Source organism: Schistocerca cancellata, chromosome 2, assembly GCF_023864275.1.
Source record: "Schistocerca cancellata isolate TAMUIC-IGC-003103 chromosome 2, iqSchCanc2.1, whole genome shotgun sequence".
Taxonomy (NCBI): Eukaryota; Metazoa; Arthropoda; class Insecta; order Orthoptera; family Acrididae; genus Schistocerca; species Schistocerca cancellata.
Genome location: NC_064627.1, coordinates 194,626,199 through 194,770,377, shown reverse-complemented (window position 1 = coordinate 194,770,377; position 144,179 = coordinate 194,626,199). Strand labels below are relative to the sequence as shown.

The 144,179-nt window shown below is 39.3% G+C and overlaps 1 protein-coding gene across 2 annotated transcripts; it reads left to right on the top strand.

The window, feature by feature from the left end:
* Positions 1-44,407: 44,407 nt before the first annotated feature.
* LOC126161514 (zinc finger protein 48) lies at positions 44,408-120,014 on the top strand. 2 transcript variants are annotated; one of them, XM_049917419.1, is made up of 4 exons: positions 44,408-44,518; positions 45,948-46,106; positions 84,609-84,937; positions 116,700-120,014. In XM_049917419.1, the coding sequence occupies exons 2-4, from the start codon at positions 46,008-46,010 to the stop codon at positions 117,724-117,726; spliced, it is 1,455 nt and encodes a 484-aa protein (XP_049773376.1). In that variant the 5' UTR covers positions 44,408-44,518; positions 45,948-46,007; the 3' UTR covers positions 117,727-120,014. The 2 variants fall into 2 exon arrangements, with proteins under 2 accessions (XP_049773376.1, XP_049773375.1); XM_049917418.1 differs by lacking the exon at positions 44,408-44,518 and adding an exon at positions 44,729-45,125.
* The last annotated feature ends 24,165 nt before the right edge of the window (positions 120,015-144,179 follow it).

The window sequence follows — 144,179 nt, the reverse complement described above, 5'->3', positions numbered from 1 at the left end:
TCACTGACACAGAAGAGTATGAACAAATAAGAAAATTCAAACAAAATCAGAATCAAATTAATACGCAATACAAAAGAGAAATGCGGGAAGTACAAGATCAGCTGACACAGGTAATACAAGAATTACGTATTTCAGAGGACACTCGCGCCCCAATAAGGGAAGAGGGACATAGAAATACGGAACAGCCACAAAATAATAACACAGGGCTTTTCGGTAATTATGAAAGAAATTGGCAAGGTACACCGAATTTTGAGATGGAATCGCCGACACGACGTAACAATGACCGATATGCTACTCGCCGACACGATGATTTTGATTATAAGCTGTTCATTACTACACGTAAATTCAAAACATTTAAGAATTCTGCCAACGACATTCATCCACAAGCGTGGCTCCATCAATTCTCTCATTGTTTTCCTCCCAACTGGTCATTGGAGCACAGGTTAGAATTTATGTGTGGCTACTTGGAGAATGAACCAGCTGTAAGAATGCGATCGGTCATTCACGATTGTCACAGTGAAGGAGAATTTTACCACGCCTTCCTCTCAGCGTATTGGTCTCAAGCTACACAAGACCGCGTAAAACATAGCATCATGATGATGAAACACTTTGAACAATCTGAATTTTCCAGTCTTGTGAAATATTTTGAAGACATGTTGCACAAGAATCAATACCTGTCAAACCCATACAGCCCCTCAGAACTCATCCGCATTTGCTTAATCAAACTGCCTGAAAATTTACGACATATTATTTTAGCAGGACGTTGCAAAGACGACATTGAAGCTTTTCAGGGATTGTTACAAGAACTGGAAATTGACACAGACAGTCGCGGGATGCGAAAACAGGAAAACAATCACTACAGGTCACATCTGTCACAATTCCGTGACGACAGAAATAATAACTGGACACGACAAGTCTATTCTTACAACGCAAATCGTGACCAAAACAGACACCACCCGTATGACAACCGTTGGCAGAGTAGTAATAATTACAGGGAAAGATCACCTCTCCGCAGTAATGACTATCACAGAGACAATCAGAGAAACAGACAATATGGGAACCAAAATAACTATTATCAAGGGAGACAGAATAACTTTAGACGCAACGGTCCAGTGCGTAGTTATGATTCTGGGAGAAATTCTCCACCACATGACCGACAAGAAAGAAACTATCGAACCTACCGACATGACGACAGACGATATGATCGTAACGACAGACCTGAATTGCATCAGAACTGGCGAGATTTAAATAGAGCAGAGCACTCTCGTCACGATGAATTTGTAGAAGTTAGGTCTCCAAATCCCAATAACGACGCGCGCCAACAAAGAGACAATAGGCGATGACTCACACCACTGGCAGCCACAAGACGTACTTATGAAACTGACGACGCAGCTGCCGTAGCTAGTAATTACGTAAAAATGGAAGACATTAGGGACATCTTACTCCAGGAACACGACGTAAAACATAACAACATTGCATATCCTGTGATTCATATTACTGTAAATGACGTAAAATTTACGGCAGTACTTGACTCTGGCAGTCCCATTTCAGTAATTAGCGAAACAGCTTTTAGCAAATGCAACAAAGCGAACATTTGCCCCACACTTCCGTTACGTAAGATTAAATTACAAGGTGCAATCTTTGGAAAAAGTGTAGATGTACGCCAACAAACCAATTTAGAATTCTTTTGCCAAAGCCACAGCTTCTCTATGAACTTTCTTATTGTTCCATTATTGTCGACGGAAATTATACTGGGAGTAGACTTTTTGAATGAATACAAAGCAATTTTAAGCTTTCACGATGCTGAAATAAGTTTAGAGAAAGAAGGTAAGTCAATAGCTTTGAAATTTGAAGACTGGCTCTCAAACCATGATGAGGAAATTAATCGGCTTTACGTTCTGTTAGACAACAGTTCGGAATTTTCTACGGAAGTAGACACCAACAATCACTCTGCAAGTACTGACAGGGTTGACATCGACGGCATATTTGAAATTAATGAGTTAATTCAGAATAAAATTCAGACAATTGAGAATTGTAATGACACTGATAGGCAGGACCTTTTTGAGATTTTACAAGCACATTCCACAGTTTTTACTCACAAAACAGGAACAATCAAGGGGTTTCAATACCAATTTCGTGTTCGTGAGCATACTAAATTTTGTGTTAGACCATACGTAATTCCAGCACATTATAGGGACCGTGTTAGAACAGAAATACAATCTATGCTTGACGAGGGCATTATTGAGCCTGCAGTAAGCTCATACAACAATCCGTTACATGTTGTTGAGAAGAAAAATGGATCGATAAGACTTGTCTTAGATTCGAGACAAATCAATACTATCATTATTCCTGAAACAGACAGGCCGCAGACGATGGAAGAACTTCTTCAAAATTTTAATGGTGTAAAAGTGTTGTCTTCCATTGATCTCAGATCCAGCTTTTATCAGATCGAACTTCATCCAGAATGTAGAAAATACACAGCTTTCCTTTGTTTCGGCGTTTGTTATCAGTTTCGGAAACTTCCTTTTGGTTTGAACATTTCTTCAGCAGCATTCATTCGCGGGTTAAATTCCATATTACCTGAGTTCTTAAAACGTCACATCACCTTATATGTGGACGATATTCTAATAGCAGAAGCTTCATGGGAACAACATAATCGCATCCTCAACAGTTTGTTACGTATTTTTGCAGAATCTGGAATTACAGTTAACTTGGAAAAGTCTGAATTCGGTAGGACAAAGGTGAAGTTTTTGGGACATATTATTTCTTCTGAAGGCATTCAGCCGGATCCTGAAAAGTTAGAAGCAATTAGAGCCATTCCAGTTCCATCCACAAAAAAACAAGTCCGCAGTTTTCTAGGTCTCGTAAATTTTTACCGTCGTTTTCTGAATATGCAAATTCTAGTTACACCAAAACTTTGTTCTCTCACTGGAAAAAATACTATTTGGAACTGGGACGAACAAGCACAGTTGGAATTCAATTCTTTGAAAGAAGCGTTACTTCACGCGCCAATACTAGCTCATCCAGATCTGTCACAAGATTTCTGCCTTAGCACTGATTCTTCCAAAGTTGGTCTTGGTGCCCATTTATTTCAAGAAGCCATAGAAGATGACATTACTGTTCAGAAAACCATTGCTTTTGCTAGCCGAGTGCTAACAAAATCTGAAAAAAATTATTCCGTTACTGAATTAGAAGCTTTAGCTATCGTTTGGGCATTTAACAAATTCCGTTTCTTTCTTTCTGGTAAGCACGTAAAAGTATACAGTGATCATCGTGCATTACAATTTCTTATGTCTTCAAAATTAAATCATGATAGGTTAAAACGTTGGGCATTGTTTCTGCAAGAATTCCGCTTCACAATAGTCTACATTCCCGGCAAGAAGAACATTGTTGCGGACGCGCTGTCACGCGCACCGGCTGGGCTTGAGAAAAGTAACACAGAAGGCAACCTCGAGAAAAATTTCAGTATTCTTTACATTCAGAAAGTCGCCTTTGAAAACTTCATCACCACATCTTTAAAGGTCATTGCTCATGAACAAGGTAAAGATCCGATTTGGAAAGGTATCAAAAGTAAATGGCATGAAAAGACACACACTCAGATTCGGCATTATTACCTGGTTAGAAACAACATACTCTTCAAACGCTGCACTGTTGATGACAAGCTATGGGTACTTTGCATTCCAGACGATTTTGTTAATAAGCTCATTTGGTACATTCATTTCAGCTACGCACATTTTGGTCCACGAAAATGTTATCATATTCTTCGAACGACTTGTTATTTTAACAATATGGAAAAGCGAATTCGAAGAGTCTTGTCTATTTGTAAACTTTGTCAAAAGGCGAAACCATCTACTGTCTCCCATCGTGCTCCGCTGTTTCCTATCATTCCTTCTAAATTAAAAGAATTTGCTGCTGTTGATCTCTTGGGACCCCTTGTCAGAACATCGAATGGATTTTCGTACGTTCTAGTCGCTGTTGAACTTACTTCAAAATTTGTTTCTTTCACTCCGTTACGTAAAGCCACTGGACGGTCTGTATCCAACGCCTTTGTTAAAAATTTCTTACGTGAAGTTGGACACGTTAGTAAAGTCATTTCAGATAACGGACCGCAATTCAGATCTGCTGTTTGGTCACGCATGCTTCGGAATCATAAAATCAAACCTGTTTTTATTTCATTGTATTCACCACACTGTAACCCGTCTGAACGGATTATGAAAGAAATCAATAAGCTTTGCAGACTTTATTGTCACAGAAAGCACCAGCATTGGGACAGATATTTACACTTATTTCAAAATGTGCTGAATGAAATGCCTCATGATTCCACTGCTTTACCACCTACTCTTGTACTGAAGAATGAAGAACCTCCGAACAGAATCAGAGAGCTTGTAGCTTTCCCGAATACACGTAAACTTCGACACAAAGACATAATTGATTTGGCTCTAAAAAATATAAAATCTGCAGCAGACAAAAGGAGAAAACTACACGGTAAAGCAAATGCAAAGAAATTATATATTGGTCAGAAAGTTCTCATTAAAGCTCATTCATTGTCACATAAGAAGAAACACTTGAGTCACAAATTCTTTCTAGTTTACAATGGACCTTACAGAATCCGACGTATACCACATGATAATTGCGTTGAAGTTGAAACTCTGCGTACTAGGAAGAGTAAAGGTTTACACCACATTTCTCATGTAAAACCATTTATTGACAGATAATCTGCTTTTTAACTTAGTCTTTGCAATTTTCACTTCACGCTACTTGTACAATTTGTCCCACTGAGAAACTGTTACAATGCAACAATGTTTGAAGTTAAATATCCAGTCGAGAACCAAGAGAACTTATTTAAACAGAAATTACGAATGCATTGTTATTGCGAACAGACGACACAGTGTTGTTATTTATACATTCCTCCTTGTTAGTTGCACGATTACATAACGAATATACGGCTTACATACTTAGAACATATACCAGCACTGCTAATGAAATTTTCATGCAACATTTTGGTTTGCTTGAGAGTGGATTCAGGATTTGAGGTGCTTTCTGTGAAATGCCAGATGACACAGTGGTTAGTTTATGTGACAGCTACACGATTTTATCACGACGCTGCTAATGCGTGACAATTTACAATGTTGCTTTTGCGGTGTATCTGTTTTATATCTGCACAGTTTTTTCTGAATTCTTCTATAAAGTGAGACATGTTTTAGTGGTGACTTTTGTGGTATAGGTACAAGGAAACAGCCTTTTCTGTAGCACAACAATACGTTACAGCACAGTACTTTCTTCATCACGGCAATAAGCGTAATAACTAAGTTATCTATACGCAAAGCATTTCACTTTTGTGTATCATGAGGTAAGTACATTGACTTCTGCAGAACTTAGCTTTCGGAGGACAATAACTACGACACTTCCCAGAGATTATCTTACAGCAAGACGCATATTTAGCGCTAAAGGACACGTATTTGAGTGATTAATTTTGTACTTAAAACATTTATTTTTAAAGATTTTTGAATTACAAAGAAGGTTTTTCGTGATACATTTCATTCCATAGCTGTAATCTGTAACACCTGAGGGTGTAATTACAATAAACCTCAGGGGGGTACACGCCTACTTTGTGTACCATGTGTTTGGCAAGCACAAGGAGCCCTAGCTAATATGGTATTTGCTTATACAATTTAACACATCGGTACCATATTTCTCTAACACATAAATTACACAGCTATCTGATCATTTAACAGAGAAACAAACATCTTTTTACTACGTCAGTGACACATGTTTACGCAATTACAGAGTTGGATTACTTCACACTTAAGAAATTGTACTTTGTCTGTACTTTGTGAACTGTTCATATTTTTTCGGAACCATTGTGATATTATGAGAGCTTTGAATGATGTATTTGGTATGAGATCATGATTTTTAAAGTACGTTTGAGGTAGATGACACTACTGAAATGAGCAGAGAATTTTCTTTAGGTTTTGAAACAATTGCAGAAAGCTACGACGTTTTTGAGATTTGACTGAGGTGTTATGATGTTATTATTACGACGACGATGTGTATTATGCTGTTGAGGTATGTTTATGTCAATAAGATGATGCTACCATATATGAGGAAGGTGATTACCTGTTTATATGTATATGAATAATGAATAGAAGATAGGGACTCTTGACTTGTGAAAAAGGTTGTTGGAAACCAAGAATCGTACTTTAAGAGTTATGAAATGTGTGTGTAAATGCGTGAATGAGACTGTCACTGCAGCGGAAACTGCTGTCGTAAATATTTCCGTAAGAAAGTGACCACCTGCACGTGCGTCGTCGGCACACAGGTGTGTCAGATACCTGGAGAACAAGCCTTTTCAGACACTCAGGTAGAAAAGAAAGCCATTAGGGTGTGCCAGAGGCACAGGTGGAAGAGAAGGACAAAGAGAGGCCTAAACATCTGTTAATGACATTCCTTTGTAGAGGGCATCGCTAATGCGACACGCTCGCTACTTGAAAACATATGATTTTTGTAATGCGTTGTGGGCACACAGCTGTGTCAAACACCTGGAGAACAAGCCATTAGGGCGTGCCTTTCATCGCTAATGCGACACCCTCGTTACTTAAAAACATATGATTACTCGCACTTTGTGCTAATTATTGAAATGCTTATGAATTGACAAGAAATATTTTTACATCTGCACACCTGATTATGACAAGAGTCTTTGTACGAGAGTTGAGAGCAATTAACTTATGAAATGAAATGTCACATGACTACTGAATGACATTTTTATGCTTTGGTTTGCGTAATTGCTTATTTCATTTGATATCTGGTTTCCAGCTGTGTTGCAGCATTGCTTTTATAAAATGAGATGCATTTGCTAATGTGAACTCTTTCTGTCAACAGATCTATTAAATGATAATTTTGTAATCCACATTCTTTAAAAAAGGAGCACTTGGAAAGGAAAGAACAATAAGAAGTAACTAGTAACAGTAACACTTAATTTTCTTTTCAGGTACATGGTAATATTTTTTTACAATCAGTTGTTATGGTGCACCACTTCAATTACATAGACATTAAGATGTGAATATGCATTTCCCTTGTCTGCATTGTTGTTTTTACTGTAATATTTTTTCTGGTTGCGCTATGTCATGTTTAGGTATAAGTTGCTGCTGTTTGCCAGGCATAGTGTTATTGAATTTGACTTTTGCTAATTTATGCTGCTAGCTTTGCCAATTTGCATTTTTTGTCATTTCTGTTTGTGTTGATTTGTTGTGATGCTGCATTGCCTCGTCCCTTGGTATATATATCTGAGCTCAGTAGATTTAAGTTAGCTTAAGAGGGGGTAGACTATATAAGAAACTGACTATGGAGAATAGGTAAAGAATGCATTGCGAAGAAAGATTTGGGCCCCAATGAGTATTGTACAATCAGAAATAATTATTTTGAAAGAAAGATGAATAGAATACAGGAACGAGGTATAGGTAGGATTTTCTTGTAAATAAATGATGAGGTAAGCAATGTGTGAACATATAAATACAGAAAGCATGCTTGGATAGTATTTTTTTGGTGGAAACAAATGTTGAAATAAGACGAAAGATCTATCGAATGAAGTTGTGGGGTGGACTGCAGTACCAAATGTTACACTGAAAACAAACCCTGTCCTTTCCTTTTGTGTTATCCCACTATGTGTTTGGGTACCCGTTTGTATTTGTGTTTTTCCTGTCTTTATGTGTTTAGCTGATGAGAGCTATGTTGTAGAATTTTTCTAATACTCTGTTATTTTCTTTGTAAAGATGCTTAGACTTTATTTATTCTGTTTTGTTTTAATGCTCATGTGTGAAGTTGACGTTTCAAAAGTGATTCTGATCTTTTATTTTTGTACTCATGTCATCATTCCTGTAACACTGATGTATATGTTTATTTCTATTCTTTTGTAAAGCCCCTATTACTAAAAATGTTATCTGTATTGTTATGTTTTTAATGATGTATTTTGTACCTTTGTAATTGTATTCTTACGTCATAAAATTGTAATTGACACCAGTTCATCATATTATTAACTTGTAAGCATTCATTTCACTGCACACTTTTCTGTTGGTCATACTATATGGACACTATGTGAGAAGTTGGGACTGTTAGTGTTTGCACGTGTGTTACTAATTCAGCAAGGGACTGGATAACAGCATTGCTGGTTCTAAGGACAATTCCAAAAACTTTGTGAGTGCACAAGTGGTGGTTATGGACTTGCTCTATTATCCGCAAGACTCTTCAATGGTGATTGTGCACCTGCACAGTCGCAACAGATGGCTGCTGGCCATCTCTACAAGGACTACAGTGGGTCTGCACCTCTGGTGGCCCACCAATACCACAATCTCTACCAGGACTACAGTGGGTCTACTCTGTGATGACCTACCTACCAATATTCTTCGAAACGTCGACTGACTCTGCTGTGGGTTTGCTCAAGACTGCATGGAAATCCACTACTTCCGTGTGCATTGTATTTTACTGCTCAGACTTTGAGCAAACAAACTGCAGGTTTACTCTTATGATGAATGATCAGGACTGTCTTTATTGACTGTGAAAAAAATTTTAGCTGTTGACCAACATTGTATCAATAAGTGTGTGCATTTGATATCTTTGTTATTGTAATTATGAAAAATTTTATCAAATCTTTATTGGCCACTGCCCAAAAATATTTTGTAAAATTTTTTGTGGGGAGCATGGGGGCTATGTAAGTAGGCTGTTTAGATTTTTATATGGGTAATGCCACGTAGCGCTCTATATGAAAATCACTGGCTGTGCTGTGTGCAGTATGTGGCTAGTTTGCATTGTTGTCTGCCATTGTTGTCATGAACTGCTACAGCTGGATGTGAACAGCGCGTAGCGTTGGGCAGTTGGAGGTGAGCCGCCAGCAGTGGTGGATGTGGGCAGAGAGATGGCGGAGTTTTGATAATTTGTAATACTGGATGTCAATTATGAATATTAAGGTAAATACATTGTTTGTTCTCTATTAATATCTTTCATTTGCTAACCATCCCTATCAGTAGTTAGTGCCTTCAGTAGTTTGAATCTTTTATTTAGCTGGCAGTAGTGGCGCTCGCTGTATTGCAGTAGTTCGAGCAACGAAGATTTTTGTGAGGTAAGTGATTTCTGAAAGGTATAGTTTAATGTTACTCAGGGCCATTCTTTTGCAGGGATTTTTGATAGTCAGATTGCGTTGCGCTAAAAATATTGTGTGTCAGGTTAAGCACAGGCTTGTATAATTGTTCTAAGTGGACGTTTCACATGTAAAACTGTTCAAAGGGGACGTTTCAAACTTGCTTCACAGTCGTTCACACACACACACACACACACACACACACACACACACACACACACACACACAATCATGGGATAGGGAATCAATATTATCTGGACAGGATCCCATCACTATTTCTAACTACCAATTCCTACGACTAACACGGTGTTGGCCAACCCGACTACATATCTACTATTTACTACTTTTTTATCTCTAATCTTGTTTTTTCTTCTGAATTCCCTATGTGGCAGACGTCCCTCTTATTGTGCCTGCGAACATGTATAAAACACAACAAACTTAGACATATGTCAGTCTTACCAAGATTTTTTTTGTTGGAAGTTTGGATAGCGTCCTTTATCGTGTTCTATTGCGACACTTCTTCTCTCCTCTATTTTCTTCCCGTTTTCTCCTTTTGTCACGAATGGTTTTATAATGCCTGTGAACAGGTTTCGGATTAGCAATGTCATAATGGCACAACACAAATATAGCTCACTGCTCACACTCGCAGTTGTTACACTATCTTGGTATCAACAAGTATTTCTGGCCGGTTCATTATAACATACACTGGGTGCGCTAATTCACGCAACTGCGCATAGCTGTCCACCTCTTACGTATTCAGGGGCATACGAGATGCGTCGGTGCGGCCTCTTAACGACCTACGGGACTGGCCACCCTACAATGTTCTCCAATGACGGAGATACAATTACGGGGAATTTTTCTGTAATTTACAGAGTTCCTAATCAATCCTTTTCTAGGGGTACGCCCAGAAATACTTGTATTTCATTCTTTAATCATGTGTTTTTACAAAATAATCTAGTGCTTCACTTTCACAGTATCGAGAAACGAGATATCATTATTAATAATAAAACACAAAATATAGGCACATATAATTGAGACATTCTACCACTACGATCAGTATATACACAAAGAAACAAGACACATTAACAAAATCCTTGTTCTAAGCCTATATTTACTACAATTCTATGTGCAAAGTCTGCAGTTCATCAATCCACAAATGCCTTTACATGTGCTATCGGATGCACTCCCAGTGATTTTCCTGTTTTTATGGATGCTACTTCCAATGCGTTGGCATGCGCATTTCTCCGCTCGCGCGGCGAAGAATTTGTGGCACAATTTCCTTTGCTTGTTTGACAGCCGGTGTGTCTTAATGAGTACCTTTTCCCCAACCACAAATTGTCGTACTCGTGCCCTTTTATCCTCTCGTGCTTTGCGCTTCTCGCCTGCACGTCGGATATTTTGTAGGGCTTCCTCCACGACGGTCCCATGTCGCTGACGTGCTCTTTTCAATGGAGTCAGGGTGACGTACTTAGACGTTAATTCTAAGACCACTATGATGTATCTATAACCCCTTTGTGTGGTTGGTAACGGACCCATCAAGTCCGTCGCCGCTGTTTGTCTTAATTTCTCCGGAATAATGGGGTACAGCGGCGGCTGCATGTCTACAGTACTTGTTTTCGCCTTCTGACACTTCTTACATACCGCGAGAACCTTGCGTATTCGTCTCTCCATGTTTTTGAAGTGACAGACGCTTTTTAGTTTCAAGAAGCACTTCCTGGGTCCGAAGTGAGCATAACTAAGATGTCTATACCAGATGAGCTTGTTTATTACTTCCTCTGGCGCACACACAACCCACAACGTCTCACCCGGATTTCTTCTGCAAAACAGGACCCCCTTTCTTAACAGATAATGCTGCCTAAGCCTGGCTTGCGTTCTATCTTTCCACTTTTTTTTAATTCCTCTCAGCACAGGCTCTTTGTCTTGTTTTCGCCCAATATCACGCATTGTCACTGTGATATTATTTTCAAACGCCACTTTTCGTAGATAGAACAAGGAGAAATGTTCTTGTTCCAGTTCTTCAGCCTGATAATCGCTTATCCCCAGAGGGGAACGGGATAGTGCATCGGCTATTACATTTGTGGGTCCCGTCACGTAGACTATTGTGAAATTGAATTCCTGGAGGACAGCAACCCATCTCGCAAGCCTCCCATGTGTTAATTTGGCCGTAAGTAAGAACTCCAGAGCTCTATGATCGGTATAGACATGTGTCTTACGTCCGAATAAAAAGTACTTGAACTTCTGGAACCCCCACACTATCGCGAGGGCCTCCAGTTCGGTTACTGAGTAGTTCCTTTCGCTTTTACTCAGCACCCGACTCCCGAACGCGATCGTTTTGTGTATCTTTACTCCATCTTCTTCATATTCTTGGAAGACCATTACGCCTAGCCCGGTTTTCGCGCTATCCGTTGCCATACAGAAGTCTTGCGCCAGATCAGGATGTGACAGAATCGGAGCCTTTACCAGAGCTGATTTTAGCATACTGAATTCGCTTTCTGCATCATTGTGCCATACCCACGCCGCATTCTTTCCGGTTAATTGACACAGTCGTGGTGTCGCCAATGCCTCTATATATATGAATTTTTTGTAAAAATTCACGACACCGAGAAAGCCTCTCAGCTGTTTCCTTGTGGTAGGCGTTGCAAATTCTGCGATTGCCCTCATCTGTTCTGGGACTGGCATAATTCCTTCCCCTGAGATGATATGACCCAAAAAATGTACTTGTCTTCCTCCAAAACAGGACATTTTTATATTTACCGTCACCCAATGCTTTCTTAATTTGGAGATCACTTCTCCTAGAAGATTGTTGTGAGATTCCCATGTCTTTTCCGCAATGAGGATATCATCAACGTAACATGTTATTCTCTCCCTTAACCCCTCATCCAAAATTGTTCCTAATCCTCTTATAAATGCTGCAGACGAAATATTCAGGCCAAAGGGGAGTCTCTTAAATTGATAGCATCTACCAAATGCGATGAACGCCGTGTATCTTCTACATTCTGCATCCAACTCGATTTGCCAGAAGCTGGATTTCAAATCCAGAGAGGAAAACACCGAAACTCCATGGAATTTCTGCAGCAACTCATCGAGCCTCTCGGGTCTGTCGGTTTCCGGAACTATGATCGTATTGATTGCCGGGAATCTAACACAAGTCGAATTGTCCCGTTACTTTTGTCTACGATCCTGAGGGGGCTGTTGTATTGTGACTTTGCTGGCTCTATCACATCCTCCCTCTGCATCCGCTGGAGTTCGATAAAAACAAGATCTCGGTACGACCACGGAATCGGGTACGGCGGTACTCGATACGGTTTGTGCCTCTTTACGTCAAATTTATATTGATAGCCCTTTATGGAGCCCGTCTTGGGGAGAAAAACTTCAATATTCCTTCTTAGCACATTGTCTAACCCTTCTTTGTCTGCGTCTCTTATGACCTTTATGCCCTGCAATTTCTCGCTTATTTCCTTATGTATTTCTACTAACTGTGCTTGTTTCGAAGTACTACCTCGATTGTCCTGTCCGCCGTCGGCTTCAGCTGTTGACTCCTCCTGGTTTGGTAACTGTAGTCTGAGACAGCTCTTTTGTACCTGCCCTGGGATTGCCTGTTCATCGAAACGAAGATGGATTTTGTCACCCTCTCCTAATGTGACTTCTCCTCACCCAAATCGATTATGGCTTTGTTCCTTGATAGGCAATCCATACCAATGATAATACCGGTGGACAGTTTAGGAATGACAAAAAGATTAGCAGTCAACTGATGTCCCTGACATTCGAATTCTAAACGTGTCTGTTGAGATATTTCTATACTCTTTCCAAGTAATGCACCCCTGACCTTCGTCTTTTATGTGGCAAGAGTCGGTGGGTTCAGCACATTCTTACATGTCTTAAATACCTCTTCTGAGATCGCTGAAAGCTGGCTTTCACTATCAATTATAGCGGCCACCGTTAAGTGACCTATTTTGTATTTGACTACTGGGTATATTTCTTTATTTTGTTGCCCTTCCTTTATTTCGAGGAGTAACTCGGTGACATCCTCGTATTCGATAATGTTTATGTTACTGACTAGTTCCGAGGTTACGGACGTTTTGCAACTCGTGTCCGCGCTCTGGTCTAGCCATTCATAATCCTGCCCGTTAAGGTGGAATGGACCAGGCTTCGGAGGGCGGACTTCGACCTCTTCCTGGTTGTTATTTTGGTAACCATAATTCCTGTTCCTTTCCGATTGCTGATTATCGCCCCAGGTCCTTTGTGATTTACTATGTTGCACCGGAGAGTGTCGCTCATCTTCCGTGTACCTCCTTTTCGAGTTGCCATTACTCTTTTCTTGATTGTGACCGTTGTAGTTCGGTACTGGCCTACTATCCCACTGGGGTCCGTTATTGCGACGGTTATTTTTTTCACGCTGTCGGCGTTTCTCCCGCGCCTGTTCCTCTTGAAATTCGAATTCCAGTTCACGCAGAATGCCCTTAAATACCTCAGTATCGCTACCAAAACGACCGGCAAGTGATTGTAAATACGAGATGGGAAGTTTCATGTAGCATAATCTGATGATTTCGGCACCGCTACATGGGTTGTCTAGGTACTGGTTACTTTTTGTCATATTTTCAAAAAATTTGACCGGACTCCGGTACCCTGCCCCTTCCATACCTCTGGACATCATAATTTCTAGTTTGATCCTTTCTTGAGTTTCTTTAGACCAATACTTGCCCAAGAAGGCATTTTTGAATTCTTCGAACGAAACGCTCGTCTTCGCTACATTTCTCATGTACTCAGGGGTCGCGCTCTCCATATGGGAGCACACAAAATCCAGCTGGTACATCAATGGCCAGTGTGGGGGCAAAGATAACTCGAATTGTCCTATAAAAGTTTTTGGATGCAACCTATTATCTTCGTCCTTGTAGTGATGGAACTTTCGAACTGATACAAAATGCTTGTAGTCAAACCGGCCATCATTCCATTTATCATTTCGACCGTTCTTACGATTCGTATGAACTTCGGGACGTTGACTAATTCGTTCCGACACGCTATCGTCATCTCTCCCCCTCTGTATGTTCGACAGTTGTTCGGTACACCTAATCAGCCGACAGCAATTGTGCTCACTTGACTGCTGCGCGCTGTTCGTGTATACCTCGGTCGTTGCCTCAGAGCTGTGAATGAAGGCGTGGCTCCCGTTGCTTACAGTGTCAACTTTATCACACCGTGAAGCGGTTATCTGTGTTCCGTCAAGTGACGGTTCAGTCGACACAGTAATTACACCCTTCTCCTTTCCTGATGTCTCTGTAATGAGACGTTTTACCTCGTCCTCTAAATTTCTTTTTAATATCGCCACCTCCTCTTTCAACATCTCGTTAGGCCCTACGTCCGGTTGCTCTTGTTGCTTTTCTTCAACACGTTTTATCCGGCTTTGTAGCCTTGATAACATGACCTTTCCTACTTTTGCCGTGCTTTGCGTGGAGTCCTGAGTTTCTCTCGCTATTTTCCTTGCACCTTTCGCAATTAATTTGGCTTCAATTGCCGTTCGTTTGATGATGGCAATCTCTTTCTCTATTTTGACGCCGAGATTCTTTACCTCCTCTTTTACTTGCTCTTTCAACTCCGAATTCGCCTTTTGAATTTCGGCATTAAGGTTGGCGCTCTGCTCTAAGTTCATCGTTTGCATCTGTTGCAACAGGTCCGTAATATTTTTGAGAGTAGCCGCATTTTGATCCTCGTTCTTTTGTGGTAGAAAATGCGACTCTTCTCCTCTGTTCTGAGGAATCCTTCGATATCTAGACAAGTACCGTCTCCGCGCCCCCGTCGGATCACTTGTCAATGAATTGTTTGATAATGGTCGGACACAGTTTTGTTCCAACACACTCTGGCTTCTTCGGCTGGATCTTCCATTCTTATGGATTACTCCTGTACTCCCTGCGTCCCCCGAGACCTCAGTATCACTGCCTGAATCAACGTCCTTGCTATTCAGCGGACTAAACCAGTCATGAGACGCAGTTTCAGGAAGTTGCAACTCGCGATCGTCACGCTCATCGATAGAGCTTTCCCTACTATCACCCATGTTCTCCCGAGTAACAGTCTAATTATATTCTGCCGTTGTCTTGGCTTTTCCCCTCGTTATCATTTGCACTTTTATGTTACACGAAAACTCAAAACCCAGGTACCCCTTACACTCAATAATTACATAACACAAAACATATATCAGGACACAAATTGCTACACTGGGTGTGAGCAATGACCCGACAAACAGTTCAAAAGAATTCCCCCAAAAAGGCTAATACCAATGATTGTGTTCCGTGTGCTCAGCATCGGCTGATTACGGTACTGCACATCATAAGTACTCCAACAACTCACAAATACAATGCAGAGGCACCTATAAATGTCAGTTTGAAAGGACAGCACATGAAGAAGACAATGTAACTTATTGTAACTAATACTACCCGTTTTTCAATTAAAAATGGCTAAGCAATGGATCACATGGAAAAGTTCCCTTTTTTAAGACTACTTCCTAGCAAATCCCGAAGTATCGTACCCTGGCATGGGTCAGCCACATGTACCACCCCACCCGTCACTTAGCTCGTTTTGGCGTGTGTTCACCCCAACAAATTGACTAACAGATCAACAGAGAGTGCAACACTGTCGCAATATCGGATAACGCAAAAAAGTAATATGGCCCTGTGACTCCTGATTGAACTGCGGTGGCAGTGTTGACATTAATCGGTTCAGAATTGATCCCTTTTTAATTAAAAAGGGGTGCACATTGATGTTATATTCAGATGTTGAACACCCGATGCAAATGTGAACATAAAATTAATTAAGAAAGTGACTTGGGATTTCAACTACTTGATTGAAAACAGGTGCAGTCGATTAGCACAGATTTATTTTAACTCAAGACCTTCAATCATCACATTACATGACTCTCCTAACAGGCAGTGGTAATAAATTACGTTTGCGTGGAGTAAAGCACGATAAATCAAAAGTAATTCCTATCGACTGACCCAGGCGTAATGCGAAGTGCGAGAAGAATTCTACAATACACGGCCCATGAAACCCTCATGGAAACTTTGCCGACGTGATCCAACAAATTAATCAGTGGCCGGAGCGGGCGCAATACCACTGAATACAGCGTGGCGGAGTGGCGTAGTTCTGTGGACGTCGGCCGACCTCGTGGTGCTGCATGGCTTCGTTCGTCTATTCACTCCTAGCTATCTTGCTCAGTACATAGCTGAACCAAAACTTTCTATCTCCAAGCTCAATCGTTCCATTTGCTAAGTCCGAAACTGCAGAGATGCTCACTCTTCCTCAGGCAAGCTGAGTAAAGAACGCCACGTCTGCACTCTAGGCAAGCTGGGAACGGAAGACCTCTACTGAGACTTCTGCCAGTCCACTCTTCGCCTCGGTTTCCCCTCCAGCAAAATCACTTACGCCAATTGCAGCGGAGTACTTCAAATTCCTTGGTCCTACGTTCCCATCGGAGGCCGGCGTAGTTCATGCTGTCACTCTTCACCTGATTTACTTCAGGCTCTGCGGACGGTGAATTCAGCGTCAAGTTGCTATAGTCATGAATATGCATATTTTGACCTCTGTTGACCACTCCACCATAGCTTGCGCGGCTTTGTCTCATGTTTCACAGAAAACGGGGTGACGGACATTTATCAAAAGGCGTACAAGTTCTCCGTCTGTTTCCCGGTACACCAGCATGGAGTCGGGGTCAACAACCCACTCACTGTCACTCAAATCAAGGCGGCTGGAGGCCGCGCCGCATTACCGCTTTCTCAGAGCTTGAGCCGCCCTAAGCTGCCTATTGTTGCTTCCCTTCGCCGTTCCCCATCCGTCGACGGTCAACTCTAAATGTTTCCCTGGGGTAAACTAGCGTCCAGTAAATCGACTCGTTTCCACAAAGTTTTCATGTCGTGTGAATTACTTTAAAACCATCACCCGACATTAATTATTCCAATATGTCCATACTATACCCTCTACAAGATGCATTGTGCCTTGTCAGTCATTGTTTGTTCAGCTCTACTGTTTGCTCAATGTGAGTTAGGTGATCTTTAATGACTTCATGTAAGGGGCATAGTTCTTGCCATCTTACACTAGGTTCCCGGTCAACATACAATACAATACATACAACATCAACTGGCTTTGTCCAGTCTCAAACATAACTAAGACTCACGACTGTTACAGTGTGTATTTAAAGCAAACCTGATTTGCACCCTCATAGAGGTGCTACTAGCGCTCTATGTTGTTTTTTTTCCTGTCGGTATATTTAGCAAATAAGGAATAAAACAATATGCACGATACAACTAACAAACTCTCTAAGAAAACGTTAGAAAAGACAGGAAATTCAGACATACCAGCCGAGACAAGCTGTTACTCTGGGTATGGGTTATCTGCTGTTGGACTGCTACACTTCATTCAAAAGTATTGTAGGACTGAAAGCTAAAAAATAGGTAGTGGGACGAGGCTCACGCTGGAGACCCGGTGCAGCTTGTCTAATATTGGTATCTTTCCCTTAAACAGTAATATCATTTAATCAACAAAGAATTAAAACGAGGTAGACATATAATTTAAATTCTAATACGAGGGTGAGTCAAATGAAAACCTTAAATTTGTAATAACAAGTCGAAATTTCACGCCGTTATCCTGTAAGTTGGTAAGCATGCTATAAACAGCGTGCAGAATGGCCTGTAGGTGGCAGCATAGTGCAGATGCACACATACCGTCGCAGTATCAGTATAAAGATGGCCGCCCCACTTGCGACTTGCACAAGGGAAGAACAGCGTTCTGTTATTCGGTTTTTGCGTAGTGAAGGTTTGAAACCTATTGAAATTCATCGACGAATGAAGGTTCAGTAGGGTGGTGCATGTTTGTCACAGCAGCAAGTCTACGAATGGAGTAGGAAGTTCACAAATGGTGTGACTTCAGTGGAAGATGCTTCTCGTCCAGGTCAGGCACAACGAGTTGTGACTGCACAGAACATTGCAGCAGTTGAAGCCATAGTGAAGGAAAACCGCCGAGTGACACTGAATGACGTTGCAGCATGTTTACAGATTAGTCATGGGTCAGCACACCACATTGTGCATGATGTGCTCCATTTTCACAAAGGTCTGCAAGATAGTGCCACGGCAGCTGACTCCTGAAATGAGAGAACGACGTGTTGATGCTTGTGAAGAACTTCTTCGGCGCTTTGAACGAGAAGGTGATGGCTTCCTTGCAAGAATCGTTACTGGGGACGAAACCTGGGTTCACTTTCTCCAACCGGAAACGAAGAGAGCGAGCAAGGAATGGCGCCATTTCTTATCACCAAAACCAAAGAAGTTTCGAACAGAACCATCAGCAGGGAAAGTTATGCTGACTCTCTTTTGGGACGAAAAAGGCGTAATTTTGGAGCATTAATGCTTAGAGGGACCACTGTCACCAGTGCATCATACACGGATCTCCTAAAAAATCATCTGCGGCCTGCAATCAAATCAAAGCGACGTGGATTGCTGTCAGCAGGTGTCCTTTTGCAACATGACAATGCAAGAAGGCCCCACTCTGCCCGTACAACAGTTGCAACAATCACAGACCTGCATTTTGAGTGTCTTCCTCATCCACCATACTCACCAGACCTTGCCCCAAATGATTTCCATATGTTTGGACCACTCAAAGACGCAGTGGGAGGAAAGAAGTTCCGTTCTGATGAAGAGGTACGCCACGCGGCGCATGAGTAGTTGCGCGGACTACCAAAAGAATTTTTTTCTAAAGGAATTTATACACTTTGTAAGCGCTGGAGGACTTGCATTGAGCGTGGGGGAGATTATGTTGAAAAGTGATACAGCTTCGTACCACTTCTGCACAATAAGTAATATTTAATAAAAAATATTTAAGGTTTTCATTTGACTCACCCTCGTATGTTAATTAATTTAGATTCAAGGAAGCTTAATGGTCGAGTTTTGCATTCTTAATTGTGTTGCATTGAGTGATAAAACGTTCCGTAACATGCCCATGTACAGGAGTCGCTGTCCCCAGAGTTTTAGCTTGATGGCATCAGTCGTTAATCCGCTAGTTGAAAAACGCAAAATTGCGACTGATGAAAAGCAGTCGATGCTCGTTTGAGAACGGCCACTTCGTTGGGGCTTCCTTCCCGCACTAACAGTGAATGCCAAACTGATGTAGTTGCAACTGACCTTCACGGATCTGACGTAGGGGTGTAGGTGCAGGCGCCATTGGCACTGGAGGATTGGGGTATATATATGCAGGGTGAGTCACCTAACGTTACCGCTGGATATATTTCGTAAACCACATCAAATACTGACGAACCGATTCCACAGACCGAACGTGAGGAGAGGGGCTACTGTAATTGGTTAATACAAACCATACAAAATGCACGGAAGTATGTTTTTTAACACAAACCTACGTTTTTTTAAAATGGAACCACGTTAGTTTTGTTAGCACATCTGAACATATAAACAAATGCGTAATCAGTGCCGTTTGTTGCATTGTAAAATGTTAATTACATCCGGAGATATTGTAACCCAAAGTTGACGCTTGAAACCTCCGACGTTCGGTTGCGTGTTGTAACAAACACGGGCCACGGTCGGCACGCAGCATCTGCAGGGACATGTTTACGATGACGACCGTGTTTACGAGTGTGGCTGTAGTGCACTGTTGTGGTTTGGTCTAGCTGTCGCAGTGTCCGCATGTAGCGCTTGCTGCTATTGTTATTCTGCATTCGTCTCCGCACGCAGACCAACTGTAGTACACCGTGTTACCAGACGTCTGTGATAGTGTAGTGTTGTAGGAACTGTGACCATGGTGTATTCGAACTCTGAAAAGGCGGAGATGATACTCATCTATGGTGAGTGTCGACGAAATGCAGCTGAAGCCTGCAGGGTGTATGCAGAACGGTACCCGGACAGAGAGCATCGAACGTGCCGCACATTGCAAAACATCTACCGCCAACTGTATGCAACAGGTATGGTCGTACCATGCAAACGGGTCCGTAACTGGCCCGTCACAGGAGAAGCGGGTGCAGTTGGTGTGTTAGCTGCTGTTGCCATGAACCCACACATGAGTACACGGGACATTGCGAGAGCCGGTGGACTGAGTCAAAGTAGTGTCATGCGCATACTGCATCGTCACCGCTTTCACCCGTTTCATGTGTCGCTACATCAGCAATTACATGGTGATGACTTTAATCATCGAGTGAAATTCCGTCAATGGGCATTAACAGAGAATGCGATGCAGTTCTACCTGTTTACCGATGAAGCAGGTTTCACAAACCACGGGGCAGTGAATATACGGAACATGCATTACTGGTCCATGGACAATCCTCGCTGGCTCAGACAGGTAGAGCGACAGCGACCGTGGACTGTAAATGTATGGTGCGGAATCATTGGCGACCACCTCATTGGTCCTCACTTCATTGCAGGGGCCCAAACAGCTGCAACATACATCGCGTTTCTACAGAATGATCTGCCAACGTTGCTCGAAAATGTCCCACTGGAAACGCGTCGACGTATGTGGTATGAGCATGATGGTGCACCTGCACATTCCGCAATTAACACTAGGCTGACCCTTGACAGGATGTTCGACGGGCGTTTCATAGGACGTGGAGGACGCATAAATTGGCCAACCCGTTCTCCTGATCTTACACCTCTGGACTTCTTTCTGTGGGGTACGTTAAAGGAGAATGTGTACCGTGATGTGCCTACAACCCCAGAGGATATGAAACACCGTATTGTGGCAGCTTGCGGCGACATTACACCAGATGTACTGCGGCGTGTACGACATTCATTACGCCAGAGATTGCAATTGTGTGCAGCAAATGATGGCCACCACATTGAACATCTATTGGCCTGACATGTCGGGACACACTCTATTCCACTCCGTAATTGAAAACGGAAACCACGTGTGTACGTGTACCTCACCCCTCATGGTAATGTATATGTGCGTCAGTGAAAAAGACCAATAAAAAGGTGATAGCATGTGGACGTAATGTGCTGTTCCAGTCTCTTCTGTACCTAAGGTCCATCACCGTTCCCTTTGGATCCCTACGTCATTCGGTGCTCTCCGAAACACACGATCGAACAGCGGAGGAGTGGTACTCAAGCGTCGACTTTAGGTTGCAATATCTCCGGATGTAATTAACATTTTACAATGCAACAAACGGCACTGATTACGTATTTGTTTATATGTTCAGATGTGCTAACAAAACTAACGGGGTTCCATTAAAAAAACGTAGGTTTGTGTTAAAAAACATACTTCCGTGCATTTTTTATGGTTTGTATTAACCAATTACAGTAGCCCCTCTCCTCACGTTCGGTCTGTGGAATCGATTCGTCAGTATTTGATGTGGTTTACGAAATGTATCCTGCGGTAATGTTAGGTGACTCACCATATATATATATATATATATATATATATATATATATATAATTTTTTTTAACTGAGCTAATAGCACTGTGACCGCACCTTGCTTCGCTCTCACTCTGTGCCTGCACCGCGTTCGGATTAAATATTGGTGAAGACTAGTCATGCTATACAGGACAAAGAACTTAGCCTAGGTCGTCCATCTTTGTCTGTTTTCCGGTACAGACTGCTGCACACGTTTAGCAAATGCTGACGAGCAGACGAAATCAGGAGTTCCTCTGTGCAATAAGTCACGATAAACAGGTTCATTTTTAACGCATCGCTATTTTATTACTAACTCGCCGCCGCTGCAGCTGCCGCAACGCTAGATGCTGCCGTCTGCTCTCCAGAGTTCGTTGCCAAGTCAAGTAACAGGGTTCAGTTTTCCATATGAATTCTCTCTCTCGCTATGTCTTGTCTTATGCTTTCCAACCACATATCTTGAGAATTATACATACTGTGTGTTAAGTGTTCCTCATGTCAGAGGTAGACTATGGTCAGAAATGATGACTTTTGCGCGAACTAACATCCTAGCAATAGCGACACACGCTGTTTTCAATTTATTATTAAACTTTCTTTTAACGGTTCCCTGCTTTGTACACTAAACGGAACTATACTTTGTCACTATATCTTTTCCTGGTTCAGTCTCATTGTTTAGTAAAGAACGCAACCGTTCTGTTTTCCATATGTCTGTTTGCTTATTCTACTACTTCATGGTGCGTCACTATTTGTCTTAGAGTGTACATAATAATACCTCACCATTCATTCATTGTAGTTCAACAGTGGCACACGCTGAACCAATGCCACGAGAACCCTAGCCGCAACAACGACGACAACTCTTGGCACTGGCACTGTGCTTCAAGCAGTTTGCTCTCCTGTGGAACTGTTCGTTACGTGCTGAGATTTTGTCTGTTTTCGTTTCTTATAGTTATGGAGTTAATATTTCATCTGTTGTTAGAATTTTTATTGTGTGTTGTGCGAACTGAACAGAACCAAAAGAGCAGAATACTGATTGGCATCACCGTCTAATGAAGAGTTCCGCTTGAACCTCGGTCTGAACTGCTTCTTACAGATTTTTACCATTATGAATCAGTAACATTGCCGAACTGTTTAATGGCGGCTATGGCCGAGCTGAAATAAACTGAGCGGCGGACTGAAAGTGGGGGAGGGGGCGCCGGCCTTGAGCCTCTGGTCCTGGGGCCTCCAAATTTCCAGGACCTCAAGATTTGGAGTGCCTCTCTCCCCTTGCCTCCCCCCCCCCCCCCCCCCCCCGCAAGTACCAGACCAATTTTAATCAAATCAAATCCCAAACAAGGCCAAAATATTGTCAGTAAATAACAGACAGTATGGAGTTTGAGGAAGCATAATACTTACCTACTTACCTATTATCAGGCTGTCGCAGTTGTCAATGATGTGTACAAAATTTTTAGAATTTTTGTTAAACATTGCAAGAACCTTTAAAATTATAAAAAGATAACAATTTCTCTGCTAGGTGCAATTATTCTACATGAAACGTTTATTGATATCTGTGCCAGTTTTATGAATAAGAAATGAAATTAGATGAACAAGAGTAGAGTCATATACATAAGCAACGGTTTTTACCAACTCTAGACATCAAAATCAACACAAGAGTCATCAAGACTTTATACACCATAACAAAACGTAGAAAAAAATTTTGTAACATTTTTTCTGCTGAACATACTCACTATCGCATAAATCTTTATCTAGTTATAGTCAGCGCTTCAAAGGGGTGCAATGATAATTAAATCATTACCTTAAGCTATCGACAGACGTTGATAGACATCAACTGGGGCAGTTGAAAATGTATACCCCAACCGGGACTCGAACCAAGGATCTCCTGCTTACATGGCAGACGCTATATCCATCTTTTTTTTAATCTCATTTTTTTTCGTTTTTGTTCGTTGTGTCTGCCCGGGGTGGACGTCGCAAGACACCCGTTCCAGTTCGTCGTTGATCCATTAACTCATTTTTTTTTTTAATTACAGGGAGCAGCTAACCCCCTGGCCGAACACACTGAGTTACCATGCCGGCTATCCATCTGAGCCACCGAAGGCACAGAGAATAGAGCGACTGCAGGGTTTTAACCCTTGCACGCTCCCCATGAGACCCACATTTCCAACTTAATGTCCACACACTGCATTCGTAGTGCCCCTGCCCATTACACTCATTACTCGCGGCAGACAATCTTACCGAGTCCCTTAAGAGTTCGGACAATGCGTGTGCATCCAGCACAGAAGAATAAGGTCAATGGCCGGTTAGCCTTAACTAATGGAGATGGTATCTGTCCTTTCGGACATGTCCGAAAGAACAGATACAATCTCCATATAGTTAAAGGGGTGCATCCCAGTCGCTCTGTGGCGGCTTCGGTGCGTAACATAATAGTCCATGTGAAAGCACTAAAGAAAGTCATCTTTCAGACATTAAGAAATTCAGCCTTCAGTTGCAAGATGAAATTTTTTAGTTTACCTAGGTTTCGATGGCCATAATGGTATCTTCTTCAGAACCTATAAATTAACCCATACGGATATATATTAAACATTGAAGTACATCATCAATCTAATGATTTCATAATAAGAAAACTCGTCATACTTACAAAAAACGTTGGCCATGTCACAGAATAAAACTAATACAGAATGAACACATATAATATTCTGTGTTAGTTTTATTCTGTGACATGGCCAACGTTTGGCCCTCAAAATAATTTAATTTTTGTATCACGATTTTCCTTGTTATGAAATCATTAGACTGATGATGGATTTCAATGTTTAATATATGTCCGTATGGGTTAATTTATAGGTTCTGAAGAAGATACCATTATTGGCATCGAAATCTAGGTAAACTAAAAAAAAAGTTTTACCTTGCAACTGAAGGCTGAATTTCTTATTGCCTGAAAAATTCACGGTTGCTGAAGCCCTGCATTCTGTTAAAGATTTGTAAATCCATCGTTGTTTTAACTTCGTCGTGGTTTTACTTACCCCGAAGGAGACTACATGCATAAGGAAATAGATGCTGTACTGACCACCAAGAAAGACACTGTCTGTTTTTTGCTGCCGATTATTTGCCTTTGAGGACGATACCAACAAAAATAAATTTATCGCTGGGTGGAAACAGAAACATCTATCAAATGGATAAAAATGGAAAACACTCTCTATGAGCGGAGACAATCTTTCAGTGAGTCACAGCTTAATTACTCTCTATAGGCTTGAAACTTAATAAATAAAACCATTGATAAAGATACTCGGAAGATTGTTAATGGTGCGACCAAGAAGAGGAGAAACATTTTGCATTGCCTTTTACATATTACGCTTTTTTTAGTCCAGGAACCTTGTTTTCTGCGGTCATTGGGAAGACATTTCGTCGGAAAACAGAGGAAATTTCTTAGAATTGGTGCAACGCTGGTGAAGTATGATCAGGTACTGAAAGAACGTTATTTAAAACTTCTTTTTGTCCCTAAAGGGATAGAAAATTAATTTATTTTTATTTTGGGTGAACATGTCAAAGAAAAAATTATTGCATATAGGAAAAAGGCTAAATACTACGGAATAATTTTTGACAGCACTCTCAATTAAACAGAACTGACCGAATGAGTCAAATGATTAGGTACGTCTGTATAGAAGACTACATTTTGGAAGTTCGAGAATCCTTCTTAGGTGTTTGTATGTCGGGAAATACAGTAGGGTATATGTCAAAGATATTCATCAGTAGCTGGAGAAAGATGGGCTGGATATTGCATCGTGCAGGGCTCACGGTTATGACTGTGTCGCGTCAGTGTCAACGAGAAATTTGAGAAGTCAGTCCAAAAGCTATGATCAGTCCCTGTGCTATTCAGTCCTTAAATCTTTGTGGAGTTCATGCATTCTCCTGTGTTCACTCTGGCGTTAACTGTTTTCGTAACTGCAGAGAAGTTATATTCATTCTTCTCTTCTTTTACATGTAGATGGGGATTACTTGTAGGGGAAAAAAAAGGTTGAAACGATTTTCTGATGCTCGCTGGAGTGCGCATTACAATTCAGTTAAAATCAGAAAAGAAAACGTGTAAATAAGTGTGAGCACTATAGAAGATATGCAAGATCCATCCAAGGTAAACTTTGATACTAGATATGCAGCAAGTTTGCTCCTTCCACCAATATGCGATTTTGCCTTTTTGACCTACACAGCTATTAGCATACGATACGATAGCGGCTGTAAATTTAGTCCAACAATAGTTACAGCCTCTAAAAATGACTCTGGATAAAGGACTCGACGACTTCAAAACCCTGGATGAATGGCACACAGAATCTCCGAGATAGCAATGAAGTAGGGATTTTCCTGATTTCACGAGTGTACCTTGAATATCAGACGCCTAAAAATTTGGAATCAATTTGAATTCTCCTGCCGATAACACTCACTACCTCGTGAGAATAACGAGCTAGATGTGTTTCAAAAGAACGATATTTCCTGAATCAGTTTTGGTTGTTTGTCAATAAATCGTTTTGTTTTTTTTTTCGAGGTGATTCATAATGTTCGAACGCAGTATATGCTCCACAAAACTGCTGCCAATCGACGTCAGTGAGATGGGTGTATAATTCAGCGGATTAGTCGTATTTCCTTTCTCCAGTATTGACGTGACTTGTGCAACTTTCCAGTCTTTAGGTATGGATCTTTCGACGGGTCAGTTGTTGTATGTGATTGCTAAGTACGGAGCTATCGTGTCAACATACTGTCAAAGGAACCTGACTATCATACAGTCTGGGCCGGAGACCTTGTCTTTATTAAGTGATTTAAGTTGCTTCGCTACACCGAGGATATCCAAGTTTCTCATGTTGGCAGTAGTTCTTGATTCGAATTCTGGAAAATTTACTTTGTTTTCTTTGGCGAAGGAATTTCGGAAAACCGAGTTTAGTAGCTCTGTTTTAGCGCACTGCCATCAGTAACATTACAATTGCTATCGCACAGTGAAGGTATTGATTCTGTCTTTCTGATGGTGTACTGTACGCATGACCAAACTGTCTTTGAATTTTATGCCAGATTTCGGGACAGAGTTTCGTTGTGGAAATTGCTAAAAGCATCTTGCAGTGAAGTTCGCGCTTAATTTCGTGCTATTGAGTTACTGAGAATTTCAGTAAGATAAAGGTACGAAAACATTTAGTACAATAATATCTGTAATAATTACTATATCGTGTTACGATTACGAAATTAAGTAATATTACAAATGCACAATCCTTTTTTTTCAGTAGGTGCTGCAGCATGAACTACGTCGAAGTATATTTTACGAGAAGTTAATTCCAGTAGCTACCATGTAGTATTTATTTGTCTGTATTTAGATATTTTTGCAGGAATATGTATATGTAAGCAAATAAATATTACAGTGCAGCTACTGGAAATGACTGTTTGTAAAATGTAAAATCTTTATTACCAGACATATAAAATAAAAGGGAATTTCCTTAATCTTTCCACTTTATTTCTTTGTACTCCATCTGATATCTGCCGTGCGAAATGCTGATTCGTATTCCAACAAAGGAACCCCTTGAGTGCGAGGTAGCGAAAGCCCAATGAAGTTTACGACACTCGGCACCCTACATATTTTCTACCATGCAGTCACAATATTGACTGCTAATGGCAGCAGGGGCGATAACAAAGGTAACTAATGATGAGCACAGTGTAGTGGACTGACAAGACAGCCAGTCCACAGTGACGGGTAATCGAAAGGCACGCGTTTACACACGCCGGCTGGCGTTAGGTCTGAAACAGGATACGTAATGAATGCTATAAAGAAAAGTACGTAGCTGCTGGAATACTTAACTTTAATCCATCATTTGTATACAGCATCCTTGATGATACAAGTGAGACTCTCTCTAGAAATGGTTAATGGCGCCTTGCTAGGTCGTAGTCATGGACTTAGCTGAAAGGTTTTCTAACTATCTCTCGGCAATTGAGAGAAAGGCTTCGTCAGTGTAGTCGCTAGCAAAGTCGTCGTACAACTGGGGCGAGTGCTAGTCAGTCTCTCTAGACCTGCCGTGTGGTGGCGCTCGGTCTGCAATTACTGACAGTGGCGACACGCGGGTCCGACATGTACTAATGGACCGCGGCCGATTTAAAGCTACCACCTAGCAAGTGTGGTGTCTGGCGGTGATACCACACACAGCATGAAGATACGGAGCATAGTTGAACTGCTTAGTTGACGAGTAATTCACAAGAGTTCTGCAGTGCTAGTGGTGCTGACTCGAAGCAGAGCAATGGCAACAATAAACAAAGCAAATATATTGAATTATATCTACAACATCAGTTGCCGAAGTTGATATTTCATCAGAAAGGAGCCTAAGAAATTTCACAGGGTGAGAAAGTAGTGGCAGATGAAATATTAGCGTTTCTGCAAGATGAGTCAGTGGAATGTGTAGGGTCGTACACGCTCGACTGTGCGGGCAATGTACTGTACATGAGGAGTAGAATGGTGGCGATACGTGCTTAACAGATGAATGTAATACTGAAACAGATGTCGAGCCATGTAGTTCATCATCCTGTCTACAGTTAAATGTAGTAAAGAACAATCGTTGTCCAAGGAACAGGACTAAACATAATTACGTACATGGAAGGTCATCCGCAGTGTAGGAAAAAAACAATTTCGAACATATTTGAATAAGTCCGCTGCAGTCATGGACTGTGCGGCTGGTCCTGGCGGAGGTTCGAGCCCTCCCTCGGGCATGGGTGTGTGTGTGTTTGTCCTTAGGATAATTTAGGTTTAGTGTGTAAGCTTAGGGACTGATGACCTTAGCAGTTAAGCCCCATAAGATTTCACACACATTTGAACAATAAGTCTGCATAAATGTGACCTTGCAGTGCGTAAGAAAAACAAGGCGCACTGGTTACAAAAACTGGCGTTTGCACGTTTCAAGGATGTTCGATACAATCTACAGGATGTGCGTGATAGTGACCTGCTACGTTATGCACTCGAAATTGTGCGCGACATAGATTACAATGATTTCAAGGGAAGCTGTGGGTGGTTCCAGAACATCAAACAGTGTTACGGAATTGGAAGACTTAATAACATTTCAAACAAAGCGTCTCAAGTTGACGATGCGCAGTAAAGTGCGGAATCGCCCCGAAAATTTGTGGACGAGATAAGGAAACGTATCCCATCGTTCAGTAAGGAATTTGCTTTCTACTCCTACCAATCAGAACTTGAAGAGGAGGTGCATATGAAATGAACACTGCGAACTGGAAGTACAAAGAAAATTGTGTCAAGAGTAGCTAATATCAATGTCTCAACGCATTTGTAAACAATTATATCAACTGTTAATATGGATGGTAAATTGGTTGGAAAGTTACCTATCGTGCTGCGAGAAGTTGAAGGTGCTCTGCTCCATTCGATTCTTTCTCGTGTACATGATCTTGCAAGGGCATTAGCGAATATTTACGTTACAGCAAGCAAGAGTTGGAAAATAGTATTTGCGCTGCTTTTGGCCAATAGCTGGTCAAAATAACATAGCTGTGCTTGATTTTTTGTTTGCGTACAAAAATTAAACACCTTTAGGGAGAACTATCGCTCCTGAAAATTGTGTACATTGCAGTTCATATTGCCTGGAAACCACTCAACAAATCCAGCCTCTAGATGTTTGTTTTTTTCGTGCCTATGAAACATATTATCACACTATCTGCAACTACACCATAAAAGATAGCCAGTTTCCCGGTAAGATCCACGACTGACTATTTCGCATTCGGTTGCATGCCATCACATTCCATCATTTCTGATCACCCCATTACACCAATATGATTGTACATGCTTTCGTTAAGACTGGATGCCTAACTGAACGTCCTGTACGCTTTGTTAGTCACAAGGAATTCACCTTCGATCTTGATGGTGTGAATCCTTGTGATCACTGTGACGCGACCTTTTTTTATTCGGTGTTCATGGTGCAAGTTAATGGTTTGTTTTGAGCATTTCTGAAATGTCGATTATGTCCATTTTGTGAAATGTGACACATACATTCCATAGAAGGTTGATTTATGAACCTCCCGGACATTCATTTTCTGTCGCCCTTCAGATGCACATGGTGAGTCATTAGCAGCTAACATTTTTCCTGCCACAATTGTTAACAGGACACTTTCAAATGAGCCGTACTAAAGATGGAACTTGCGACCTCGCACTCAAGGGGTTCCTTGTAAGCTTCTCAACTCTATTTTTAAGTTCGTGTATTACAATTGCTAGAGCGTGGACGACACACGCAATAAATACTTGACTTTTTTATCAGTCGTTATAACTATATTATTGATTTTTTTACGAAATGTGCACTACAAATTCATCAGTTTCTAAGCAGGCCGAGGGGCTTCACTTAGTTTCGCCGCCTCGGTTTTCCGGTGGGCTTAGCTTAAGATCCTTAGCGAAAATTTTCACCGTTATTCTGAGAGTACGCATCTATGACCTTCCGAATATAGGGCTTTTAAATTTCACGCTTTCCTGTTGTTATTCGCTTGCTCCGCTCCACTGTGGCCGCCTAATACTAGAGCGCGAAACACTGTATAGTGGAGTGGGTAAGACGTTTGTGAAATACTGTTTTGACATTGGTATCATTCTTCGTTCATTGTGCCAAAGTGCGTGGTTTCTAATCTTTAGCTAGTGCCGTAGATGTCTTGGCTTTGAACGTTTCTATGTTGTGGTTCACAGACGCAGCATAAATGAATGAAACGAATAAGTGTATCGTTAAAGAAGTAGCAGAGCTCTGTTTTATTATTAACACTACAGTTGGCGTTATTTTGCTTAGATTTTAAAGCACGTGAGTGATATGACTAAACTGTAAATCGAAAAGCATCAACTTCATTTCATTATAGCTCTTCAGTTGCTTAGGTTTACTCATTTTACTTTGTCAGAAGCAGTCCGAAAGGCTTGTACGGGTCTTGCGAGGTAGATCGTGCTGAAAAATTATTCTTAATAAAAAAAAATTCGGTAGGTTGCGCCGTTTCCGAGTTAATTAGCGCTGAAGTGAGCAAAATAGGCCGTTGCACGCGCAAATTCACGCGGCCCACCAGTTACAATTAATGTCAGTTGTTCTCACAGCGTAGATGATAGCGCACGAGTTTGCTCAGCCTTTGGGCCGGGTTTGATCCTTACTGCCGTCCCATGTCCAATTCTTCTATCGCTCTCTTGTTTAGTTTTAGGAAACCAAACGAGGCACACGTTTGGCGACAGCGACTCTGGCGCACCGCTTGAATTTATGCCCGCAACGGCCTGATTGGCTAACTTCAGTGCTAATTAATTCGTAAACAGCCCAACATATCGAATGTTTTTCTTAACACTTATTTTTCAGCACAATCTACCTTGAAATTCCCTTGTAAGCTTTTCAGATTGTTTCTGACCATCCCGTATAGCTGGAGAATATCAATACAATATAATCATCTTGGGGTTGAAGCTCTTTTTTCCGTGTTTGCTTTAACAATACATATGTTTTTGGATAGCTAAAGGCGGACCCTATCCAAAAACTTATCTATCAATACGAGAATACTGTGAAATAGTATTGAATGTATATGTTCCTGAGGCTGACATACTATTATGTACCATACTCAGATTACACAGGCCAACGATGGAAAAAATTTTTGCTGAAAATACCTTATTCTTATGTTTTTTAGGGTGGAAAATCCAAATGTGATACTTAAAAAGCTGTATCATTCACAATTTCTTCACGTTTTGCAGTTAATTTATTACATTAAGCGATTTTTTAAAGAATTTAACAGCTCTTATAAAGTTAAAATTATTTAAAAAGGAGGTGTAATGAATGTAGATGACGTTGATAACACTGCTGAAAACATTTGCTGGCAAAAAAGATCGATTCTAGTTTTGTGTTAACAGGTGATGTTTTGTTTACTGTCAATCTCACCTCACTTTCCGTTTCCTGTACATGTGCTTAGTACAACGTCTAATCGTAGTTGTACAAACTCTGCTGACAGTTTTTGTTATATTTGTGATGAATTTGTGATTAAAAAACACCAAACAAACAATACAGACTTTGTGAAAAAGGTTTATCTATCATACTTTGGTTCTAAACTTTGTGATTAGATAAATCCTGGACGCCGAATAAGGTGTGTTACGTGTGTGTTGAAGATCTGAGAAAACGGTCCAAAAAGGAGAAAAAAAGCCTTTAGATTTGCTGTTACTGCGATATGGAGGGAGCCAAGAAATCATTCTGATGATTGCTACTTTTGCAGTGTTGGTATTACTGGTCATAATTCAAAAAACATGAATGTAATAAGCTACCCTAACCTTCCGTCTGCCATCCGACCAGTAGGGCATGGTATAGCTTTGCCAGTTCCTGAACCACCAGATGATTTAAATTCTATTCCAACAGAAGTATATTCTGATGTACAATGTGATTTAGATGAACCAGATGATGATGGATTCCATTGTGATATAGAAAGTCTAGAGCCCAAATTGTTTACTCAGACCGATCTTAACAAGATTTGGTTAGGGATCTGGGCTTAACGAAAGAAAAAAAACTGAATTGCTTGGCTCTAGATTAAAAGAAAAGAACTTATTGGCAGTTGGAACCAGCATATACATGTATAGAAATAGAGAGCAGTAATTTTCCAAGATTTTTTGACAAGGAGGTGATTTAGTGTACTGCTCAGACATTCCCAGTCTGATCTGATGAATGAGTTTGGTTGGTTCAAATGGCTCTGAGCACTATGGGGCTTAACTGCTAAGGTCATCAGTCCCCTAGAACTCAGAGCTACTTAAACCTAACTAACCTAAGGACATCACAGACATCCATGTCCGAGGCAGGATTCGTACCTGCGACCGTAGCGGTCGCGCGTTTCCAGACTATAGCGCCTAGAACCGCTCGGCTACTCCGGCCGACAATGAGTTTGGTATTGAATACAAAAGGAAGACTGGAGGCCGTTTATAGATTCATCCCAAACTAGTTTAAAGGCTGTTTTATTACACAATGGTAACATTGTACGCATCTACACCTGTTGGACATTCTGTACATATGAAAGAAAGCTATGAAAACCTAGAAATAGTGCTAAATATAATAGGCTATTCTGTTCATGATTGGAGGATATGTGGCGATTTAAAAGTAACATGCATGCTCCTTGGTCAGCAAGGTGGCTTTACCAAATTTCCATGTTTCTTGTGTGAATGGGACAGTAGGGCTAGGGATCAACAGATCAACACTGGTGCAGAAAGAACTGGCCTGTGAGGGAGTCTTTAAAACCTGGTGAGAAGAACATTCTACGCAAAAACCTTGTAGATCCAAAAAACGTACGCCTACCACCTCTAGACATAAAGGTAAACCTAATGAAACAGATTGTAAAGGCTTTGCCTAAAGATGGACCATGTTTTAAGTATCTCTGCCAAAAGTTTCCACACCTTTCAGAAGATAAACTAAAAGAAGGCGTGTTTGTCGGACCTGACATTGAAAAACGGATGTTTGTGTTAACTTTGAATCCACAACGACCTTAAATGAGAGAGAAGCATGGGTAACATTAAAGAAAGTCGTTACAAAGTTCTTAGGACATGAAAAAACCCCAGAATATGTTTCTATTACAGCTATAACGTTAAAGAAGTTTAAAAGTTTAGGATGTTTAATGAACCTGAAAGAACACTTTTTTAACAGTCACCTTGATTACTTCCCGGACAATATGGAAGATGTTTTTGAGCAGCAAGCAGAGCGTTTTCACCAGGACATTAAAGTGATGGAAAAATACTTCTAAGGGTGCTGGAACACCAACATGATGGGGGACTACTGTTGGTCACTTCAGCGAGAAGTTTAGCAAGCGACTCATCGCAGGAAAAGCTACACAAGAAGCTTTGAAGAAAAAAGGAAAGAAAATACAAACCAATTCCAGCTGACAAGTGAAACCTCTATTAACACATACTTGCTTACTTAAATACAAACTATGCTTACGTTGTAACAACACGTTTTATTAATTTTCCCGTTTACCGTATAGCATAGGATTTTTATACTATATAATAAAAAGCATATTGCTCTAAAACTATGGGTGATACAAAAAACGTAAAGCCAGATTTGGATTCAGCTCATAAAAATCAGCTATCAAAGTAAAAAAAAGTTTTAAAAAAATGAGAATGAAGCATGGGTATCATTAAAGCAAGTCGTTACAAAGTTCTTAGGAGATGAAAAAAACCCAGAATTTTCCTTGGCCTGTGTTATTTACCTATTTTTCACTTAGAATAACATGTGTCCCAGAACAAGATATCGCAATGCATTTGGCAAATTTGTCCTTTTCCCCCTTCTTCTTCCCTCGTCTGCAACATACCTGTAATAGGTAGGCTCTGCTTGTCGCTTCGCTGCACACTACTTGGAATTCGGGCATTAGGCTGCAAACAAGCGATGCGCACGAAATTTGAAAGATGTACATTCAGAGAGTCATAGCTGCGTACTGTCAGAATTATGGCTCTAATGTTCGCGCGGGATCGATTGCTGGACCTGGTGTCTTTCGCCTGTGCTTTATTCTCCTTACAATATGCGGTCGAGTTGTCGACATTTCACTGTCAGATCACTGTCCCGGTCATCCTGATTTAGGTTTTCCGTGATTTCCCTGAATCGCTCCAGGCAAATGCCGGTATGGTTCCTTTGAAAGGGCACGGCCGACTTCCTTCCCCGTCCTTTCCTAATCCGATGAGACCGATGACCTCGCTGTTTGGTCTCTTCACCCAAACAATCCTATCCAATCCAATCCAGTCACTGTCCCGCGCTTGCACCGCATTCTCATCAGTTCCTGAGACACAGCATTCCTCGCTGTCAGTGGCTGAAAAGTTCTGTGCCGATTTCCTGAAACAATTTTTCTCCAAAACTGTTAATAAAATGATTTTTCCTCACTTGTTGCCCTCCTCACATGACTCAGCAACTGCTTAAAAATTCATCACCCTCTCCATACATTTGAAATTAATATTTTAGTGAGAAATAAAGAAAACACACAGTAACAGATTAAGGAAACGTGCTACAATCCCCGTATTCATGGTTGGTGCCGACGCAGCGACTGCCGTTGCAATGTAGCAAAGCTGAAGTGCCTTGCTACAGTCTCGAAACTATCGTGCTGCTCATTGCACAACTTTGCCGTGTTAAATTTTAGGCCGCTAACATGTATCCATTAGCAATCAAACATCCGCGACTCCTTTGAGGAAGCTGTTTCTGCACGTTTTTTAATGTAGAAATACCTCCAGCAAGCCGGCTTTCACAAGTTACTTCCGCAAGTTAGTGAAAACAGTTTCTTACATATTGTTGCAAGTACCTGTCGAACCTGCCAATTTATGGAACATGCCCTCAACCTTGCAGAAGTTGTGTCTGTTCTATACCGGTACGAAAATGTATTTGTGGAAAAGGAGAATGGCGCAGAGACAGATGGGCTGAAACAAATGTTCCATCGTAATCCCTAAACACATACACTGAGGTGACGAAACTCATGAAATACGTCCGTATATCGTGTCGTACCTCCTTCTGTCCGGCGTAGTGCAATTCACCTAGAGAGATATTCGGCCGTGCTGCCTTTATAGCCGTCCATAACTGCGAATATGTTGCCAGTGCAGCATTTTGGGCACGAACTGAGCCCTCGATTATGTCCCGTAAATGGTCGGTGGTATTCATGCAGGCGTTCTGCGTGGTCAAATCATTAGCTCGAATCGTCCAGAATGTTCTTCAAATCAAACGCGCCCGGTGAAATGGCGCGTTGTCATCCCTAAAATTTTTACCGTCGATTGGGAAAATGAAATCCATGAATGGCTGCAAATGGTGTCCAAGTGGCCGAACGTCCAGAGGAGCCAGTCTATTCCATATAGCAGGGAGCTTACGGGCGGTCAACGCCGAGGTTATCAGCACATTTCATGTAAACACAGTCCTCACTATTATGGAGCCACCAACGGCTTGCACAGTGCCATCTTGTCAACTTGGGTCCATGGCCTCTTGTGGTCTGGGTCACACTCGCACTCTACCATCAGTTCTTACCCACTGAAACAGAGACTCATCTGACCAGGCCATGATCTTCCAGTTGTCTAGGGTCCAACGGATAGGGTTACGAGCCAGGAGAGGCACTGCAGGCGGTGTCACGTGTTAGCAAAGGCACTCGCGTCGGTCGTCTGCTGTTATAGCTCGTTAACGCTAAATTGCACTGCACGGTCCCTCAGTTTTCTGTGGTGAGAATTTGGTATTCTCGACACACTCTTGACACTGTGGATCTCGGAATACTGAACTCCCTAACGATTTCCGAAATGGAATACCCCTTGCGTATAGCTCCAACTACCATTCCGCTTTCAAAGTCTGTTAATACCCGTCGTGTGGCCATAATCACGTCGGACATATTTTCACATGAATCACCTGAGTACAAATGACAGCGCTTTTATACCTTCTGCATCCAGTACTATCGTTATCTGTATTTGTGCATATCGCTATCCGATGACATCCGTAACCTCAATGTATTATTGGATACTACAGCCAAGAAAATGAGAAATGAAGTTGCCGTTTACTTTTTTTCACCAGAAGGGAACAGAATGGCAGTACAGGCGTCTTCAATGTTAACATGGAACATAAATTGATTACATTTGTAATAAAATTGAGAAATACTGTTTCTAAAAGTCGAAGAGTAATGGAAAGGTCATTGATATAGTTGTCAGCATTTTTGTATGCTATTTTGGAATATTTGTTTGTACAACAGAAAAGAGACGTTCGAAACTAGCATATGACTATCTTAGGAAGTGTTTAATCTCAGTGAAGTCCTCTGATTTTATTTCATTAAATAATGCGTTTTAATAACTTAAATATCTACGCCTCTGTATCCACTTCTTCAGCGAAACATTTCTTTTTTTCTTAGTTTTGCGTTTCATTAGTAGTTTTCTTCAGTAATAGTGATGAAGCAGTGGCGACTGCTGAGTTTTTAATCACAACATTGGAAACTTCCACTTGTCTATCTCACGCCGCAAATCGAGTGGAAACAGTTGTGCAAGTGCTTGCAGTAAGTTCCTGAAATTAGCTTGCCGAAGCGACGTGGAGAAGTGAACTAACACAAGTTTTTGTTCTGATATAAGCACCTCAGCAAGCGCTTGCAGAAGTTACTTGCTAGTGGACACACGCCTTAATCGGTGAGATATCCGGACTAGCTGGATATAAAGAATTTCAGGTCCACATGACTGCTAAAAGGAGTCCATTAAACTTTGGTTACACAATACATCAATCAACTCTATAAGCAGTAAATTCAAATAAATTCCTAGGAATTACAATTACAAAACATTGTTTTGAAGTTTCTGCATGTTTGTTCTATGTACACTGACTTCCATATACAGAAGGCAATAGCAGAAGGAAAACAGGTCTTAAACGAATACACTACACTCTGCAAGGGCACACTATTTAACACATTAAAGGAACTTTACAAATAAAAACACACACACACACACACAAAGATAAAATGCAAACAAAATTCAAATTTGGTGCCGAACTCTCTGGTTAACAAATGAACACTGACTGGGCTGGGACACATAACAAACCACAATCACATTGTGTTCTGGGGAAGTGAAAAGTGTTTTACTACGTTATTTGTGAAAAATTCTTGTTATAATTACGTGTGTTATCATAACATCTCAGCCTTATGTGGAGGATGGAAGTACTTGCCACACGAAAACGTAAGTAAAAGCGAACATAAGCACGAAAACATCGTGAAAAACTGAATTACATTCAAGAAGATAGGTTAACTCCTAGCAAAAAAAAAAAAAAAAAAATTCTCATCAACATCGTTTGGTTGCAGATGACAAGTTACCTGTAGTAATTAACACACAAGTGATCCAGAAAATTCATACACACCAAATATAAAGGTATTTACAAAAAGAAACGATCTGTTGTTTTAACTAAAAATACACATAATTTTATAATCATTTAACAAAAATGTTCACATTGCAGAATAACTAAAAACGAAAACCCACTGATGATTGCACAGTAGTGCTGAAACATGTTTGGGTAATGAGAAAAACGGTGTTTTGCATAACTGGTGGACCTCGCATCCAACAAAGATACACCCTGGAAATGGAAAAAAGAACACATTGACACCGGTGTGTCAGACCCACCATACTTGCTTCGGACACTGCGAGAGGGCTGTACAAGCAATGACCACACGCACGGCACAGCGGACACACCAGGAACCGCGGTGTTGGCCGTCGAATGGCGCTAGCTGCGCAGCATTTGTACACCGCCGCCGTCAGTGCCAGCCAGTTTGCCGTGGCATACGGAGCTCCATCGCAGTCTTTAACACTGGTAGCATGCCGCGACAGCGTGGACATGAACCGTATGTGCAGTTGACGGACTTTGAGCGAGGGCGTATAGTGGGTATGCGGGAGGCCGGGTGGACGTACCGCCGAATTGCTCAACACGTGGGGCGTGAGGTCTCCACAGTACATCGATGTTGTCGCCAGTGGTCGGCGGAAGGTGCACGTGCCCGTCGACCTGGGACCGGACCGCAGCGACGCACGCCAAGACCGTAGGATCCTACGCAGTGCCGTAGGGGACCGCACCGCCACTTCCCAGCAAATTAGGGACACTGTTGCTCCTGGGGTATCGGCGAGGACCATTCGCAACCGTCTCCACGAAGCTGGGCTACGGTCCCGCACACCGTTAGGCCGTCTTCCGCTCACGCCCCAACATCGTGCAGCCCGCCTCCAGTGGTGTCGCGACAGGCGTGAATGGAGGGGCGAATGGAGACGTGTCGTCTTCAGCGATGAGAGTCGCTTCTGCCTTGGTGCCAATGATGGTCGTATGCGTGTTTGGCGCCGTGCAGGTGAGCGCCACAATCAGGACTGCATACGACCGAGGCACACAGGGCCAACACCCGGCATCATGGTGTGGAGAGCGATCTCCTACACTGGCCGTACACCACTGGTGATCGTCGAGGGGACACTGAATAGTGCACGGTACATCCAAACCGTCATCGAACCCATCGTTCTACCATTCCTAGACCGGCAAGGGAACTTGCTGTTCCAACAGGACAATGCACGTCCGCATGTATCCCGTGCCACCCAACGTGCTCTAGAAGGTGTAAGTCAACTACCCTGGCCAGCAAGATCTCCGGATCTGTCCCCCATTGAGCATGTTTGGGACTGGATGAAGCGTCGTCTCACGCGGTCTGCACGTCCAGCACGAACGCTGGTCCAACTGAGGCGCCAGGTGGAAATGGCATGGCAAGCCGTTCCACAGGACTACATCCAGCATCTCTACGATCGTCTCCATGGGAGAATAGCAGCCTGCATTGCTGTGAAAGGTGGATATACACTGTACTAGTGCCGACATTGTGCATGCTCTGTTGCCTGTGTCTATGTGCCTGTGGTTCTGTCAGTGTGATCGTGTGATGTATCTGACCCCAGGAATGTGTCAATAAAGTTTCCCCTTCCTGGGACAATGAATTCACGGTGTTCTTATTTCAATTTCCAGGAGTGTATTTATGTCAAAATGGGTTAGAGAGCCAAGTGAAGATAAAGGAAGTCAGAAATGGAAGAGGATGAGTCAAAACCCTAAGAAATCTGCAGAAGAAGTTGTAGGGGTGAGAAAATTATAAAGAATAACGAAAAATGCATAACAAGACAATACTAGTTAAGATGGAAGAAAGAAAGAAATGGAATACAAGAGGAATTGAGGAAGGAAAAAGAATGTACAGAAAGCTGAATAGTGACTTAAGGAGAAAAAGAGAACAGGCAAGGGAGACATGGATCAAAGAGAGGCGTAAAGAAATAGAACAACTAGAAAAGGAAGGGAAACATCATTATGATGTACAGGTTAGCTGATGACCTAGTCTTTGAAGCAAAGAAAATCAGGACTAGTATGGGAATAGAAAGAAGTGATGATACTGCAGTTTATAAAAAGGAGGAACTGTTGGAGAGGTGGCAAGAATATGTAGAGTGCCTAGATGAGGCTGATCAAAAACCAAAAGCTATTGAATTAGAAAGGAAGACTAGAATTATGGAACAGGACAAAGGATGCTGCATCTTGGAAGGAGAAGTAGGAAGGGCTTTAACAGACATGAAGAATCATAAAGTAAGTGGAATCGATGGATAGCCGGCAGAGTTGTTTACGAGCCTTGAGAGTAGTGGTCTGAAAGAGTTAACATATCTGTGTAATAAGGTATATGAAAAACATTAACCACCAGACGATTTTCTCTCAGCATTAATGATACTGACTGAGAAAAACAGAATGACAAGAAATGTGAGGATTTTAGAGCAATAAGTTTGATTCCTTATGCAGCTAAAGTTTTATTAAATGTGATAAACAGAAAACTTCACAGAAGACTGAAAAAGGTATTCCAGAGGAGCAGTATGGAGAAAGTGGAAGAGAAATTTACACTGTTTTCATTGACTTAGAAAGAGCCTTTGCTAGAGAGTAATGGAATAAATTAATGGATATTCTAAGAAAGAATGGTATCTACAGAAGGGATAGAAGGCTAATTAAAAACATATACCTCTCATATATATGTGGAGCATATTATTCGGAGATATTTGAAACAAAATAGTGGAGTGTGGTTTGGTGGTAGGAGGACAGAATGTATTCTATTTGCAGATGATACAATGTTATTGGCAGAGAGTGAAACAACTATGACTGGAATGTTAAAACAATTAAATAAGACCTGTGAGGATTTTGGAATGAGAATTAATAAGAAAAAACCAACTATAAAGTGATAAGTGCAAGAAAAGTAAGGACAACTGTCAAGTTAAGACAGAAAGATATAGAACAAGTAAGTGCTTTTTTTGATGTTACATGTAGTTTGAATTCCCACCAAAAATTAAACCATATCCAATTATGGATTCAAAGTAACTGTGGTACACCACTTTCCTGCTATTTATGTCAGTTACACCAGATAGAATGACCTCTGAAAAAGCAACGATGTTTCATTTAGTAACTAAATAACCTATATATGCCTGGCAGCTCAGAATTTTGCCCACGTTTAGTCCCAAGAATCTGATGGACTTTGCTTCTTCCATAACTCGAATTTTACAAATGTGACTGATCTCATTAATTTTTAGTCTGTTGGTTTTAAACTGAGTAAACAGAGTTTTTGAAATATTAAGTTTCAGACCATTTTGTTGAAACAATGTGTCTATACTGTTTAGTGTGTTTGTTACAGCATACGAAATTTCTCTCACATTTCCCTTTTCAAAAAGTACTGAAGTGTCATCGGCAAACGTGACTGCTTGGCCACTGATATTGGGAGCTAAATCACTTACATGAAACAGAAACAAGACTAACCCTAAGATTGAGCCTTGAGGGACTCCTTGTGAAACTTTATCCCATTGAGGTCCATAATATTGCATTGTTTGACTTGACCTACATTGCAGTGCATTAGAGAAAATATTTCAGTGTGTTAACACAGTGTATTCAGTGCTCCATAATAAGACTCCGTTTTACACAAGTTCCTTACAGCTTCGACAGAGACACAATTCTAAATATTCCTTGATATAAGAGCTTCCATATTGTGAGAACAATAAGAAAAGTTCATTATCTTTCTTCTATGACATGTGGCGTATGTAACCCCCATGTTTATCCTACTACTGATACATTATTTACGTGAAAGAACTTCATGAAAACGCTGTTTCAGCTGTTTTGAAGAGTTTTCATCTATCAGCAATTTTATTTTGTGTATGTTACCGAGTATATATTTAGGCACAACAAACAAACGAGAACCGAGGTTTCACAAGAGTTCCAGCAACTCCTTCACAACTGTTTGTCATAATTATAGTTGATTATTATTCTTACTGTGTTCTCTACAGTCCAGCTGTGAAAAAGAGTTTCACCTATGGTTCGGTATCATGTCAACAACGACAAATATTAACAAGTTGTTGTTTAGATAGTTCCCTCAATACATCCTTACTCCTCGTCCACACATTGATGCCAGCATTGGCGAATAGTCATAGGACAGCATCCACACATTTGGAGCTAACACTGAGTTGAATTTGTATACAGCCAACGTAAGCATGTCTGACTGACAGATCGTGACTGGAGCATTTGTGGTTGTGAATGTGAATAACTGTATTTTGTCACTGTAAAATAAAAAATGAAAACAATTATTGGAGTACTGCCTACTGCGACTTTTCAAAAACCAAATCACTTACTTTGTAACAATCACAAAAAAGATGTAATTTACTGTACCTTCCATAAAGCAAATACCGGTAAGCTTTCAGTCACAACAAGTACTTATGACCTTATACTCCTGATGTTTCGCAGATGTTAAACTATAATGCCAGCCTTTGTCAGGATTCTCTACAGGCCCTGAATTCTCAGAATAACATCTGTATTAAGGTATTTGAAAAGAACTTAGATGAAACAAGCATTACTGCACTAGTAATTGCTGCAAATACATCAATGTTCACAAAACACAGCACTGTTACAGAATATATACATATATATCAGTAACCAATTTTTCTTGAGATATGTGCCTGTATTTACTCCCTGGGAGGATACAATTCCGGTAAGAGATTCAGCAATCGTGTAGCTCTTTGGTTGCCACACATTCATAGTGACATTGCGATTTTTGTGGTTCCTCATTGTAGGATTCCACAAACGTGTTTCTTACTGGTAAGGTCCCGAAAACTGAAGTACAACCATGTTACTGCACTGATCGTGAGACACCGTGTTTTCAAAGACCAATCGGGAAGTACAAGCACAGTCTAACATAACAGACGGGACACTCACTGCTGTAAAAGTTGTTACCGTTTGACAGATGGAGCAACGCTAAGGTGAACGTCAGACGCGTCGTAAGCGTAATGTTTGTTTTGCATCCATTTCCTACTTAATTTACAAAATATTTGAGATATTTTCTTGCCTCCAAGGGTTTGTGTACTATCAGAAGGCATGTACGTTTCTAAAAATGATTCTAAAATAAGCGCAAGTATGGACAAAAACCAAGAATCGAGTGGCAAGCTACAACACATACGTGAAGGAACACTTGTGACATTTGATAGAATTGTAGCTTACCATGTTGATATCAAAAGAATATAAACACACAGACTCACATGTAAGAAACACAGACATGTTCCTCTACATACAAAAGCGATCGACAGCTCATTTATCGTTCTGTAGCCCTATTGTGTTTGTCATTGTCGCCTGTTGCCACTAGTATGACCTTCATCTTTATATTATAATAAGTGGGACAAGCAACTCCCAATTAGTGGGAGAAATATGTTGAAAACATTATAATGAACTGATTACATTACATTACACGCAAAACCAAATATTTGAATAATTTTCAAACAATCTTGTCAGTGAACAAAGTGCTAACAAAATAATGTCATCACACAAAGGAAGCAAAGAAAATTAAGTGACTAACAACAGAAGTGAATGGAATACATACCAAACATTACACTTTTGTAAGACACGAATAACTGCACTTAATCTAACCACTTTATCAGGTCTGTGTTGACGATTCACACGAATCTGGCACTGATATATGGAAAGTTGAACTGGCTGCTTCTGTGTCATAGGACTGTTTTACAGCTTTAGATGGATTGTCGAATCTTTGTGGCAGTTTCCTCTTCATCATCAATCGAGGTGGCTTATTTGGGACGTCAAATAGTGTGGGTGCTGCAATCGACACAAGTTTATTATTGTCTGTGTTCATGAACTGGTTTCGTTCGAAATGTAGCGGACAAAACCTAATATTATTATACAGGTAAACTGCGTCTTTTTTCAAAAGGTCTTCTCGTCTGCTATTAACTAGCCATTTTCTGCTCCTAAAACGTAACATTAGTCAGTACGCACATGTAGTTTGCAAGTGAATCCCGACGATACAGTTTAGTAACATGATGGTATATATCTCTCAGGATCCTTAGGAAACCTAAAAAAGACAGCTGTGATGTCTTCTACCCGTTGCTGCTGAAATTTATTGCGCTACAAACGCTCCAGCTTGTAAAAACCATTGTAGAAATCAAAATAGACAACCACTATTAGCTTTCACGATCGCGCCGAACTCACAGTTTAAGTTACTGGCCGCTTGGGGCACTGCTGGCGCGGTAGGCACAAAATCGAGGCGAAGTGTCGCGACTGTTATGTTAGACTGTGGTACAAGCGAGGAAAAGAACTCGAGTTGCGTAACGACAACCGAAACAAACATCGTTTGCACTAAGCGTAGGTCGACGTATCGGTATTGGCCCCATCGTCCAATGGTGCTTGGTCGAAAACCGATAACAACGGAGCCGTAACAACATTGGGGCCAGTGCAGTTTCCAGTGTTGTGTTATTTCACTGATTTACAGTCTGGACCAACCTCCATGGGACCAACACTGGTATTGCCGTTTGACATGCTTACGATGGCTCTATTCTATACAAATTCAACTGAATATTGGCTCGAATATATGGGTGCTGTCTCACAACTATTCGCCAATGTTGGCGCCAAAGTGTGGAAGAAGAGTAAAGATGTATTGAGGGATTGCATAAACAGCAACTTATAAATTGTATTTGTTGATGTTCACGTGACATCGAGTCATAGATGGAATTCTTATACGTAATTGTACTGTTCATAAAACAGTAAAAATGATAAATTGTAATTCAGACGAACAGTTGTCAGAAGGGGTTGTTGGAACTTATTGTGAAACATGAGTTTGTGTGTACTATCTAAATAGATAGAGCCTATTTGGTAACTTCAATAAAATGAAATTTCTATTACAATAAAATCTACAAAGCAGTTTTCAGAAAATTCTTTGATGGAAATAACATATCGGTAGTAGGATAAATGCGCCATCTCTCATAGGAACAAGGTAGTCGGGTTATCTCATTGTAGTTACAAAATAGAAACTTTTCAGTCAAGGACTATGAAATATTACGCTGTTGCGGAAGATGTAAGAAACTTGTGTAGAACTGCATCTTAATCAGCACTGAATGCGCTGTTACCACGCCGAAACATTTTCTTTACTGCATGGGGAACAGTTCTCACAAAACGATAATAGAAAATGCCATACTTCGAACTGTAAAGTTGTAACAGCACATTACGTTTTGTCTTAAATATTGACCGAGTTTCATTAGATGAACAAGAGAACTGGGTTATTGTAAGTGAGCAGATCTCTGCTATACTAAGCTGAAAGTTTTTAAACTATTTAAATATTGTAGCAGCATTTTCTGGGATTCTATTGTAAACCTACCTAACTATGATGGACGAGCCGTGAAAAATTAATGTTTTTCACATCCTCATTAGTCCTCACCGCAAAGGTCACCTTTCTTATTAGCACATGTTGTTTTCCATTTTTGTGAATACTTTCAAATCCTTCTTAGGGTTGTACTGGAAGCTATTTACTGTATTTCTTTACACACAAAAATGTTCGTCGTGACACCGGATTGCGCCGACAGCCGGCGATTTTTTAGTGCAGTGTTTTCATCACTGACTTAAAATGGTGGCAGTGGGTTGTGGTAGCAGTAGGTGTTGTGCGGTGTAATGAACAATGGGGATTGTGTGTTAGTTTTAATTGTTTGCACTTCGAAAATTATGTAACATAGCTTGTCGTGGAAATTGGTGTATGCAAAATGAGCGCGGGGTATAATTCTTCGGAAGTTTGTCGTTTATGCACGACTGGCGGTGGACTGAGGATGCACATATTTGACAAGGAAGGGGAACAAAGACAGCTGCTCTTCAAAATTAAATCGTGCTTACCTATCATGGTGAGTATTTACGCTCTTCAGGGAAAAATAGGGAAATACGCGAAAATGCCTTTACAGTTGGATGCTAACTACATGTGTATGTGATAGGACTCAGCATGATATTGAAGGCGTTTACTGGCGATACACCTATAAATCCCGTATAGAGAAGTTAGTGAGGAAAGACCTTTAGGTATGAAAAAGAGTAGCTATAGGAGCTGGCTTTGGGCACCTGCCAAATATTCAGTTAACTAGTAACGGAGTATATCGTAATTTCAAGTAAATTGTGTCTTGATTATAATTCATGGTTTTAAATAACAGTCCAGCATGTGAACTATTTAAAACAAGTTATCACTTTCAGCACACAGCTATACAATCATGAGACGCCTACAATTCATGTTGTCTTTCTGCTTTCTTTAATAAGTGACCACAAGAAAGGAGATAAGTCTTGAAGCATAGTGATGGATGGCATGTACCTGACGTTTTAGCTAATGCCCACTTGTATCACTTTGATTTCACCTGAAGTTTACAGCACTGCCATTTTCTGTTGTATTTAGAAGCCTCATGCCATGCTCATAAAGCAGATTTACACATAAGCTACGGTTGCTGATACTGTCTAGGTGTCATCATTGGCGTATTTAACCAGTTATTGTTAAACCATTGTGTCAAACGAAATTATGTATGTATAAAATATGTGGCGCAGTTAATATAGCTTCATGGTTTTTCAGTTATTGTTAGGCCTACTGAGAAAGAAGGTTACAAATTATCAAATCTGTAAAAGTCAGGGCTACCACCAAACATTTTAGAACTGATTTGTACATTGAATGTCAATGTATTTGATTTCAGATATCAAAGGAAGATACCCTTCCAAAGAAAATATGTTACCGCTGTGCATACAAGCTGGATATGTTCTACGAGTTCCGATTGAGTTGTCTGAATTCTGAGAACATGTTGAAGAATGTAACAGAGAAGCAATTACCTGTCGAGAATGGACAGAGAGATGAGGTTTGGTGCTTTTTGTTATTTATGGGAGGGGAATAGTTAAAAATAGTAATCATAATTCCATTTTAAGTTACTGTAAATACTGAATGTTAATGGATTAACATGTAACACGTTGGTCTGAGCACTAGTAATTTATTACAAAGTGTGTTGCACACAACAAAATAGTTGTTTTTTTAAATGTGTTTTGCTATTTATAATCATAAAAGTTGAAGGGTCAAGAGTCAACTATGTTCATAGATGGGTGAGTGTGGTGCCGCATTTACAAACTTGACAGTTAGTGTTGGATAGGAAACTAATTGTAAATGGCATAATGTATTAAAAGTTATGTGAACAAGTATTTGTCATCATTGTTGTATACTGTTTTAGATCTGGAATATTTTTGATTCTCTCTCTCTCTCTCTCTCTCTCTCTCTCTCTCTCTCTCTCTCTCTCTCTCTCTCTCACTTTCTTTCATGTGTGTGTTTTGGGGGTTCACATTCTGTTTGTTCATTTTTTTAAAATATTCTGAAATTGAATTGATGGCTTCTGTAGCCTTAGACTGTGGTCGTGTGCGTGGGTGTGTGTTTTTGTGTTTGTTGTCTATTTCTGATGAAGGCCTAGTTTGCTGAAAGCTCACTTTCTGAAAGTACTTTTGTTGTGTCTATCTGCGACTCAACATCTCTGCTATATGGTGAGTAGCAACTATCCTTTTCATAATATTGTTAAATTTTGTCGAACTGTGAGGTGTTCATGATGTACAAAGATTTTCCAAGTAGGAGTCTGTATCCTAGTCTGCAGGGATAATATTCTCTATTCATATGTGTATCAGCAGCACAGCTCATATGTCTATCACATAATTAATCAGTGCAGGAATTGTCCATAAGAAACAGTTTTTACTGTCGTATTGGGGATTACTTTTGACAAATGGCCGATTAGGTTCAGTGAAATACAAATTTTATTTCATATAAAATTTGTATGGTTTACTCATCATAGATTTTCATCTAGGTATACACCAGTACGTAGAAATCTGCATTCATCTGTGTGTGTCTTGTTAGTTCCACCTATATTATTGATAGAGGTTTGGTGTGAATTTGGAAGTTTCAGTGACAGTAACTAAGATTTACTGATAATAACTTTCAAATTTTGATCCTGGAGATACATAGTTCATCACTTTGTTTGTCAACAAATAGCAGCAAGATGTCCGCATAGCTTACCAATTGGGAGTTAAGAGGTGGCTCTATATAGCATTTCTTTGTTTATTTATTTATTTATTTACACTAGGATATGTGAAGTGCTAACAAATGATCACTGGGTTACACCTTGTGTGACTGTTTTGTATCTGGATTGGAAACTCGTGACAAGATCATAGTTTTTGCAAGTCAGCTTTTTATAAGGCTTCCAAGTAATTAGGTTTTGAGTAAGCAGTTACATGAATATGCCATTTATATTGAATGATCAAGTTTATTTAAGAATAACTCATAGTTTACTGAATCAAAGTCTTTAGTGAGGTCTTGAAATGTGGCCTGCTGTTGGGCACCACACAAGTTATGATTGCTGTTACAGTGTTGATTCTTTCGGAAGCTGTGCTGTCTTCCTGTTAGTAACTTCTTTTTCAAGAAATAGCCGTTAAGTCGTGTCAGCAATACAAGCATTTGTCAACAAAAGTGTTATTGCACCTGGGAGTGAGAGTGTTTCAGTCAGCTGGTGAGCTGGTGTGTTTACCTGTGCGTTTGAAACCCAACATAACATGTTCTGCTGTTCTAACAACCAGACAACTTGCTTGTAAAGCTGTTCAGACTTCCACAGTGTATACGACACTTGAAAAAATTGATATGGTTTTTGTTTACAGTAGCATCACTGCATGTTTCCGGTAACAATTGTGGCAGGCCAAGTGCAGTAATATCATGGGTAGGTAGCAAATACTGTAGGCTATTGAAGACGAGTATTAATTAAATGGGACTAAAGTCTGGAACCTCTTCCTTGGATCGTTTTTATGCACTGTGCTCCACTGCAATGCATTTGGAAAAGTGTGTTCTCTGATACTCTGGTTAATCAGATGGGTAATTATAATAGCTATTTATTTATTTATTTATTTTTTTAATCACAATGTTGTAGAAACATTCCCAACTTGACGAGTAGTTATTCCATAGGTTACTTATTATCCTGCCTATTTCCTTTTCATCCACTTCTTTGAATTTAAGGGGTGGCTGTTGTATGGGGCAGAGCTTTACCTTCCACTCTCATTTGTGATATTACCGGGATTGGAGCTGCAAATATTATTTATTAAAGATGTTGCCAATCTTATTAATATCTGTAATTATTTTTCCTTCGTGTCTGATTTTACAATTTCAGGCTCTGGCTTTGGGATGACTTGAAAAGTTTATGTTCCAGGAAGACTTGAAAAGTTTATGTTCCAGGAAGACTTGGCTATATTGGCTGATTAAGAGCTACTTCATTGCCTCCTTCGTCCATATCTGTACATCTCCTCCGGCCTCTTCTGTGTGCCCCTCTCCTCCTCCTCTTATACATCCCCATATCCTCCACCCCTTTCATTCTCCACTTCATTGCCCTAACATGAGGAGGAGGCTGGTGGTTCCTGCCACTACTGAATTTCTTTCCAGATCATAACTAATATTTGTACCAGATTTGATTGAAAAGGTTCTTTTAACCCTTAACTCTGCCCGCATATGCACATCTTGGATACATTTCACATATAGTTAACATATTTCATGTGTTTGTACACATATTTAATTTGTAAGTCTAGTGAATTTCGCCCTGCAGTTTCACTTTCAAGCGGCCCTACATCTACATTGATACTCCTCAATCCACCTTAAGGCCCGTGGCAGAGCGTACCCAGTACCACTAATAGTCATTTTCTTTCCTGTTCTACATGCAAACAGAACATGAGAAAAATGATTGTCTATATCCCTCTGTATGAGCCCTATTTCCCGAATATAATCTTTGTGGTCCTTACGCACAGTGTATTTGGAGGCAACAGAATCGTTCTGCAGTCAACTTCAGATGCCGGTTCTCTAAATTATCTCAGTACTATTCCTCGGAAAGAACTTTGTCTGCCCCACAGGGATTCCCATTTGGGTTCTGAAGTATATCCATAAGACTTAAATGTTGTTTGAACATAACATTAACAAATCTCTGAATTGCTTTGATGTCTACCTAAAATCCGACCTGGTACTGATCTCGAACACCCAAGCAGTACTCAAGAACAGGCTGCCTTTACAGAATTCTCTCAATAAATCAAAAACACCCTGTCGCCTTTCCTACCACAATCCTCGCATGCTCGTTCCATTTCATATAACTTTGGAATGTTATGCCCAGATATTTAAATGACGTGACTGTGTCAAGCAGGACACCACTAATGCTGTATCCGAACACTATGGGTTTGTTTTTCAACTCATCTGCAATAGCTTACATTTTTCTACATTTAGAGCAAACTGCCATTATCACAACTAGATATTTTATCTAAGTCATCTTGTACCCTCCTGCAGTCACTCAACTTCGACGCCAGCTCAGTTTTTATGATGTCATTTTTCCTGAACTATGTGTTGTACACATTCTGAGGCATCAAGGGATCACCAATTGGAGGGCAGCGTGGAGGGTAAAAATCGTAGAGGGAGACCAAGAGATGAATACACTAAACAGATTCAGAAGGATGTAGGTTGCATTAGGTACTGGGAGATGGAGAGCTGCATCACACCAGTCTCTGGACTGAAGACCACAACAACAACAACAACAACAACATGTGTTGTATAATGATAAATTTTTGAAAGTACGTACAGTCAGATGTGGATCCTGTCTGCAAAAGGTGTTGTGAATAGAGGTAGTGGCGACCAAGTAATGAATTTAAATGACTTGCATGGCGCCGCAGTTTTTCACACATCTCAGTGTTTGTGATTTAATGTCTCCCGAACTACATGCCATACAATGTTATAATTACAGTTAGTAATAAAGAAGTTATAAATTAAAACATCGTGCCCCATATGGAAGCTTTAGTACGTGAACAATGAAAATGTGGTAAGTGTTAAGCTTCTATCCTTTTGTCATTTTATGGAGGCCCTCAGCAATAGAAAATTTCATACAGCTTTGAAGTTACATATAAAGATCGTTGCAGGTCTGTGAGTGCTCTTATTCACAAATACTGTATGACTAAAGTATGTGTATTCGCAATTTGTGGGCTACACTGCTTTATCATCCCCACACCTTTGAGAGGTAGATGGCTCTTAACCCCATAGCGACAATTTCCAGATGTTAAATGATACGTGTATCAGGTTTGGTTGAAATCAGTCCAGTAGTTTAGGAGGTGTGGAATGTATGTACATACATACATAATACATTTTTATAATAGTTGTGCTTCGTTGTACTTGTCTTGAAAATCTGCAGCTTTGTTGGCAACTTTAGCAGATGCAGTTACAGAATATTTTGTGTGTGTTTGATCATTTTTGTTGGAAGTGAAAATTTGGTATTTTTTGCACCTTGGTTATGGATTAGTAAAAACAGAGTCCAAATGTCTTAGCATACTATCACAATTTTCGCCTGTTTGCTTTCTCACACTTTACACTGGTAAACCAGATTACAATCCTAAGTAGCTAATTCATTTTGTAGAGCTTTGATGTCATAATGCTTTACATTTACTTATTCTCCACACATTTTGTTATTTTTGGCATGCTTGGTTTACACAGTACACTAGCTAACTGTGGTCAGAGTAGTGAAAAATAAAATCCACATTCCTGCACCTAACACTGCCTTTAATTTGTTTACTAAGCATAATGTGATCTACTCTGCTATATGTGGATTTTGTTACTGTGGTGATAGTATTGACTACATTTAAATGTTAGAATGTTCAGGATGGAATAACAGCAGTTTGGAAGGGATAACGTGCTACTTGCCATGTAGAGGAGACATTGAGTTGCAAAAGGCACAATGAAGAGACTATTCAAAATTTTAATTTAAGCTTTCAAACAAAGTCCCCTCCTCTGTGATATCAGTCTTTCCTTTTCACATTATATCTCTTATGTAATTGCTATTGAATGTAATTAACAACAAACTGTTCACGAATCTTTTCAGAGCTTTAAACGTTTTTTGGATAGTATGTTGTTTTGTTGTTGCAAAGGTTTCATTTATAAAGCTGTAGCCTTTGCATGATTTAGCACCAAATGTTTTTCTCACTGCATATTTCACTGTGATTTTAGCTTCTGTTGTGAAAGTTTTACTTTTTTAAGTCTTTAGCTAAATGATGAGCACATAGCTTATGTGGTAAGTACAGTCATTGTTACTCAGATTTCGTTCTGGTTTATGTTCCATTCACAACCAGAATTTTTGTTTTCAGTTCACATTTGTACAATCAAAATGAAACACCATTTTGCATTTAATCTAATATGGACTGATAAAGAAATCTACTTGCCAAATGGTACAGGAGAAAATACATATAAAAGATATGGAAATGCACAAGCTTTCAGAGCCAGTATCTCCTTCCTCCTACAGAAGAGTTGAGGAGAATGGAAATGGGATAAAGGAAAAAGACAGGAAAGGTTTAGCAAATAGAGAAGAGTTGTGTAAAGTTGCCACTCGGGGGAGACTTACTGGATGGGGTAAAAAGAGAAGACATTGTTGATGCCTATACTAGATGAAATTTGAACACGTGAGAACTTACAGTGGAAGTTAGGATGATAAGCAAGACAGAGATTACTGGGGAAAAAATGTGCAAGTGTCAGTAAGAATGGAAAGCTGAGTGCATCATACATTATACAAGGGCTATCCACAAAGTACATTACATTTTGGAATTAAAAATAAATAAAGTATTGGAAATTTTTTTTATTATATACAGATGAAAGCCACACTTAAATACTACTTTTCTACATAGTTGCCATTTAAATTAAGGCACTTATCGTAGCATGGACGAGCTTGGAAATTCCTTCGTCGTAAAATTCGGTCGCCTGCGCCTTCAACCACGTGGTTACCTCCCCCCCACTAAACATCGGTGTGGGATTCTCCTGCAAAACAATGCAAGATTGGATTCTGCTGTTTTAAAGAAGGGAAGAGCTGGAGGAAATTCATTGAGGAACGCCGGAACACCCTTATGGTGCAGATTTATCACCTGTGATGACCTAATGTTTGGACTGCTGAAACAATAACTTGAACACCAGTTTTATGACAGTGCATCACTAGAGGAGTCTGTGCAGACTTGGCTGCGCCCATGTCCCTTGTGCTTCTTTGAGGAAGGCATCAAAAAGTTGCCAGGTTGATGGCAAAAATGAGTAGCAAAGTGACCGGGCTATGTAGAAAAATGAGGTGAGTGTATCGTTGTTTTGATTCCTTTCAACCCTTCTGCTAGGAGGAGGAGCCACTAGCTCTGAAAGCTTATGGCGAAGAGTACCTTGTACCACTACTCATTCCCTTCACTGTTCCATTTGCAAATGGAGTGACAGAGGAACACTTGCCTAGATGCTTCCATACAAACTCTAAAATTACTTATCTTGTCATGGCAGTCCTTACAGAGATATACATTGGTGAGAGTAGAGTTGTTCTGCAGTCAGGGGGAAAAGGGACTTTGTCAGTAATGTTCATGAAAAGATTGTAGTCTTCCCTCCATGGATTCCCATTTGAGTTCGTGAAGCAGTTTTATAATTCTTGCATGTCAAACAAACCTACCTGCTACAAACCTAGCAGCAATCCTTTGAATTGCACCAACGTCTTCCTTTAACCTGTCCTAGTGGGGTTCCCAATTGCTCAAGCAGTGCTCAAGGACCCCCTCATATATCTGAGAACATATTCCATATGCTCAGACCTTCATTAGCCCCTCATCCATTATTTGTAGGATATCATGCAAGAAAGGGGCAAGGTTGAATTTCACATGAAAGATACTTCTTAAATCTATGCTGATATGTGGGCAGAAACTTTGTCTCAAAGAAATTTGTTATATTTGAACTTAGAATCTACATCTATATTCTGCAAACCACGGTCAAGTGCTTGGCAGAGGGTATGCACAAGAGTTCAGCAGAAAACAGATGGTAAAGGTAGGTCTGTAATTTTGTAGTAAGAATCTTCTACTCTTCCTCTATACAGATGTCAGTTGCACTTTTTTTCTTATCACTTGGTATTTTGCAGTGGGCAGGAGATTTATGATAAATGCAAATCCAATATGGGGCCAGTGCGGAAGAAACTGTATTGGCATTCCATCTGGACCTGGTTACTTATTTGTTTTCAACTCTTCCAGTTGCTTTTCAGTGCCAGGGATACCCATTTCTGTGTCCCCCATACAGGCGTCTGTGCAATGGTCAGATGATGGTATGTCTGTATGTTTCTCCTGCATCAGTGAGTTTTAAAACTTGAAATTTCAATTTCAGCTCAGCTTTCCTTTTACTGTCTTTTATTGCCACACTAGACTTGTTGGCGAGTGACTAAGTAGAAGTCTTCGATCCTGTGAGTGATTTTACATATGATGCATGTCCAGAAAGTAAGTATTGTTTTGGAAAAAAGCTCCATAAAAACACTTTTTGAAACCAAAATTCATTTTTACTAGAAACACATTTTTAAACTATTTTTCTACAGTTTCCACCATTGTTCACACATTTCTCGTAGTGGGAAACCAATTTTTCTATTCACTCTTTCTAGAAACGTGCCACCAGCCAATGCAGAACACTGTTTTTTGTGTAATCGTCACTGTCAGTGCCCTCTTCTATATCTTGCTTGAGTTCAAGAACGAGTCTTAGTTGGAAGAAAGCAAGATCGGGGCTGTGTGGTGGGTAATGAAACTCCTCCCAAATGAATTGTTAAATAAGATTTTGTGTGACATCAGCAGAATTAGGGACATGGTTGACATCAAGCAACACAATACCTTGACTGAGCATTCCACACCTATTTTTACTTTATTATTTTTTTTAATTGAGCACCGAAGTTTGCCCAGTGTTGCACATTGACAGTTTCGCCTCTGGGAACAAGTCAACCAGAATTCCCATTCTGTCTGAGAACACAGCGCACATGATTTTCTTGTGCTGACAGCATTGCTTTGAATCTTTATTCTTTTTTGGGGGGCGGGGCGGAACTTGACTGCCTCCACTCCATTTGTTGTTTTGATTCTTGAGTGACATGGCAAACTTAAGTTTCATCACTACTTACAACTCTGTTTAAGCATTCATCTTCATCACTGTATCAGGTAAGAAATGTCAAATGACTGCCAATTCACTTCGTTTTGTGAACATCCATAAGCATTTTCAGAACCCAGTGGGAACACAATTTGTGAAAATTTAAGCGAGTTGTGACAGTCTTGCATAAAACAGATTTTAAAATTTGAGGGAACCTTATCACAAAGCATTCTTATTGTGAATCAAATATTTTCACTAATTTTCTCACTCACATTTTCAACCAAACCATCACTGACAACAGAAGGGCACCCACTCTAGCTTCACCATGAATATTAGTTTGCACCGCATATTCCATCAATCATTAAATTTTCACTGTAAACTCTCTAAGAGTTCCTAATGATTTTCAGCTAGCTTAACATTCATTACATTTGATTTTCAGCTAGCTTAACATTCATTATATACAAAAACTGTATTACAGAACACACTCACAGTTGTCAAACTCAGAGATTGCGTTAAACATTTTGAATGGTCACTAAAAATATGCAAACACAGCACAATCTGGCTGTAGTGGTGTCAGTAGAAAGACAGTGAACCAGAGAGATGAGTGAGAATGTGCAGAACCAATCCTAGTGCTGCAGTGGCGGCAGAATGAAATGGCACTTACTTTCTGGATACACTTCATAGGACTAGAATTTGCTTGGGTTCACAGTAAGATCTTTTGCTAATTAATCTTGATGGAAATTCTTGTATGTTTTGTGCCCCAGTCTTTTTATACAACACACAAATTTCTACTATCTTTCACCTATCAACATTTTACCATTCGAGGGTGCAATAATCTCTTGTTTCCTCAGCATTTTCTGAGTTTTGTAATTAAACTACAGTATTTATTTTCCATTGTTAATAAAATTACTAGGCACATACTTCTACAGAGCACTGTTTACAGTTTAAACCTCACCCAAAAATCCTCCACATCCATTATATTGGAAATACATGACATCTTGCCAGTAACTGCTTGTCTGCTCTCTCCAACCATAAAAATTCTCCTAGTCTTCTTGATTAATTTATTAGCTTAACAATTGTTGCTATGATACCATGATCACTAGTTCCTTTCTCTGTACTGACACGGTCTATAAGATCAGGCCTGTTTGTAGTTACAAAGGCTAACATATGTACATTGAGTGTGGGTTTTTGAACTTTATTTGCTGCTCAAGACAGTTTTCGGAAAATGTGTTCTGAACTACTACGCAAGACTGTCCGTGCCACCTGCAGTGAATACATACCTGTATATGTGACAGTCTGTGATCTGAGTACTTCCGTCTACTGATGTTAAACTTTCTTTGAATAATTCTGCAACAGTTATGATTGAATGGGGCGGCTGGTAGAAACATTTGAGTTCACCTAGGCCATTTACTCACATCCAGGTAACTTTGCAGTGAGACTCGGTTTTGACATTCATAGACTTTATATTTTTGTCAACTGCAATGAACAGTCTTTTTCATATATATTCCGAGCCTTGGCAAATATTTTGGATCTTTCTACACTCCTGGAAATTGAAATAAGAACACCGTGAATTCATTGTCCCAGGAAGGGGAAACTTTATTGACACATTCCTGGGGTCAGATACATCACACGATCAAACTGACAGAACCACAGGCACATAGACACAGGCAACAGAGCATGCACAATGTCGGCACTAGTACAGTGTATATCCACCTTTCTCAGCAATGCAGGCTGCTATTCTCCCATGGAGACGATCGTAGAGATGCTGGATGTAGTCCTGTGGAACGGCTTGCCATGCCATTTCCACCTGGCGCCTCAGTTGGACCAGCGTTCGTGCTGGACGTGCAGACCGCGTGAGACGACGCTTCATCCAGTCCCAAACATGCTCAATGGGGGACAGATCCGGAGATCTTGCTGGCCAGGGTAGTTGACTTACACCTTCTAGAGCACGTTGGGTGGCACGGGATACATGCGGACGTGCATTGTCCTGTTGGAACAGCAAGTTCCCTTGCCGGTCTAGGAATGGTAGAACGATGGGTTCGATGACGGTTTGGATGTACCGTGCACTATTCAGTGTCCCCTCGACGATCACCAGTGGTGTACGGCCAGTGTAGGAGATCGCTCCCCACACCATGATGCCGGGTGTTGGCCCTGTGTGCCTCGGTCGTATGCAGTCCTGATTGTGGCGCTCACCTGCACGGCGCCAAACACGCATACGACCATCATTGGCACCAAGGCAGAAGCAACTCTCATCGCTGAAGACGACACGTCTCCATTAGTCCCTCCATTCACGCCTGTCGCGACACCACTGGAGGCGGGCTGCACGATGTTGGGGCGTGAGCGGAAGACGGCCTAACGGTGTGCGGGACCGTAGCCCAGCTTCATGGAGACGGTTGCGAATGATCCTCGCCGATACCCCAGGAGCAACAGTGTCCCTAATTTGCTGGGAAGTGGCGGTGCGGTCCCCTACGGCACTGCGTAGGATCCTACGGTCTTGGCGTGCATCCGTGCGTCGCTGCGGTCCGGTCCCAGGTCGACGGGTACGTGCACCTTCCGCCGACCACTGGCGACAACATCGATGTACTGTGGAGACCTCACGCCCCACGTGTTGAGCAATTCGGTGGTACGTCCACCCAGCCTCCCGCATGCCCACTATACGCCCTCGCTCAAAGTCCGTCAACTGCACATACGGTTCACGTCCACGCTGTCGCGGCATGCTACCAGTGTTAAAGACTGCAATGGAGCTCCGTATGCCACGGCAAACTGGCTGACACTGACGGCGGCGGTGCACAAATGCTGCGCAGCTAGCGCCATTCGACGGCCAACACCGCGGTTCCTGGTGTGTCCGCTGTGCCGTGCGTGTGATCATTGCTTGTACAGCCCTCTCGCAGTGTCCGGAGCAAGTATGGTGGGTCTGACACACCGGTGTCAATGTGTTCTTTTTTCCATTTCCAGGAGTGTATTTCAGGTTTCTTCCATGTCTCCATTCCAAGTATTATTTGTGTACTACAGCTTCCTGGAGGACAGTAAATTCAGGGACTTTGTTGTAAATGCTTCGGCAATCTTAACGCATACGACATCAGTCACTGAAAATGTGCAAAAACTTACTAGTTTTTGTGTCCTGAAAATTGGTTAGTATTCTTACAGCAAAACTAGGGTTAGTATTCTTACAGCAAAACTAGCTGACTCTAGTTTTCAGCAGCTCTTCTATCCCCCCCCCCCCCCCCAACATGCTCCAGTGTTGAGTTGAGAGAGAAGAGCACTGTTATTATGTACTTCATTAGGTAAACATCATTCCTCAATCACTATGTTGCCATACTGCTTTCTGAGCTCATTTGGTGTGGATTTAGCCTTCAATAGGTATTTAGAGTTCAGAACTTGTGATTGACTGGCATTCAGCTTTGGGCAGGCCCAAGTTCTGAATTTTGAGAAGCTTTTCATATATTTGATTTTCACTTATTCTTTTACAGTACAGTTCAAGAATGTGTTTTGGTGGCTGTTTAAGGTCTTTGTAGTATCAGTGCTTTTACGCATCTCTCTTCTGTTGCCGTGATTGCCTGACCTGCATGCATTTACTCACATTGGAATGGAGGTGTAGGTCATGCTTCACAGAACTCTATAAGGAAGGTGTCTTGTGTGGCAGCTAAAATATACACTTAGTGTTAACTGTCTGTATTATCCTTTCAATTTTTATGGCTGTGCTACCAGTGAGAGGGATTAACATGATCACAATAATGTTTTATTCCTATTTTGTAATCTTCAGAATGGCCATTTTTGGCTTTAAGGCACGTCACATTTGTGGATGTTACACCTTTTTCTCCATAAAATGTTTTTTAGTTGGTTTACACTTGTTGTTAAATTTTCTTGGCCACAAATTTGATGGACCATTTGTGCTGTTGTGCTTAGGACATCTTAAAGTTACAGAATGGTGATAGCATCTGGGGTGTGTAGTTACAACTCCATTTATGTTTTCTCTTTGTAACTATTGTGACCCATTGAAGACTTACACACACCAGTATCAAAATATTGTAAAATATATACAATACTATGCCACAATGCTGATTTGTTAAGGGAAGAAACCAAATCTTCACAAAATATTTATTATATCTTGGTACCTAACTTGCTACTTTTTCATCTGTCTTTGCCCCTGTCAGTCATGAAGTACTTACAGGTTGGAAAAAATAAAGAGAGAAAGCAGTGATTTTTGAAAAAAATGTGTTGTTATTTAGCTAGTTACTGAAATATACATTCAACTTACTCATCATTAAAGCAAGCAGTTCACTTGTTAACAAGTGGCCCAATAACCTTTTTTCTCTTCTTGAGAGACATGTTTTATTATAACAGTTACTGAGTAAATATCAGTTTCTGCTTTGATCATTTCCTTAAGCACCATTTGTTTGTCTAGTGCTAGGATAGTCAACATTTTTTACCTACTTCCCACTTTTGTATCACTGTTACTAGTAAAATTTTCTAACTGCCCATTGATTCCTCAATAATGATGAATTATAAATCAGGGAAGTAACTTTACAAAGTGTATTAAAGCAAATATAATGAATATAACAGAACACAGCAATTGCAATGGCATTTGTATACACCTCTACAAAGTGTGTCTTAGGCTAGCATTATTGTATAAATAACTTATATTATTGTGTGTGTGTGTGTGTGTGTGTGTGTGTGTGTGTGTGTGTGTGTGTGTGTGTGTGTGTGTGTGAGAGAGAGAGAGAGAGAGAGAGAGAGAGAGAGATAATTGACAGGTTTTTCCATCTGCAGCATTCTGTCATCACAGTTGTGCTTCCTACAAGCAGCACCATTCTGCATACATTGCCTTCATTCTGTAGTTGCAGTATCTGTCTATCCATTGTCTAATTAATTTGCATGTATTTTGCAACCAGTACTATTGTCAATTCCTGTGTTTCTTTGTGCCAAGATTTTATTGTACTATTTTTTGCTATTGTTTTGTCAGTTCTTCCATACCATTGGCCTCTCTAAACACTGTGTGTATTAGAGGGGTGTACAAAAATATGAAAACACCAAAACCACAACACAGTACTGTGCCTAATATGGTATAGGAAAACCATTGCCATTCAGAACAGCTTCTAGTCATCTAGAATGGGTAAAATTGGGTCCTGTATGATTTTTAAGAAAATTTTATACCATTCTTCTTCAAAAATAGTCACAGGTAATGAAGATGAAGGTGGATAGTGATCATACACCCTTCCCTCCAAAGCAGACCACGAAGGGTCAGCTACCGAGATCTGGGTGACTCGTGGCTAAGGGGGATGCGACAATTCATCCTCATGCTCACAAAACCTGTCCTGGAGATAGCAAGCTGTGTGAACAGAGGCCCTGCCATCTTGGAACACACTATCACCATGGGGGAACAGACATTGTACCATAGGATGGATCTGATCAGCCAGAATGATTATGTAATCCTGGACAGTACTGTAACTGTGGAGAGTGAGCATGGGGCCCTTGGAATTCTGTGATATGGCTGCCTAAATTATCACTGAAATCATATCATGTTTGACTCTTTGGATGTCAACTAGGCCAGGAATTGGAAACAATATGAAAAAAGACTCATTTGACCAGTGATTCTCCCATTGCCCCATAGCCCAGGTTTTATGATTTTGGCTCCATCTTTTACCTTTTATAGTCATTTACATCACCGACGTGCGCTTTTCAAATTCCACCATGCACTAAAATTCCCAGCTTATAGAGCTGCCTTAGTGTTATTTTGGTGCTGACAGGATTCACGAGTGTGGCATTCAGTTCTGCAGTGATTTATGCAGGCATTGTCCTCTCCCCCCCCCCCCCCCCCCAGGCCTCATAAATGACAGTCTGTAACAACCACTCAACACACACTTTCGTTCGCATTGTGACTTAGTGCACATTGTTTTTCCGCTTTAAATGTATGTAGTATAAATCTTCAGTATGGTGTCTCTTGGAATACCAAACACTTCAGCTACCTTGGTTATGGAAGCACCCACTATACAAGCACCAACGATTTTCCCATATTGAATTCACTGGCATAATATGCTCACAACTAGACAGAATTCTGTTCTGACCACGACTGACACTTGCAATATATTGAGAAATTGCACAGGTGCTGTTGCTGGACAATCCAACAGCACAACATGCAGGCTTGGCTAATATCTGCATTGATGTTGAAGCATGCATTTTTTTGTGGTGTTTGCATATTTTTGTCCAAAGCCAGTGTTTAGAATAGGGAAGGAGTCTGTCACCTTTCCAGGACCCACATACATCACAGCTGCAGAAGAACATGCCTGCATATTCTATCAGTCCTTCATATGAATCATTTAGGAAGACCCATGTTATTTACCATCTTAGAAGTGCTCAGTTACCATCAGTAAAGTGGCTGAGTGCATGAATGGACACATTAACCTTTCTCAGGGACTTCAAGCACCCAGTTACGGAGCATGCTCTGCAGCATGACTCAAAGGATCTAGATGACTGCTACACCATGTGGGCCATTGGATCCTGCCACCCAGTACCAATTTACCTTAACATTGGAGATAGGAACGTTTTCTCCAACTGTTTTTGCATCCCATATCACCCACCTGCACTTGACCTTTGTTTATAACTCCCCAATTTTTCCCATAAATAGATTTTTTAAATTAGTACTAATTTTTTCTACTCAGTAAGTTACTCGATTACTGTTATATCTTCATTGTTCTCTCATTGTATTCTCATTTCCTTTCTTCTTAATTCAACATGACTACTCAATCTGTCCTTCCTATCATTTCTAAACAAGAACTGACACAATGCTTACCATTGTAATGCATTTGACCTCTTCCTGTTTTTTGCACAACTCCCTTCACCTTTCTCTCCCTTGTGCTCACCACAGTGGGGTTTCTATCAATCTCAGATCGTAGTGAACTGTCCTCTTCTGCAATTGTCCGCAGCCTATTCTTCTTTCCTCTCTGGAGGAAACTGAAAGTTCTGAAAGGTAGATGTTGTTTCTATTGTATTGTGTTCAGTATGTTCAAAATTAGTTTTTCAAATTTTTCAGAAGAATAATTGTTCACACCAAAACAAGGAAAATAGTTGATATAAATCTGTATCTGAAAATCCTTCATTATTGAGTTATTACTCAAAGTTTATATTCAGTATACTTCAAGGTAAAGTCCAACTGAAGATTATAACCAAAAATAGATATTGATTTTGTTACTACTGGTGCAAGTCAAACTGCTGGTACACTCATTGTTTTGTCCTGCTGATGTGTCACTACACAGACTTTACGTTTGACATTTGTGTGCATGTAAGGCTAGTCTGTCTTGAAGCTGATAAATATTCTGTTTGACCATGACAAAATAATCATTTCATGACCAGACAATAATTTTTGTGTACAGCTGTGCACATGATACTGTAAATACGGCTGTGCAGCTGTACCATAATGCATTTCTAAGCAGAGGACGGTGTAGTCATCTAGTCATTGCAGCTGCCTTTTGTTGTTTTGATGGCACAGGACCTGTAGCAACACAAATGATGGATTGAGGTAGACCAGGAAGTATACATTCTGCAGGCTGTTGAAGGCAGCTGGTGTGCGGTCCTGCCCACTCATCTCATATAGGGTACCTAAAGGATGCTGTGTTCTCAGAATGCTATACAATAATTCAAGCAAAATCACATTAATAGTTTTGTTACAAATAAGAAGATTGACAATACTTAACTTAGAATTTCACAATGGAGTTGCAAGCAATGGGTGACATGCAAACAATCAAAGTCCTTTGCTGTATACAAGGTCCATGTAAGCAGTCGATATGGATCACATGTCACTGCTATCGTAGTGCTCTCCTAGTACTGTGCCAGAAATGACCGGCTGAGGCTGGCAGGAGAGGCGTTCATACTCACTTCGTCTAGATGCTGCTCCTGTCACGGTGATGTCCTGGTCAGCGCGCTATTGGCTGACGTCATCTCACCACCTTCTCTGTTCGTGCATTCTTAGTCTTCGCGCCAGCACTTGTCTATACACCAGAACATTCCTCCCCCCAAAGCGATGGACCGTTGTTGTGTAGGGATTGCGAACACAGTGGGGGAGGCAGGAGTGTGGACACAAAGCCAGGCTGGAAGCTGTGGCTGCAGGGGACTTCAAGCTTCCGGCCGTACCTCACCATTCGGTCTGCACTCTGGCAGAAACCTCCCCTGGAAAATGACCAGAAGGAGAACCAGATGAAGAATGTGATAACTGCTGCGGTGTGGGCGGGTCCACCTCCACGGTAGGATGACAGGTGGCGGAGGAGGCGAAGGCTCTGTTTCCATGGGTTCATCCCGCCGTCAGTGTCGTGAGGACACCCTCTGGCGGCTGCTGTGGCTACACTGTCCTCTGGATCCATGAATCTGGGGGAAGAGAGAGATCATCGTGTACATGACAAAGGCAAAATTGATTTTGATGGCGGCGCTGCGAGCATCTGGACCCGAAATAAGATAAACGCAAGCACCAAGTCGACAGATGATCCCACCTCGTGCCCACTGTCTGCTGCCACTAAAAACCCTGTAAAAGATTATATGTGGCGTGAAACGATACTGAGGAGAGTGGAGCAGTGTCCAATAGCAGTGGCCGTGAAGCAATTCCGCTGGCGATGGTCCATTTCATGTGTGCGAGTGATATGAGGTTAGAAACAGTTGCAATGCTTGATCCCTGGTGTGTGCAGAGTGAAGTTTGGCCATTTGCTGCTTGAAGGTTCTGACAAAACTTCCTGCTTCGCTGTTGGACTGTGGATGGAATGGGGCACTAGTTAGATGCCGTATGCTATTGTGTTTACAGAATGTTTGAAATTCATTTGACGTGAACTGAGGGCCATTGTCTGACACTATTACTTCAGGTAAACCTTCTGGGCAAAATATCGATGACAGTACTTGAATTGTGCTGTGTGACGTTGTCAAGTACATTGGCACAGCAAAAGGAAACTTACTATATGAGTCAACCACAATCAGCCGAGTGTTGCAAAAGGGTTCCGCAAAGTCTATATTTGGGCATCCATACCCTGCCAAGTACAGTGTCGATGTGCTAACTGTTTTGTATGAACAATCCCCCAGTGTCCTTGGTGAAGTAACTGCAACACTTCTTTTTGCAATGTGTTATGGATCAACACATGACTGTCCACTGTTATTTTGAACAAAAATTACACCTTTCTGTGCAGCGAGGCTATGCCATTGTGCAAAGTATGGACGCACTACAGAGTTCTTTATGCTGTTCAATGAGTGGGGCTAAGATTTGTGGATATATTTTAGCAGAATGTATAAATCTGGATCAGCTTCCATGGCCTGTGCAATTTTCTTATAGGTCAGTGGAAAAGACTGAAGCAATTCAGAATTCTGAGCATCGATGTGACAACAACATGCAGCAGAAATGTCAAAGTCTGTATCATGGCTGATTGGAAGATGTGAAAGTTTGTCTGCATTACCATGTTAGCTGTCAGACTGCAAAGTCTTGTGATCCGTTGCTAAGTAGAATTTTCTGTCGTACAAATAGTGGTGAAATTTGGTGACACCATACACAGTAACCAAAGCCTCTTTCCCAATTTGTGAATAGTTACACTGAGCTTTGGACAACATTTTTGATGCGAAAGCAATAGGCCTGTCTTTTATCGCCAATTCTGTGCAAAAGCACTGCACCGATTCCCTAAGAGAAAGTGTCAACTTGCAATAAAACTGGTTTGTTAGGATCAAAGTGAACTAAGCATTGATCACTGAGCAATGCGTTGTTAAGTTTTTGAAAAGCCACTTGGCATTTATCTAGCCAAACAAAGGGGACATTCTTGTGACACAAGTGACGCAGTGGAGCTGTGATTTTTTTCAGCATTCGGTCTGAACCGAATGTAATAGTTCATTTTCCCTAAAACTGACTGCAATTCTGTGTGGTATTGTGAGGAACTGGCAAGCCTCGTATGGCTAACAAATGCAACTGAAGAGGATGTACAACTTAACTGTTCATGACATGACCAAGATACAACAACTTGGGTTTTAAAAAATCACACTTGTCCAGTCTACACATCAGTCCTGTCTCAGATAACACACGAAACAAAGGACGTAAATTTCCAATATGTTCTTCAGGTGTACAACCTGCTACGACAATATCGCCCAAATAGTTTGAACGGTTTGGTACTTGCGCAGTCAGCTGTTCCAAATAGCGTTGGAAAATGGTGGGTGCGGAGGCACTGCCAAAAGACTAACACAAATATTTAAACAAGCCCAAGTGAGTATTCACTACACACACTTTTTGATATTCTTCGTCAAGTGGTACAGTATTTGAAGAGCGCGTTGTGCAGATCAGTTTTTGAAAAATAGCATCCACTGCCTAATTTGTCCATGAGATCCTCTGGGCATGGCAATTGAGAAGTATCAACGACTGTTTGTGGCTTGACTGTAGATTTAGTCACAGAGGCAAATGCAACCTGAAGGTTCGGGGAACAAAACCAGTGGACTTACCCATCGACTAGCTGATATGGACGCAATAACTTCGCTATCTTGCAATTCTTTAAGTTCTGCAGCGACTTTGCCCCATAATGCAATGGGAACAGTTCTGCCCCGGCAAAATTACGACTGAGCATTACCTTTCAGCTTAATATGTGCAACAAAATTGTTAGCTTTGCCTAAACGTTCAAAGAGTTCCAGGAATTGTTTTACCAAGCTAGCTACACTGTCTTTTGCATTGAATGCAGACACTGACAACACCTTGTCCTGAATGTTAAAGTCAAACAAATCAAAAGAATCAAGACCAAGTATGTTCTCACACTCGCGTGATTGTAGCACTGTAAAAGTCACTGTTTGCGTATGCGAGCGATACATGGCAGGCAACGTACGTGTTCTTAGAACAGGAAAGTCTAGTCCATTATAAGCCACAAGTTGCATGCTAGTTTTAGGCAGGTGTGGGGAATGTAACAGTTCCTATGTGTGACAATTGAGCAGAGTGATAGAGGCACCCATGCCCAACTGAAATTTCCCACGTTTCCCACAAATAAGTAAATGAACAAAACGTTTGTTCGACTGGTGTATCACTGAAGAAACTGCATGCTTGCTAGGTTTGCTAATGCCTGTTGAAGACTGTATATACTGCATTGATGACATTGGTCTTGTGACTAGAATTTTGTGAGTGGGCCGACTTCTTATGATTGTTCCGTTGCAAACATTCAGATTGGACATGTCCTTTCCTACCACAAGCGTAGCACTGAGCTTGTCGGGAGGGGCAGTCTTGGCATTTGTGCTGCGAATAACACCGAGGGCAAGATTTCGCCTGTGTAGCCGCCTGTTTAGCGAACTGCTTATGCGGCATGCAGCGTTGTTTACTTTGGCTAGCGCAAGCCACTTTGCGGAATGGGGTGATCGCAAGCAAGGGGCTCAACCTGACCAATAGCTAGCTGCTCAAATGTATGAACCGACAAGGCACCGGAATCATACTGATCTAGTATTTGCACTACCTTCTGAAATGATGGATCGGACTGTTTCAAAACGTGATGACTGGGTGTTGTGTGCTGTCCTTAGGTTAGTTAGGTTTAAGTAGTTCTAAGTTCTAGGGGACTGATGACCATAGCTGTTAAGTCCCATAGTGCTCAGAGCCATTTGAACCTGTTTCAAAATCTGTTCTCTGAGTTTGACATCAGGTACATTGTACACGATTGCTTCACACAATATAACATCTGAATATAAAGCACTGCAAGCACATTTAAATTTGCATTTCCTTGTCATACCCAGCAAATCTGTTATCTACTTGTGATAAGTTTGTTCTGACCGTTTTTTGCAGTTAAAGATACCTAGCTGCTAACATATTCACTTGTTTGTCATAATAGTGGGTTAGTTTATCAACCACTTGGCCATAAAAAAGTTCACTCAGATTGGCATTAGGAAAAAGTTTTGTGATGAGGCAGAACACTGCACTTCCTACCATTGAAAATAGATATTGAAGTTTCACAGTACCTGGTACATTATGAATGATGACGTGCGCTTCAAACTGGGATAACCACTTCAGCCATTCCTCATCTTGTTCACTAAACTGTCGAAAAGGCGATATAGCAGTAGGTGTTGCTTGTTCCGTCGGCTGCGCAGCATTGGCTGGTAGCTGCTGCACCATGTTGAGTAGTGCAGAAATCTACTGTGTCTGGAACTTATACATCTGCATTAGCTGTGTGGTATCTAACGCTTGTGGCTGTGGCGTCTGAACAGGGGGGCGGTATAGGTGGGGTGGGTGTGTTAGAAGACAAAAATGCAACAGACAAGGCAAGCAAGCAAAGAAATTTTCTGCAATGACCACCTGAAAACACTAATTAGCAAAAATGATGCGAAACTGTTGAAGCAAATAAGTGCCCCTGCAAAGAAAAGACAGGAGAGAATTAAGGTGCCAGCAAAAAAACAAATTCGAAGGCTGTGAGGCGCAGAGTTTGGTTGTAAGATGTCGTCGCCAAATGTGAGGTCCTGCCCACTCATCTCGTATAGGATGCCTAAAGGAGTGCTACACAACAATTCAAGCAAAATCATATTAATAGTTTTTATTACAAATAAGAAGATTGACAATACTTAACTTTGAATTTACAATGGTGTTGCAAGCAATGGGCTACATGCAAACAATCAAAGTCCTTTGCTGTATACAAGGTCCATTTAAGCAATTGATATGGATCACACGTCACTGCTATCGTAGTGCTCTCCTAGTACTGTGCCACTAGCGTCCGGCCGAGGCTGGCAAGAGTGACTATTATATTCACTTCATCTAGATGCTGCTCCTATCATGGTGATGTCCTGGTCAGCGCGCTATTGGCTGACGTCGTCTTACCGCCTTCTCTGGTCTTGCGTTCTTAGTCTTCGTACCAGTGCTTGTTGATACACCAGAACAGTTGGGGTATTAGCACACAGGATCCTACTGTAGCATGCTGAACATATGGTAGTTTCGCATAGGTCACAGTTAGTGTGTTCATATCATCTTCGAAGCATGCAGGGTCTTTCATCTGCCAATAACTGACAATGAAAGAACTTTAGCCCATGGTTTGTTGGTTTGTATCTTCAATTCGTTTACAGATGAGGCAACAGTTCAGATGGAATAGCTAATTTTCAAAATCAAAATTTGTGAACTGATAAAATTCCTCATGGTTCAATTAAGGTTATACACTAGCAGCTAGCAGCGGTCTAAGATTTATGTGCTGCCTGGAATAGTTGGTGATTGTCTGGTAGATCTGTATATTTCCCCAGAATCTCATTCAGGTACTGTATAAGATGACTTAATTCAGAACACTAGTCGAGTCATAGTCTGTACCTTTGCAAAACGTACTGCTAAGAATCGGGAAAAACGCTATTTACATCTTATTGCAGATTAAGGTAATGACCAGAGTAGATCCCACTCCAGATGGTCGTGCTGTGCAGCTGGCTCTGCTTGATCGTCATGCAAAGTGATACTTATCTTACTTGGACGTTGGCAGACTGGTGTCAGATGGTCCTCAAGGCTCTGCTGCCATGTTCAAGATCCTGGGATATCTACATCACCATCTTGGTGAAGGAACATTGGAAGTAGTGGACTGATGGATTCCATTCAGTGACTTTAGGCATGGGATACACCCAGCTACTACTTTCACAGCAACTTACTGCGCTGAATTAGACTAAACAGTAATATGGATCTTACATACCAATGCTTCTAGCATTTTGCAGAACTTTAGAACCTTAGGTCCATTAGTAGGTTTGGAAGAAGAGTTAAGTAGGATTAAATGGGATGCTATTCAGTTACGGGAATCACAATGGGAAATGAAGAGAAAATAAAATGAGGACATATGTTTTTATTACAAAGGAACAGAGCAGGGAGGAAATTAAGAAATAGGTTGTTTGGAAGATCAAAAACATTATTGCAAATATCAAAGGAATCTTAAAAAAAAAAAAAGAACTTTCTTTAAAAATCGGCAAAAGATGTTCTATAGAACTGATGGAAGTTATGACGATGTGCTGATGTTGTGATCAGAAGGTAGGCAACCTTTACAGTGTTACTGATACTACTGATAGAAAATTCCATAATGAAGAATTAGAATTCTTCACTGTATAATATCAGAAATTACAGAGGTAATAAATTTATGTAATTTCCGAAGAGGAACATATTTGTATTTAATACATCCTTCCAGTAGAAACCAAATAGGAGATGAGCTTCAAAAGGGCCAAATGACACTAAAAATGAAATGTACTATAATTTATCAAACTTCAGAGAAACTGTGCAGGATGTGATGGTCCTAAAACTTTAAGAATCCATTGATTATATTCTGGTAAGATGCAGAGTAAAAATATATACAAAACTGGAAAAAAATTAAGTGGTCAGAAAATTGAAATACAGATATGACAATTTATGTAGGAATAGGGACATATACTAGATCAGATTAAGCAGCAATTTTGGCATCTTAAAAAAAATGAAGATTGTATTGACATAGATAAATGGTTATTAGATACATTATACAACATGTTGGATTAAACAGAACTACCAATATATATTTTTGAGAAGGTGTGAACAGAAACATATTGAAAATTTGACTGTAGAAGTCAAAGCAATAAGAGTATGAATACAGAACAGAAAGCAACATTGACAAGGCATAACATTTCATTAATTAAGAAGGCTAACAAAAGAGGTAATTTCACAGGCCTTCAAAGGTTTCACTAAATGCTTTTATATTTCAAGACAAGGATTAGAATTACAGATGAAAATTAAGGGTCCAGAAGTAATACCAGATGTTATATACAAAGGTGTAAGGAAAGGATAGGTGCCTGATGATGGTGTTTCAATAGAAATTGATAAAACTGGAGAAAAAGTAAAACAAAAGTAACTTGAAAAATTATTTGCAGAATGACTGTGGAGGATGAAAACTCCCCAAAATTAGAATAATGTGTAAAGTGTACTGCTTCACAAGAAAGGACGCACACATGAGGTAAAAAAGGTGCAGATCTATTGCCCATCTCAACCTAATATAAAATACACTCCTGGAAATTGAAATAAGAACACCGTGAATTCATTGTCCCAGGAAGGGGAAACTTTATTGACACATTCCTGGGGTCAGATACATCACATGATCACACTGACAGAACCACAGGCACATAGACACAGGCAACAGAGCATGCACAATGTCGGCACTAGTACAGTGTATATCCACCTTTCGCAGCAATGCAGGCTGCTATTCTCCCATGGAGACGATCGTAGAGATGCTGGATGTAGTCCTGTGGAACGGCTTGTAATGCTATTTCCACCTGGCGCCTCAGTTGGACCAGCGTTCGTGCTGGACGTGCAGACCGCGTTAGACGATGCTTCATCCAGTCCCAAACATGCTCAATGGTGGACAGATCCGGAGATCTTGCTGGCCAGGGTAGTTGACTTACACCTTCTAGAGCACGTTGGGTGGCACGGGATACATGCGGATGTGCATTGTCCTGTTGGAACAGCAAGTTCCCTTGCCGGTCTAGGAATGGTAGAACGATGGGTTCGATGACGGTTTGGATGTACCATGCACTATTCAGTGTCCCCTCGACGATCACGAGTGGTGTACGGCCAGTGTAGGAGATCGTTCCCCACACCATGATGCCGGGTGTTGGCCCTGTGTGCCTCGGTCGTATGCAGTCCTGATTGTGGCGCTCACCTGCATGGCGCCAAACACGGATACGACCATCATTGGCACCAAGGCAGAAGCGACTCTCATCGCTGAAGACGACACGTCTCCATTCGTCCCTCCATTCACGCCTGTCGCGACACCACTGGAGGCGGGCTGCACGATGTTGGGGCGTGAGCGGAAGACGGCCTAACGGTGTGCGGGACCGTAGCCCAGCTTCATGGAGACGGTTGCGAATGGTCCTCGCCGATACCCCAGGAGCAACAGTGTCCCTAATTTGCTGGGAAGTGGCGGTGCGGTCCCCTACGGCACTGCGTAGGATCCTACGGTTTTGGCGTGCATCCGTGCGTCGCTGCGGTCCGGTCCCAGGTCGACGGGCACGTGCACCTTCCGCCGACCACTGGCGACAACATCAATGTACTGTGGAGACCTCACGCCCCACGTGTTGAGCAATTCGGCGGTACGTCCACCCGGCCTCCCGCATGCCCACTATACGCCCTCGCTCAAAGTCCGTCAACTGCACATACGGTTCACGTCCACGCTGTCGCGGCATGCTACCAGTGTTAAAGACTGCGATGGAGCTCCATATGCCACGGCAAACTGGCTGACACTGACGGCGGCGGTGCACAAATGCTGCGCAGCTAGCGCCATTCGACGGCCAACACCGCGGTTCCCGGTGTGTCCGCTGTGCCGTGCGTGTGATCATTGCTTGTACAGCCCTCTCGCAGTGTCCGGAGCAAGTATGGTGGGTCTGACACACCGGTGTCAATGTGTCCTTTTTTCCATTTCCAGGAGTGTGTATTCACAAAAATTGTCAATAGCCAATTAGAAAACATTTGGATTTTTATAAAATGGAACAAGCAGGCTTTAGAAGTGGCTACAGCGCAATGGATACTTAGCAAGTTATTGTTGAAATTATACACTACTGCCAATTAAAATTGCTACACCACAAAGATGACATGCTACAGATGCGAAATTTAATCAATGGGAAGCAGATGCTGTGATATGCAAATGATTAGCTTTTCAGAGCATTCACACAAGGCTGGTGCCGGTGGCAACACCTACAACGTGCTGATATGAGGAAAGTTTCCAACTGAATTTTCAAACACAGACAGCAGTTGACCGGTGTTGCCTGGTGAAACGTTGTTGTGATGCCTCGTGTAAGAAGGAGAAATGCGTACCATCACGTTTCCGACTTTGATAAAGGTCGGATTGTAGCCTATCGCGATTGCGGTTTATCAAATCGCGACATTACTGCTCGCATTGGTCGAGATCCAATGACTGTTAGCAGAACATGGAATTGGCGGGTTCAGGAGGGTAATATGGAATGCCATGCTGGATCCCAACGGCCTCGTATCACTAGCAGTCGAGATGACGGGCATCTTATCCGCATGGCTGTAATGTATCGTGCAGCCATGTTTTGATCCGTGAGTCAACAGATGGGGACGTTTGCAAGGCAACAACCATCTGCACGAACAGTTTGACGACATTTGCAGCAGCATGGATTATCGGCTCGGAGACCATGGCTGCAGTTACCCTTGACACTGCCTCACAGACAGGAGCGCCTGCGATGGTGTACTCAACAACGAACCTGGGTACACAAATGGCAAAATGTCATTTTTTCGAACGAATCCAGGTTCTGTTTATAGCATCATGATGGTCGCATCCATGTTTGGCGACATCGTGGTGAACGCACATTGGAAGTGTGTATTCGTCATCACCATACTGGCGTAACACCTGGCATGATGGTTTGGGGTGCCTTTGGTTGCACGTCTCCGTCACCTCTTGTTTGCATTGATGGCACTTTGAACAGTGGATGTTACATTTCAGATGTGGTACGACCCATGGCTCTACCCTTCATTCGATCCCTGCGAAATCGTACATTTCAGCAGGATAATGCATGACCGCATGTTGCAGGTCCTGTACGGACCTTTCTGGATACAGAAAATGTTCGACTGCTGCCCTGGCCAGCACATTCCCCAGATCTCTCACCAATTGAAAACATCTGGTCAATAGTGGCTGACCAACTGGCTCTTCACAATACGCCAGTCACTACTCTTGATTTGACTGTGGTATCTTGTTGAAGCTGCATGGGCAGCTGTACCTGTACACGCCATCCAAGCTCTGTTTGACTCAATGTCCAGGCATATCACGACCGTTATTACGGACAGAGGTGGTTGTTCTGGGTACTGATTTCTCAGGATCTATGCACCCAAATTGCATGAAAATGTAATCACATGTCAGTTCTAGTATAATATATTTGTCCAATGAATACCCGTTTATCATCTGTATTTTTTCTTGCTGTAGCAATTTCCATTGCCAGTAGTGTAGAATGGAGCAATGAGTACAAATTATCACTTTACCTGGGATTTGTAGTTTTCTGAAAGCTATGAAAGTTTCAGCTTCATCTGTACTAACCTGTAAGTCCTTTAGAAACAAGTCATTGATTCGACCATGTTAGTATACTGAAGACAATCATGCCACAGCTTCCCTAAGACTTCGTCATTATAATGAGGAATTTAGAACTAAAATGGCAGTGAGGGAGGGAACAAAATTCAAGATCACCAAGACTCTTATTATTATAATAATAAGAATAAGAGTTATTGTTAGAGTAATTATGGGACACTCAAACTGAACAACAGAAGGATGGCAGATACTGAACTGTCTTTGTTGTGCTATGACATACTATATGGCTCTATTGCAGAAATAACTTCAACAGCAAATGGAAGAAATTAGTAGCTTAACTTCGAAAGCAGACGTGAAAATCTAATTGAAGAGAGTATCACAATGTCTAAATTTCAGCTTGAAAAGAAAATAATACAAATTGACAGCAGCTCATAGAATCGCTTGCTGAGTTTTTGTTTTTAGTATAGTTTAAGACAGAAAGCAAAAACTTATGTATTCAGAAACTAGCTGCCAGTGTGCCTGAAATGGATAGTTGATTCAAGGAATTTCATTCTTAGATTTCTTGAGATAAGGAAAAAAAGTTAGTAATCTAAGGGAAGGTGGTGGTGGTGGTGGTGGTGGTGGTGGTGGTGGTGGTGATGTTAATAGAAATTTTTCTACAGAACAAATGGAGTTGTTGAGGAGTAACATTTTCAGTTTGCTTTCAGATTTTAATTTGCTGTCTGGCAGATATTTTGTATCACTAGGTAACTGGTTGCAGCATTGCACGCCCCTTTTTGTGCTAAAGACGTCCTTAATGTGGTGTAATGAATGCCCTTTTTTCTGGTATTTTAGTTATGTACATCATAGTTCTTTTTTTAACTTCAGTTGATTATTTACAACATATGTCGCTAGTGAATAAATTACTGTGAAGCAATAGTCAAATGCCTGACCCCTTCAACAGATGTCCATTACGTTTTTACAATAAATACTTACTCTCTCAAAGATAAGTTACCCCAGAACATTATTCTGTATGATGCCATTGTATGAAACTCTGGAAAATATGTCAACTTACTGATTTGTCTCTCCGAAAGATTTGCAATGCTTCTAAGTACAAATTTGCTTTTTCTGGTATAAATTTTCAACAACACAGACATCTAAGAATTTTGAAACTTTTTTTGTTTCCTCACCATGTATTACACTTACCAATATTAGTGTAGAGTACTAAATATGTTGTGTCTGTTTAAGACTGAGAGTGAGACCATTCGCAGAAAACCAGTCAATGATACTTTTGAGAACATCGTTTACCATTCCTTCTGTTGCTGTATTTATGTGATTCAAAGGTCTGACAGGCAGGTGGGCAGGTAGGTAGGAGATGACTGGTTGTGTGGCGTGCATTTCTGCTGATGTAAGTCATTTGTATTATCTGTGGAGTTACCTGAAACAATAAATTTATACAGCAAACATTTGTGATGCAGAGAAGCTTGACCGACTCGTCACGGAAGTGAGCAAACCATTCAATACCATGTGTAGGTGTTTGAAAGGCTGTGATGCTTTGTGATGATGTAAAGAGTGGGGGGGACATTATAAATATTTGTTCTAAGTTTCTGTGCTGAGAACTACATAAAAATATTTTTTCTTAGTTCTGAAACTAAGGATTTTTGAACATGTGCATATGGGGACTTGGTGTCAGTAATATACAGGGTTATTACAAATGATTGAAGCGATTTCACAGCTCTACAATAACTTTATTATTTGAGATATTTTCACAATGCTTTGCACACACATACAAAAACTCAAAAAGTTTTTTTAGGCATTCACAAATGTTCGATATGTGCCCCTTTAGTGATTCAGCAGACATCAAGCCGATAATAAAGTTCCTCCCACACTTGGCGCAGCATGTCCCCATCAATGAGTTCGAAAGCATCGTTGATGCGAACTCGTAGTTCTGGCATGTTTCTTGGTAGAGGAGGTTTAAACACTGAATCTTTCACATAACCCCACAGAAAGAAATCGCATGGGGTTAAGTCGGGAGAGCATGGAGGCCATGACATGAATTGCTGATCATGATCTCCACCACGACCGATCCATCGGTTTTCCAATCTCCTGTTTAAGAAATGCCGAACATCATGATGGAAGTGCGGTGGAGCACCATCCTGTTGAAAGATGAAGTTGGCGCTGTCGGTCTCCAGTTGTGGCATGAGCCAATTTTCCAGCATGTCCAGATACACGTGTCCTGTAACGTTTTTTTCACAGAAGAAAAAGGGGCCGTAAACTTTAAACCGTGAGATTGCACAAAACACGTTAACTTTTGGTGAATTGCGAATTTGCTGCACGAATGCGTGAGGATTCTCTACCACCCAGATTCGCACATTGTGTCTGTTCACTTCACCATTAAGAAAAAATGTTGCTTCATCACTGAAAACAAGTTTCGCACTGAACGCATCCTCTTCCATGAGCTGTTGCAACCGCGCCAAAAATTCAAAGCGTTTGACTTTGTCATCGGGTGTCAGAGCTTGTAGCAATTGTAAAAGGTAAGGCTTCTGCTTTAGCCATTTCCGTAAGATTTTCCAAACCGTCGGCTGTGGTACGTTTAGCTCCCTGCTTGCTTTATTCGTCGACTTCCGCGGGCTACGCATGAAACTTGCCCGCACGCGTTCAACCGTTTCTTCGCTCACTGCAGGCCGACCCGTTGATTTCCCCTTACAGAGGCATCCAGAAGCTTTAAACTACGCATATCATCGCCGAATGCAGTTAGCAGTTGGTGGATCTTTGTTGAACTTCGTCCTGAAGTGTCGTTGCACTGTTGTGACTGACTGATGTGAGTGCATTTCAAGCACGACATACGCTTTCTCGGCACCTGTCGCCATTTTGTCTCACTGCGCTCTCGAGCGCTCTGGCGGCAGAAACCTGATGTGCGGCTTCAGCCGAACAAAACTTTATGAGTTTTTCTATGTATCTGTAGTGTGTCGTGATCATATGTCAATGAATGGAGCTACAGTGAATTTGTGAAATCGCTTCAGTCATTTGTAATAGCCCTGTATATCTCCCCCCCCCCCCCCCCCCCCCCCCTCCCACACACACACACAAGGCTTATTTCTGTTAGACTTTTTATAAGTCCACTGTAAATGAATGATGCATTCTGTTTACATTATATTGGCTGTGACTAGAAGTGATTTCCAGTCTGTGAGCACTTTATAGTGGTTTCCAATTAACACTACACATTCAGTTATACCTGCTGCTGCTGCTGCTCCTCCTCTTCCTTTCTGTGACAGGTGACAGGTTAACTTTTCCTGCATCTCTTACCACCCATATACTAACATTTTCCTTCATTTGGCAATTGAGTTTTTATATATCATCTAAACTTTCCAGCAGATTTTGGTTGTAGACTTCATGCTGATATTTGATATCAAACAGCATATTTTATTGAATAAATATTTCTTCCCCACCTCCTCTATCTTATGTCATCCTAAGTTGGGTCACGCGATTGAATGTTGTTGCTTAGGCGGTTGAGTTCTGTCACTGGTCTCCTGTGGCTTTGCCAGTTTTGATGTTGAGTAATTCACTGCTCTGCTCTCTGCTACTCATCATCATTTTTGTCTTTGGTTTGTTTAACCCTGATGCAAATCCTGTCCATTCCATTCAGCAGATCTTCTATGCCCTTCTGTGTTTGGCCAGCAGATGGTGTTGCCTCTGAATATATTAACATTGGTATGTGTGTGACCTGTTCTTTCATTTTTTTTTCTTTAACTTTATTTCAGTTGGTCCTTTACTTTCTTAAGATTTTACTGTATTAACTATTCATAGAAAGGTTTTGTAGTTTTTCTCTCTTCCTTTTTCCATTAATATGTTGAAGTCCAAAATTAAGTCTCAGGAGTGGATCTGACCTTTTCTGAAGCCACAGCCATTTGTCTTGTACCTCTTTAATTCCACCTGTCTATCTCACTGCATATTGTCTTATTCCACTTACAACTGAGGACTCTTTTGTCATAACTCACTTTCTGTAAAATTGTAATATTTCAGGAAAGACAAAAGACTGCTACAGGATTTGTATATGGATGAGAATTTTTCAAAATTCACTTGTAATGTACAGGGTGAGGCATAAAGGATGAACGGTTTTCAAATGAACAATACATCATTAGGAGTGCTTCAAAAAATCTTTAATTACAGAATAACACTCAAATAATGTTGCCATTTAACAGAAGTAATGCTTGAAAACATGATGTCCCAGGTGACACGCTTATCAAGGCGCTTTCGGAAGCTGGCTTCAACTCTCTGCAGCATGCCTCTGTCTATTTGGATGATTTCCACTCTAACAGCTTCCTTCAATTCTTCAAGTGTACGTGGCTTATTCATGTACACACATGATTGGAGGCAGCTCCACAAAAAGTAGTCACACATGGATAGGTCAGGGGAACGAGGAGGCCAATGAATATCCCCTAATTGGGAAATAATTCTACCATGGAAAACAATCTTAATTGCTTCCGTAGTCAATCTTGCCTTGTGAGCTTCGCTCCATTCTGCTGAAACCACACTGACCGGATAGGAATGTTATCTTTTTAAGTCAGGTAGGAAGGATTCAGTGATCATCTCTCTCTATATATCGTTCAGAGGTTGCAGTTACAGTGTTCCCGTTTTCATCTTGGAAAAAGTATGGACCAATAACATATGTACCTGTCACAGCACAACAGTGTGTCACCTTGGGACTATGTAATGGTTTCTCAAGCAGTAGTTCTGGGTTTTCACTGGCCCAATAATGACAGTTCTGCTGATCTACCATTCCATTCAAATAGAAATGAGCTTCACCACTCATAAGCAAAATAATGTTGTCATTTTGCTCAAATATAGCCTCCATTTCTTGGGCAAAATTTAGCCGCTGTTCATAATCTCTTGGGTTTAATTTTTGCAGAATGACCATTTTGTAGTGATGAAATTTTAGGTTAGTATGCAAAATATGCCTTACCGAGCGATTACTGAGGTGCAGCTCAGCCAAGTGTCTTCTAGCAGATCGACCAGGACTACAGAGTATGGCTTGCCGAACTCTTTCCACATTTTCTTGTGTCCGAACTGAGCAAGGAGCTCCTGGTGGTTTTTTGTTCATAACTGTTCCTCGTGTTCGAAATGATTCTACCCAACATAAAATGTTGTTAAGAGTGGGAACACTATCATGTCTAGCGAGACTGAAATGGCTACGAAGCTTGTGCTGCACTGCAACAATAGACTCACTGTTGCGCACAAAACTATTGTAGCTAAACACATGATGTTGCACAGTCCACGGCTCCATGACCTTGACGAAACAAACTGGCAGGAGCTACCGATCACATTACCTCATCATTCCCCCCACTCAGACTGCCTGAGCCTGAATACTAGCTGTTCTCAAAATGTCCATCCTTTCTGCCTCATCCTGTATTAATTTGTGAAGAGCAATTCATACATCCATAAATCAAAAGAAAAATTTTCATACATAAATTAAATAAAAGGCCACGAAAATATCAAATTGCACCAAAATGCACTTTCTGCATAACTTATTGATGTATAACTTTCTTCCTTATCTTCCATTTACTAAGGACACAATAAATATACAACATAGAACTTTGTAAAGTATTAATGATGTAGAATACAGTAACTACATTAAGTCAACAATGAAATATTTCAAGTCAATCCAGTTAACATGTTTGTAGTCCAGTGTGTCACTGTTTCCTCAACATCTAAATTTTCCATCACATCACTTGTATTTGCACTATCAAAAGCATCCTTCTCCTACAATAATTTTGATAGGACTCCATGAGCATTGGCGGCCGAAGGCTTCTGGCATAAGAAGTCAGCCTCATTCTGCCAACAGCTTTGTCAAAGAAGGCGGAGGAGCGGATAGAGGTTCAGGGCACTCTCTTGTCCTAGGGGTGGGAAATTGCCCCTAAAGGCGGAAGAATCAGCAATGATCAACGACATGAGGATGCAGAAGGCAATGGAAACCACTGCATTAAAGACACGTAACGTGTATCCACAGGACATGTGGCCTGTATTAGAAGAAGTGTCATGATGATCTCTCCATTGGCAAAAGTTTCCGGAATAGTCCCCCATTCGGATCTCCGGGAGGGGACTGCCAAGGGGGAGGTTACCATGAGAAAAAGATTGAATAATCAACGAAAGGATAACGTTCTACGAGTCGGGGCGTGGAATGTCAGGAGCTTGAACGTGGTAGGGAAACTAGAAAATCTGAAAATGGAAATGCAAAGGCTCAATCTAGATACAGTAGGGGTCAGTGAAGTGAAGTGGAAGGAAGACAAGGATTTCTGGTCATATGAGTATCGGGTAATATCAACAGCAGCAGAAAATGGTACAACAGGTGTAGGATTCGTTATGAATAGGAAGGTAGGGCAGAGGGTGTGTTACTGTGAACAGTTCAGTGACTGGGTTGTTCTAATCAGAATCGACAGCAGACCAACACCGACAACGATAGTTCAGGTATACATGCCGACGTCGCAAGCTGAAGATGAACACATAGAGAAAGTGTATGAGGATATTGAAAGGGTAATGCAGTATGTAAAGGGGGACGAAAATCTAATAGTCATGGGCGACTGGAAAGTAGTTGTAGGGGAAGGAGTAGAAGAAAAGGTTACAGGAGAATATGGGCTTGGGACAAGGAGTGAAAGAGGAGAAAGACTAATTGAGTTCTGTAACAAGTTTCAGCTAGTAATAGCGAATACCCTGTTCAAGAATCACAAGAGGAGGAGGTATACTTGGAAAAGGCCGGGAGATACGGGAAGATTTCAATTAGATTACATCATGGTCAGACGGAGATTCCGAAATCAGATACTGGATTGTAAGGCGTACCCAGGAGCAGATATAGACTCAGATCACAATATAGTAGTGATGAAGAGTAGGCTGAAGTTCAAGACATTAGTCAGGAAGAATCAATACCAAAGAAGTGGGATACGGAAGTACTAAGGAATGACGAGATACGTTTGAAGTTCTCTAACGCTATAGATACAGCAATAAGAAATAGCGCAGTAGGCAGTACAGTTGAAGAGGAATGGACATCTCTAAAAAGGGCCATCACAGAAGTTGGGAAGGAAAACATAGGTACAAAGAAGGTAGCTGCGAAGAAACGATGGGTAACAGAAGAAATACTTGAGTTGTTTGATGAAAGGAGGAAGTACAAACATGTTCCGGGAAAATCAGGAATACAGAAATAAAAGTTGCTGAGGAATGAAATAAATAGGAAGTGCAGGGAAGCTAAGACAAAATGGCTGCAGGAAAAATGTGAAGACATCGAAAAAGATATGATTGTCGGAAGAACAGACTCGGCATACAGGAAAGTCAAAACAACCTTTGGTGACATTAAAAGCAATGGTGGTAACATTAAGAGTGCAAGGGGAATTCCACTGTTAAATGCAGAGGAGAGAGCAGAGAGGTGGAAAGAATACATTGAAAGCCTCTATGAGGGTGAAGATTTGTCTGATGTGATAGAAGAAGAAACAGGAGTCGATTTAGAAGAGATAGGGGATCCAGTATTAGAATCGGAATTTAAAAGAGCTTTGGAGGACTTACGAAAGCATCATCCACACAATTCCGAAGACGGCAAGAGCTGACAAGTGCGAGAATTATCGCACAATCAGCTTAACAGCTCATGCATCGAAGCTGATTACAAGAATAATGTACAGAAGAATGGAAAAGAAAATTGAGAATGCGCTAGGTGACGATCAGTTTGGCTTTAGGAAAAGTAAAGGGACGAGAGAGGCAATTCTGACGTTACGGCTAATAATGGAAGCAAGGCTAAAGAAAAATCAAGACACTTTCATAGGATTTGTCGACCGGGAAAAAGCGTTCGACAATATAAAATGGTGCAAGCTGTTCGAGATTCTGAAAAAAGTAGGGGTAAGCTATAGGGAGAGACGGGTCATGTACAATATGTACAACAACCAAGAGGGAATAGGAAGAGTGGACGATCAAGAACGAAGTGCTCGTATTAAGAAGAGTGTAAGACAAGGCTGTAGCCTTTCACCCCTACTCTTTAATCTGTACATCGAGGAAGCAATGATGGAAATAAAAGAAAGGTTCAGGAGTGGAATTAAAATACAAGGTGAAAGGATATCAATGATACGATTAGCTGATGACATTGCTATCCTGAGTGAAAGTGAAGAAGAATTAAATGATCTGCTGAACGGAATGAACAGTCTAATGAGTACACAGTATGGTTTGAGAGTAAATCGGAGAAAGACGAAGGTAATGAGAAGTAGTAGAAATGAGAACAGCGAGAAACTTAACATCAGGATTGATGGTCACGAAGTCAATGAAGTTAAGGAATTCTGCTACCTAGGCAGTAAAATAACCAATGACGGACGGAGCAAGGAGGACATCAAAAGCAGACTCGCTATGGCAAAAAAGGCATTTCTGGCCAAGAGAAGTCTACTAATATCAAATACTGGCCGTAATTTGAGGAAGAAATTTCTGAGGATCTACGTCTGGAGTACAGCATTGTATGGTAGTGAAACATGGACTGTGGGAAAACCGAAACAGAAGAGAATCGAAGCATTTGAGATGTGGTGCTATAGACGAATGTTGAAAATTAGATGGACTGATAAGGTAAGGAATGAGGAGGTTCTACGCAGAATCGGAGAGGAAAGGAATATGTGGAAAACACTGATAAGAAGATGGGACAGGATGATAGGACATCTGCTACGACATGAGGGAATGACTTCCATGGTACTAGAGGGAGCTGTAGAGGGCAAAAACTGTAGAGGAAGACAGAGATTGGAATATGTCAAGCAAATAATTGAGGACGTAGGTTGCAAGTGCTACTCTGAGATGAAGAGGTTGCACAGGAAAGAAAGGAATTCGTGGCGGGCCGCATCAAACCAGTCAGTAGACTGATGACATGACATTGTTGGGTATTTCAGAGAACTTGATCAACTCTGCCATATCTCGACTTTTTTCCTTATTGGCATGGTTCTTCTTCTTCTTCTTCTCTTTTTTTGCATGGCTGCAGCCATGGCTCTCATGGATTTCAGTCCTTGAGGTTCCCTACTACAGTTGACTCCCACAATATGTATATCTAATACAAATTTTATCCTTGAAGTTGGAACGCTCTTTGTACTGAATAACTCGACCTTTAGCAAAGCTGAATGGCAATTTTTACTTCAAAGTACTGCAAGACTTCTATTTTAGACCTTTCACATTCCAATCATCGAGCAATACTTGCAATACTCAGTATCCATGGTGATGGATACTGAGAATCTCATGATGCTGCTTAGGTGACTTAATTCCTTCTTTCACTCTGTACTTTTTCCACCTTGCCAAATGTCCAATCGGGAGGCATATAGCTGTGCTCCTGTGTTAGAAAGTCTTTGGATTTTTCCTGGAATCTTGATAAACTTGCTGTTGAAATACTGTTCTTGTTTTGTGAAATGCATGAATCGTAGAAAATTCATAGAACTCTCATTGAAAATGGCAATATTAAAATAAAAAGACTATTCACACTACCAAAATCGGCTCTTAGAAAGGGAATTTTGCTGTATAAATTTTGTTGTGAAAGCAAGTTTTGGAAGACATTTGGTAGCTTCAAACCATGGAAGTAATTGGGTTTTGTTCTGAATAAGAAAGGCGGCTCTATCAAGTAGTGTATGCCATAAAAGAAAACATTTTGGCCAATTTTGCAGAAAGTGAGTTCTGAAGAAAAAAAGGTGGAATGTCAGACTGATTGATCATCCTCATGTTTATCTACTTACGTTGTGTTCAGTAATGTTATGACACTGCATACATAGAAGTGATGTATGTGGATCTAGAAGACATGCACTAATCTTATAATTATCATTTGTCTCGGAGAATAATTACAGAGACAAACTAGGTGCTGTTTCACATTTCTAACTTGAAATCAAGCAGTGGTGAGCATCTAACAGATAACTGAATAATGCTAACCGTCTACAAATCATTGTATGGAATGTATCTTCTATTTATTTACTTTTTTAAGTGGGAGGGGGGGGGGGATAAGAACTAATAGAGAATGGCGAATTGTATGAAATTAATAGTTATTAGTAACATGGATTAAAAGGAGAACAAGTGCTTCTGGTGAAGTAACTACTTAAGTAGTAGCAACATTGTCAGTAAATGCTACATTGTGTGTTGACATGGTCGTGGAAAAAAGGGTGGGTGATAGTGATTTATAGTAGATTTAGCAGTAACCGAATTACCTTTCTCATTATTGACGTGAAGCTAAAGTCAGCTACTATTTATTTTACAATGGTGATGGTGATGGTGGAGATGATGATGATGATGGCGGCATTAGGGAAGTGGTGAAATGCGTGAAGTGAGACGAAAATTTCTTTTTCTTGGGAATTTTCAACAGTGACCAAGAGAGAAAATATTACCGTGGACTGGGAAGAGGGGATGGGGGATGAGCGAGGACAACATTTTTGGAATTCTGTGATAGATTTAAACTGCTCATGGTAAACACCCTTTTCAAATCAGAAAAGGCTGTAGCACATACGCTATGGTCGCAGGTTCAAATCTTGCCTCGGGCATGGATGTGTGTGATGTCCTTAGGTTAGTTAGGTTTAAGTAGTTCTAAGTTCTAGGGGACTGATGACCACAGATGTTAAGTCCCATAGTGCTGAGAGCCATTTTTTTGTAGCACATACTGCAGTATCAGCTGGACTGAATAATAGTTTTATGGAGATAGAAAAGCAAAATACAAGAGAATGTTCCAAGAAGCCGGAGAAATTGTCACTATCTATATCGTGAATCATATCTAATGGAATTCTGGAGAAGCTACCCCTGCCTCTCACAGTTGTAGTCACATAATAATCAGGACAGCTGGGGCTTGGAAAGTAAGCTGAATAGAAATTAATTTTTTTCTCTGTGTATTCACTGTTAAAAATACACATACTAAGTTGCAAATCAGGAGTAGCCTAATTGAAATTTTTATTTTATGGAAAGGAATGCTTTGCATTTGTGAGGAGGATCACCTGAACAAGTATTTGTTCTGCTATTCCTTTTTCTTAATACACAGTTTTGTTCATTACTTTATATATGAAGTTGAAGATGAAGTTGAAGCAGACATTGTGTGTATGCCATGGTAGATCAACAGAAGAGGCAGTAATTAAAAAGAACCTAGCTGTGACACTTTGAGAAGGTATGTCTGACATTAATAGGATGTTTTAATTTACAGAAAGTCTGTTTGATGGAGAACTGCCATTGTGCAGTGTAGGAGGTTGATGATGGAGGAGGAGGAGGAGGAGGAATTAGAAATGGGCAATTTAAGAAATTAATCTAAATTTGAGAATCAATAAATGATTTTGTGCAAGACAAGACTTGGTTATGTTCCTTCAGAGCTACCTCCAATGATTATAATAAGTGTAATACTTGGCATGTGTTCTCTTTCAAATACATGTGAGATGAAGCAAACTGTAATCTCGCAGATTTTACCTAACAACTACACTTTTTATATTCATTCTGTATATTGTATTCACTGAATTATCAGTTTATTTTCCCCTACATACTGAAATGTTTGTGTAACTTTCTTGGCAACTGTATGTAAGCATTAAACTGATATACTGTGATGAAAAATTTTCAAAATGTCATGCATCTCTTCCCATACTCTGCATTCTGAAGTTAATAGCAATAACTTATATTTTTTTCTGTCACATTTTGTGTGTAGCACTGATATTTTGTTATATTGCAACTCTACTAATAAAAGCTAAAGATCACATGATGCATATTGACATACGTTTTTTTAACGAACATTTGGTGTAATTGCTACAGAACTTTGTTGCTTGGTGTCCTGTTTCATTACTTCAGTTTGGCGTCCATTTTATAGTATAAAATGTGTGGTAAAAATTGTTTCAGTAAGGTGGCTTATGACCTGCGTCATTTTAAATTCAGCCATCAAGAGAAGTTGGTGTCTGTAATAAGGGCGCGTTAAACTATTGTGGTAAATGACGTGATAACTTAGAACCCTGATTTTTATAAAAGCGGCCAACTTATGAATGTGTTTTCTAGCAATCCGCATGCCTTTGTACGCAATCGAACAGTTTTTATTGTGATTTCAGAGCAATCTGTTGACATCCGCCAACGCTAGTGATACAACATAACTATTCTCAGCTTTAGCTACGTGTTTTTCATAGATGTAGTAGGACAGTCGTCGAATATTTCTTAACTCGATATCTCGATGTCTTTCGGAATGTGCATTGGTCGAAGTAGTATTGATTCCCTTAAGAATGTTGATGTAGCCGTTAAGGGTTTTGCGACGAAATGGAAGATTTTTTTGAGGGGCAATCTAGTTTAGTCATAAAGCGCAAATCGGCAATATTTCTTCAAATTATCGACTGTTTGCTACATTATTGTGGCGAAAACACAATACTTCCGCCTGTCCGCCTTCTCTCTAACCGGCGAATTTTTTTTCGCAGAAGTTGCGCCATGTTTAATTTTTTATGATACTGTCGTCTTTCAAGAACATGTTTTTTTCTCAGGTGCAAGTAAAGTCTGAAAAAATGGAAGAAGTGCAGAAATCTACTTACACAGAAGCAATGCAGCAGCATATGGCGCAGATAAATGCAATGCATTGTAAACCTCAGCAAGATGATAAGTCTTCCGACAGAAATGCCGGACAGAAAAATCCAAATTGTCAGAACGGTACCCGCTTGCCTGAGTACCCAACAACACTTAAAGTTCCGCAGGTTTCTCAACCAAATCCAGATATTTATGGCAGTAAACAAGCCTCTGAACCGACGTTTGTTATTCCCGACGACGGTTTGGGGTTCGATGACGGCGTTAGAGTTCTCAGAGCTTTGGGTACATGGTAAGTAATTTTTATTCATAGTATTCTGTGTGACACATTAGTTATTTTTAACATTTGTAATTAGGAGGTCGTGTATTAACAAGTTTCGCCACATAAAATGTATTTAGAAAAGTAATCAGCCCAACAAAGAATGAATAATAAGAACCCGATGTAAATGAAGATAATAGAAACGTTTTCCCTTAGTTTTGACGAAGATGTAATTTTTGTAAGGTGAAGTGCGAATACCAAATTGAAACTAATCGTCTTAAGTGTGACTACATGTTATCAAAGTGTGTCACTTCTATCTTACATACTTCAAAAATATAGTGTCAGTATCAATCAAGAGTGTATAGTAAGAGCGTGTCAGTTAATTATTTCTGAAGGATATTTGTTATAATTCATGACTTTGACACTTGTTGAGGAAAAACAAGTTGGAGACATACATGATCTGTATTTACACATTATGTTTCTTGAGCTATGTGATCAAAGGAGCTGTATATTAGAAATTCCAACCAAATTTGAATTGACAGAGATTGGGGAATTATGGAGGAAAATCAACCTTTCATATATCAAACAGTTCATTTTATGTAGGGTGAAGTGGGGTAAGTGTAACCACGTTTTGGCATAGTTCAAGTTTGACACCAAATTGCCAATTTGTTATTGAAGATATGATTTTGAAATTTCTCATGCTTAAAGTTTGACTTATTGACTTTTAAACAATCTACATTTTGTTTTTGAAAAAAGAAATTGTATGGTCAGTTAATTGTTTTCAAAATTTTGTGTTGTGAGGTTACGCTTGCCCCATGGTTCAGGGCAAGTGTAACCCCGCATTGTTGTAACCATACAGAGCATTGTAAAAGAGACCTGATTACCCAATTTTTACTGAATTTGAGGATTTTTAAATTATTAAAATATCTTAAATTTTACTCAAGATATGAACTTTTTTGCAAACGCCTCTTTGTATATTATGAAGTACACAGATAATGTTAGCTAAACTAAAAAATAAGTGTTGGCCTAAATCATAAAACACTGAAACAGAATGCTTCATAGATGATTTATTTTTTTTAGGCCAGTAATTGGTTAGTTTAAATTCTACAAAAGTAATATTTTTTTCTTTAGTAGGCAATTTAACAAAAATAATAAAATATCTAGTATCAAGAGAAAAGAAAAATTCACTTTATAAGTTAACTTTCTATTATTTTTCATGGTAATTGAACTAAAGTTGTTGGCAATTTGTGTTTAACACTAAACTGCCCTAATTCAACTTACTATATTCACAGTTAGGCCCTAACTATTTCTTAGTCACTGAATGTTGTATGAATCAAACGTAACACCAAATGTCAGGTCTCCCCTGCGACTCAAAGTAGGCTCAGGCAGCACTGAAATGACATCAGAGGATGGAACTTCCATCTCATCTCTTCTATCAGGCCAGTAGAATGTGGTGCCATGCTTTGTCTTATTTTTGCATCTGAGGAAAATCACTTCTGGATCTCCTAAATCACTCATTTTGGTAACTTGGCCAATAAAATGAACTTTCTTACATTTTGTTGCAAAAGCTACCAGAACATAGTTTCCAACTGTAATTTTATCTTTGACTTCAAAAAAGTTTGCCTCTTTTTCTACTTCACAGTTTATCATTTCTTTCCTGAGATTGTCCAGTGTTGTTATGGTCCCATTTTCTTCATCACTACTTATTAAAGATAGGCCTCCTTCAGTTTCACTTTCTTCACTTGTTGATTCAACTTCCAGCCTTTTTTTCTTGTTACCCACATGAGCAATCTAGGATTTTTTTCCATGACAATCCGAGATGCCATTTCGAATAAAGTAACAGCACTTTGTTTGGAAGATTTACTTTTCATTATCAAGCCCTTTTTTATGTCGATAATGCTTTTTCGTTTTGCTTTCTCCTTATTATTCTTGTTTTCTTTAAAATCTTTTTCTTTATAGATGGCATTTTGAAAAGTGATAACTTCAGCTCCTGGTGCAATCCTTTTCTTCTTTGTTTTACCACTGGGACTACACTGTCGGACTGTGTCATATTTTATAAAAGGAAACATGGTTTAAAAATATAGTAGATAAAAAAGATAAAAAATAAAATATGTCTCACAAACTCAGTAGGCCTAGAAATCCAGCACATCAGGTATTCTCGTATCCATATGTACAGGAAGGCTAGTTTAGTTGATCTAGTGTGATAGCAAAAACAAGGTTACGGCTTAAATAAATAAATCTGTTCCGGTAAGTTTGTTTGGGGCAAGTGTAACCCCCTGTTGGGTACACTTGCCCCACATGGGAAAAAGTTGGGGTAAGTGTGACCATGCCCGGCATATCAAGAGCTTTATCAGTAGAGTAAAATGAATCTCATATTTGAAATCGTGATGCAAAAGTTAGTTTGTAACCAAAAAATTGTGCAGTTATCTTTAAAACTGCAAAAATGACAGACCACCAAATTCTGAGCATGTCACTCACTCGCAGAGTGAAAATGTAGACGTCAATTCAAGTCCAAAAAGTAATTACCAATTTATGTCAGATTTGACAACTTATGGTGAAATATAACAAAGAAAGGAGTAAATTAATATGTGTGATAGGTCAGAGGTAAAAATACAGCTTCTTTAAGGCACCATAAGCCGTGGTTACACTAACCCCATGGTTATCAAATGGTAGCCAGAATTTTTTTTTGTGTGTGTGTGTGTGTGTGTGTGTGTGTGTGTGTGTGTTTTTCAGTTTCCTTGGCATGATTTCAGTCTTGTGCTCTTTCACACAAGTTTTTGTTTTGAATACAGATAAAAGCACAAATATTGAATTAATGGTTACAAAATTTGTTACTCATATGACTAAAAGCCATTATAGGCTTACTTGCATGTTGCTGGGTCTTCTTAAAATAATTTTTAGATTGTTGACAGTCTTAAATGGTGATGGGTTTTGAAACAATACCTTTGTCAATAACTGTATTTTATCCCAAAACTCCTCAACTGTTACAGCAAAACTGCCACTGATGAGTGCTGGTTAATATATATTTACAGTCATTGCATTATTGCAATAGTGCAAAGTTTACTAGTGCCACAAAATTATGTTTAGTCATGTCTTGAGCATTGTGAAGGCAGGCAGGTATACTCCAATTCAGACAACTTAGTGATGTCAATGTTTCATGAGTCGAGTGATAGGAGCCATCTGGTAGTCAATTGCAGTAGTTTCCTGTTGCCTGATGCTCACTGTAATGTCTGTTGGTTGTGGTGACGCTGATCTGTGGTTGAGCTCAAGGTCTAGATTAGGTGGGAAGGTACATTTTAGTTATGAGTTTGCAAAGCCCACAAATGTGAAAGCAGAAAATTTGGTTGTGTTAACAAATTGACTGATAGCAAAGCCTAATATGTACATCTCTGCCATAATGAAAAATGTAATGGGGTCCAGAACATTACTTCTACTTGTTTCTGTATGGTGATGGCTATTTTACCATCATATAGTTAATTGCATAGTTTAAAGGAAACAAACAGTGTTACATTAACAAACATGAGTTCTTGGTACTGGTGGCTTTTGCATTGTGTGCTGCAGGTGGCAACTTTTAGTGCAGTGAATGATGGCAAGTGAACACAACACATGATGCCAGATAATTAGACAAGGTGGTGGAACGAATGAGAAAATAAAATAGATAGATCAACATCATTATGTGAAATAGTATACTGAATATATTGTGCAGATTGCCATCATATAAAGAATTTAAACTGTACTCTTGGCTTCCTGCATAACTGAAACCACGGAAATTGGAATTTTTTGAAAGATACCCTACGAAGTTTACAAAATGATCATTGGACTACACGAGACTAGTAGATCACCACAACTAACTTTCCTCCAGTCAAAGTTGTTCACTTTACCAACTCTCAACTAAACTATAACATTGGTATGCAAAACAATATCCTGTCATATTCCGAGAAACTGCCAAAATAAGTCGTCATATTCAGTAAATCTCATTGGTTACTGTATACTATCACCCAACTGGTTACTACTAATGCCGGCCGGTGTGGCCGTGCAGTTCTAGGCGCTTCAGTCAGGAACCGCGTGACTGTTACGGTCACAGGTTTGAATCCTGCCTTGGGTATGGATGAGTGTGATGTCCTTAGGTTATGACCACAGATGTTAAGACCCATAGTGCTCAGAGCCATTTGAACCATTTGAGCTGCTACTAACAGAAGTGAATTGCCTACAGCAGCACACAGCGGAAGAGCCACTGACACTGTAAGTGCACTTTAACCTTTTTTTATGTGCTGAATTTCATAAACCATATTGTAGTCAAGATCTGTAATATTTGTTTCCTTTATTTTTCTGTTTGGTGTAAGTAATGGCACTCAGAAAATAAATGTGAGAGTGTATGTTTGGTGAACTTGATCATTGTTTTATGATGCATCATATTTTAGTTAAAGATGATTCCAAAAATAATACACAGCTTCGTATGCTCATATGATAGAAAAAAATGATTTGCTATGGAATATGACTTCCAATTTTAGATGATTTATTGCTAATCTGAAAATATATACGGGGTGGTCCATTGATAGTGACCAGGCCAAATATCTAAGGAAATAAGTGTCAAACAAAAAAACTGCAAAGAACAAAACTTGTCTAGCTTGAAGGGGGAAACCAGATGGTGCTATGGTTGGCCCACTAGATGGCGCTGCCATAGGTCAGACGGATATCAGCTGCGTTTTTTAATTGAGAACCCCCATTTTTTATTACGGATTTGTGTAGTACGTAAAGAAATATGAATGTTTTAGTTGGACCACAACAACATTCATGTCAACAGCGAGTAGTTCGCATTCCGTAATGTTCGCACATGCATTGACAATGCGCTGATGCATGTTGTTTGTTGTCAGGTGTATCACGATAGCAAATATCCTTCAACTTTCGTCACAGAAAGAAATCCGGGGAAGTCAGATCTGGTGAATGTGCGGGCCATGGTATGGTGCTTCAACGACCAATCCACCTGTCATGAAATATGCTACGCAATACCGCTTCAACCGCATGCGAGCTATGTGCCGGACATCTATCATGTTGGAAGTACATCGCCATTCTGTCATGCAGTAAAACAACTTGTAGTAACATCAGTAGAACATTACATAAGAAATCAGCCTCCATTGCGCCATTTAGATTGCCATCGATAAAGTGGGCTCCAATTATCCTTCCTCTCATAATGCCGCACCATACATTAACCCGCCAAGGTCGCTGATGTTCCACTTGTCACAGCCATCATGTATTTTCTGTTGCCCAATAGTGCATATTATGCCGGTTTATGTTACCGCTGTTGGTGAACAACGCTTGGTCGCTAAATAGAACGCGTGCAAAAAATCTGTCGTCGTCCCGTAATTTCTCTTGTGTGTACATGAAGTTTCGAAGTCGTCCCCCATGCAATTCCTAGTGCATAGAAATATGGTACGGGTGCAATCGATGTTGATGTAGCATTGTCAACACCGACATTTTTGAGATTCCCGATCCTCAAGCAATTTGTCTGCTACTGATGTGCGGATTAGCCGCGGCAGCAGGTAAAACACCTACTTGGGCATCATCATTTGTTGCAGGTCGCGGTTAACATTTCACATGTGGCTGAACACTTCCTGTTTCCTTAAATAATGTAACTGTCCGGTGAATGGTCCGGACACTTGAATGATGTCGTCCAGGATACCGAGCAGCTTAGATAGTACACGCCCGTTGGGCATTTTGATCACAATAGCCATACATCAACACGATATTGAGCTTTTCTGCAATTGGTAAACGGTCCATTTTAGCACGGGTAATGTATCAAGAAGCAAATACCATCCGCACTGGCGGAATGTTACGTGATAGCGCGTACTTATACGTTTTTGACTATTACAGCGCCATCTATCAGAAAGCGAAAAAAGTGGTCCAACTAAAACATTCATATTTCTTTACATACTACACGAATACGTAATAAAAAATGGGGGTTACTATTTTACAAAAATGCTGTTGATATCTGTTCGACCTATGGCAGTGCCATCTAGCGGGCCAACCATAGTGCCATCTGGTTTCCCCCTTCAAGCTAGACGAGTTTCGTTCTTCATAGTTTTTTCGTTTGATGCTTATTTCGTGAGATATTTGGCCCGGTCACTATGACTGGACCACCCTGTATATTTAGAATATAGCAAATAAATTTACTATTTTCTAAAAGTTTTGAAGTTGTCATGTAATTTGTGTATAAGTGTCATGGCTAATGACTGTAGAACAGATCTGTCCCTTAGCTGCTGTTGGTGCTGTTACGTCAGAAGTAAAATTAGTTGTCATTGTAATATTTTTGAACATAATTTTAAAATATAACTTTTTTTGAAATACCATTAGACCTTTTTCCCTTTTGGTCATACTTTGTTTTCCATATTACTGTCCCCACCCCCACCCTGTCTGCATTATATGAGCTGAGGAAAATGACATTTCAGTAAAATAATAATAATAATAATAATAAACAGACAAATGTAAGAAAAACAGCGTAGTCAAGGGAAAACACACTAAACAAGATGATTACATATTGGATAACCACAGTGACTGCATGGAAGCAATGGAAAAAACAGATGCCTATAAATACCTAGGATACAGACAAAAAATAGGAATAGATAATACAAATATTAAAGAAGAACTAAAAGAAAAATATAGACAAAGACTAACATAAATACTGAAAACAGAATTGACAGTAAGAAACAAGACAAAAGCTATAAATGCTTATGCTATACCAATATTGACCTACTCATTTGGAGTAGTGAAACGGAGTAACACAGACCTAGAAGCACTCAATACACTTACACGATCACAATGCCACAAATATAGAATACATCACATACATTCAGCAACAGAAAGATTCACATTAAGCAGAAAGGAAGGAGGAAGGGGATTTAGCGACATAAAAAAACCTACATTATGGAGAGGTAGACAATTTAAAAAAATTCTTTATAGAATGAGCAGAAACTAGCAAAATACACAAAGCAATCACTCATATAAATACATCGGCTACACCACTACAATTTCATAACCACCTCTACAACCCTTTAGATCACATAACATCAACAGATACAAGGAAAGTAAATTGGAAAAAGAAAACACTACATGGCAAGCACCCATATCATCTAACACAGCCACACATAGATCAAGACGCATCCAACACATGGCTAAGAAAAGGGAATATATACAGTGAGACGGAAGGATTAATGATTGCAATACAGGTCAAACTATAATCACCAGATATTACAGCAAGCATATTATTAAAGATCCCAATACCACAACAGATAAATGCAGACTTTGCAAACAACAAATAGAAACAGTAGATCACACCACAAGCGGATGTACAATACTAGCAAATACAGAATACCCCAGAAGACATGACAATGTAGCAAATATAATACATCAACAACTTGCCATACAACATAAACTAATAAAACAACACGTTCCCACATACAAGTATGCACCACAAAATGTACTGGAGAATGATGAATACAAATTATACTGGAACAGAACCATTATAACAGATCAAACAACACCACATAACAAACCTGACATCATACTCACCAATAAAAAGAAGAAATTAACACAACTAATCGAAATATCCATACCCAATACAACAAATATACAAAAGGAAACAGGAGAAAAAATTGAAAAATACATCCAACTGGCTGAGGAAGTCAAGGACATGTGGCATCAGGATAAAGTTGACATTATACCAATTATATTATCAACTACAGAAGTCATACCACACAATATCCACCAGTACATCAACGCAATACAGCTACATCCAAACTTATATATACAACTACAGAAATCTGTAATTATTGATACTTGTTCAATTACCCGAAAGTTCCTAAATGCAATGCAACATATACCGTACAGTTAAAAGGAAGTCACGCTTGATCAAGGTCTGCGTCACTTTTCATTTTTAACCAGACATAACGTCTGAGACAGGAAAGATAAATAATAATAATAATCACAAAAATGTTTAACAGAATGCTAAAAAAGGTCAACTGTTAGTTTAACACTTAAGCTGCTACCAACAATGTTGCTGAGTTATTAGTGTGTAATCTGCCTACCATCATCAAGTTACCGAGCACCGTGCCGTGCACTATACTGATTTTCTTTGAGATCAGCAACAATGATTCATGTTGTTTGAAGTTTTTCATCACGAAAACTAATTACAGTAACCGTAAAAATTGCAGTTTTATTTGTAAATAATTCTTCTGCTACCAGTCATGATTTTATTTATTTACTCTTCAAATGACACGTTTCGGGAAATGATTCCCAGTTTCAAGTTCATTTTTTGTGTGTATTACGCCATTTGTATGTGATGTTTTGGATGTGTGAGAGTCTGCTTCGTTTTGTGGACTTTACTGCAGTATATAAGAAATGTACAATTTTTAGTTGGTTATCGGTCTTTTTGTGTTATTAGTGGCAAAATTTAGAAGAATTTGTACTTACAGTTTTCTTATGGTCTATTTGTGTAGAGTCTTGCACACACTTTTGAACATCACACACGACTTGCTGTACAATTTAAACATCACTAGTAAATTCATTTTATGTCCTTTATTTAGTTAATGCAGTAGTATGACATTTTGCTCTATTTTTCCAAATGGATGTATTATGTATGTGTGTTGGTATGGCTGTGATGTAGTGTGTCTGTTGTGTGTGCAGGCTTTAATGTGCTCTATATACCTGGTGTTCAAATTTTGGCTTGTTTGTCATAGGAAGAACATGAAGCATTCCTGGCATGTTACCTTGTACATTCTAGAGTCTAAATACAGATCATGATAGCCTTTATATTATGTTTCAGTTTTTGTTGCAGTGCATTAGACGTAGAAAATCACAATTTTTTACTTTGTGATATTTGAAAATATTCACTATCTTCTGTGATACATTGCCAGTGTATGGGATACTAGATATACATTTGTTTTCCTCTTTTTTCTTCTGTGGTGCAATTTGCACCTGAATCTTTCTCCACTTTGTCTAGGATTGTGTCAACCATGGAAACATTGTAACCATTGGCAACTGCATCTTTTTGACTGTGTTTAGTTCTTGTTGTGTTTTCTTGGTTCAGTGGTATTTTAGTTGCCTTATGTAGCATTGGCATGGTTCTTAAAATAATACTCTTTCTTGTACAGTTGATAATGATTAGTAATTCTTCCATATATGGTAAGTCATGAAACAGCTATAACACGTTACGGTGTGTTCATTAATTTCTGGTACCTTTCACACACAGTATTTTGCATAAACTGTGCACTTTCGCATTAGCATATTTTTCCTGGTGTCTTGCTTTTAGAGCTAGATGAAACAAAACCCCATTTCTTTCTTAAGCACTGCTCCTGTTGGACTCGTCTACATGTACTTTTCTAGAACTGTTATCAACATACTGCAAGTTCTTGATTTGTTTTTTCACCTGTCTTTTTGTCTGCCTTTACTATCTCAACACTTCTGGAAAGGATAGATTTCTACTCACTGTAAAGATGACAAATTGAGTTGCAGACAGGCACAATGAAAATACTGTTACACCTTAAGCTTTTGGCCAAGCCTTCACCAGAAAAGCAAAACACACATGCAATCACACAAGCAACCATGCTTCACATATGCATGACCACAGGGTGTATACGACCCGGGAAATATCCGGGAATTTTTTCATCCGGGAGAAAACCGGGATAAACCCGGGAATTTTTCGGAATTCTGGGAATTTTTCATTGTTTTAGCTTTCAGTTAAATGTTTGTAATTTTGACAGCATAATTGATTCTCTAGCAAAGAATGTTGTTGTATCCTGCTACTGGAGAATGATGCTGCAGCAATAAAATATAAACGAGAGGGAAAAAGATAAAAGTTTAGTGGCAAAGGAAATGTGCAATTTAAAACAACAAAACACCGTGCACGCACAAGCTTCTGCAAATAGCAAAAATATGTCAAAGGCCATAGGGCGCAGACTGTAATTCTTCGTAACAATAAACTGCTTGCTATGAGCATGACGTCACAACTGTTCACATTAGGTTCGTTTGACCAATTGCCAGCGGTCTGTTGAGCATGCGCATTTGACTCGCGTATAAGCAGTACCTTCTCCCGCTTCCCGCTACTTGAAGTTTGGCTTTTAGCTGTATCGGTAGTAGCTGCAAGCAGCCAGATGCAAACGAGAAAAATTTTTCTCGCACGCCCTAGCTGCCAGATCACGCTTGCACAGAGTTGTCTGAGTTGTAGTGGGGAGGGGGTTAACCTCCACGTGACCCGTGTTTACGTTAAGTGATTTCACTGCTTCTCTTCGTGTACAGCTCCCACGTCAAATGAAAACAAAACGGATTTCTGTGGCCGGGTGCTATCAAGTGAATTAAAATACATTCACATAATTACGGAGGGCAAAAATATATTACCAATTTCAGTTTTCTGATTTTATTTTATTTCCAAGTTAGTAGCAGTCAAGCATTAATCACCTTGCAGAACAGTGAAGTTATTTTTGCAAGTTTGCTAAAGAAATTTGGCTTTATTAATCTTTCCGCTGTGGCAATCATTTTATTTGAAACGAAGTGTTTCATTCTACAGTATTGGCTAGTTCCAACTGTTCGCTGAATTTCGAGTGCTCGTTATCATCTTCTGCCGTCATGTCATAATAAAGAACCAAAAATGACATCGTAGAGTACTGGTGCTCCAAGAAAATTTACATCCCAAAAACCACACTGAAAAGCTTAATATCAGATGGGACGTACTTCATTGTGAATCTGAAGCCAATTTGCACTTCAAGCCGAATTATGCATTTTAGTATGGTTTACGAAATTCCGATGCTCTTTGGAGTATCCTCTGATGCCCTGTTTCTTTTATGGTGTAATGTAAACTCTCTTAGTGCTTTATACACACGAACATACGAGTTTCCTACACCACTGCAGTTGCACACGCACAATACTACCTGTTTTCTGGCGCTCTCGCAACTGGTAAATTGAACCTATTTCTAACAGTCTCCGGATAGTATTGCGAACGGTGGTTACAAAAGCGTTACTTTCTATGTAATTTTCTTTTTACGCAAGATGAATTATGTTACGTGTGAGAAAGTGGGATGGATATCTAAATCACAGAGCGTTCGAAACGGAACAGTTTGGGGACCAGCCACTTACAAGAATTTCGAACCAAGACATTTATGGCATAATTTTAAATTTACTGGCACGTTTATGTGATGTATCTTAAAGTATAACACACGCAAAAATAGACCAATATTATATATGAAAGCTTAGCTTTTCTTGTAGATATACCGTACTGTGTACATTAATGTAAACCGTTAACTTTCCCTGTTGCGTGGTCGCGCTATGTAACCAGTTATCTTGCTATTGGCTGACTATAACACGTGTCCTATGCTCTGAATAACTGCTGTCATCGGCTGGCGAGATCTCGTGGCTTGAGATATGACTCGCTTACAAAAGGACATCGCAACCTCGGTTTCAACGCTCCGGAAACTAACGCGCTGTGTTTGGTGCAATTCGAATTTATACTTCCGTAATACGAAAATATGCAGCTTATATGTTGCTGCAAATCAAAGGTCTTTCCAAAACTTCTCTCCTTTTCTTTAAAAGTCTCTCCAAAACTTATCTGCCCCGTCTTTCTTTTTTTTCCGGGAAGTTCTACGCGATTGTATAAAACGTTAACCATTCAAAGGATTGATAAGTTTTACAGTTCCGAGGGAAAATCTACGGAAAACCTACTGTCACTTAGCACAGAAAAAGTGTATTTTCGCCCGGGAAAAAGCATATTTTTTAAACGGGGTATCCGGGAGAAATCCGGGAATTTTTTTTCCTTGTCCCCGTATACACCCTGGACCACTATTTCTGGCTGCTTAGGCCAGTGTGGCCTGTGGTTCCTCATGTGAATGTGTGTATGTTTTTCTTTTCTGATGGTTGGCTGATAGCTTAACGTGTAACAGTCTTTTCATTGTGCCTATCAGCAACTTAGCATGTCATCTTTATGGTGAGTAGCACTCTATCCTTTCTACCACACACTTTACATTGTTTGATTTTGCACATGAAGCATGTCTGTGGTTATGCATGGGTCAATGTTTATGCTGCTCTTGTGTTGCATTACTCAATCATGGCCGAGTGCACCAATCTCGATTAACAGTTAACCACGGTTAAGTCGATATATAATCCTGTTCAGCGCAGTATTCTGGTGCACCAACATCGATCAAAGTTAAACGAGGGAATCGACCGCGGTTATATTTAACCGGGGCTCTTTCCCGGTTTTCTCGACATAACCACGGTTTTGGAAGCATACACTATTAAGATGGTGGCGCGTTTTGATGTTATGGATGGCATTGAGGAAGATTTGTTATACCTTGACCATTTAAATCGTGACCGAAATCGTGTTGGAGTGATTGTGGAAAGGGGAAAACCCTTTTGAAGATTATGGTGACAGGAAGTTTGAAGAGAGATTTCGTCTGTCAAAAGAAACAGTGTGGTGGTTATTAAATCAAATTAATGATAGGTTAAAATTTCCTACTGATCGGAATAACCCTGTTTATCCGATAAACAGACTTTTGATTACTTTAAGGGCATATGCAACAGGTGCATTCAACATTCTTATTGGGGACAACAGTAATATACATCGTACAACAGCACAACGAATCATCAGTGATGTATCAGACATCATAGCATCATTGTCTCCTCACTTTATAAAATTTCCAACAAGAGAAGAAGTGCGCTCTGTGATGTATGGTTTTAGTCAATTGGACCGATTTCCTGGCGTTCTTGGTACCTTGGATTGTACCCATATAAGAATTCAGTCTCCTGGAGGACATAATGCTGAACTTTTCCGCAATAGGAAATCATATTTTTCCTTTAACTGTCAAACCATTAGTGATCACAATTTGTTAGTAAGGGATATTGTCGCTCGATGGCCGGGCTCTGTGCACGACAGTACCATATTTCTCAACTGCGCTCGCAGAGCTCAATTTGAAAACGGAGAAATACCACAAGGTCACTTATTGGGAGATGGTGGTTATGCATGTAAATCCTACTTGTTAACTCCACTTCTAAATCCGCAAAATGAAGCAGAGCATCGGTAAAACAGGTCTCATATTAAAACTAGAAACACTGTTGAGAGAAAATATGGCATGTGGAAGAGAAGATTTCCCATATTATCTGTAGGAATAAGATGTAATCTACAGGAAGCAATGTCAATCATTGTGGGTACAGCTGTCTTGCATAATATTGCGAGGAGTACAAGCAGTGATGAACCACCAGAAGATCCTGAAATTTCTCGACTTTTAAATCAGTTACGTGATGAGAGAGGCCCCAACATTGAAGACAACGAAGAAGTGCTACCTGGACAGCAGATGTATCGTGATGATACATTACCTGGAAGAGCAGTTCGCCGTTCTATAATTAATGAACATTTCCGATAATCTAACATAAATTCAGACATTGTTCGTAATGAAAAATTATGATTATAGTTATGGGATTTCGCCGTATTTTCAATTTTTCAGATTATTTCAGCATGTAATCTATTTTGTTTCTGCTGTCTAGCGAACATAAAAGTACTCACTGAACTGGGTGTGTGATGCGAAATTTGAGGTTTTGTTGTGCCAGGGACAGGATGTGCTGCCTACAGACAATTACCCAGCTGCTGCTTTTCTGAGATATTGTTTAGTGTGGAACTGTTGCTAATTCATTATTAAAGATATATTTCTTGCATCACATTGGTTGTGAAAGCAACGCGGTACTCTAATATTTATATACATGTTCAGTTTCTGGGTATGTACTTAAATTTGAGAACAAATGACTCCATTACATTTAGAGAGTGTGAGAGTAAAAGCGAGTGGAATAAAATATCCATTATATTTCTGTATTATGTTCACTATAGATCCTAAACATCTCTTAAATTTTCTACTGTAACAACAAATATGTGAATGTCCAACAGTTTTGCAATATTAAAAGAGCACATTCTTTATTATTAGAACCTTACACTTTAGAGATTATTTTACTGCGTTTCTCCTCATTAGTAATGCAGTCTTATCACCTAGATAAGCTTAAAATTGTGAATATGCAGTACACACATGGGCACAAAATAATCATTTGTGTAATAACATAAAGTGTCTGATTGGGATTGTTTATTTGTTAAATTGTTTCAATATTAATCACTACTCTTTATTTACAATATGATTTTCTTAAACATAAGTGTGTGTGGCCATAAGGTTGTGCAAAGAATTGAATTAAGTTGTTAATTCTAGTCAGTCATGCGTGTAGCAGCACTTTACACAATATTATGCACAACTGTATGGCATTAAAGACAAATTTGTGTTTAGAAATTGCCACCAATAACAAGTTCTCTTTGCTACAAAAGGCAATGGAATGTTGTCAGCAATGTCTAATACTTTGGGGATCAGTGCAAGAGCAATAATTAGTAAAGGAGTGTGCTACTTCGGAAGAACTGTAATGCTGTGGGTTGACAGTACGAAGTGTCATACTTTAAGTTATTGCTGAGGAAAACTCCCTCCCTCACTCTGTCACTGATATTGATAAAGTTTTTTCACATATTTAATGCTCACCTGTAGAGAAGGGAATTCCTTGTCATTGCATAGTGCCACAGAAAAATGCCTCACTACAAATACAGTTGTGGCAGAAGTTATGGGTTGCCATCACAAACATTAGCAGGTGCAGAATACTGCTAAGAAAGCCACACATGCTATGACTGCTATAGCAGAAACCAGTGACCCATCATAGGAATGCATTTCTGAAAATATCTTGCTACAAATTTTGCTGTGGTAAAAGTTATGGGCTGACATTGTGAACATTAACAGGTGCAGAGTATTGCTAGAGAAGCCACACAATGCTAATCTCACTACTGTCCATATTAGCAATGCATTATTCAATAATGCCTCTCTACAAATACTGTTATGATAAATGTTACAGGTTTCCACCACACACATTACCAAGTGGTGTGGTTAGGAAAGCCACATATGCTATGCTTACTTTTGCAGAAAAGAGAACCCACCACAGCAATGTATTTCTCAACATGCCTCATTTCAAATTGTATTGTCATAAAAGATGTAGGTTCCCACTATAAACATTACCTGGTGCAGAGTATTGCACGGAAAATGGCACACACAAAATTATGATTTGGAGCACTTTCCCTCATATTCTGGTACAAACAATGCAAAACATGATAACATTGGGCCTCATGTATATAACTGTTACAGCACGTATGTTCATTCCAAAGTTAGAGTAACAAGGATGCTTTATTATTATTATTTTGTTTCATTAACAGTCTACCTCATTGTTAAGTCATTTAAGTAGAAATTGGCACCTGACGCTATGGCTGCAGGCCTGCAACTAACATGTATCTTACTTGTGTAAACTGCAGTGTTGCTAATCTGTTTTTATATGTGAAGTAATTCTAATTTTTAAGTGATTGGATGAAACTTAGTCCAGACCAATAAGCTGTAAGCAGATATTAGACAGACACCAACTAGGATAGAAGCAGTATCACTAACAGGACAAACACAGAGAAACAATTTGAACTGAGAGACAACTTTAATACATTAGACAAAATACAACATAGCACAAAAAATTAAAAAAATTCACTGTCACAGGAAAAAAAAGTCACGTGTCACTGGCATTTTTCTTCTTCCAGTACTTTAGTTTTTCTTTCAGGGCCAGAATCTTTAAATTTTTTATCCTCAGCTCCTTTTGGTGCTCTGCCTTCATCATGAGTAATTGGGCCTCCAGTAGTTCCACTCTCTTCTTGCACACATTGTCAATCACTGTTCCCGAACCTGATGGCCTTGGTTTTGCAGGCATCCTGTGACGATTCCATGTATTTTTTGGCTTGCAAATGTTTTTATTCGGTTGATCAGGAGACTGTGAAATAGATTGCAACTGGGTGACATCCGCCAGAACATTATTTGGTGTCTCTTTACTTAATAATACAACAGGTGTGTGGGAAGTGCTAGGTTGTGTGCACTCTGCTAACTCGACAACTGAAGCAGGTGGCGTATTCTCACTGCACTGCACTTCCACTGCTCTCCATGTTGACAACATCCACAATCATGCTGAACTGTGCATCGGAATCATATGCATTTGTTAACGGTTTCATTGAGGAACCAACAATTTCTAATAGTTTAGCCCAATCATGGATCGTGGTTTTTTGGGTAGGCTTCCCCCCAACTGTTTTATACACTTCCACCTTTTCTTCTGCAAGGTCTTTTCGAAGTCTTCTTTTCGTATTTTCATAACAGGTTTTCAGCCTGTCACAGGATCTTTTTGTCACACCTGAAATTAAATAAATGTAGTTTATAGTACCATAAATTAATTCTTATATTATTTGCATTCATAAGTCCATTTTGCATTCTGAGGCTCTTAACTTATAACTACAATAAACATCTTAAGATCTGTATATGGCTTTTGTTTACATATCAGTTCATTAAAAAGAAAGTGGTATAGGCATATATGAAGAATACGGCACAGGGCTAAGTGAGAAACGTATGTTCACAGTTTTCAACATCAGAGCTTCCGTTAGTCACATAATATTTAGTTAACAGTAGCACGGCATTGGATTTTAAATTTAAAACTAACAAAACAATTCCAACCGTAAATGTGCATAGTCCTATCACGTATTTCAGTGGTATGCCAATAACAGTTTTAAATTTCAAACTAAAAGCCAGTGTGTCCCATATCCTATGCTTACGATGAACCTAGAAAAGTTATTTGTTTATGAGTAAACTTACCAGGAGTAGAATTAAATTGCGCCTCCACATGGGACCACATTGCCTGTTTTTCTTTTAAGCTGCAGCCGTCGGTTTTCTTATTTTCAAGAACGGATGCATTTGCACCCACCAGTTCAAGAAGTACATCTATCTCGTACTTAGAGAAATTCGGTGTTCTTCTTTTGTTCTCCATTATTCTCCAAAAAAGAAACCAACAGATCAGAAATAGGTACCGAGGTACGTAAACACACTTCTGCTTGTCGACGGAAAAAACAGCAAAGATAGAACGTGGCACCAGCGATTATCTGTGCAATTTCTTGTTTACTAACATCTTTGCGTTGCCAGGGCACGTTCCATTGCAATGTAGAGAGTTGTTAACCGCGGTCAAATGCACAGTTGGCTGACGACGGTTTGCTGACCAGCAATTAACGTTGGTGCACTGCAGAAACATTTTAAACGCGATTTACTTTTAACCATGATCGCGGGACCTTGGTTATCATGCTTTTTGACCGGGGTTGGTGCACTCGGCCATCAGTGAAGCTGGTTATCAGACAACATAAACTGGATTTCTCCTCAGTTCAGTTGATCCTATAGCTATAATGTGTTGCATCCACTACAGGTAGTACTAGCTAAAGTGCACTTACCATGTCAGCGGCTCTTGTGTAGTGTGCTGAGGCTGGCAGTTCATAGATGTTGGTTGTAGCCTATCGAGAGATATATGGGAGCCAGTGAAAATCATTGAATCAGAAGGTATGAGTTGTTACTTTCTGGAGAGTGCCAGGATAACTTTTACTGATCTGGTTATTTTGAATTTTAAGTTTGGTTACTGGTTTTTGTTTTTATTTGCTGAATGAAAAAAATTACATAAACTGATGGATTGGTTGCCCTGTAGCATAGCCCGAGGCCTGTGTTGGGGCCAGCTACAGTCTGGAACCGCGCGGCCGCTATGGTCGCAGGTTCAAATCCTGCCTCGGGCATGGATGTGTGTGATGTCCTTAGATTCGTTAGGTTTAAGTAGTTCTAAGTTCTAGGGGACTGATGACGTCAGCAGTTAAGTCCCATAGTGCTGAGAGCCATTTGAACCTGTGTTAGGTTGGATTGTGAAAGTTTGATTGAGAGTTGGTGAAACCAATATATGTGGATGGAAGGGAACTACGGTAGATATGCTGACAGACTGCTGTGTAGCATAACTTGATGTGTAGGTTAAGTCAGAATATGTTAGTTTGCTTCTAATTGGCTACAATTAGATTGTCATTATAAACTGATCTTAATGTAGCCTGATTGTACATTTGTCGTTGCAATAACCTACTTCTATGTCTTTTTTCCGATAATGCCAAAAATTGTAACATTCTCATTAAATTCTAACCTAATACCACAAAATACTCTAACCTTACATATGAACCATAAAAAATGTTCAGCAAGCTTTCTGATTTTCTACCGGCAATTGAATCAAGATTCACTGTATTCAGTTTCCATTATTCATCATGTGAGTTGTTACCAATATCGGCATGCAATGCAACAGGTGCTGACACCGCAAGAGCTTTTTTACCATGAGTATTGCATGCTGTGGTTCCATGACTGCGGAGACAACTATCTCTGGCCTTGAATAACAGTGGCTGACATAAGAACCTACTCACTTCAGATACAATAAATTGTTAAGACCACAGTAAGCTTTTGTCAGGAAAAAGCTTTTAATGTGAATAAAATTCACTATGGTGTGCATAAGGACTTAACCAATGTTTATCCCAATTTATAATTAACAGTCTTCATAGTTGTAAGTGAACCAGAGCACCCTAATCGGTAATGCAAAATGCAATTAGAACATAATCCTGTAGTGAAGTTGAGGGCACAAAAATACGTATATCCATAAAAGTAAGTGACTGTTGTCACTTGCTTTCCACCTGAGCCATGAGTATAGTTGGAACAGAATTTGTCAGATCATATCTTTTTGCTTTGATTACAAAGAATTCACTGTTTTTTGAAGATTTGCCATGATGTGTAAATAAAATTAATTGGTTTCATTTACTATAAAAGTTGCCAGGTCTACTACCAGGAATACTGTGAAAGAAGACCATTACCAACTTGATACCCTTACTTTTTACGGAAATCAGATCAGAAACAAAGATTTTTCATTCATCAAATGTGTCGCTGAAGCATTCTTTTTTTCCCCCAAGTGTTCCACCTTCTCTTTCAGATTTTAAGAACTGTTAAGGATATGTGTTCTGGAACAAATACCTGCTGGAAATATATGACTGAAGTATACAGTTCAGGATTATTACCTTGAAATTGCACTTACTAAGTGAAGAGATCAATTACTGTTTGATTCTGTTGTTGGTAATAAGTAAACAATAAGAACCACATAAAATTTCTAGGGGTATTCATCCAAAGTGAGCAGAGTGGAATGATTGCATAAAACAAGTTGTAGGAAGAGCAGGCGGCGCCTGACTGGGACTAATTACAAGAATATTAAAGAAATTTAATTCATCCATGAAAGACGTGAGTCACGAAACACGTTTTCAATGATTCTTAAATATTGCTCATCAGTCTTGGGCACTAACCTTGTTAAATTAGTTTGTCTGCCTTTCTGTGGTGCTCAGTGTTTTCTCATACCACCTTCCACAAAATTTTGTTAAGCATTTTTGTGAAACTGTCTCATTAAACAAACAATCTCATGATGAATCGTATAGTTTTGTTCTGAATCGTCTCTCTCTTCTACGATTCAGGCAAAGTAAGAGTCTCAGACTGATAAATAATGCAATTTAATTGGGCACACTAAAGTTTTCATGACAACACACCACATGAATGGCTTACACTTTCGTACTGTATTGGAGGTCAAGACCTTTACTGCATAGCAATCTCATTGAGCACAGTGAGTGTGAATTGTGACATGCTGTAACCATATATAATATTTCAAACTGAATTTCAGTCAGTGTGTGGTGGTATATATTCATATTGATCACTACCAGAGGAGTTTTGGAATAGTTATTCATGTTGTTGTTACTGTGGTCTTCAGTCCTGAGACTGGTTTGATGCAGCTCTCCATGCTACTCTATCCTGTGCAAGCTTCTTCATCTCCCAGTACCTACTGCAACCTACATCCTTCTGAATCTGTTTAGTGTATTCATCTCTTGGTCTCCCTCTACGATCTTTCCCCTCCACGCTACCCTCCAGAACATGTCCTACCAACCGATCCCTTCTTCTAGTCAAGTTGTGCCACAAACTTCTCTTCTCCCCAATCCTATTCAACACCTCCTCATTAGTTATGTGATCTACCCATCTAATCTTCAGCATTTTTCTGTAGCACCACATTTCGAAAGCTTCTATTCTCTTCTTGTCTAAACTATTTATCGTCCATGTTTCACTTCCATACATGGCTACGCTCCATACAAATACTTTAGAAACGACTTCCTGACACTTAAATCTATACTCGATGTTAACAAATACACTGTCACAAAACACTTTCTAGAACTCGTGTCAAGTACATAGTTTTTTCTTGTGACATTATACTCTGAAATTGACCTGAGTTGATCGCATTGAGTTGCTGTGGAGATATACAATATGCTCCTGCTAGAAGACCAGTTCTTTTACGTAACTGATGCAGACTCCAAACAAATTGAAAGGAGCTCTGTCATGTGTAGTGCTTTTTCTGCTGCATGTGACAACCATAAGGATAAATTCTATGTCTACACATTTACATGACTAATAATAATAATAATATAATAATAATAATATTTATTCAACATTGAATAATCAAATACAATCCCTAGAAATAATACAGTTTCAGGACATCATACAGATTATTCTTCTGAATATGTCAGTTTATAAATTACAAACTAAAGATTTGTTTGTATTAATAAATTTTACATTTTGATGGATTTTACGTCTGGTAGTATACAATCACGATATTACAAATATTGTTTTTATCAACATTATATTAGTTGTAGGTTACTTAAAACACTTTTCATACAGATGTGATACTCGTCTAGGGAATATAAAGGGTTTTAATTAGAATTCTTTTTAGTTGATCTTTTAATTTGTTAGTAAGAAGGGTTGTGAGATTTTTTGGTAGGGCATTGGCTAGCTTCAGCCCAGCATGAAGTGCATTTTTTTCATATAAAGCTGTTCTGTGGCTATTTACATGGTATCTGAACTTTTGCCTTGTATCATATTGGTGCAGGTCACAGTTGAAATTTGGATTTATTGTTTTCACAAGCAATATAACTTTCAATATGTACACACCTATAATGGTAAGCACACCTAATTTTGGGAACAGATTCCGACATGATTCTCGAGGTTTGGCACCACAAATAATTCTGATAACTTTTTTCTGTAGTATTAATAATGTACTTAGGTTGGCTTGAGTTGTTGCACTCCATATTTCTACAGCGTAGTTTAAGTTTGATGAGAATAGGGCATGATAAGCAGTTTTTAGTACACCCATGTCCTTACAATATTTGCTAATCATATTTATAGCAAACACATTCTTCGACAGCTTACATGCTAAGGAATCAATATGCATGTCCCATTTGAGGCTGTCCTGGATTGTAATTCCCAAGAACTTTGTCCATTTTTCCTTTTTTACAATGGCATTTCCTGTGGATAATTTCATGTCAAATTCTATTTGTTTCCTTGTCTTAAATTCCATCATTGCAGTCTTTGAAGCACTTACATTTAGATGGCTTTCATTAAAATACTTGACTATTTCATTAGTTACACTGTTGCACTGTACCTCCAGACTCTCATAGTCTTTGTGTTTACACACCATTTATGTGTCATCTGCATACAATATTTTTGTACAGTTAGGAGAACAATACTGTATATCATTAACATATATCAAGAAAAGAAGGGGTCCCAAGACAGAACCTTGAGGCACTCCATATTTGATGTCTGTAATTTTAGATTTGTAAGACCCACTGTTTGTTTTAAGCAAGACAAATTGTTTTCTATTGCTCATATACGATTTTATTAGCTCTTAGCCAGTTCCCCTGATACCCAGGTTCCACAGCTTGTCACGTAATATGGTGATGTTGACACAATCAAAAGCTTTTTCTAGATCAAGGAACACTCCAGTTACATACTCCTTGTTCTCTATGGCCGTTATTATTTTGTCTATTAATTGTGCTGCTGCTACTGATGTTGACTTGTTTTTCATAAATTTCAAATATTAAATTGTGTTGACTCAGGAATGTCATTAGTCTAGTATAAATAACTTTCTCAACTACCTTAGAAAATGCAGGTAAGATTGAGATGGGATGGTAGTTTTCAATTTTAGATTTATCACCTTTCTTGTGAATCGGGGTTACTTGTGCTGTCTTTAGACTATCTGGGAAACAGCCTGATGCAATTACATCATTTACTGCTGTGGCCATGGCATCTGATATGTTGTCTATGCATCTTTTCAGTGTAGACAATCCATCCTAGCCTGTTGATTTTGTATTTTTAATGGCATTACTATGTTTTTGACTTCCTTGTTATTGGTTGGGGCCAAGTATATGCTTTGTTTGATTGGAATGCCCCTGTATCTATGCTGAAGATTCTTAAAATGGTCATTGACAGATTTTCCAACAGAAGAAAAGTACTCATTAAAAACAGTTGCAATCTGACATTGACATTTCATGATATGCTTTTTATAGTTTATAGTAAATTCACTTGTTGATCTGTCCTTACAATCCCTAAAGCTATTTATTACTTTATTCATTTACTGTAAAGGTCATTTCTGGACATGAGACATTGAAGCAATAATAAAAATCTGATGAAAATTCACTGAAAGTAATGCTGTTTTTTTCACCCCATTGTAAGCTTTTTAGCAAACTGTTGAAATCTTTAACATTGTCATCATTGGTCATTCTTTTTGTCACATATTGTTTCTCTTCTCTATTGACATGAAGATTTTCAGCTTCTATCAATACCTGTACTGTGTGGTGGTCAGAAATGGCAAGCTTCAGAACTGATGCACTGCATGTAAAGTGGGACATGTTAGTTATAATGTTGTCAATGCATGATTTTACACTATTCACCTCTCTAGTGGGCTCGTTTATTAGAAATATTAAGTTGAATTGAGCTAGTATTAGCATTAGTTTTTTAGATACAGAGCCATTGGACAGCAAGTCAGTGATCTCCAGTTAGTATTATGTTAACCCAGCCATATTTATTGCAGTGTTTACTGTCAATGTCAACAAGAAGGTCATTAAGAACATCAAAGAAACTATCTAGGCAACATTTCTGGACATGAGACATTGAAGCAATAATAAAAATCTGATGAAAATTCACTGAAAGTAATGCTGTTTTTTTCACCCCATTGTAAGCTTTTTAGCAAACTGTTGAAATCTTTAACATTGTCATGTACAGGCCTATAATAATTAAGTTCTCTTTCCCCCACTTATAATTAATTGCTGCTAGTTCTATTACACCCTCAGTGCTGAAAGTACTTACATCTGTTACTCTATAATTACTACCTCTGGCTGCAAAAATAGCTACCCCACCACCACGTTTCTCTTTTCTACTGAAGGCAGAGCAGAAGTTCATGGAAAGTGGCTTACATACACTAATTAGCTCATCTGTGTACCAGTGTTCACTTATAACTAAAACGTCATGGTTATCAATTGCTGCAATGGTATCCAACTCGTTGTGCTTATTGCCAAGACTTTGAAAGTTCTGCTGAATTAATTTGAAAGTGAGTTTGGGTTGTTGAACACTTGATGGACGTGTCACCCTACCAGAACCACTTATACATTTATCCCTAAAAAAGAAATATCAGTTGACAGAGTGGGTTTGGTATTTTTCACTATCCATTTATTCAAGTTGGTCTGTTTCCATGTACTGGGAGCCTGGGAAGAATCAGCTTTACCTGATGTTTTCAGCAGCCATTTGTCCAATGTCGTCTGTCTATACCCATTCCTGCAGTCTTCTTGTGTTGTGGAGCACTCATTCTTCGAATGTGTGTGTTTTGAGTATACGTTGTTCCTAGCATTTAAGATGATTTCATAAATAATGGACGCTAAGTGACTTTTTCCACACCGATTTAGGTGAAGGCCGTGAGTGGTGTAAAGATCTCTACTAAAATGTTGCACGTTAACCATTTGTACATTTGCGTAACAGTTGCAAATTTCTGCATATTGACTGTTTGTATATGCTACTGCCCTGTTTACACACGAGAATGAAGTCTTCCTTCATTGTCTTTTGAGAGATATTGTTTACAGTTGAAAGCACTTGGTCAAGACAAGCGCCAGGTTTAATAAAACCTGAAGCATTTACTTTACTGTTTACGCTTTTTATTTCGTGTGCAGGGCCTCTAAGATGACTATCACCCATTAAACATACGTTTATTCTTCTTGCTGCATTTGTGGTGTTAGTTAAATTAACTGTCATCTTGAATGTTGAATTTACCTTGCTTCTGTTTATGAGTGACAGTTTTGGCTGGCGAGGTTCCACATTTTGCTTAATAACAGGCTTTTCTTTCAGATGGTGCACGATTTGATTTTTTGTAGATAGGCCTACCGTTTTTTGGAGCACAGCATGAGAATTTATTACTAAAGACGACGAAATGATTGTGCTATGATTAGCGTTACCGGTACACCCAGAATGTGTTGGAAAACTTGAAATGGCAACAGAATCTTCGGTCACTGTGTACACTTTATTTCTGTCAAACTCACTTACGCACCGCTCGGCGGTTGTTAGTTTTCTATGATCATTTTCAAGACATTTGAGTCTATTAGCTAACACATTGTTTTCTGCCAAGGATGTGCGCACAATTTCTTTCAACGAATTGATAGTTTCAACTAGTTTTGCTTTGTCAGGATAGACTTCACATGTTACACACTTACATTTTGATCTGGATGATTTTTCACTGCAAGTTTTTTGCATGGCACTAGACTTGAAACTTTGCGAAGCACTTTTGTTGATCATCTTGCTATTGATGCCAGATAACATTTGAAAATTCGAAATAGCTGGAGGCACAAATTCACTAAACTTCTCAATCACCGCCATCTTCCATGAAAAAAAAAAAAGTATCTGATGGAATGTTCATTGAACAGCATGTGTGGAAAAATGAACACTCATTTCCGTTATTTTATTATGACGATCATTTCTTCCTAAGCATCAGGTGGTTATAACTAAACTGATAGTTTTATGAGCTCTGCGGTGCAGGCTGTATACATTGCAGGATGCTGAAACATCATAGGTATGTTCATTACTTGTGCATCTGCGGAATATGCTGAAAAAGTAATAGTTCAACTTCCCGCCATCAGGTGAAGATATGGTGCTGTAAGCAGTCGTAATGTGTAATGTCTCATGTTTTGACTTCATATGCTGTTTGTTGCTTGTCAACACATGTTGACTGCTTTTGTGAAGTGACTGTTGGAGTAAAGGTTAAGAGGGTTGAAAATTTTACGAAACATAAGGGCTGCTGAGAAGAAAGACAATGCCCTGCTGGTAAAGTTGTTTCATCAAAATGGCAGCAACAGCATAACTACATTTCAGGAATGCCACCAACAGATACAGTTGCAAAGAGGCCCATGTCATTAAATGGGCTAAAGAGTATGATGAATAAATTGGAAGAAACCACAATTAGGTGGTGCAGCAGGGACAGGAAGACGGCCCATTCCTTTGGCAGCTATTGGTGGAAATGCTGTAGCTGATAGTGCAGCACATCTCAAATTCAGCAGGAAGTGCTTGAGCTGCTGCAGGAAGTGCTTGAGCCGTGTGTCTACCCTAGTCAACTGTTCAAAAGATTTTGTGATGCATTTTACACTGTTATCTCAACAAGATTTGGAATGTGCACCAAATGAAGCGCCAAGATGGCTACAACACCATGACTTTGCCCTTTGTTTTTTGGCATGCTTGGAAGTGGAGGACATGCAGCCAGGCAATATTCTTTGGACCGGTGAAGCACATTTTACTCTCCACAGTGCTGTGAATGCACAGAACTGTTGCATATGGGGTTCTGCCTCGCTATATATTGTGCAGGAACATCCACTGCACTCAGCTTATGTAAGTGTGTGATGTGGTTTCACAAGCTGCTTCATTCTGGTCCATTTTTCTTCGAGAGGATACTTCACGGGCTTCTTTGGTTTACAGTGAAATCTGCGCATTACAAGGACCTCCTTGTGCAACACATGATTTCAGTTTCGTAAGAACACATCTATGCCCACACCACTATTTTCATGTAGCGTGGGGGACACCACATGTCACTTGCCAAGTGAAATATTTGCTTTGAGAAGTCTTTGCTAATGTCTGAATCACCTCTAGGCAATTTCAAGATGTGTGGCCTTCCAGATCTCCAAACCTAAATCCATGTTACTTCTGGTTGTGGGAATATGTGAAAGATATTGTCTATTAGGGATGTATCTGGACATGCAGTAACCTTATCTGAAGGTAATTTAGACCATATCCAATAAATGTGCCAGCATTACCGTTGTCACGTGTTTGATCATTCCCCCCTTTTCCTGCACCCACACCAAATTCTGACTGCTTACAGCATCATATTTTCACCTGGGTGTGAAAGTGGAACCATAATTTTTTCAGCATACTCCGCGAGCACGTTGATTAATGAACGTACCTACGATGATTCAGTGTCCTGCAATGTATACAGCCCACGCTGCAGCACTCGGAACACGGCCAGTTTTATTACAACCACCTAGTAGGCTGGTTTTAATAAAATATTTTTGCATTTAGTGAAGAAAGTTGATTGAAATTTTATGAAAAGGAGTCACAGTAATGAAAAACACCTTTATTTTAAAGATTGCCATCCCAACTTGCTTGTCACATCCGTGACACTCTCACCCCTATTTTGCGGTTATACAGAATGAGCTGCCCTTCTTTGGATTTATTCAATGTTCTCTGTCAATCCTATCTGGCAAGGATCCCATACTACACAGCAATACACTATCAGAGTACAGACAGATGTTGTGTAGACAGTCCTCATTGTGGACTTGTTGAATTTTTTGAGTGTTCTGCCAATATAATGCAATCTTTGGTTTGCCTTACCCGTAACATTATTTGTGTTATTGATATAGGCTAGTTCAAGTTGTTCATAATTGTAGTCCTAAGATTTAGTTGAATTAACAGCCTTTAGATGTGTGTATTTATCGTGTAACCGAAATTTAATAGTTTCCTCATAGTACTCATGTGTATGACCCCACACTTTTCCTTATTCAGAGACAATTGCCACTTTTTGGACCACACAGATACCGTGTCAGTCATTTTGCAGTTGGTTTTGATGTACGAGTATGAACTCAGTTTGAGATCCCCTGTCAATAGCACTAACTACTTCTTGTGAATAAAGAGCTAATTGTGTTTCACAAGAACAGATATTTTCTGAATCTGTGCTGACTATGTCTGTAGACGGTTTTCTCCAAGGTAATGCACAATTTTCGAACACAGTATATATTCCAAAATCCTACTACGGATGGACCTCAGTGTTATGGCTCTGTAATTCAGTGGATTACTCTAAATTACTTTCTCGACTAGTGATGTGACCTGTGCAACTTCCCAGCTTTTAGGTACAGATCTTTTGTGGAGTGAGCAGTTGTATATGATTTCTAAGTGTGGAGCTGCTGTCAGCATACTCCGAAAGATGTGTAATTGGTGTATAATTTGGATCAGAAATCGATTTACCTTTTTAGTAATGCTGCTTTAGTGGCACTGGCATCAGTAATATCACAATTGGTATTTTGCAGTGAAGGCATTGATTGTGTCTTACTGCTGGTGTTCTTACCATATGACTAGAATCTCTTTTGATTTGTTACCAGATATTGAGACTGTGTTTCGTTGTGGGAGCTATTAAATCATCTTGAATTTGGCATGCTTCTTTTTTCTTCCTACAACAGTGTCACCAACGCTATTTCTTTGAATGGAAGGTGAAAATGGAATTTTTATTTGCTTTTTTAAGTAGATATATTTTACATTTATTTTGGGAAAATTTGGATCTTACAGTGTGCAGTGTCACTATAATGACCTTGTGGTCACCTCTACCCTTAATAACTCATAGGAACTACCTAGGTACTTCAATTTTTCTACAAGTAAACTAAATGTATCCTTCCTGAACATTGTCAGGTCTTCGTAAAAATTTTGGCGGACCTTGTTTATGGCTTTAGCTCTTGGTAAGTTTGGCAGTTCGAGCTCCAGTGCTCTCTATGAATGTTTGGAGCTCTGGTTCTTTCCCAATAGCTACGACAGTTTACAACTACAGTACTGATCCTTTCAGTGGCTACTCTCGTCCTACGTTCTCTGGGTCTGTAGTACTTCCTGTAATTCCTCGAGACCCCTGACCTAAAATATGACCTTATCCATTCCATACAGCCCCCGCTATCCATTTAGCCACCTCCTATGTGTAGTTGGCCTATGAGATGTTAGGCGGAACCCAAAACCGCACCACCCTATAGCACAAGTCGAGGAATCTACTGCCTACACAGCCGCAGAACCTATTTATTTTTGACAGTCTTATTGTTGTGCCTATCTGCGACTCAGCATCTCCGCTGCATGGTAAGTAGCAGCTATCCTTTCCATAATATTGTCAGATTATATCGTGTGAGAAAAGAGCCAGCTGGGCTTCGCACAAGCAATGCTTTCTGAAATTGTGCTGATATGTGGACAGAAGCTTTTCCGTCTCAAGGAAATGTATTGTATTGGAACTAAGAATATATTCAAGAATTCTGCAGCAGACTGATGACAAGGATATTGGTCTGTAATTTTGCGTGTCCAGTCTTTTTCCTTCTTGTATACAGGAGTCCCTGCACTTTCCTCGAGTCGCTTGTGACTTTGCACTGGGTGAGATATTCGCAATAGATGGTGAAAAATCTAATTGGAATTCCATCAAAACATGGCAGCTTAGTTCAGTTGTTTCTGTACGCCAGGGATACTCATTACTGTGTCCTCCGTAAGGGATTATGTGTGTGATGACCAGATAGTGGTATATTCATACAATTCTCCTTTGTTAATGGTTTCTTAGATGTGAAATTAAACTTCAGCTTTCCTTTTGCTGTCTTTTACTGGCACACCAGACTGGTCAACAAGTGACTGGATAGAAGCCTTAGACCCACTTAGCGAGTTAATGTGGGACAAGAATTTTCTCTGGCTCTTGGCAAGATCTTTTGTTAAGGTATGACGGAGATAGTTGGTGTACGCTTCAGGAATTGATATTTTTACAGAAGACAAATTTCTACTGACCTTTGACTGTCGTCATTTGAATGTTCTCTTTTGAGCCGAAAGTGCAGCTACAGTTCCCTAATAAATTGTTTCCTTAAGTTATTGTCCATTCATTACTGCTATAAAATAATTAATCTATACATGTTCAGTTCTAAATTTTATTTGCAACTGAAAAACAGTAGAAATGTTTTTGCACTGTTGCTTTATGTATGAAGAGATCATTTTTGAAATATAATTTCATGAGACATCAGCAGTTTATACAGTTAAAGAAATTAAATAAAATGTGTTTTCAGAAAATTTTGTTTTTGTAGATGTTAACGTTTGTGAAAACAATCCACAGTTTGAGGAATTCCCAGAATTGGGTAGAAGTTCATGCCCACTGTGATGCCATTGTACTAGTTACTCCAGGAGGTTGAATAATCGATGACATTTTTGTGAAATGGATGCAACATGTTATCAGAACACCTCCCCTGCTAGACCTGTTCTGTTAATGGTGTCTCATGGTCTGCATTTGTCTCTGGAAGCACTGAAAAAGTGACATCATATTACTTATCTTTACATCACGTATGACTCATCTACTGCAACCGGTAGATATCAATATCTGCATTCATTAAAATGTTCCAGGAAAGTTGAACTCGATTAACATGTGAGGAGGAATCCTGAAAAGGCACCAAGCAGGTATGATTTTCATGCACTCATCAACGCATGCTATGAGAAATCCCTCTGTCCTCAGATAATTAAAACTGGGTTCAAGAAGATGCACCATTTTAACAGAGGTGCAATTCCGTTGGAGGTCCTAGCACTGTCTTCAGTCTCCAATAAACCAGTTTCTGATGTTAATCAGTCCTCAGAGGAAGAGGAAATACTGCCCATTCCTGTAAGCGAACAATTCCCAATGAGGAACACTCACAGGAAGTGACAGTATACAAAAATTCATACCATACCATGCAGTGCTGATTCTGAACATGGCCTGTCTTCTAAAACAACCACAGAGAAAAAATGGGGAAGAAATGCTAAATTTCGTGTCCACAGTACATATCCTGTGTGCAGGTTGTACTATAAATATGATACACATAATTACACGGAAGCAGAGTGGACACAGTGTTGTTTCTGTGTTTAGAGGTACAAGAACAATGTGAGAATCTAGGGGATGACAATGATGGAAACACTTAATGTGCGGATAAATCTTTTTGTTTGAGCAAAAAGACGTTGGTTTATCATTTTGTATTAGATTAAGTAATTGATTTACATGCTGTGTACTTTACTTTTTGTACATTCCCTACCCCCCATCCCCTCCTCACCTGCCCTCCTCCCATGTTAGATAGAGTTTCTTTAGGTGAAATAGATTGTGTGGATTTTGCCATTTGGGTTTTTTATTCCATTAATATGTTTGCAGTATTAATGCAGTGTAGTTGATCACAATATAATATTAGGAGCTGGTAGTTTTTTATATTTTATGTTCATTGTTTTTGGTCTCAGGATATTAGGATACCATTTACGCAATTAGAATACCACTATCTTGGATTTAGAAATCATGTGACATTCGGAGGAGCCATTGTCATAGAATTAATTTCTACAGCTTTTCACTATACTTGTAAAACTTAAAAATACTCAGTCATATATTGTTTTTAGGTGTATATATATATATATATATATATATATATATATATATATATATACACCTAAAAACAAAGATGATGTGACTTACCAAATGAAAGTGCTGGCAGGTCGACAGACACACAGACGAACACAAACATACACACAAAATTCAAGCTTTCGCAACAAACAGTTGGCTCATCAGGAAAGAGGGAAGGAGAGGGAAAGACGAAAGGATGTGGGTTTTAAGGGAGAGGGTAAGGAGTCATTCCAGTCCCGGGAGCGGAAAGACTTACCTTAGGGGGAAAAAAGGACGGGTATACGCTCGCGCGCGCGCACACACACACACACACACACACACACACACACACACACACACACACACACACACACACACACATCCCGTGGATGGATATATATATGTGTGTGTGTGTGTGTGTGTGTGTGTGTGTGTGTGTGTGTGTGTGTGTGCGCGCGTGTGCGCACGCGCGCGAGCGTATACCCGTCCTTTTTTCCCCCTAAGGTAAGTCTTTCCGCTCCCGGGACTGGAATGACTCCTTACCCTCTCCCTTAAAACCCACATCCTTTCGTCTTTCCCTCTCCTTCCCTCTTTCCTGATGAGCCAACAGTTTGTTGCGAAAGCTTGAATTTTGTGTGTATGTTTGTGTTCGTTTGTGTGTCTGTCGACCTGCCAGCACTTTCATTTGGTAAGTCACATCATCTTTGTTTTTAGGTATATTTTTCCTTCGTGGAATGTTTCCTTCTATTATAACCATATATATATATATATATATATATATATTCTCTAGAAAGTTCAATCTGTCTTCCCGAGTTGAGACCTTCTTTCATTTATTAACATTGCTTTTTCGTTTATGAACATTGCACAACACTAATATTTTGGCATTAGATGTCCGTACCCCACTGTCTGAATGGATAATAAATTAGTGGCCAAATAACTTACTGATGTGAAAAAGTTATCTAATGATTTTGGTTTGATTCAGTCAGTGTACTAACAGTTGTACACTTTTGTCTACTCTTAACATTTTGTAATGCGTCAGCAGGTCATTACTGCTAACTTGGTGAGTACAGGTCTTTTTTAGGCAGTGAGCTTCATATACATGATTTTGTGAAATGATTAGATAGAATATTGCAGTCAGATTATGTGAAACATAATTAAAATAAAGATTAATTTTTCAGTTACAAAAAGAAAACTGATTTTAATGCATCTTTAGTAGTTATAAATTTACAGGCACAAAATTCTGCTGCATGTCGTTATATTGCTGAATCTATTCTTACACACATCACTGACAAATTGTAATTGTTCATTGAGGATAAATGATGATGTATGTTTCTAGGTCACCTGATTACACTAACAGTTTGGGCCGTACTGGAATGCTACATGTACCAGAACAGCACTATGGGGAAGTAGCAAATAGTGTCAATAATGGTAGTTATGGTCCTCAAAGGAAAGTATCTCCCTCCACAACTAACCGAAGCAAAGGAGCTTCAAAAGGTGATGGTGCTAACAGTTCTTCCAGTAAGAGCTTTGCCTGTACAGTCTGTGGTAAGGGATTAGCTCGTAAGGACAAATTAGTTATTCATATGCGCATCCATACCGGTGAGAAACCATATATTTGTGAAGTGTGTAATAAGGCATTTGCTCGCCGTGATAAACTAGTGATTCATATGAACAAAATGAAACATAGAACACCAACCAACATAGCTCCTTTAGGCAAACGTTCAATAGTACCTGACAAGAATGGTATGTTGATGCAACAACAGCACCAGCAGCAGCAGCAGCAACAACAACAGCAGCCATCACAGTCGCAGCAGCAACCACAGCCTCAGCCCCCACCACACCAGCAACCTCAGCAGCAACAGTCACCACAACAGTCACTTGTTACAGATAAGAAATCATTATCAGTGAAATGTGAAGATGATGATATACCTAGAGGTCTTCCTCTACCTCCACCACAACAGCAGAACATTAGTTGGAGCTGTGAACTTTGTGGTCGTATGTTCTCAACTCGAGATGATTGGATGGCACATGCAAAAAGTCATCTAGATGACAAAATGATTAGTAACATGCATCATCCACAACAGCATCTTAGCAATGGAAATCCGTGTAGCAGTAGTGTTGTAGTCCCCACATCAGTGCCTGCACCACCAGCTCCTTATTTTTCCCCTCATGTACCACACCATGTGCAACCATATGGTGCTAGTGCACCAGAAAGGCATTTTTGCTTAGTATGTCGCCAAGACTTCACGAATAAGACTGATTTTATGTTCCATGTGCGTACTCATTTTGTTGAAGGGAAGCCACCAGAATTTGACATGCTTGGCAAGAGTAATCTTGTGGATGGATCTGGTCTGTGCACTTGAACGTTAAATATATGTAATTACATACTATTTTTACAATGGAAAATTTTGTATTGTTTGCAGATATTTAGTGCAATGTGTACTGTCTTTTTATGAAGGACACTATTTTTTATGTCATGTGGAATGTATACTAATAAGTCATAGTTGTTTTATAGCATTTTCTGTGTGCTGTGGGTAATTGTCGTGGCCCTAATTATGTTGCAGGAAATTCAGTTGGCTAAATGATTGACAGGTTTTTATGATAAGACTTTTTGAGCTATCTTATTTTTATACTAGTTATCCGGTCATTGTTCCTACAATCTCCTGAATTGATTAATTGCTTCAGTTTTTTTGAGTGGCATTTGCTGTGATGTGGTTACATATATCTTTTTTATAATTACATTGTAGTTAAAGTTGCAGCATGGTTGCATGTTGGTGTCTTTTAGAAACTAGTTGGCTATGAAAATCTTTGAATTTTAAGTTTTGAAAAAGTGTTGATACACCTAATTTTATAGTTGGTGTAATAGTAAGGCCCTGAGAACAAGAGTATTTCCGTAATGTAATACATATCAACGCGATGAGTACACCTTACAAAAATCTTTCCTCTATCAAGTTTGAAAACTGGTTTCAATAAGACAATCAATATGGTTTAGTAATCTCTGAATCTTTGTCATTGATCAAAACCTGGACAATAGTATGTTGGTTACAGATTTGTTAACAAATTATCCTTTATACAGATGTTGTACCAACACAGGGTAAAATTTGATTTAAACAATGTAATGGATGAAAGCTTTGAATTGGATACGTAACAGCATTGGGAACATAATTGACTCCATGGTAAGTTGTAAAGTGTGTGAATGTACTATTACAACACGTACTATTTTTCAGTAGACCAGCAATTATACTTCTGTTGTTCAATGAAACTGCAGAAGACTTTGATCAGAATAAGGACTAACATCTGTGAATAACTTCTTTCCTAATTTATTTCTATTAAATTGTGTGTACGATGATGTGTTGCTACTTGGAAATGGTTTTTTCCAGTGCATGTAACAGTCTTCCTCACTCTGGTGCTTGTTCCTGTAATGTGCAGTTTTATGTATTTAATTTTATTGTGTTGTGGATATTAGTTATCTTTATCTCTATTTGAATGTTTTATTGTGTTGTCTTTTTTATACACTTTATTGTGTAAATGTGTTCCTTCTCAGATAAATTGTATACTTGAGTCAAAAATTATAGATACTCATAGTTATTTAGTTACTTACTTGAAAAAGTGTGATTAATTACAAAGACTGAAAAGATGTTGGTATTGTTTTTCTTTACAATTTTTTTAGAAGGCTATGTTTAGTAAAAAAATTATTATTTTATGAGGTATATGGCAGGTGTACTGCAGAATTTTCTTTGCAGTGACATTCTATTGTGTGTGTGTTTTATCATTATGAGACATATCACTTCAGAGTTTTCTCTTAACTGAACATTAGTTTCTCTTAATATTTGCAGCTAAGAATAGCTTTCTTACATACAATTTTTGTTTGCAGTTGCAGAATTATACGTTTTCCTGCTTCAGATATGCCACAACCTCAAGGACTTGACAAATATTGATCATTATTTAACTATCTGTGGCGTAAAATTTTCGTTGTTGATTTGTTAACAGATGATTCCTCTTACAGCACATTCGAACTTCATCCCTAATGCAAAGCTTCATTCTATTGTCATGTGTAATGTAAACACTAATCCAATTATATGAGGCTATACATTTTCAATATTGCATACTTTAAAACAACATGATAGAAATTTTAACTGCCTTCAGATAAATTTCCTGAGCAATCAACAAGCACAGATCTTTACTGAGAGCACTGCTGTGAAATGTAATGGCTGACGACATGATTTGATTTACCATTGAAAGGTTATGCTAGCATTTTTCTGTCACTGTCATCTGAAACTTATGTTGCTGATATGAAATATACTCACTGCCTTCATCATTGGGAAGAGGCAGCAAGTAAAGTAAAGAAATCAGTACCGCATTCTTGACCTCTGAGGTGAGGTGCTGTAGGTGGAATCTATGTATATCCTAAGATATAACTGAAGTGGAAAACAATCATCTCTTTTTAAATAAGTTTTTCTTGGCTGTAAAGCACTGTGTCAAAAGAAATGTAATTTGAAATGTAAAATGTACTGGCATTTGTATGTATGTCTGGAGAACTGCAGGATCTGAGGATTTGTTTCTCCCTTTTGTGTTCCTATCATAGTTGACAGTGACTTAACGATTCAGCTTCAGGTGGACAGTGTCTGTGTACAGCTGACAGCTGTCTTTCTGTCTGTCTGTCTGTCTGTCTGATGATGATGATGATGATGATGATGATATTGTTTGATTCAGTGATTTGACTTCCAGCAGTCTATTTGTTGGGCTTTTTTGTGGAGTAGTGTAAGTTATTGTTGTTACTATTACTGTTATTGTTGGAAGTATCATAATGTTTTGATAATATATGTTAATTTACCTTATTTCAGGCTGTAATGCAGTTGCTTTGCTCCTGTTACTAATGTTCTGTGCCAGTCATCATTTCCTGTCAAATTTTGTGATAGCTAAAACATATGTCTGCTTTTTTTGCCCCCTCCTAATAACAACTTCTGGAGATTGTTGCTAATCTTCTTGTTGAGTACCCCTAATCCACACATGGAAGTAAAGGTGCAGAATACTTGTTAGTTGTGCACATACTCTCATGCTTACCCATTATGGCCATAAAGCCAAGCAGACATCATAGGTCTTCAGAATATGTATTAGATAATATATCTTTCTAGATCCACCAGAGCAGGATGTTAAACTTCGTTTTATTTATTTCATCTTTTATACCTATAGGCGTATTCTTGTGTAATATTTAAATCAAACCTGCTGCTGTTTCCACACATATATCAATTTGTATAGTGTATGACTGTTTTTATTCAGTTTAACATATTTGAAGTATAGTGGCTGTCACGAAAATAGGCACATCAAGGTCATCTCACTTTCTTTCACTGTTGCCAGTTAGAGATAATTTCAGAAATTAGTAAAAATTGGAAAAAAAAGACTGACATCTCTGTTTTTGGTCTAGAACATGATGCAGTAGATTATAAAAGAAAATTCTTCCCAGCTGCTACAGAAAAAACACACTAAAATTATAAGAAATTTAAAAGAAAAATAATTTTTTACTTCAGTCTCTTGATACGACGGAACCACTGACATTTTTTAACTGAAAAATATATGAAATTCTGAAAGATTAGAGATGCATGTGGTACAAATTTTATAATAAAAACATAAAAGTATTCATAGGTGTGAAACTGTTCCACCCATGTAACGAAAAATGTCGTCACTGGTGAATTCGTGTTCTGTTGAACTTAGTAGAAACTTCCCCTAAGAAAACTATAAAATTAATTTTGGTAATCTTGGAAACATCATTATTGTATGGTTTGACTTAAGAGACTCCGTGCGCAACAGTGCAAGAGTACTTGAGTGCCGCTGCCAGGATTTTTGTTCAGGCAGCTCACCTTAATATGCCGAGAGTATTCCCTACCATATGAAAATTTTTTATTTTTATCTCTTATTGACCATTCACCACAGCAAATCGTCACCCAGTTTGCTGATACACACTACAGAAAAGTAACTTTAAGTACTTACAGACCACTACTTCTGTTGAAGTCGAGCAGAATACTTTTTTCCGTATGATTCTGTGAACGGAAGTTTTATCACAGTATACTCAATTGTCTCCAGCAAGCATTAAGTACGTTGTACTCAGAACTTCATTATTGCAGCTGCAGTATCTCTAAATTCCATTAACAATTTTCATCCAACCTTACACTTTCAGAAAAAAAAAAACTGAGTGGAGAAGATAAACAATGGAGGCCTCTGAGCCAGAATAATATTTTTCCACCAAGATCACCCTGCAGTTTTCTAGCTGTCGGATACTCTGATCAATTGCGGTATCTGAGTGTAGTTCTATACACTAACTTTTTTTTGTCAAAATCTTAAAAAAATGTACATTTCCATTTTCTTTTATATCCCTTTCTGGGAGAATCAAAACACATGCTCACACTTAGAGGCTATTCCAAGGCTACTACACTCTTCTCTTTGCATGGAGTTGATTCCAAAATAACACAAGGTTTTCTGTCATTTTATGAACTTGTGCAAAATTTGTGTTATTTCTAGTTTCTTCACTGTTAGCAGGATCAGTAAACAACTTCAGTGCATTCAACATTGCTTCTGCATTTTTTTCACTACTACACACATGTCAATGCACCATTTCACTGAAGACTGAAACCACACGTGAACACACAGTATCAATGGATAAACATAACATTCAGCTAATACTGACCTGCTGCACAGCTAGCAATGTGGCAACAAAGCTATGAGGTGAGGTGGGCGAATAACAGCTTTTAAATTCTGCGGCTGCAGACAGCGGGTGAAACCTTGAGGTGGCTTAATTTCGTGATGGTCACTCTAGTCTTCATATACAAATTTCGTTGAAGTAAAGCCTTCAGCCTCTCCTGTGGCTTATTAAAGCACACAATTTTGTTTGGTTGTTTTGCGAAATTACTTATTCTTACTTTTTTTTATTTTGAGCTTCTCCTCATTACAGAGGCTTATCTCCAACATAATAATTTACTTGGAAATTATATTTTTACTTGGAAATTATATTCTTACATTATTGCAAATAAAACACTTAATCTTTTTGATGACATTACTGCTGGTTGATTTAGTAGCTGCCCTGTCAAGTCACAAACAGCTGTACATGTACTTACAATGTGAAAAAGCCGGAACATTGGTTAATCTCCCAGTGGTTAAGAAACCTTTCAGTTGAATACTAGTTTGCCCTGGTTTTAGTTGTTTGCATATTGTTTTCCAATCTGTGGAATACTAACATATTAAAATGTGCTTAACAATACACACACATTATAATTGTTTCAAGTTTAACTCCTATGTTAACAATTACTGTCTGTCCCATTTGAATGTACATGGGTACCAGGGGAAAATTATATAAACAATAATGTGGGCATGTTTTGATACACATGTTGGAACTTGTCTGAAGATGGACAGTAAGAAAGGCCCTACTCATAATTAAAAGTGAATACTGAACCTCAAGAAAGTAAATTAATTTGTATTTTGTCCATAGTATATGATCTAAGTAAAATTTCTTAAAGGAAGTTTGAAGCATATTTATTGAGACATTGAAAATGATTCTTATTATGCCCAGAGTATAATTAATTTCTTAGAACCCATGAATTGTACTAAAGGTAGCTAATGTTAAAAATTCTCTTTTACTGTAGCTAACAGTAATGTGTGACAGGTTTTTTCATCAGTAATATGCCTTTGAAGTGGTACACTGTGTGGAAATTGTGTGTTTGAATTATGTTTAATACTAAACAGATGTCAACTTGATAACTTGACTAATTTATTTCAAATATAAGGTGAAGCCGTTATAAATGAATGGCTTGAGAACCCTAAACATTCATCTTGCTGATGCATAGAGTTTGTAGTTTTGAACCTGAGGAACACAGTATGTTAGAAGGCAAAATTCCTGGTAACTTGATTCCGTAAACATCTACTAACATTTCTGTCACAGTCATGTCTTGTAAATGGTTTACTAGTAATACTGTCCTAACAGGGACAAACTGTGGCTGTTATGGAATCACTTGCAGTGTTTTATTGTTACTGTTGATTTTAATAGGAATGTGTTAGGTAACACTTAAATTTTTGCGTCGACCCATGTTACTTGCATCTAGAAAACTCTCTCTCTCTCTCTCTCTCTCTCTCTCTCTCTCTCTCTCTCTCTCTCTCTATCTATCTCTTTCTCCCCCCCCCCCCCCCCCCACACACACACACGCACACCCAACACACGAAAATATGAAATGAAAAATTTATGTGAAATTGAAGTAGCTACTTGTCACAGAAACCACATCGATATCTATGTCTCATCTGTTGTGATGAATGAATATTTATGCGAAGACTTGAACTTGGATTTCCTGCTTTTTGTTAACAATCAACATATCATTAGACTCCCCGAAGTTGCACCTTCTGGACTGACAAATGTAATTTGTGTCTGGCCAGATGGCATGCTAGAAAAACTGAAAGATAAAGCAGCTGCGCATGAAAAGCGGAAAGTCCACATTTGAATCTGGTCCCAACGTATATTTTCAACTATCATAACAAAGACATGTAATTCATGTAGCATGAGGTATCAGCAGTTGAAGTAGAGTAAAGATAATATATTGATTAGGTGTCGACAGTCATTTCGAGGTGTGTGTGTGTGTGTGTGTGTGTGTGTGTGTGTGTGTGTGTGTGTGTGTGTGTGTGTGTTACATCAATACATTTTTACCAACTCTGTGTTTTCATAATTTCATGAATAAACTGAAATAAGATAAATCTGAAAAGTAATGATAAGAACAAATTTTCATAAATTGAAAATCAAATGTATGTATTCTCTTGATTAGTCAAAACTTTTGTCAATTTGAATACCTGAAAATACTAATGACTAAAATCAACAAGTCTAGCATCTACCTCATATAATCATAGGATGCGCTTATTAATTTTGTGCAATGTACAATTAAAACTAGAAAGAGATTACCAAGCAGTCTAATCACTTTTTCTGAGGACCACTGCTCGGTTTACTGTAGATTTAAAGTGAATCTCAGCTTGGACCATAATTTTTCATTAGTTTATGGTGTAAAAGTACATGCTGACAACCTTATTTCATATTTGTTTTGAAGATACAGTGCCATATTATACATACAATTTTGAACTAGTGTGTGATTTGTCTTGTTCTTACAATATCTGTTTCATCCAGTGTGGCTCTTTCTGTGTACCCCTTTTATCATATCCAATAATGAGAAACTGCAGCATTCTTGGCTGCTGTAGTGGAATTATTGGAAAGTACTTCTGCAGTTTGCATTCAAGTAATGTGCAAAGTACGGAAAAGTGTGTGTGTGTGTGTGTGTGTGTGTGTGAGAGAGAGAGAGAGAGAGAGAGAGAGAGAGAGAGAGAGAGCGAGCGAGCGAGCGAGCTTGTATTGCGACATTACCATTTTGTCTATGTTACATTAAACAGATGATGAACTTCAATTGGTTGTTCCTGTCATTACATACTTTAATTCTGTGAAAATAATGTAAGTTTTGCGCAATAATGAAATTTTGTGATTTGCTTATGGCACCTGTTTTAAGAAGCGGAAAGTAGCCTTGAGGAGTTGTAAATGGAAATAGAGAGATGATGATCTGCGGGAACATGAATAGGAATGATTTAACTAATTTTGAACATAAGGTGATATCTTCCAAGAAAGAATTAAGACAGCAGGTCCCTGTTGGCTCTTTTCTGTTCTATGGTGTAATAGATTCCCCAAGTTGGGTGATTTCAGGGTGTGGAGGAGGGAGGGGCAGATGAGCCTATATTTCTCTGTAATCGATTTTTGTAACTAATATCTACTATTTGTAGTGCTAGTCTGCTTTGAACGAAATTGAAACAGCCATAGTCTGAAAGGTTGAATGTGCGTATTGTTTATAAGAATTGAAGATACAGAAAAGTACTTGGAAACTGTCTCTCCTTGCAAGGTATTGTGTCAACATGTTATTGTGGCAGTTGTACAGGAGCACTGTTTTGCTTGAGTGCATTAGAGTCAGTGCTGTTTGTCTCCACAGATGCCAAACATTGCAGTAGATGCACATACTCGACATGTGGCATCTAAACTCTTTATAAAGTGTAAACATGGTAAGATACACTTTGTTGACACGAATGATGAAACTGTTAAAAGTACTTGTGAGTAATTTATTACCTGCATCTTCTACTAAAATCTTCTTGCCATCTATTAAAAAAGACTCTTGCAATAGGGGTGGAACCTTTGACAAAAGTTGAGATATAGGTATTGTAGGAAGGACATTTGTGGCGATCTTGACATTTGCCATGATGACAGCTCACTCTCGGTTCTCTCTATCCATAGAACATGTCTATGATGGTCGTTTGTGACTTGACTGTGTAACGATGCCTTTTCAAACAAAGAAAAATCCAGCATAGACTGTAACAATACTATGAAAAGGAAAGTTGCTACTCACCAGATAGTGGAGATGCTGAGTCGCAGATAAGCACAACAAAAAGACTGTCACAAATAAAGCTTTCGGTCAGTAAGGTCTCCATCAAAAATAGACGACAGACACACACTCATACACACAACTGCAGTCTCAGGCAACTTGAACCACACCACAAAAGTGTGGTTTCAGTTACCCGAAACTGCAGTCGTGCATGTGTGCGTGTGCGAGATCTATTTTTGATGAAGGCTTCACTGGCTGAAAGCTTTATTTGTGACAGTTTTTTTGTTGTGCCTATCTGTTGGTCAGCATCTCCGCTATATGTTGAGTAGCAGCTTCCCTTCTCATAATATTGTAACAATGCAATTTATTAACTCCAAGGAATGTACACACACAAGCAAAAGGAGTCAAAGAACTGACTTAAGGTCATACAGATACTTGATCCCTTCTGGTGTTGTGCGAGTCGTCATCAAACCCCTTAATGTACAAGAATTAGGCTGTTTCACTCACTTCAAAATAAGAAAACAATGAAAAATGCACAAGCCAAAATGAAGTGGAGTAAAATGCTCCCTGCCTATAACTGCCACTTTAAAGTTTCTGTGGTGTTTTCAGCCAGTAATGTGTCACTGGATGAGGTGACGCAATGGTTAACACATTGGACTCGCATATGGGAGGATGCTAATTCAAACCCGCATCTGGCCATCCTGATTTAGTTTTTTTCATGAGTTCCCGAAATCATTTCAGGTAAATGCTGGGACGGTTCCTGTAGAAGGGCACGGGCAATTTTCTTCCCACCCTTCCCTAATCTGATGGCTTCCCCATCCTTCCCCTCATCCGATGGGACCAATGACCTTGTTTGATTCTCTTCCCGCGAACCCACTGGAAAAATCTCATTTTTGTCTCAGTAGATGAAATGGTTTTTTTACTGACGGGTCATGCATTGTCGCTGGCTGAGTGCAGCTGAGTACATGCTCCGCTTCCCTACTCCCACCATTACTACTGTTTCCCCCCTTCCCACCACTCTCCTCAGCTTGCAGTCAGTGCTGACACCACTTCTTGCCACTGCCGAAGAGAGGCAGGGAGGCATGAGAAGTGGTTTGTTAGGATCTGATTTTCAGAGACTGTAGCCTAGCCGCAGCAGCCAGAGACGGTGATCATGTGTGTATGAGTTGGGTCTGACTGATTGTGCGAATGTGTATGTGCTCTCATGTTCTGACAAAACCAGTTGGTGAAAATTTAGTTGTGAGAGTGTAATTCCCTCTTCTATGTGCCTGTCTGCAGCTCAGCAATCGTCTTTACAGTGAGTTGTTACCTATCCTCATTATTATTGGTTCTCAGAATATTTGAACACGTTATCTGTTGCATGGATTGATGACCGTGGTCTCATTTCATCAACATGTCTGTGGCACATGAATAGCTGGCCACACGAGTGGATTTCCTTGACGGGCCAAAACCACAGGCCGTTTCTGTGGGTATCTGTAATGGATTGTGCCTGCCGATCAGAAGCCATTTGGTTCCCACTAATGTGCAGGCCCTGCCTGTCAGATCTAGTCTCATCAATCTGCCCGCAGGCCGGGTCTGTTTATGTGTGGCGTAATGCAGCAGATTTTCATGGTTTATCCATGGACCCAGGACTGCGGCACCCCTCAGCAGGCCAGAGGCAGTGGGTTTCAGGAATTGCAACTGCCTCACCGCAAGTACACGGACAGTGTGGCGTTTTATAGACATTTTATTTGTTCTAGTATACTTTGGCACTTAAAAAGTAGTTTATATGTTCAAAGGTTTGCACAATAAGAAGAAGAAGAAAATTGTCAGCCGCTGGCGGTTTGTAGTGGTTTATACGCTGGGTACTCATATTTCCTGAAATAAACATCATAAAAGACCTGCAGATAATAGATGTAATACAGCGGCTAAACACCGACAATAACGAACATAATAGAACCAACATCTTATTAGCAGTCACTTACAGTGTTGGTTTACACTGTTCTTCCCCGCCTTATACACTTCTTTCAATGCGCCTACTTTTATCTGAGGCTATTTCTGAAAACAGTGAAGGTATTTCAAATCTGTCTTGCAACTCCAAGGAAATGTGTATTTTTATCACCAGATGTGTTTGGTTTTATTGAAATAAAATATCATCAATGGTCATAATGAAACAGATGTACCATTTGGCTTGCTTTCTCCATATAAAAACAGTTTGTCACAAAAGATGTTGATGTTAATACTGAAGATTTTTGCTCACATTAGGAAACACCATCTGTTTGCAAGCTTTTTATAGGTATTAGCACTATTGCTTCTTGTACTGTAGCTCCAAAGACAGATGATCAATGTCTTAACTTACTCTTGAGATTTCAAAATCTGTCAGGGGGAAACTTGTGGCAACCTTGGTCAGGTTTTACATCTGCAGTGGCTGTTAAAGCAATCTGGCAGTAGTGCTCCCCAGTGCCATGTGCATGTACCATGTATTTGGTGAACAAGTGTTGTGTTAGTAGTGCTTTAATTTCATAATTAGTTACTCTAAACACCTGTATACATTTAAATGTTCATTGTATTTTAAATGTATCTACAGGATACGTTTTTTGCATTGTAGTTTCTTTCACTCTTCATTATCTGATCTTTGGTGTTTTTTTAGAGCAAAACATATGTTCTGTACTTTTATCTCATTTCGTTGTTACACATTTTCCTTTTAATTCTCACTGCTAACAGCCCTTCCAATGTTATTGTGTTAGTCTACCTGTTTTAACCAATTCCTGGTAATATATCTCTCATCAAATTCATAACATTAACATGTTAAGTATATGATCCTCACTGTTGCTAGCTTCTTGTGTATAAAAATCTCTAATTGAAATTATTAATGCTAAACCCCAGTAGTTACACTGTCTGAAACATTGCCCAATTAATGCGACTGAGAAGTGAAGGCAGTTGTATAGGATTTATGATCCGTCTAATATTAATGCACACAAAATAAGAACTTACTCTACAATTTATTTGCAGTTCTGTGCGTGTTACAATAGTTGTCACAGTCTATAAAGCTAATTAATTTAACACCTACTACACTATTGCATTATAATACTCCCCATCACTTCTGATTGTATGCTGCCTATTCACTCAGTACTGCATGTATTGTCAAAGATGATATGAACATAAATTATGCTCATTTGCATTTACACACTTCCCTCATCTGATTTGGTACATCATATAGAGAGTGTGTCAGATCAGTTTACTACATATGAACCTTCCCCAGTCTTTGATCATAGAAATTGATTTGATCTGCATTGCTTCCCCTCCATCTGAGTTACAGAGTGTGTTCTTCAGTGAGGCATTTTGTAAACCTGTTTGTCTTCCAACAATGAAAGTCTTGCAGTTTTGGTTACAGTATAACTCTCTCTCTCTCTCTCTCTCTCTCTCTCTCTCTCTCTCTCTCTCTCTCTCTGTGTGTGTGTGTGTGTGTGTGTGTGTGTGTGTGTGTGTGTGTGTGTGTGTGTGTGTGTTTGGGGGGGGGGGGGGGGCACGCACGCGCGCCACAGATGAAGGTTTACGCTGCCGGTCCTATCATTTTTGACAGCTGTTGTCATTTCGGACAACTGTTCAACGTCTGCCATTTGTGAGGGTTTTATTATTGTTATTATTATTATTATTATTATTATTATTAGAAGAACAGAACCTGAAAGTAAAGTGAACATTGGTTTATAAATTTTGAAATGGTATACCTTTCCCTTGCAAACTGTGCTCAAATATGTTAGGGTTTGTGGTTTTTTAACATCACAATATCTGTGCAATTTAAGCCTCTGTCTTTTGGGAAAAATTGATAGTTTATATGAATCTCAGATATAGTTGAAAGTTAATAACAGTATTAAAACCTTTCACTATTGTGATAATTTATTACTGAAAAATAATTGTTTTAGATGAAATAATTTATTAAATGTAGAGTTTATGCTAATATTGCTTTCATATCAGCAACCAAGGACTTTGTGCCAGATAGTGAAATACACTTCGATGTCTGAATTTTGTTAGATGTGCTCGACACACTTAATCATCCAAAAGTGTCATACTAATAAATCTAGTCTTCATTTCCATTGCTTACATTAATCACAGTGTTTAAAATTTGAAATCTGAAGTGTACTTGATATTGGGAAGAAAGACTTGAAGAGAGTGTGGATCTAAATTTAGCTCAGCAGCTTTAAGGTTTGATACTTCAAATAGGGTGGTGCTCCTAAAAAAACTTACTCAGAATCTTCACTTAGGTCATTGCATGAGTCATTATCAGTTGTATTGTTTATCACAGGTGTCCTCTGTATTGGAAATCACAAAATCTTGAAAAACGTAAAGGGGGATGAAAAAGTTTCCATTTGATGGCCGTATAATCCAGAATCGGTATGCTGATAATGCACAAATCATTGTGAACATTGAGACAATCATCCCACTGATGGCACAAGATTGAAGATACCTGATTGGTAAAACTTTGTGTCCTGCTGCATCAAGAAGTTGATAACTGCCTGTTGCACATCCTCCTCGACAGGAAGTGTCAACTGTTCAAGGCCCCTGTTAAGGGACTGATGGCATTATGATTGCGTGGGGAGAGATCAGGCCTATAGGACGAGCACTCGAGAGTCTCCCATTTCAGTTGATACAACTTCTACATTAATGACATTTGAGATATGTGGATGTGTGTTATCATCAAGCAGCAGCACCAGTTGTCACAGTTGGTTTTTACACATTCTTCATTCTGTGGTGGATGTCTGCTGGTATTTGTCATTCACCAGCCAATAAAACAACTGGATGCATTTGGTAATAACATTAGTTCAAGTTTCCGCATTTAGTACACGCGGGTCAGAAAGACGTGAATGCCATACTAATCCTTTGGCTGCATGTTGGTGCTTATATATCCACAATGGTGTTGTATTATGTTATACATACGTTGCAGCAAAGCTATCGTATGGAAACTTTTTGATTGCTCTCTTATAAAAAGTCATTATTATTATTATTATTATTATTATTGTGACCTATGGAATCTATTATACAAAATATTTCACTGAAGTAATGCTACTATCGAAAACCGTCAGGCATCAAGTTTCAGGTATGGTTAGTGTAAGTCATTGTACCGTATTTACCGGTGATAGTTGTGTGTAAAATATAAAACTAATTTGAATAGTTGCTGTGATTGAGTTTTAAGCATAGTATCCTTCAACTTATAAACAAATATTTTTGAAAAAGCAAGATTTAGTTGTGAATTCATAGGAAGACTTTGTGATTTTTTTTTTTCCTGCAGATTAAAAGTAATCATTTTGAAGGCAGTAGATTTCTTTATTTTAGGTGACAGATGTTTACATGTGTTGAATGTTGCTTACTTTGTGTGCTAGAGTTCTGGAGTTTGCTTGTATTTGACTGAAGAGAGAAAGTGTACAGAAAAGTTGTATGTGTATTGGAGCAGACATGATTCATTACAAATTCATATATCAGTTGTGTGAATGTTTATTGTGGATTTGCCTTAAAATAAATTCATAAGTTGGATTGTATTAATATTAGCTTCCTATGTGAATTGATGGCAATGTTTAACAAGTTAGAGTAGTAATAGGTACTTATCAGCAGTTGTGGAGTATGTGATGTGTTGTGTTTTTTGTAATATAAGATTTTTTTTACTTTATACTTTAGTATGTAGTGACACATTTTGACAGTAGAATGATGTAATTCTGAGGCTAATTTGCAACTATGACAATTTGATTTTTTGTTAACCCTCGAGTGGGTGCAAAGTGTACTTTGTACATTTGGTGAATAGCTGCCTTCATGTTGCTAAATTAAATGTCTGAGCAAAATCATAAAATAATCTTAGTTTAACTAAACAGTGATTAAATAAACCATTATATAAACTAAATCACTGCTTGATTAAAAAATAATAAAATAAATTTTAATTACATCACTCTGCTGCCACATACAAGTGTTTATTACCTCATAGTAATGACCCAATCAGCATAAAAAGTGCAGTTGCATCATATTCATGCAAACGTTTTATTTGATTACTAATTGTCTCTTAGATAACTGGCTCATTGTGGGATTGTACTGCTAGCTCAGAATCTGGGTCATTTTCTTGTACGGATCATGCATTTTTTCCTCATTTAGCTCACTGTTTATTTTGTATTACTTCTGCTCACTTGGATGTGTGAAAATGCAACTAATCATTGTGTTAACTGAAGCAATAATGAAGGAGTAGCAATAGTCTCAAAACATAGAGCAATGGAATGGTACAACACAATGTTACTTGCGATGAGCATATTTTGTACAGAGATGCACCAACTTGAGGGTTAATGACGTAGAAAATGATATGTGGCAGAGATGACGAGGGAGGGATCTAAAAAAAAAAATTAGAAACCCAAATGAAGAAGACATGGTCAAGGAAAGGGGAAATTAACGTAAACATTGGCATCCAGTGATGCAATTTCAAATTCTTTAATAGGCAGTGATGTGTCATTGATAAGAAGATGGTCAGCGGTTAGAAATGATGGTCAGTAAACATACAAACGAACAAGAGTGGTGACCTACAAGACGTAATAAAATGCTTTTGTGGCTATTTGTTTATACTTTATAAAGTTTTGTATAGGATCAAAAATAATACAGCAGGTGCATTACTGTGATATTGGAAAGGGGTATTTAAATATGCAACTGAAGTTTCATAAGATCAGCATTATGATGTAATACAATAAAAATAAGGCACTTGGACTTTGGGGGTATCAAGAGCCTGACCAAAATGCAAAAGAACTTGTGCTGCGAAGCTCACCACAGAGTCTACTAAGAAAACAAAATGCTGCAGAAAATAACACAATATTTTCTCCTAGTGATTATTGTCAAATTTTTCCAAGCAACAGTGGGACTCTACTGTCATGATGAATGTGTAATTGATATTTTAGGCTATAGACCTTTCTGAAATTTTAAGATAGAAGTTTATATTCCACTGTTAGTAATAGTCCCCAAGATCTGACTAAAAGATCTGTCAACTCCCTTGTTATAATTTTTTTATATAAATAGCTGTGTGAATGTTGTTGAGACCACTCGGAGGTGCAAAAGGACAAATTAATTGTTAATATATCTTTCTGAGAATGATGTCCTTTGTGTGTCATACTTTTGTAACATTATTTTGAAGTGTAAAATAACCTACAGTAACATTGTATTCTAGTGTTGTGTTAATCTCAGTAGATACTTTCTTTGGGCTGTCAACTCTGATGTATTTTTGTTATAAAATGTTCTTATTAAGCAGCACAAATAATCCAGTTACAAACAATATGACCAGTTGAATGAACAGATAGGATTTTATTTTTCTATGTTGGTGATGTCATATTCAGGAAATACTTCATTCAGAGCTTTCATAATGCCCTTTATGTATACACAATAGTGTCATTTTGTCAAAGATGGCAGAAGCTGTAAAATTGGTGTGTGACTATCTGCATCCAGTGATTGCAGCACTGTGTTTGTTGACCAACTTATAAGAACATTTACCACACATTCAAAATATCCTAAGTAGCAGATGCTTTAATCAGGTTTTTTGGATTACAAGCAAACATTTGGATGAAAACATTCCACTCATTGCCATTGGAACAAGATCTGCTCAGTCACGTCATGCAAAATGAGAAGCTGCTTTAATAAGTATGCAGCGAAAGTTATACACAGTTGGATCATCCCCAAGACAGTCATTTATTTATTTATCCTTAGACAATTGTTCTCTCTGTCACCAGAATTAGTGTCCACCTTTTCTTGTGTGACCCTGGTGAAAGATACCTGCTTCATAGAGTCATTAATGATCATTATCTAACAAGACAACTAGTGAGAAAGATAGAAAGTTTAATCGGATGAAGTTTGAAAGTTGATTTGAGCTACAGATCTCACTCCTTTGTGCTCTGATGCAGTGGAAGCTCAAGCTTTGTTTTTGATTTAATGGTGATGTTATAAAATTGCTCACCTACAGCAGAAGTCATCTGACTGACATATTCCTTGTATTGGCCAACATGAACGTAGAAATTAGTTCTGTGTAAGACCTGTTCTGTATTATAAATAGAAGAGGTAGAATAGCATGTGTGACCACCTATATGTTTATATTGTAATCTCCAGGGTTATACAAATATCTTAATAACTCCCTGCTATTGATGTAAAATCAAATCATATCTTTCTACTGAAGCCTTGACGTTCTGCATTGCTCGGGAAACAGTTACAGGAGTACGAGGTTCTTTGTACTGGTTTACTATGTTCCTACCTCCGCTCCCCCCCTTTTAAGTTCTGTAAGAAAAGTAATTTGGTTCATGAATTATTGGTTTCTTCTCAAGCTTTTACTGCCCAACCTGTGTGCTATTTTCATTGGTTGGCAAGTAGGGTACGATCTATTGCACACAATGTAGACAGTTGTATTTACATTTTATATACGTCTTTTTTATGTATGTTATCATTGAAGGTACCTTTATTTTTGTTATTTTATTCTGCCGTGTGTGTGTGTGTGTGTGTGTGTGTGTGTGTGTGTGGAGAGAGAGAGAGAGAGAGATCATAAACATGTTAAGAATATTTGTGTAGTATTAGAGTGTGGTTTCTAGAACAGTTCAGTTTTTTATGTAAATGTCTAAGATATATGGCCTTGAAACCGTGTACCCACTGTACCGAAAATAGTGTCTCAGGAATGTCATTTGCCTCTGAAGAAAATGTAGTACAAATTGTGTATTTGTGTTTGTCGATTTTGTTGAGAGTACTCTGTTCATTGTATGATTGTGGTTGTATTAATCACCCCCATGTACAGGTAGCATATTAATATGTCCTTATTGATTGTCATATTTCTAATGAAAATATACTCTTAATCATAAGCTTATTTTTTGTGATGTGTCCTTCATTCATTCTTAAACTTGATGAAGCTCTGTAGTTTCCTAGAGGCTTATGTTAGAGGACAGGTTTCATCTTTATCATAGTTCATAATGGAAAATGAATAGCATGTGTTGGTAAAATGTTCCACCTGCAATGATGTGAGAGAGTGGAAATGTTTTTGTCTTTGTGATGCTACCTATGCACTGCAAGCAGAAATTGAAAATTTATTTTTCATCTAGAGATTATTTTTCTTCGGTGTGTAACATACATACTTTTTCAGTATTTATTTATCAGGTATTATATCCAGTTATATAACAGAAATACAGTATCCGTCCTGTGTAAGGCAAAGCCTTACATCAGTTACTGTCAGTAGCAGTGCAAGGTTTGGGTACACAATTTGTCAGATGATGATCATTACATGTTCAAAATCAGTGCAGTATTCTCATATTTCTTATGCAATTGCTGTTTTTGTATTTGTATTGTAAAGCATAATAATAATTCTCATTCAGAATTTTTTTTACTGTTGTAGAATAAATGTAACAAATATAATTATGTAGTATAGATGACTTTCCAAAATTTTCCATCAAAGCTAAGTTAGTATTCTGCCTTATTTGGTTCATCTCAGGAAAAAAAAGGTACTGAAGGTAAACACAAAGGATTGTCCAAATACACATTGGAGAGGAATATTTGTCCTTTCTGCTTGGCAACATTAACATGCACCATAGTAGTGACGTGCACAAAAAAGTTGGGTGACGGGTCGATGAACTTTATCAAGGAGCACTGTACCACGTGACACACATTGTTGTTCTGCCAAGTCTGTAGCTTGTGCTTCAGAGTGTGCATAAGACACTTAGTGTGATTTTCATGACAGTCTTCATGTATGGTAAGGGCATTCGGCCATTGTAGTGTTAAATATGGGGGGGGGGGGGGGGGGGGGTATAAACCAGACAAGAAGTATTACATTAAGCTTTAAGAAGTGACAGAGATAGTTTTCTTAGCATATAAATTGTTCTAGGGAGAGTCATAAGCAGAAACCTGGTGTGGCACTTACCCCGGCATTGCCAATTATCAGGAGGAGAGGCAGTGGCTTGAACATGTGGTGTGGAATAGGACAAAGAGCACACTAGCCCTGCTGTCTCGAAGTATACTCCATCCTTCACTGTGCAGAATTCTTCATACATAAGCCTTCTTAGTTCCACACCATTGGAATACATGATGTGTATTTCTCTTTACAGACCACACTAATTCTACATTAAACATTTGCCCCATGTGTGAAAAGCCTATTGAATATATAGCAATATTATTTCTGTTGTCTGTAATGGATTAAGTATTATACCGAACCTGAAATATGTTGTTTAAGTTGCATAATTTTTAAAAAAAAAGGGCTGTGTTAGATATAAAGGATCAGGAATCGACACCTTATTTTATTAATTTGTAATTGAGGAGAAACTAACATGAAATTTCATTTTCTGTTAGGTTCCATGGTTGAGGATGCCTACAGTTTAGAAGCATCCACAATTTCACTATTTTGTCTCGAATAGTTGTGGAGAAAAAAGGGCAATTCTAATAAAAGATGTTGGTCCTGGGAAATGGCCATTAAAATAAAGAGGTGCCTTTGAAAGCTTACAGATGATTAAAAACTGTCTGCAGCATACAGTTTGTGTTTTGCATCTAGTGTATCTTTTGGCTTTCTTTAACATAATCTTATCACCTGTCTTGCATATTTCGCCATGTCTGTCAGAAACATTTCACCATTATGCAATCTGCAGTTTATCAGAATGACAAAGACCCAAGACTATGTTCTCATCAGAAATGATCCCTAATTTTTATTGCTTCTAATACTTACATATTTCCACAGTTACAGGCGAGATTATCATCTTGAGCACCTGTTTAAATGTCTACATACCTACAAGAACAGTTTTTGGTGGATTCCAAGTCATTGGATTTTTTGTCTGCCCATGGAAAAACAATCTTTCGGCAGGTTGGGATGGGATGATCTCTTCATGTAGGCTTTATTGCACCATTTACAGCTGTAGGAAAACTATATGTATGTGACTAGGACTCTTCTCACTTTTGTTGTGTTAAACTTTCATCTTGATGTATCACCAGCTTCAGAGAGACCCATGTAATGGCCTTTCATCTGTGGAAGAATTGTGGAGAATTATTCCCCACATATCTTCCTTTATAGCCACAATTGCCCTTATTTCTCAAAATTTGCCTGTCCATGATATCTTTAAAGGGTTTCTGTCTGATTCTTAGTGAAATGATCAGCTTCAGCAAGAACTGAGTATTGAAGGAATCTACAAAAACAGTAAATACAAACATACTCATTGATTTTTTGCAACCATGAAGACAACTGCCCATTCCAATGGCATTGTTACAGTTTAGCTGCAACATTTATGGATCGAAACAAGACAGCCCTATATTAAAGAGTGGATTGGAAAGCAAAGATCAAATGCTGATATAAAAAGTGAGTATGAAAGACAAGCACATGACTTTAGTGTCTAAAGTGCTAAACTAATTTTCAGGAAAAATCTTTGGAGCATATAGGAACAAGATCACAAAGAGTCAAAATCTCTTAAACAATCTTTGAACTAGCATTGCATATTATTTCCCTTAAGTATGGCTTTATTCTTGTTCTTTTATTTTGTGCTGCAAAAATATGCCCATAAATTGTAATGAGGCTTGTTCTTCGATATTCAAGTGAGATGGCTGACTTGCATTTGGGAAGAATAGATTCAAATCACCTGCAGATCACTAGATTTTCGGTTTTCTAAAATCTTTTGAAGATTTATGTTGATACAGTTCCTTTGAAGAGAACACTGTAAATTTCCTTTTCCATTCTTCTCCTTTCAGAGCATTTACTGTGCCTGTGATGGCCACATTCTTGAGAACCTGCTTCCGTTTTTATGTACATATTAATAAGCAAGACAGCTCTCATAAAGTTTTGTCAGGTCTAAAACAAGTGGTGCACTCAGAATGAAAAATAAACAGTACTCTTCAATTTAATCGTCCTTTTTGTTAATTTTTACCAAACACAAATGAGGAAATCAAAAGAATTGCATTCATTTAACACGCAAGTGATACTGCTTTTTGGTATATATAATTCATTAACTACATATACTCCTGAGATTCATTAACATTCAAGGCCAATAATCATCTATCGGGTTTTCAGTGTAGAACCAACACTTTGTCTGGTGAAATACAGATAGTTACATTTTTTTCCTGTCAAGTGAGGCAGTAGCTGTGCATCAGTAAGACACGGACTTGTAGAGACTTAATTATGGAAACATGTATATGAATAAATTGTGTGTTAACAATTATGAGTAGGTTGCATTGCTACTCACATTAAAGATGACACATTGAATTGTAGACAAGCACAACAAAAAGATTGTTGCTGTTTGAGTTTTCAACCAAAGCCTCGTTCAGGAAAGAAAGGCAAAAACACACACACACACACACACAAACAAGCAGGCGTGACTCACGCAGACAACTGCGATTTATGGCAGATCTGGTTAGACTATTGAACAGTCTTTACACAGAGGCTATTGGTAGCAGTCATGTGCTTGAGGTGTGCCAGCTGAGAGTTAATTTGAATTGGATTTTTATTGGTCTGCTTTTATCATTCAGCACAAATTAGGCAGGCTAAAATAAGCATGCAGTTACATTTAGTATCAGCAAAAAGGGCATGAAACTGTATATATAAATCAGATTTCATCAGTAATACTTTAAGAACAGGTCAAAATAAGGATACAGCAATATGTAGCACCAATAAAACAATAGGAGAATTATGTGCTCACTCTTACAATCTAAGTTTATCAGTAATTGTTTCAGTAATATTTATTTTTACATGTGCAGAAATTATTTTAAGAATAGAATCAGTGCTTTATCAGAAATGACTTCAGTTTTGTTTTAAAAATTGGATGTGTAGAATTTTTATTTCCTTTAGTATCTTATTGTGTAGTATGACAATGTTAATTATGCTTCTTTAATAGGAGATGATTAGGAATATTTTTGATGCATACACAATTTCCCGTGGCACAGTAGTTGTGTACATTCTTGTTCTGCAGCAATTTTCATGTCTTCAAGAGGCGAATAAGATAGTTCCATAAAAGAATAAACATGGAACATTCAGAGCAATACTATATGTTCCCATCTCTTCTATACATAGTAGCTATAACCCATGCTCAGTAAACTGCCTGTGAATTAGCAGCTTGTGTATTGATGAGTATTTGGTCAGTGATGGAATTTGTACACTCTATTGATATTGTTGGATAATGTTTCTGGGGTTTACAGTGAATCAGTTGGTCATGTGTATAAAAGCAACTCCCTCATTCGTGTCTTCTGAAAAATCGATGTTGAAATCATCACAAAGCACTAGCTTCATATTTAATGCACTATCCTGTGCAGTAAAACTTCAGCATATTGCCATCTATAGACAGATATCAAAACACTTGCTACAGAAAGCATAGAAATTGAAGGTTGTGAATGTTGTAAGTGATATTGTTGCGACACGAGAGAACTTTTATTTATGGACCAAAGATAAAGCAACATAAAGTAAGATCCGTTTGTATAATGTTACTTCAAATGCAACATATAAATGCTGTTTTCTGCAGTAAAACTAATCCTCTCTATACACTGCAGTGACAAAAGTCATGGCATTTTGTGTACAGTTAAGTTCCATAAACATTCATTGCGATTCATGATGGGTGATCTGGGTGGCAAAATATTTGCTCGAATTGTCCAGAATGTTCCTCAAACCAGTTGTGGCCCTGTGATGTGGCGCATTGTCATTCATAAAATATCCATCGTTATTTGGAAACATAAAGTCCTTGAAAGGCTGCAAATTTGGTCTCAAAGCAGCCAAACATAACCATTTCCAGTCAATGATCAGTTCAGTTGTACCAGAGGATTCAGGCCATTCAATGTAAAAACAGCCCACACTATTATGGAGCCACCAGAAGATGGCACAGTGTCTTGTTGACAGTTTGGATCCACGACTTGATGAGATATATGCCACACTCAAAGCCAACCATCATCTCATACCAACTGCAGTTGAGACTTATCTGACTAGCCCATGGTTTTCCAGTTGTCTCGGGTCGAACCAATACGGTCACGAGCCCAGGAGAGGCACTGCAGACGGTGTCAAGCTGTTAGCAAAGGCACGGGCTTCGGTCATCTGTTGCCATAGCTCATTAATGCCAAATTTCACCACACTGTTGTAACAGATTTGTTAGTTTGTTTATTTATTTATTTGTTCTGTGGGACCAAATGAAGGAGAAGTCTCCATGGTCATGGAACGAATCAATACATGACATTGTAACACGATAGTAGAAACAGATAAAATGAAATATAAGTAACATATTCAGGCGACAATTCGTAAGTTTAAATAAAGAAAATCAACAATGTAACACTTGAATTTGCTTAATTTTTCAGCCCTTCCAGGAGCTCCTCGACAGAATAGTAGTAGTGAGCCATGAGGAAACTCTTCAGTTTAGACTTAAAAGTGTTTGGGCTACTGCTGAGATTTTTGAATTCTTGTGGTAGGTTATTGAAAATGGATGCAGCAGAATACTGCACTCCATTCTGCACAAGAGTCAAGGAAGTGCATTCCACATGCAGATTTGATTTCTGCGTAGTATTAACTGAGTGAAAGCTGCTAACTCTTGGGAATAAGCTAATATTGCTAACAACAAATGACATTAAAGAAAATATATACTGTGAGGGCAATGTCAGAATTCCCAAACTATTGAATAGGGGTCGACAAGAGGTTCTCGAACTTCACCACACGCAGCTCGAACAGCCCGTTTTTGAGCCAAAAATACTCTTTTTGAATCAGAGGAATTACCCCAAAAAATAATACCATATGACATAAGCGTATGAAAATATGCGAAGTAGACTACTTTTCGTGTTTTAACTGTCACTTATTTCAGATACTGTTCTAATGGTAAATAAAGCAGCATTTAGTTTCTGAACAAGATCCTGAACATTGGCTTTCCACAACAGCTTACTATCTATCTGAATGCCTAGGAACTTGAACTGTTCCGTCTTGCTTATAATATGCCCATTCTGTCTGATCAAAATATCGGTTCTTGTTGAAATGTGAGTTGGAAACTGTAAAAACTGAGTCGTACTGTGATTTAGCATCAAATTATTTTCCACAAGCCATGAACTTATTTCATGAACTACATTATTTGATACTGTTTCAATGTTACACACAAGATTCTTCACTACCAAGCTGGTGTCATCAACAAAAAGAAATATTTTTGAATCACCTGTAATACTAGAAGGCATATCATTTATATAAATAAGAAACAGTAGTGGCTCCAGCATCGACCCTTGTGGAACACCCCACTTAACAGTGCCCCATTGGGACTGAACATCACTACCACTCTCAATATTGCTGAGAATTACCTTCTGCTTTCTGTTCTTAAAGTAAGAGGCGAACCAATTGTAAGCTACTCCCCTTACTCCATAATGGTCCAACTTCTGCAGTAATATTTTGTGGTCAACACAGTCAAAAGCCTTCGTTCAATCAAAGAAAACACCTAGCGTTCGCAGCCTTTTGTTTAATCCGTCCAAACCCTCACAGAGAAAAAAGAATATAGCATTTTCAGTTGTTAAACCATTTCTAAAACCAAACTGTACATTTGACAGCATATTATGTGAATTTAAATGCTCCAGTAACCTTGTATATACAACCCTCTCGATAACTTTAGTAAACACCGATGGCATAGAAATAGGTCTATAATTGTCAACATTATCCCTGTCTCCCTTTTTATAAAGTGGCTTCACTACCAAGTACTTCAATTGGTTAGGAAACCGACCACTCCTAAAGGAAAAGTTACAGATATGGCTAAGCACTGGGATAACATACATAGAACAATACTTCAGTATTCTGCTAGATACCCTGTCATATCCATGAGATTTCTTGGTCTTTAGTGATTTAATTATTAACTCAATCTCCCTTTTGTCAGTATCATGGAGGAGCATTTCAGGTAACAGTCTCGGAACACTTTTTTTCTACGAGCGCTATATGATTCCCTGTTGGGACTAGGTTTTTATTTAGTTCACCTGCTATATTCAGAAGTCCAAATTGATTTCTGCAGCTATTTCACACAGTGTTGCTTGAGTGTAGCACTTTCAAACACCTCTGCCCTCAGTTGTTAAGCAAAGGCTGTCAGCCACTGTGTTCGTGGTGAGAGGTAATCCCTGGAATATGGTGTTATCAGCATACTCTTGACACTGTACACTGTGGATGTCGGAATATTGAATTATGTTACAGTTTTCAAAATGGCTTGTTGCATGCATTTAGCTCCAGTTACCATTCCGTGTTCAATGTCCATTAATTCCCATCGTGCAGCCATGATCACATCAGAAACCGTTTCCCCGTGACTTTAGCCTCCTCATTGTATACATACAGGATGTTTCACATCAAATGCCCATGAAGTGAGAAATTATGTCGTGGGGAACAACTTTTATTAGAGACTGAACATTGGCTGACTTCCCGGCAAAGCTAGGTATCTCTTTACTGAATTTGCCAGCCCTGGTATGCTGAGATTTCACCGAACTACAAGGATCTAATAATGAGGTGTGCTGCATCTGCGTACTACTTTCCAGTAATTTGAGAATCATTTTCAACAAGAAAATATTAAGACCAGTGTCTCTTAGTAGAGAAAGATATTTTAGAAGCAGATCAGGAACTGTAATTTTGATCGGCCTAACCTGTTTCTTGGGGAGCAGATACTGGATGCTAGGCCACACACATTGCAGACACACACTGCAGAATATCTATGCCCTGCCACCTCAGGTGCATGAATAATAATACAAGCTTTTTTAATGTCTACACACATTTTGTCTGCAACAAAATTTGTTCCCCCTGATCATGATGTAATTCGTTACCCCTAGATTGTGTGTGTGTGTGTGTGTGTGTGTGTGTGTGTGTGTGTGTGTGTTTTTAACAAGTACACAAAAGTATCTACAATAAACTGGAAATGTCAAATTTGACAACCACTCTAGAGCACTGTGAGTTACTAGATGTAGCATCTTCAGATCATCATCAATGCTTGAAATGGGCACTCATTAACAACATGTTACATTGTTTGCTCTGCAGTGAGCAGATGTATGGAAATCCCACTTTTTCAAGGTGTAATTATACCTATGTTTACCTGATCCAATGCAGTTCAGTTTCAAACCAGGTTTGACGAGACAGTTTGGATCCAACGATCTTAGTGGAGTCTTGAACCAGGTGAGCACTGGTGGGTGGAGGTCCATTTTAGTTTGTCACCACATAAAGGTCACATCAAAAGAACTGATACTTTCCTGAATCAATCCAGGGTGGTTTGCATCATTTCAGACAAGTTGTTGGTGGATCTCGTGGAGCATCATACAAGGGAGAGTTGTTCTTGAGCAAGTTCATTAGCTGCATTTGCTTAGCTATTGTGGAGCAATATTAGATAGACCAAGTAGCCACTGAATGTAAAGTATCGTCAATAACTCTAGTGGCATCATTACCTATAGATGAATTTTAACATCTGTGGATACTGTTTTCCCACACAGGGACACAATATCCACCAGCAGAATGTAGAATATTGGTGTCTGCATTCCAGTTGCTTCTAGCAATCATGTGAAGTAGGTTGACCCTTGACCCATGTTTCTTCAAAAACTTTGATGCACTGTTGTTTGAATGTCAAGGACCAAACTAGAATTGTTCCTAAATGTATTGTAATTATGGAGTACTTCAATTCCATTAAAAGTCACACATTGCTTCCTATGGACTTCTTTATTATTTAGGAGGAATGCAGTAACATCAACTTTATTCGGTTACACTAAAGCGTGCATTAGTGGAAGTAATTGCTCAGTTTCCTCAGATCATTTGTTAGTGTATTCTCACAGTGCGTAATATCATTGCTTGGGAGACTAATACTAAGTCGTCTGCATACTGGAATTTTGTGGAGTTCATGTCGGATGTGTCATGGATATAGGTTAAAATATAATAGGGACTGGGAGTGCTTCCTAAGATAGATCATTCTTTAGAATACTCCATGTGCTAGCTTGCCCATTTACTAGCACTTCAAAGCACTTGTCGCAGAGCATGGTGATCACTAGAAATGCAGGATTTTGACACGGGCTGATTTCAGTAAAGTTCGACATCAGTCTTTCCCTCCACACAGTGTCAATAAGTAGCTGCAAGCTTTTATTGAGAATGGATATTATTTTTAGTTCAGGCACTTGTATCATGATCATAATGTTTTCTCTGTCAAGTAAATGCTTTATGTTGTTTTGCTACTGACACCCTTGAGTGATGGATGTAGCATGAAACCTGCTTTGTGCTCTAGCTTTATTACTACCATTATTTCTTTCAACAATCACAACTTTTTTTCAAGAAACTGAGAAATTGTAGTTTCTAGTTGTTCAAAGGAAAATATCTTACGGAAATATCTAATCTCGTGCTAATTCTTTTGTAAGAATTTTACATTACTATATTTCTCAATTTGCTCTTATTACTAGCCTTTTCTGAGATAAAATGACATTAGGTAATCCTAAATGTTTGTAAATGACTTACTTTGTACATCGAGCAGCCTTCATTGTAGGTTCAAGAATGG

What these genes read in the sequence shown, in the direction of transcription:
- LOC126161514 (XM_049917418.1), top strand. Translation starts at nt 44,991, where the DNA reads ATGAGCGCGGGGTATAATTCTTCGGAAGTTTGTCGTTTATGCACGACT. An exon ending in AGAATGGACAGAGAGATGAG is followed by an intron (nt 46,107 to 84,608) that starts GTTTGGTGCTTT and finishes TTTTTTTCTCAG; the next exon opens with GTGCAAGTAAAGTCTGAAAA. An exon ending in CTCAGAGCTTTGGGTACATG is followed by an intron (nt 84,938 to 116,699) that starts GTAAGTAATTTT and finishes GTATGTTTCTAG; the next exon opens with GTCACCTGATTACACTAACA.